Below are 144,179 nucleotides of genomic sequence, written 5' to 3'. Positions count from 1 at the left end.
TGACAGAGACATATATAGTCTTGACAGCAATAACTTTAAGAAAAAAGGTTCAGATATTTAATAGTTAATTGAAACAAGTTCTTATTCAGTTGCATATTTTCAGCAAGAAAAAATAATTCAAGTCTATGAAGACTCCTAATCCCTGTGGCCTCACATTAAAAAAAAATACAAAATCCAGAAACGAACAGGTTTATTTTAAAATAATGGAAAGTTTTAAGTAATAATGTCACTACAGTTTCCTTTTTACTTCAGTACTGAATCATATCATAGACAATGAATTTAAGCGCCCTGAATGACAGACACTAAGTGTGATATTGAACAAGTCACATTTTCTTTATGCTCCAGTTCCTTCTACACAATGTGATAGAAACACATCTTCTTTCTCAGAGAGGTCATCAAAAAATGTTAAAACCTGAGTGATTCCCCAAATGACCACTCTGATTATGTGACCAAACATGAAACTTGGCTATATATTTGCCTCTGTTATAGGCAAGTTTATTTGCTCTAATGGAAGGTTCTCTTGAACATGTTTCTTATTCTCCTGTCTAATATTCTATTTGAATTCCCATGAGACAGTTATTACAATGCTACATTAATAACATCCAAAAGTATAGTCTTTAGCATCCTATCAGAAGTGTAAATTTCCCTACTGTGGTAGTTTGGGTGGGAAGGTTAGGATAATTTCATGAGCCTCCCATTTGGTGTGTCATCTAGGGAACAGTCCCAGACTGAAATCCTAGTTCCATATACCAGTTCCATACTTGACATAAGTACATGTAGATAGATCCTGTGAAAAGCCACTGCTGTGAATGACCAAAAGATGAAATTTGTCACATCAGTTGGAGCAGCATATTGAGGGCACTTGCTTACAGGTGAGCTGGACAGCTATCACACAGGGGCAGCGAAGGGAGAAAGTGCTTATAAGGTTTGCTCGCATATTGTTCTGTCATTGACTGAACTAACTATAAATTGCTAGGTTATTCTCTCTCTCCTTGCTTTAAAAGGAGTAAACCAAAGCAAAGCAGCACAGAATCTCAGTTAAATTCTGCAAGTTACTGTAGCTAAACTTGAATCCTGTATATATGAGAAATAGACTTTTAGGAATGGGTGGAAAAATATAGCTATTTCAGCAATGGCTGTGTCAGCAGACAGAAACAATAGAACAGTGCTGAAGCAGACACCCGTAAGTGGTCTGGGAAAAAAAAAAATATCTGTTTTCATGTCTTTTTAAAAAATAGTTCTACTTTAGCCTTTGTCCATTTTCTGACCTCAGCTAATTACTGGCACAGCCTTGAGATAGTACTGCTTATGCCCGATGTGACAGTGAAAGCTTTTCTCTAAACATCAAAAGATGTATGTGCCATGCTATTCACAGTCTCTCTTGACCTCATCATAGAAATACCACATAGATTGCTGGAAGAAAAGGATTCACTAGGGATGAGAGTTTATAAAAAAACCCTTGCTTTCCTGCTATTGCAGACACAGAGGGGCTACACTCCAAACAGAGTTGATGGAAACTTCTCTGTAGGATCCCACCTTCCTCTCATGTCTCCAATAGTCCTCAGTTCTTAGATTAGGGTATTCTATAAAGACTTCAGAAAACAACAGGTACAAAATTTTAAAGCTCTTTCCATGTTTCCACTTATAAAATTTTACAGAGCTGGAAGATAATCCCACATTTTTCCCTGTGGTCCATAATAAAAAGAAGAGTGAATTTCATCTGAGATTCTCCAACATACTGATCCTGTGCAAGTCAGGCAAGTGTGACTAATACGAGTGCACCTGAAGAATCTCTTCAAAATTATGGCGTAAGAATTTACAGTTATTTCACTCCCAGATTCCATGCTGCCAAATGACAGGAAAAAAATCAGGTCAACTATCAATCATTTTGCCTACTCCTTCCAGCTAACCAACCAGTGTTATAGAATTATACTACTTATACTACTTAGATTGGTGTATACCTTTTATCTCTTCCCCCCCCCCCCCCTTTCTTTTCGGTCTGCATTTAAACAGCTGAAATAGCAGAGAGAAGTATGTGATATCCCTCCTCTTTCATTGTATTTATGTAGGAAATGTAAAATTCCCTCATCCGCTAAAACAATGTTCTATACACAGATTAGTGACATCCATACTGTGGATAGACACATGACGGTATTTCCTCATCAGACACTCTGTATAATAATGATTTTACTCAGTTCAAACTGAGTGAAAAGTTTTCTTAAAATAGAATAAAAACTAATGAGGACAGTTTAGTCAGAAAAATTAATCCCTGATCATAAAGCTCAGTAGTTACTATTGCTTTGAATCAGCAAGTAAAGGTTGCACAGTTGTCATCTCTACTAGCATGTACCAGGGTAACTAATAAAAAAAGGAATAATAGCTGTTCTTAATACTAGAAATTTGGATATATGAACGAGAAATTATTGGGTTATAAACACAATTGAAATGCAAGAGCTAAATTCTGGTCACACTCCAATTAGTAGAACTGGAAAACTGAGAGTCAAAGCTCATGAGTCATTTAACTTTTATTTGAAAACCTATAGGCTCTTATCTCAAATAGGTTTACTAGTAAAATAGAAAGTATTATGTTTTGTGTAAAGGAACAGAACGAGCCCATTACTTTTTAAATCTATATTTTAAAGTTATTTTAAAATAGGAAAAAATATATCTTTAATACATCAGCCCTTTTAATATTAACATGTGCTAGACAGTGACATTGTTTCTATGGCAGTGTTTCTTAGGTTTTGAATGTCACTTTTTAAAAAAAAAAAAAATTGAATGAACATTCCTGTGCAAGTTTAATCTAGATAACTATTACTTTAATGGGACGCTTCTGCCAGACAAAACATACTCTTTGTTGAACCTGCAACATACAATTTAGAAAGAGCACAAACCACAAGAAGCAGATGTATGACACAGCCAATGACTAAAGCAAATGACAGTTTTGACAAAAGCAATCTAATATCACGCTTCATACATGTATTTAGATAACATAAATGTTCAAATATCACAGAAAAATAAGAAGAAATATTTACACCCTTTAAATCATTCGGTTGCCCAACCAGTTAGAAATTAAAATTAGAAACTGTTAGCTAAAAAGAAGTCCAAAAGGAAAAGGCTAGGAGAAATTCCTATTTGAATGGAGATAAGGGAACAACCTCTGACATTGCAGTAGTAATTATGGCTTCTATCGTATCGAATGAAAAGAGATTAAAAGTCACCATCATTGATATAAAACAGTCAAGAGCAGAAGCAGAACCTCCATGCAATATTATGAAAAAGTTTATCATCCTTAACTGGGGTACAATGTCAGGATGACATATTGATTGCTTTTTATAGGTTGTTGAGGATAAACTCTTATCAGAGCTAGTATTTCCTGTTTTATCAAAACCTTCTCAATGATATACAACCACCATAACTTCTACAACTTCTCTGATTGTGAACTCAGAGCCAAACATAGTGTTTTCCTCACTCCTGAAATATACATGGAAATCTGGTCAGGTACCTACATTACCCTGCTGTAAAAGTCTGGTTCTGAAACAGAGTTGTCAGCAATGTCACTTTATTCCTGACTATATTAATACGCAAATTCAGGGCACAGGCATGGGAGGATGATGCATTATAAATACGAGCATAGATTTTTATTGTTCACAGCTGCCTTCCTCTCCTTTAAAAGAGATCTCACTGCCCTAAATGTTCACCATAATAGCTAAGAAATGGAGACTAAATTGCTCTTCAGTTTAATAACGAATCTGCAAGTGGAGGAAATAGATTTTGTCTGCAGTTTCTGATTTTTTTTAAATAGAAAAAATAATCTTATAATTCATATTTGTAAATATCCCTGTGGAGTCACTGCAAACTTCTTGACTTAAAGCTGCTATTCTTGTATTACTTTAAAGCATCCTACTGCCTGATGTTTTTGGCAGAAATCTGGTAAACAGCTGTAACTCAATTACATTAGTTTTAATAGAAAGCCAAATTATTTTATTCATAATATTAGTGTTCTGTGTGTTTAATACACTGTCCTCCTTTCTTTCTTTGTGTTGATTAAATAGAAGTCAAACTGTTAAAAGAATCATTTGAGAGTATTAGGGTACATTCTCTGTTGACACAAACTGGCATAGTACCAGGTTTGGCCCAATGATTTCAGTACAGCGGCAGAAATTGAGTAATCAGACCCTGTAGCCTATGTAGCTTATAATCATTGAGCATAAATAGGAACAACTAATCAGCAGACTGAGGAACTGAAGTATCTTTGATCTGACTGTTTCTTTTGCCTTTTGCAATTCTAATGAGTTTAATATATTTCTGAAAACACATGGCTGCTGGAAAAGAAATTCTAGGAAAAGGTATTTATAAAAACAGTGTATTGTGGCCAAAAATATCCTTAGAATGAAGAAATATATATTTGAGCTCTAGCAATAAAAATCTCAACAAATAAAAAAATATTAGTTTTACCCTGTCAATGACAATATGGTTTAAATATGATTGACCTATGCTGTCACATGTCAAAGATGTTGGTGGCATTTGTGCATTTAATAAAAGCACCCATTCCCTCGTCCTTTGCAAGTCTGATTTTATCCATGCGTCTTGTGGGCATCTCACTGGAAATTATACACTTCTGCAGGTTCAGATCAATCTAGGCTTTCACTGAAGGCAAGAAAAATCTCCCTGGAAATTTTTGAGCAGCCAAGGGAATTTATGAAGGCTCATAATTGCCAGAAACTGGACTTTTTTTTTGCCAATCTTCTCTCTTTCCCATGTTATATAGCTCCTGCTACATCTTAAGCATCTAAAAGGGAGACATCACCTTTCAGACTCTGAATGTTCTGCCAGTGCTATATTTGAATGCAAAACGATCACTCAAGCACAAGAGCACAGAGAGAGGTGTTGCCTTCTATAGAAGCAACCAAATACCCCATATCCTTCAGGCACTGTGGGCCAGGCTGACTGAGCAGCTTCTGGCCCCTGTGAGTCAGCAGCTCCTGAATGCTGAGGAACCATGGTCCTACTCAAGGACAAGGTAACACCTTGCTCCCATGCAGGACTAAGTACAAAATATGAAAATTTGTTGTCATTTTCCAGGGGACATTTCCAAACTCTGGATTCTACTTATCTTGAAGCTGTTGGCAGCTAGAGCTGGTGAAGCTGTTAGCACATAAGGCAATGGCTACAGAAACAGGGAACCTCTAAAAAGCAAATGAGTAGAAACATCCTGCAATGCTCCTAAAACACCTTCTGTGCTTTGGGAATTTTTGATAAAATAAGACAAGATAATTAAGGTACTCTCCAAGTAATTGGACATTTTCAACACAATGATGATGTTAGTCTTTTTTATATTAGAAAGCTTTTATTTTTTTCTTCTTTTTAACTTGAAACCAAATGAAACATTTTAAAAAGCAAACCAGTTTCATCATTTAAAAAAATGGGAAGAATTTCCCAGCTATATCTAAGACAACCTTTTACGCTTTTTGTTATGTGATTGTACTCTTGCATGCAATGTGAAACTAGGGACTAAGCCTTTGGAGCAAGAAATGGAACAAGACTTTTCATGGTTTCTGCTATGCATATCTCTCTGAGCAGAATAAAGCAACTGAGTTTTCAGCATACGGCACTTGCTCTTCTATCTGGAGTCAAACTCCTAAGCAGAAGCAGGAAATGGGAACAAGGAATACATTATGAGAAGAAATTTAACAGTTTTAGGCCCTTTCAGCCTAAAAAAAGTTTCATCCCTGAAACTGTTTAGAGATGTACAAAAAGGGTGGGAAATTAAAACTATGTTATGGGGGGTTTCTTTACTAGAAGGGCAAGCAAAAGGTAGTGTAACTCCCAAAACTGGTTAGGTATATGTTTATGCAGCTGCTTTCCATGGTTTATTAGCTTCAGCAATGGATGCAGACATTTTGCTCTGCCTTTCATACAGAAATGAAACATGTTGAGTGTATTTTGAAACAGAGGTGGTAAAGGAATGGAGCCAGACAGGGGTTTGCCTGACCTAACATCAAAGAAACAACCTTGCAATTTTGCAGCTTCCCTGATGAGTGGTTGGTGCATAGCATGACATGCATCAAGACTAGGAAGCTTTGTCTTGCTATTAGGAGACTATTAAATTGACCAGACTGGGCTGAAGGTCAGCTCTGCAATGCATCCCAGAGTCCTTTACCATTATTTTTCTGCAAAGGCAGCAGACTGACCTGCACTGTGGCATCCTTCCAGTCTACATGCTTCTTCACAGAAAGTAGGGTATACAGAATTGGGAAGAGAAATATGGCTCCACCATGACAGAATGCCACTTTTGATATGGGATAGAAATACAAATGAAGTATGCAACAGAGGAAAAAAAAAATAAGGTTGAGTGTTTGGTATACTATAGGAAAGTTCAGAGTAAAAAATAAAAAGAAAAAAGGGAAGGCAAACAAAAGTGGGAAGGAAAGCTGCATACTGCTCCACCTGCTGTCTTTTGATGAATCATAAAAATCTCATTCAGTGAGGAGGAAGAAGTCTGGGAGGGTGGTAGCAGCAGGGAAGATAATAAGTCTAAGACAGTCACAGAACACATCTATTACCCTTGAAACCCAAGGCTATTTTGCATCAATAACAGACATGAGAACAAGCACAGAGTAAAAAAAAAAGTTTATTTATGGATTTCCAAAATGCTCTGAATTATGAAAGACGAGAAGAACTGAATGTAAACAAAGGCATCACCATATATTTGTTTTGGTGAGCTGACATATTTAGTTGCACATGTCTTAACACTTTTTCCTCCACTGTGAGCATCTGTATGATTCTAAGGTTGTTCCAAAGATGGATCTACTGATAATACAAAATGGAATTGCTTTGGAGTGATAAAGACAAGGAATCGTCTTTGAACTGCCTTTGTATGGTCAGCCTGCAATCTAATTTTTAGCACTGACTCCCAAATTTTCTTTGCACATTACTGTAAAAGATCAGACTAATAGGCATGACAGCTCTAAGAAATTTTTATTTGTTGGTTCATATTTTTATCAGTATGCTCTTATACACAATAAACTGTATCACAATTTTTAAAGTGTTTTTATCTTTCAAAGCTAGGGCTGTCATTGTTAAAGAACCTAGCCAGAAAAATAGCATTATAATAGTGATTAAAACTCCATTGGTAAGAGATTCTGTTACTACTGCAGTAACCATCAAAGCACTTACACAGTAAATGAAAAATTCCAAGAATTAGATGTATGAATAACCTAGATGCCACTGGAAACAGAATATGGGACTATGGTGAAGTAGCTGTGGCCCTGCCTTATGGCCCTACTGGAAACAATATGACTTCATTGCTGTACATTTGAAATACAACGATTATATAATTTGTTCCATGCAAACTTCATTAACTTTGGTGATGCTCTTATAGCTCTCTTCATCTAAGTCTTCATATAAATCAGATCTCCCCTAGTTTTTTAGACTTTGAACAATGAGTACTATTGACATACTTCTAAATAGTTCACAATTATTGATGCCTGTCCACTTAGTGTTTATTTGCAAGAAGAATATTGGCATCATGGAATTAAACTCAAAATCAGATCAGATTTGAAGTCTGTGTCAACAAAACAAGTAATAAAAAAAATAAGTAAAACATAACCAGCTAAAGGTGACCAGGAACATAGCCTGAACAAAGACTGAATGAAAACAGAACAACTTTGGATTTTAAAGGAAATGAATATTTGCTGGATGGTTCACATTGTTATGAAAGCCACCGATTTTCAAGTTCTCTAAGAACTGGGTTCTTTTGTAAACGTATTCTGAAATGATCTCAAAGATAATAAAATACTTCTCAATTTTACCCTAGATGAAATAGTATCTGTTTCACAGGGCAATCTGATCGCAATAACGGATTGCTCTTACTTCAAGAGAATGTTTATAAGGAAAACTGAAGAGAATTAATTTTGCAGTGAATCTTCAGTTTCCCAGAAATACCTGACTAGGAATTTGTATACAGAGCAGATGCAGCTATTTAATGAAAGATGAAATGTTAAGGCAGTTTATTTTAGCTGATGCAAGTTTGTCTGTAAATGTTTGTTAGTTTTGTTGCATCTCTCTTTACAAAAATGCTAACAAACTTCTCTTACATCCCAGAGACAAACATCATACTGAGGTCTTACTAATTGTGTACAAACACAGAAGATCCAATTACAAACAGTCTGGTCTTGTGACTGGTTTCTGGCAGCTCACAAAACACAGAACATACTGAAATCCACTACCACTCTCACAAACTATTTAAAAGTTGAGCATTTAATCCTGATGTTTCAATATCTAAGTTTATTTTAGCTTGCAGCTCTCATAAGCACCTAGCTCCTCTCCTCATGCCTGGAGCTAAATGAGGCCCACTGGTTCCCTATACAGGGTGCAGGGCACTAGTTAACCAAGAAAGATGCAAATATGTACACTCACCTTCAGCAGTCTTTCTGGCTAGGATGAGAGTCCTAAATTCTACCCCCTCCAACCCAAAGGAGGTGCAGACAGTTCACTTGGAGGTGGTACTGCAGGTCTCTCACCTAGCTGTTGCCCTTTGAAAAGCCTCACCAGGCCTTCCATACTTCAGAAATAAAACAGCCTTCCCAAAATATGCCAGAAGAACACCTCAGTCAATGTAATAGATTATTCACAGATGAAAGTCTACTTTTCCTTCTAAATTCTAGCTTGTTAGTGTTAGATATTTGATATTTATAAAGTTACAAATTTTAGGAAGTGATAATTGGTAGAACCTTTTCCACCCTCAGGCAGCAAATACCCGAAGTTATTGCATATGTCAGAATGAAGGCATACCTATCCTCCTCCTGTTCACAACCCTTCCACGTTCATTAAAAAAAAATAATAAAATCAAGGCTTACAGGTCAATCAAGCATTCTTGATAAGCAAGCATTTTGTTGCAGATTTTACAAGGTATCTGGCTCCTGCATGTGCAAAGAGATGCCTTGCACTTCCATTAGAATCACAGAAATTACAAGTAAACTTCGGTGCTCCATCAAGCACCAGATGCATGCCCTGAGATGCACAGGGTGTGGGTGATGCGAGATTTGGCTTGCACTGGTACTCCTTTCCTTGACCCTCCTTCATGTCTGGGTTTCCTCAAGAAAAAGACAAGCCACAGTAGGTGCTAAAGGTTCAATCTACAATTAAGGTCACGAAACTCCAGGAAATTCTGGTAGTACAGCACTTTTTGGAGAATGTTTGCTTCTGAAAGATGTAAAACATCTAGAAACTGCATTTTCTTATCTGGATAATGTAAGAGTATTTAGAAAATTTAGAAAAGGAGGTTAATGTCTATTAAAAAACTAATCTATTTCTATAATGATTTGAAAACATGTGGTCTATGTATGTACCTAATAGATTTGATCATCAGTGAGATCCACATGAGTAGCAGCTTTCAGCAACTCCTCCTTTATTCGGGTTTACTTTTACTTACCCTTGCAAGATGGGTGTACATAGTATTTAAATATTTTCAGTCAGTTGATGAGCATATGCTCCCGGTTATTCCCACTTGTCTTGATTTGGTTTCTTCCTGTATGAGGCTGGACCTGGAGGCACACTCAAGAAAAGCACCTAACCCACTTCAGCCATCAATCAGAATTCAATCCAAAGGGCCAAAATGCAATAAGATTAAAATAAAATCCCTTGAAATTTCTCTAGCATAAGAGTTGGGTTTCCAGCAACAACTCTTTCACCCTTTATTCCTTCTAGACCCACATTACTTGATAACGTGCATTAACTGTAGGTTCACTGGAGAATGTAAGGGGCTAACACTCATTAAAATAAACTCACTTCTATTTGGAAAAAAGTGTTTTGCTGAGTAAATCAAAGGAATTACTCTGCAGAGAAGTAGCAAGTCACATTTCTGTAGTGGATCAAATTTGAGTCAGTTGTACTATTTTATCTCCTTAATTGCTCTTTGAAGGTAGTTACACTAAAACTCATCTGTGCTCCTCTGTGGTCAGACTGTACTGTCCTATAGTACATGAATGATAAATACAGGTTTCATTCAAAGTCAAATAAAGGAATGGATAAGCAGATGTGGAATAAAGTGATTTTCCAATTGTGCCACTGATCTCAGATACTAGACAAAAAATCAGAGTTACTATTCAAGATGAATTACACAAGGATTTGCAGTTTCACTTGAAAGGATACACACAACGCTAGCCTCATGCCTTTGTCCTCCTCCACCACCTCCAAGACAACTCATTATGACACAGAAGCAGCCTTGTGGCTGCATTGCCTCTGTTTTATTCATGAGAATGAATGCAATCTCTGTAAAAGGATCAATAAATATACCTGTCACTACACAGAAGGAATTTACTTCTCAGATTAATACATGAAGGAATCACTTTCTGTAAGATTTCAAGCAAAACTAATGCCTATCACCAGATTACAGAGAAACAGGATGTAATCAAGAACAACTACAGTACAGCAGCAACAAATCAGCCCATCACTACTATCTTTGTGAGAGTACTAAAATGCAAGATATTCATGGCATGGTGACACCAGGGATGGTACAGTTGACCTCAGTGTGCCTGAAATTCATTGTATCCTCATGCTGTGTAAGAAAAAGATATTCGCAACATATGCTATCAGAAGCACTGGCTAACTTCAGGAGAAAAACACAGTTCTTCACCCACCTTAAGGAACCTGAGTTCAAGGAAGATGTTTTGCCAAAATGATTACTACTTTAAAAAATGATCATAGAATTTTTCGTGGTTTCATTTTTTTAATTAAAAAAGTGACATTTTAGCTCTACATGTAACAACTGATCTCCACCACAGCAAGTTTCTAAAATGCTCCAGAGATTAAATGCTATTTACTCATAGTCATGCAAAAGTAGAGCTTCACTCTATATCTTGTTTATACTTTTTCCAGTTTAAAGTTTTCTCAAACGAGAAAAGTACTTCCTAATCAAAGACTTACTTAAAAACAAATTTCCTAAATTACCAAAGCCTGAACTTCAGTGGAATTCTGTCTTGTGCCATATTAACTTCCCTGATTGAATTCTGTTATTCATAAGTTCATCTAGATAAGACAGAATGGCATTGTTATTAAAAATAAAAGAAAAATTTACAGTCTTTGGTTTGGATGGTTGCATACTGGAACAAGCTCCCAAAGAAAGTAATCACTGCACCAAGCCTGTCAAAGTTTAAGAAGCACTTGGACTGTGCACTTCATCACAATGACTGAATTGTTGGGCAGATCTGTGTGGTGCCAGGAGTTGGACTCAATGATCCTTATGGGACAGGTCCACCTCAGGCTACTCTGAGTCTATACCTACCTTTAGTTTCAGTGAGAATTCAGGACTGGAGAAGAAGAAAGGGAGAGTGAACAAGTGGGAAAAAAACCACCTTCCCCATACCCTACCTCAGAAACTATAAACAATTATACCTTCCACACCTTATCTTCAGGGAGACAATCTATAGAGAGGTCAGGGGGAAGTGTCCAACAATAGTTTCTTTCTTTAAAGTTATCTCCTTGAAGTTATAACTACTGGTAATCCACAGGCTTTTGACTTGCATACTGTGAAAACAGCATTTCTTTTATGAACAGCACAGTCTCACACTTCTCACTTAGTGAAAGCAACAATCATGCCACCAGTATCTCTCCCAATCTGTTTCTACTTACCGCAAGGCATAATTTGAGTTCACGTCTATGATTCTATACCCGCCTTTGGTTTCAGTGAGAATTCACGCCCCGAAAACAACCAAAGTTTCTTCTGCTTCTGAGTTGGTGGGGTTTTATTCTTATTTACTATTGTTATTCTTATGTTTTTAAGGGCTAGAAAGGGAGCTTAGAATCCGCATAACTAATTTCACTGAGAACAGACAAGGTGAAGGAAGTACTCCAACTCCTCAACATTAAAGAACTGTAGAACTCAGGAACACTTACCTGCCAGCTTCTGAACCTGAGTCACTTCCACACTGCTTCACAGGAAAGTCACACCAGCAGGGTTCTGCTGTATTGAGAAGGCACCGCCAACATAGCTAGCTCATAGAGTCACTAAAACTATTTCACAGAGTTGGTTGAGAACATGAAATAAAAGCAGCCTACTGGGGAACACTGAGCCCACCACCATGACAGCAGAAAAGCACCCTAGACAACCTGAGCCTCAAACTCCCCCTGGGAAGGCAATTCCCCACAGCTCCTCAAGCTTCCTATATAGCAAAGGTCAAATGACCCACACCTGCCAGGTTTCACTTCACAAGGGTGGAGCCAAGAGACCTTGTGGAATCGGCTCCTCTACTTGGCTTCAGTCTTTTAAAGTCAATTGCTCCTTATCACTAATAGAAATAACCTGACAAGGGGCTTAGTGGTTAGAGTTGACCTAATGAATTAACTACAAAAGGTGCACAAGGGTCATATTTCTGTTAGCTATTCTGTCAGGAAAATTAGTACAGAGCCTGTTAAAATAAATAAATAAATAGATAGGTAGACAGATAGAGAAATCAAAGAAAACAAAGAAAATGACCTTAAAGGCAAAGTTGCTATCACAGATTTTCATCTGTCTAGTTACGACAGATAAAGAATATGGCAATCAGAATTACTTTTCTTGGCATTAATGTTATTTAAGTCTGCTTTTCTGAGATGTCTTGCTTATGCAGGACTTTTCAAAATCTAGCCCCGTGACCTCTGACTACACTATTTACTTCCGCTGCATATAAGCTATCACGTATAAATCCTCATGTATAAATCCGGATCCTCACTCACTATTCAGGTCAAAGACTGGGCTGAAGGTCTGGGCTTTGATTTGGTTACATGCCCACATTGCTGTTTCCTGGCAGGTCATGGGAAGAAGATTGGCTGGCTTGGGGGAGCTAACGTACACGTGGCTTTTAGGCTGCGGCCAAAGTGTTCCCCTAGATCTGGAAGCCTGAAGAGGGTTGCAGTCTCCAAGCTCAGATACAACCCCATGTTAGTCTGGCGCAACTGATTTTTGCGTTCCTTGCACTGGCTCTTCCTTCACCTCCTCTTCAGAAGCAAGGACACGCGTCTCTTCTGTGCTCCTTTGTTAGTAAACAAACCAGGATAGATTAAAGCCTCTTTCTTCAAGTCAGTAAGATACTGGGCTACAGAGATGGCGAAGGGCCTAGAGGGGAAGACGTATGAGGAGCGGCTGAGGTCACTGGGTCTGTTCAGCCTGGAAGTGAGGTGGCTGAGGGGAGACCTCGTCGCAGTCTACAGCTTCCTCGCGAGGGGGAGTGGAGGGGCAGGTACCAATCTATTCTCTTCAGTCCCCAGTGATAGGACCCATGGGAATGGTGTCAACCTGAGGCAGGGGAGGCTTAGGCTAGACATCAGGAAGAGGTTCTTCACTGAGAGGGTTGTCGCACACTGGAACAGGCTCCCCAGGCAAGTAGTCACTGCACCAAGCCTGTCGGCATTTAAGAAGCATTTGGACTGTGCACTTAGTCCCGTGGTCTGAACTTTTGGGTAGACCTGTGTGGCACCAGGAGTTGGACTCAGTGATCCTTAGGGGACTGTTCCAACTCGGGATAATCTATGATTCTATATCCACCTTTGGTTTCAGTGAGAATTCGGGCCCTGAAAACAACAAAAGTTTCTTCTGGATGGTGTTTTTTCTGAATAGGATAACTTCATTTCCCTTTTGAAGACTTACAAGGATGTAGTAACAAAAGCAAAGGCAGAAAACAGCACCTGAGGCACAGGCTACTTTTCAGCCTGCGGCAGACTATAGGTATTGTTATAAATGACTGAGTCCCAGATAGGGTTACAATCAAGGTTTACAATTTATTAAAGGAATAGAGGTAAGCAAACAGCGCTGGGTGCGCTGGGAGTCTCTGCTCCACCAAGACGCACACCAGTTACATCAGGCGGCTGGATGATAGGGAGGAGGTGGAAGAGGGTGGATGGTGGGGGAAGGTGCTTTTGGTTTCTTTGCTTTGTTTCTCACTTCTCTAGCTTGTTAGTAATAAGCAATAAATCTTACTATCTCCCTATGCCAATTTTTTTTTTTTGCCTGTTGCAATAATTACTGCGTGATCTTCTCATCCTTATCTCAACCTTTGAGCCCTTTTCATCATATTTTCTCCCCATTCCTCTTTGAGGAGGGGGAGTGAGAGAGCAGCTGTGGTGGAGCTCGGCTGCCCACTCGAGTGGAATCACGACAATAGGAACATTCTTTTAAAGTCAATCGCTCCTTATCACTAATAGAAATAACCTGACAAGGGGCTTAGTGGTTGGAGCTGACCTAATGAATTTACCACAAATGGTGCGTAAGGGTCATATTTCTGCTTGTCATTCTGTGAGGAATATTAGTACAAAACCTGTTAAAATAACGGCGCCTGCACTGGAGGTGCAGGCACCGATCTATTCTCTTTAGTCACCAGTGACAGGACCCACAGGAATGGTTTCAAGCAGGGGAGGTTTAAGGTAAACATCACGAAGAGGTTCTTCATTGAGAGGGTGGTCACACACTGGAACTGGTCCCCAGGGAAGTAATCACTGCACCATTTCTGTCAGTGTTTAAGAAGCATTTGGACTGTATGCTTAGTCACATGATCTGAATTTTTGGGTAGACCTGTGTGGTGCCAAGAGTTGGACTCGATGATCCTTATGGGTCCCTTCCAACTCGGGATATTCTTTGATTCTATGAACAACTAATAATTGAAAATACATCCATTTTAGTTCTCCATACTGAAAGTGTCTCTAAATCCCATAGTGTTTATAAACACACTTTTGAGCTTCTGAATTCACCTTATGTGTCCTTCTACTATGGGCCACTACCCAACAAAAAAAAAATAAATTTGATTTTATAAAGCCTCAGATGACAACATTCTTTGACAGATGAATTATCATGTCAATGTAGATAAAAGCACCTCTTGAGTGTGACATTGAAGATGACCTCTTGATCTCTTTATATTTCAATTTACCATATAGAAGAATGATTTTTCCTGCCCAGATAGTAGCAAAGCAATTAACTGAAAAACAAATGCGCTATCAAATTATATAAACGTCAACTTGAGAAATCTGAGTTAGTGGTTGCTCTAGACTAGACTAGACCTTTCATAAATAAATATATATAAAAGACTTGTTTCAGGATATTCTCTTTGGAAAAAAAAAAATAATCATTTTCAAATGCCCTGTGCAATGAATTGTGCTTTGTTTACGATGTCAATCTGAGAACAATATAACAATAGCCGTAATAAACTACATTGATCCAAAGCCTATCACATGAAGGTGAAGACTTGCCCAAGGCTTGTTTGCCAGGCTTTACTGAAAGTAGTTCTAAACTTAATATTTTATTTCCTTATCCTTATCTGTAGTTTTTTCCAAGTGTGAGATTGTATCGATTTGTCTTTTTTTTTTTTTTTTTTTTCTTAAAAAGTTCCTGTTGTTTGTAGATAAGGTTGCTTGTATTTGGAGAAGGGTTTGAGCTATTTAAAACAGTGTGTTGTTGGCCACAATACATTCTTGCTGTCCCATAGCAAGCTACAAGAAAGAACAACTAGTACAAGTTTCCCTTTTTACAGAGCAGCCAGTGGTATTTTGTTGCATAGAATAGAAGTTGCTCAGATCTGGATAGCAAAATTCCTGTCTGCCAAGGTTACCTTCTATCCTTCATTAAATGCCATGTAGTCCAAAATGGCAGCAATAAAAACAAGAGTTCATATTTAACATACCTAGCTACAATATCTTTATAAATGATAAAGATAAATCTTATCTTAAAAAAAAATCTTATCTTAAAAATTAGGTCTTACTAACACCATACATGCTCTTCTACTACATTATTTATTCTCTATGCAAACTTACTACTTTCATCAGTTTGGATAAGATATGCTATAGGTCAGCTATTGATACTTGGATATGGTGACTTAGGTACAGAAAAGGAACTTTAAGTTGGAATAAGAAAACTATTATTTATAACAATGTCCTAAACAGAATTCTGACTGCCAAAGGAACATATACTTCATCATGTATTCTGGAGATTCTGGAGATGACAGTAAGAATTCCACAGTACAGGGTTCTTTCTAGAAAAAGAGAAATACATGACCACATCCAATACTAACCTTAATGTACACTGCAATTATTCTCCTCTCTTTTCTGTCTGAACTTCATTTTTTCTGCAGAGACTTTGTCCTATTCATGTAGCAAGAATATTAGGATATTTTTTTTCATATTGATGGAACATCATCTCCATTCACCTCTACATTTTGCTTTCTTCCTGAATATTATTTTATTTCTAGTATCGATAAAAGAGCATTGGTATTTTCTATAATTTTCACTGTCAGATCTTGAGAAAGAAGTTTACAAATCTCCAATAAGAAATCAGAAGCAGAAAAGTTGGTGATTTAGTCAGATAAGATTAAGCCTTTTCATCAGTTTCACTAGCAATCATTTCTTCTGTCAGCCTGGACTTTACAACTTTCCTGTGGATTTCTGCATTTACCGTGAGCTACAATAAAAGTGTGAAAGAAACATGGGAGCACAGGTCCATAAGAATTTGTGTGTTTAACTGATTAAAAAAAATGATCAGGCAAATAGCTCCTTTTCACATTGCTCACATTACTCTGCCCAAATTTTTAAGCTAGCATTGTCAAGAATCAAGGCTTTCACATTAAATCTACTTTTCATAAGCCTTGAATACCTTCCATCCTGTCAAAGACAGAAACTTGCATTTTTCAATGAATTTCATTATGCTGAATATATAACTTGTTAATATGCCAATATTCTGCTCAAGTTTGGCAGCAATTACTTCTGTAAAGCAATTACAGTGCAATTACTTCTGTAAAGGAAGTATAGAATGAACTTCCTTCATGGTAGTACAAAGATGTGTACATGCTGTGCCTGCATAACATTTATGAGGTGATAGTCTACTGAATTCAGGGGATATTGGACCAAATCTGAAAGGATTAGTTCAATCTGAAGACAAGTTGTAGCTTCCCCATTTTAGACTCCTTACGATTTGTCCATGAAGCGGATTGACTCTTGATAAAGAAAATGTTTTGTAAAGATCATGTTCTCTCATGGTGGTCATAGGCATACTTGTTTCTATTGACAGATAAAATTGGCATCTATTTTTACTTACATGTAAAGATAAAAGATACTTCCTTGCCTTCTTTTCAGTGTAACCCCCCCCCACACACACACACACACAGTACAACTCACAGTTGTAAAGTGTGAGTTCTATTCATAATCATTTTAGAACAGGTACCCCTTGAAGACAGTAAAATGATGCAATTTTTGAAACACATTTTCAGTTACATTCTCCAATATTGCCATCCCCTCCCCTCCCCTCCCCTCCCCTCCCCTCCCCTCCCCTCCCCTCCCCTCCCCTCCCCTCCCCTCCCCTCCCCTCCCCTCCCCTCCCCTCCCCTCCCCTCCCCTCCCCTCCCCTCCCTCCCCTCCCCTCCCCTCCCCTCCCCTCCCCTCCCCTCCCCTCCCCTCCCCTCCCCTCCCCTCCCCTCCCCTCCCCTCCCCTCCCCTCCCCTCCCCTCCCCTCCCCTCCCCTCCCTCCCCTCCCCTCCCCTCCCCTCCCCTCCCCTCCCCTCCCCTCCCCTCCCCTCCTCTCCTCTCCTCTCCTCTCCTCTCCTCTCCTCTCCTCTCCTCTCCTCTCCTCTCCTCTCCTCTCCTCTCCTCTCCTCTCCTCTCCTCTCCTCTCCTCTCCTCTCCTCTCCTCTCCTCTCCTCTCCTCTCCTCTCCTCTCCTCTCCTCTCCTCTCCTCTCCTCTCCTCTCCTCTCCTCTCCTCTCCTCTCCTCTCCTCTCCTCTCCTCTCCTCTCCTCTCCTCTCCTCTCCATCCCATCTCCCATCTCCCACTGAATATGAATGGAAAGGAATGCTAAGGTGACAAGTAAGGAGAAGATTCATGGAGTGAGACAAAATCTGAAGACTTTCTTAAAGAAACAGGTATATCAAATGATCATGCAGGAAGTAAATCAATAGACTCAGACTGAAATTCAGTAACATAGGAGGATGCTTTAGCATGGATCTGAAGAGTTAGAAGTGCATTGTCATATCTATAGCCAAGCCTCATTCAGGAGAATCAGAGTTACTATTGAAACTACCTGTACCAGTAATGCACCTCCTCATATCTGATTGCTTGTCTCAGACACCATAGAATAAAATAAATGTGGAAGCCTAGATCCCAGTTCTGTTTTCAGAGCAATTATTGCTGTTGGCAACTCTGACAGAGAAGGAATGAGTCAGAGTGAATCAATATGTCCACAAGCAAAAGCAGTGTTTACAGCTAAAACAGTTACAGTTGCAAGTACTATATAAGTACATCTATGCTACAGTCATAATACAGAAACCTGAGTATACACCAAACTATTTCCTTCTCCCTCTCCTCCATATCATCTCTATGTACTTGTGACATGAGGAATTATATCTGGATTGCTGTTGATGAAAGTGCCTGAGTGACTTGCATGTATTTGGACTCAAACTGACAGCTTGTATCTTTTCTTCATTTAGGTCTTTGCATAGAGATCACATGCACTGTCAGCAGGCTATTTTGTTCAAATAATATTCAAAAGACTTGGGTGTACACCAGATAAGTATCTGTGGAACATAAGTAAATGTGACTTTATATGCAGGTCAACTCAAATCTTCATTTGCTGGGAAAAGGACCTGTGTTTAATTCATCTCTGGAAGGGCTCTTCTTATGAAGAGATGACGCTTTATGTGCCACACATCTCTGTCCCATGGCTTCATCGTTGTTACCACACAAAATGGCTGAATATTTCCAGAGTATATTAAAACAAATGAGTTCTGAATTAAAGGAGCCCTAGAAGTCAGGTTCACTGTCCTCTAACAGGAGGTTTGTCTTCAAGACCTGTTGTGCAAAGCACTCACAGCTCTTCATCTATGTGGTAAGGACACAGCTTGTTCACTGATCCCCCCACTTTGATTTATAGCTGAATTCTTCCATACAAACAAAACAGTAGAATCATTCCTGTCCAGATTAATTGGACAGAGACCTTGATTTAGAAGGATTTTTTTGTTTGTTTGTTAAAATTTAAACAAACTTATTAGTTAATTTTGCCAGTGGACAAAAAGTTGCAGAACTATGGAATGGAAGGTTTATTTTGTATTTTCATATATTTATATTTTTCTATAGCATAATTTTATTTCCTATGGCAGGGAGAGGTTTCAAAAGACCATTGGATTTATCTCTATCTGTCCAGAAAATTCAGAAAAAGTCTCAAAACGAAGGCTTATTGAAAAAAATTAAAAAGTTAAAATAGAATATAGAACACATTTTTTATTTAGTATGATAAATTTTTGATGGTATGAAACAAAATATCCCAGTGTTTTCATCCAGCTATTTTCATTATCTGGCAGCAATTTGTAATATAAAATTTGTAGCATAATTCATACACTTTTGAAAGGGTACGCTTTTTGATTCTCAAAGGTGCTTCATACATATTTAGTTCATACAGGAGTGCACTTTTAAAGTTAATCTCCTAATTGTGTCCCCTTACTGAGAAGAGGCTTGGAGAACCTGACTGGGTTCCTGCTAGATGAAACCAAAGCAGAAGATGTACCCTAGAAACCACCTACTGAGCTCTGACCACAGCTGGCCATTCAAGCCACAGAATCTTGTCTGAAGCAAACCCCCTTGAGAGTTGTACTGTATGGTCACTAAGGGCTTGATTCCAGGAAGTTCTGTCACACCACAAGATTAGCTAATGTGAGTGTGGTCTAGGTGCATTCCCCACTTAAATACAGATGTTTTTACAGATGTTTTCTCTCCTGTAGTGAACAAAACAATTCGTTGTCCATGTTTAGACACCAAAAATTCCACAATGAGTACATGTGTGACCCAGCATCAAAAAAAAAAAAAAAAAAAAAAAAGAAAAAGAGCTGTTACTTGAGATACTATAGGACTGCATTAGCACACCAATGTGTCCAGACTAATTAATCCTGCTTTTCAGAGGACTGCCCAGCCTAAGTAGCACACATTACTGACACCACTTCCTTCCTTCCAGGACCGACCAGTTAACATCACATTTAACGGCAGAAATGCAGCTTCCACAAAGCCCTGTGTGACTGAATGTGATCACAAAGATTCACCAAAACAGCAGATAAGAAAGCACCTGGCAACTCTGGAGGTGGTCACATCACATCATAAAATAAATAAATAAATAAAAATCGTTGCGGACTGTTCCACAGACAACTTCTTCAAAGTGTATTATTGATACCTGCTTTTTCATTTCTTTGAGGTGGACCTGCATAACTCAATCACTACCAGTCTGATGTGTCAAAAAGACTAGTCCCACCCAGCAATAGAAATGCTAGATAACACTTCCCTAAAGGCACCAGATAAGGAGAGCCAGATCTCCTTCCAGCCTCTGTCAGATGAGTTGACACTCCTCCTCTGCAATAACATTCATGAATAAATTAGGACAGGGCTAAATTAGTATACAGCAGCCTGTTAATCATTCTATGGCCAGTGTGGGGTTTGTATTCCCCATCAGAGAATGTTTTCCACTTGAGTTTTATGTCTTTATTATGATGCTACCAAACTCAGGACAACCTACTCTGTAAAGACACCATCAGTCTTTCCTGTTGCAGCCCTCTCTATACACCCTCAATGAACCAACACCTAGCAAATTCAGAATAAAAGAAAACACATATTTTTTAATCTGCTTCCTAGATCAGATAATAATTTCTGATTTCTCATTGTGAGATGGACTGTTATCAAGATCTGTGAACAGGTACTTTCTTATTAGAAAACCTGTTTCTTCCATGTAGAGTATTCCATATTTTAAACTTTGAAATATATTACTGAGTTTAGTTTAAAAATAAGGAAAAAGAATTCAAGATATTTCTTCCACCTTGTCTTTGTAATTCTGGTGACCTAACTTCAAAGTAACAATGGGGACACTTTAAAATGTTATGTTTTGTCCTCATTACAGAAGTACAAGTATGAACCTCTTTTTCTGCAATGCACAGTTTCCACAGTGACCATGCAATATCATCTGCTGTTTGTCATATGATGTTGTAAGACACCCACTTCTTGCTGATGTCAAAACAAAAAATGAAAACTGAGAAATTCTGGCATGCATCGGTAGCTATCGTTAAATATAGATATGAAAATACATATCACTGACTGATTTGGTTATGTGTAATTCTTTGATACTCTGACAAAAAAAAAGTCACAGATAGATGCCTGGTCATCAGAGTTACTTACTGTATATGCCTTCTCCTATGAACTTCAATGAGAATGTTTGCATAAGCAATGGAAGAAGTACTAGGCATATTCCCATTACCCCATTTCCAAGCTGTGTCATCAGGAAATATTATCACTGTAATCCTGGCAGGGAATGATAACCCCATGCAGATGGAGGTCAGTCTGTCCCACCCTGTGGCAAGCAGTCACTAATGAGCTCCATCACCCCAAAGTTCCCAGATATACTTCTGTAACTTTCTTTGCAGGTCTATCCTCAACTTCTTTCTCTGTAAATAAAAATCATTTATTTTGCTCAAAACAAAGACAAAATAATGTTAGTATGGGTTAAATCTGCTTGTTTCCACACAGCCTGACAACATGACATGCTCATAGCCAATGCAACTTATCATATGTGCCTCTCTTCTTTCTCACTGAGAACTGTTACTTGGCTTGTGCGTACATGCAACTTTTCCTATCTGTTGTGTTCAGAACCTGTTTTTTTGAGTGGAACCAATACCATTCCTTTATACATTTAAAGAGAATCTCCTGCCTCTGGCTAACAGTTTTCCTTGACTGAAAACATTACATTTTAACTAGCAAATACTCATGGGATTCACATTTCCAGATATATTTGATTAATAACCAAGAGCATAAGTCTCATATTTGATCCTTGTTCACGGGAACTTTGCACAGGGGCAGACAGTGTCAGTCTTACATGAAAGAGTTGACAGCTATTGCTAGGGGGCTGGATTTAGTCATGACTGTCTTTGACCCAGTGCCTCACACTGTAGTTCAAACAATGCACTAGGAGTGCAGCAGCCTAACCAACTGTGCATGTAAACTAGCCAATTTCATATCCTTGCCTTAGAAGAGGCATGCTACTTGCTTTTGGATCTATTATTTGCTAGGCTGGGGGGGGGGGGGGGGAGGGGGGGGGCAGTTCAGTCAAAAATAACTGTAGGGATATTAAAATGCTATGTTGCTTTGCCAGCAACTTCTATTATTACATCTAATTATCGTGAGAACCTTTCTCGGTTCTCAACAGTAATTTTTTTTTTTCACTTAAATACGTTGTCATAATAGCTGCCATCAACACTCTTCTTTGATTCAACTACAGTTATTTTAAATTTCCCAAATGACACTTGGAACTTTCTTGAGGCAAATTTTACAGTGATATATCCATTACACTGCTCTGTCAAAGTTAGAGCAAAACCTGACTCCCTTTATCTGACTCTTTTTTTTTTTTTTTTTCCTGAAACTGATTGTATGGAAATGCTTTGTGCTTTTGTTAGGGTAGGAAATTCACATTTTTACACTAGACTTAAATATGAAATCAGCATAGGAAATGCATGTCTTAACACATAATTATTTAATTGCTAGTGCTCTATATTAATTATTGCATATTACCCTGTCTATTTGAGTTCCTTGTATAGTAAAATGAAAGTTATGAAATAATGGAGAATTATGTCACAGAAAATGTAGGTATAAATTATGGGTGCTCTGTGCTGTTTTAATAAAATATTTTCTTTTACCTATTGAGTTCTGTTAATTAGGCAGTACCCTTCAAAGAAATTATAAATATTTTCCTTAAGTGCCCCAATGAATCATAAGATTAAACTTTTTCTTTTTATATATAAGCATGAATCTCACTTTATGCATAACAAATCACTATGTTGTTTTCTTTTGTTCTATTAATAATTCATTTGATATGTTCATTTCTAAATATAAAGCTACATGAATTGTCACATATATAGTTAAAAGTTATCCTGAAATCCCAGTGCTAAACAATAGGAAACATTAAATGAGGAGAAATGTGTGGATGTTAGCTACCTAAATCTGAGTCTTGGTAAGCCGTTTCATATACATGTATATACCTGTTTTACTGTAATAATCTTTTTACTTGGTCACCTGAATAGCAAATGCTTGTAATCAGTCAATAGCAATAGCACAGCTGGAGTAAGTTTTGGTTGAGGCTAAGTAGATGTCAAATGAAGGCTTTAAGAGTTCAAAAGTCAGATAAATACATTAGATTTCATTCCTGAGCTAATCTTAGCTAAAAGAAGAACCTGACTGTATAAACAATATTAATCAACTACTCCTATACTGGTAAAAGAGAAGTATCTCAACACCTCATATATGAGCAGACTTTTAGAAATACTCAGATGATTTCTAGTTAGTTTTGGATGATCTACATTGTTTTTTACTGTAGCCTCAGTGAACAGGATCTTTGAAAATCTATGTTCCAGAAAGAAGCAGAAGAAAATTTCAGAAAATTTTAATTTGTATTTTGACTCTCCTATGCACCCTGACACTCAAGGGAAAAAGGAAACTGCCTTAGATTTATGGAAGAAAGACATAGTTGAGCCAGGGATGTCAGCCTAGATGAAAAAAAAATAAAACAAAACAAACAAACAAACAGGGACATTGCCCTCCAAGATACAAAATCTGTGGGCACTATTGCAGACCTCCTCCCTCCTTCAACACTGAAAGTACTGAAATGACACATGAAATACAGTATACCAATTCAAGTCAAACAACATGATAGAAAATGCATTATTTTGATATTTATCATGAAAAAAAAAAAAAAGTCAGAAAAAATCAGTCTTTCTGAAGACACTTTCAATGTTGTGCTCTCTAGGTCCTCTTAAGAATTATTACATAGAACTGCTCAACTTTATTTTAAATGAATAGGAGTTAGATTTTGATTTACATTGTTTATGTACCTGATTGAACAGGAATGTATACATACATACTTAGCCTGTCAGCGGTGACAATGAAATCACCATTAGCTGACCTAAGCCAAATGAGCCTCTCTTGTCAAAGGTAATTCCCTTTCAATAATCAGTCTATGGGTGACTCATTTTTATTTCTGAGTCGTGTATTCTTAGAATAGTCAGAAGAAGGGATCAGGAACAGAAACATGGCAAGTCAAGAGTGCTGCTGAATTTTATGTGAATATTTTAAAAATTCCTGTGTTTAAGTAAACTCTTAACAGGTAAATTTTAAAATACTTGCTGAAAATGAAAATCGTTGACTTGATACCAGAAAAGAAGCTAGTTTTCTGGGGTCACTGTGAAGAAGTCATTACAACATTAATAATTGCTGAATGTGGATTTGAGGATTCTTAAGGTCAGCCATATCTGTTAGTATAAGTAAAGATAAAAAAGTAACTGGGCCTGGGGTCTTCTGACACAAGACAGATGTTGACAAAAAAGTTAAGAATAAGTCCCAAGTATTGCCCTTGTATTACAACCCTAAGTTGCTCCCTAACCTGGATAGCAGCAGGTTCTGGATTCCTTTCCCAGCTATACCTGTCCACCTGTATTTTATTGTTGATGGTACGAGCAAATTACATTAATCATAGAAGTCCTATTTCTTAGTGCCAACACAGTGTTCATTAACAATATTCCCAGAAGATCTGCCAATATATCTTTTTTTTTTTTTTTTCCATTTCTGTCCCTCAAGTCTGCTAAGCAATTAGTCAATGTGATTAAAGACTGCAAATCATAGGAGAAGTGTTTGGAAAGTATATCATTAATTAAATTCAAATTATTTGAACACATTGCCACTAATGTGCTACAGTGTTTCTGTCACAGTTTTTTTAGCAATCTACAGCAAATTTTCTATTAATCTATTAAGTAACATAGCTTGTCTCAGATCTGTAGTGTGTGCATTCCACTTAAGCTGGGAGGTACTCCATAGCTGTTCTCAGGCTTTGTCAGGAGTTCCTGTGTGGGCACAGGAACACACCTGGGGACACTAAAATGTTCAAAATATGCATACATTATGCATGGAAATGAGTAAATGCACTCGTTTCTCTACCAGGTCACATTAGTTTTTTTAAAACAATAAAAATAAAAATCATTGTGTGGGTAAATTCTTTCTTGTAATCTCCTAAAATTTAGGGGAATTGTTGAAGTTAAAAAAAAAAAAAAAAAAAGGTCTTAAGCTCACTGGTATTTTTAGATATTTGTCACACTGTATGAAGGATTTCAAAAGTTTGACCCTTCAGAGCCCCTTCCATCTACGCAAACATGCAACCCAGTTTTTCAGTTCACAGAAAACAACATTTTTCTCCTCTGTTTTACTTGGCTTGAATTTTAATTAGAACTTCTCTTTCCCACGGTGTACTTTGAAATGACAGAGAAAAAGATCAAGAGTTTTCTCAATGGATGACGGAGTTAGCAGTAAAGGTCTGTGACTTGCTAATTTTCAGTCAGTAACCTCTTCAATAGTGAATATGCTAATTCATTATTTTGCTCTTCACTTTTGAAAATGCATTTGTAACATGCCCTCGGGAAGTATGGCCTGGCCTATCTGCTCACCATGCATTTAAGGAGGCGCAAGCACAGCCACCTAAGCTTTAGTGCAGCACATCCAGTCAGCTCCTGCAGAAGAGGACAGAGGCACACACTGTATCACAGCAACTTACAAAATCTGTTTGTCAACAGCTACACGGATTTCAAAACAAAACAGTAAAATGTTCTAAACACATAATGAAAAAGCAGACTTTGCACAGTTACTAGAATGTCTTATATGTGAAGCTATGATTAGTTTATAAAATAAACTATTCTGATTAAAAGTAGTGACATAGTTCATGTTTAAAGCTTGCAGTAGGAGTAGTAAGTTAACAAGACAGCATGAAAGACCTCATGCTTAGTTTAACTAGTCTGTTTGGGTTTGACGCAAAGTGAAGCATCTCTTAAGGGGAATTAAAAAAAAAAAAAAAAAAAAAAAAAGGAAAAAGAACTTGCAAAGAAGAATCTAACTGCATCTTCACTGAACAGTGCTCCCCACTCTTCAACGTCGAGAAAGGATTCAACCACAATTTCTGTTTTCTAGCACTGCTCTGGATATCATGTACTTCTAGCACTGTAGCTGCAGCACAATTAAAATACTCTATCCTTCTTATCATAACTAAATGGACTTGGATTATTATCTAGCTATTATCCTACAGGAAATGTTCTCTGATTTGATCATTGTTGAATGAATCTACAATGCAGATAATTGATTATGCCTGTACATCAGTATCAACTGTGGTTATTACCATTTTAATTGACTTAGCAAACAGTAATATAAAATCTTGGCAGGTACTATAATTTGTATTTTCCAAGCTGCTGTCAGACAGTCTGATAAGAGTAACACTATGGTTTGCTAGAGTTAGCAGCCAAGTTGATACTTATGCACATAAGATAGAAAGCCAGTCCTGTAGGAATATATGTGCTGTAAGCAGAGAAGCATTTTAGTATGTGTTTATCTTTGAATACAAGAGCAACCTCATTACTTCTATGAGCTGACTCAGATGTTTAATAACAAGTACATGTTGAACAAGCTGGCAGAACTGAAATCATAATGCTTTGCACTCCGCAAGGCTGATCCCAAAGGGCCTTTCATTTCAGAAAAACTGATCACTGATCATACTGCAAGCTCAGCCACTCACTAATGTCACATATTCAATACCAATCAGCTGTACAGAATATATCAAAAAGTCCTTAGCATAAAGCTTTGCATTTAGATTATTGAATAATTTGTTGAAACAGACTAGACAGAACTACTATAAACTTTGAGCCAAATTGTACCATTACAAGTTTACATACAGCTTCCAATGACTTCATATCTGCTGACTGCAGGGTAGCCACATGCTTCTGTCTGAAAACAGAATTTGGCTCTATGACAACTTAAAAACAGAAAGAAGCCTTTCAAACCAGTTGGTAGATAAATACTTTGTACCAAAGGCCTTTGTATTTCGACCAAAATGAATCACCACTCTCTGTTTTTAGACAATAACTTTTCAAATCAAGTCAGAATTAGGAAAAACACAAAATCACACATTTGGTTTTCTTTTTTTTTTTTTTTTTTTTTTTTTTTTCCCAAAATTAGACCAATTCTGTGACCTACAAATCTATTTTCAGCTAGATTGGAGTTAATTATATTTATAGGGCACATAGCTAATTCATTCCTACATTCTGGTAGCAGAAGGTCTGTCGATGGAATTGAGACATTATAGCAACTGTTTAAATGTTTCATATCTTACAGATGGGATGAGTTCATTTAGAATATCACTTCTGATTATTAACTACACTATTTACACTAATTAGTATGGTTATACACAAACTACTAACTAAAGAAGGGGCCAGTCAGAATTTCCCTTCTTGCAGTTTGTGTCTGTTATCTCACCTCCTTTGGTGATAGATTGAATAGCATGCTGTGAAGATTCTGGTTCCATATTCTCTATAGCCTTCCATAAGATACTAAAACACCAGCAAACCTCCCTTGATCATCTCATTCACCAGCTGCACATCAACATACTTTTAAAATGTCCTGGACAGTTTGCACCCTGCTATGTTTCCCTTCCATCACACATTGTGGTTGCTGAGAAACAGAGCCTGCAGCCATTATGCTTCTTTCAGTAGCTTAAAGAAGGCCTTTGCCACATTTTTGCTTGGGTAGTCTGTAGCAGAAGCCTACCATGGCACGCACAAGTTGGAGACCTCACTGATCCTGACAGGTAAACTCTCAGCTCTCCCCTTGCTCAGTCCATTGCAGAGCTCTTGCATGCACAAATTGCTCCCGTGTGCAGCAGGCGCCCTCTTCCTGCTCCCCCAGCTTGGCTTTCCTAAGGACACTATCATTTCCTGCAGTACTGCTGTGATGTGAGCTATCCCACCAATGTGAGTTCAACGGTACACATCAGCAAAAGTGCATGAATCTCTAACTTGTCATGTTTGCTTCCCATGAAGCATGGGCTTGCATACAGGCACTTGAGATGGGACATTGTCATAAAAGCCAAAGCCCTGCATTTGACACCCGCCATGAAAGTATGTCCAATCTTATTCAACTTTCTTCTTTCTAGTGGCAGGACAAAAAACACCAGTGGGACTCCAAAGCCCCACAGTCACTCCCGATATGTCTGTTATCTTCCTTAGCAGACTGTTGGTGATTACATGGGTGAGCAGCAAAAGGTAATTGTCCCCGTAAGATGGCCTTGGCAATTTCTGTGCAACATCCTCACTCTGGGCCTGTGGCAAGCAACAGACTTCTTGAGATTACTAGCATAGGGGTAAATTGATTCACATAAATGGAGCAGCATGTATTCAAGATAAGGGTCTATGTTAGTTTTATCTACAAATTCTGGTTTAGGATATCCTAGCTCTTTTATACAACGTCACACTGACACTAGATTAGATATCAGCAGCAATAGTAGCAGCATTTGCACTGAGGCTAATCCAATTGGCTTTTCATGCACAAATCCTATGATGAAAAGCAGTATGTATGAATCCCAGCAGAATTCTTCTCTAATATGGTTTTATTACTCCCAGTATTCAATCTTCTCCATTTATTCATAACTCTGGTAATTCTGTATTGTACTGCAATGTGCAGTATAGACATAACCATAAGCTAAGCCAACTGCATTCCTTGTGACTAGAACCTGAAGAGTTTCCTTCTGCTACCAGATGGCATAGTTTCTGTCTCATGACACAAAAGTGAACTTACAGTGTTTAATGCTAAGGAAAAAAAGCATGCTACTTCCATTTTGAAAGCTGTTTGCTATCTGTTTTCTTAGCACAGATAGTACTTCTGACAGCCCATTTTATAATTAATCCTGACATCTTTGACGGTCTGTCTCCACATGGGGAAATGGTGTTTTCTTGCTATACTGACATTTCACATCCCACTGAGTTCAGAACAAAGGTGGTTCTGCTGCGTTGCTTGAATGCTAAGCTTTGAGTAAGAGATGACAAGGTGAATGTGTCTTTGATTAGGTGGATCCATTTTTAAGACATGATTGATATATAATATTTGCATCAGATTCATAGAGTCCTATCCCATTAAAATGTGCAGTATTTCTCGGAGAGATACATTTAAAGGTAAGTATGCTCTGCCATTGGTAAGGTAACATTATGTTCTAGGTAACAGTGTTAGCTTTCTTATAAACAGTACAAGACAAATAGAATTTTTTCTACTTTACCCATATCCAGAGCATGTTATTTTGCTTTGAACAATCAAAAATCAATCTCAGAACCTTTATCACAGGTGAGGCTGTAAATACCTGAAAATTGAAGGCTTTATTTGTGCCCTCTTCTACTTCTGCATGCTTCCTCTACATGAAGGTATCAGAAGAGTGTAGCATATGGCTACCTGTACTTGTTTGGGACAGAAGACCAAGTAAGATGCAGAACCACTTCCTTGGCTCTAATCCAGCCAAGAGCAATTCAGCACAAGCTGACATGAAGCTTTAAGGTTTCTGTGCTTAATATATATATAAATAAATATAATACAAAATGAAAGTTATATTGTCTGTACCACAACATAGATAACTAAATTAATTTATAATCCTTTTTCCATGGTTCTGCTGGAATAGTCAAAGGGTTTTGGTAGATGATAGAGGTTTAATTTTATTCCTTTGAAGCCATGCTTATTTGTTGACGTACAGTAATCAGGTAGAGTAGGTGTTTGGAATTCAGCTTTACTTATATATATTTTTTTTCATTTAAATGATACTGCAGCAGACATTGTATAGCTCGTAGGATCAGCTTAATTACAGAAACTCTGTACCTTTTTTAAAGCTAGAAAATCTAATAAGTTAATACGAAACACAATATGTTCCTCAGTTATATTAAGGGTCATGCTCCATATACATGTATTTTACTTTTCAGGGCAATATTTGCACATGTGCAAAACCTGCACCACAGCAATAACAGACACCAGTGTATCTGCCTTGAAAACTATAATCAGACTTTTTGATATATTTACTTAATGTTATGTCACTGCATAAATACCAAGTGGGATCATCAAGTTGTAAAGGGGCAATCTTAATTTTAAGCCATTGATAATCAAAGAATCCTGCATATGCTGATTCATGTCACTTATGGGTAAGGCATAACAGTGTACGGCACTATTAAGCAGATCTACTGAAAGTATCTGTAAGCAAAACCAGATTGGACATGTCCATTTGCAGTGTTGTATAAATTTAGTTTTGTATATAGTTTTTTTTTTAGATTTTCAAGAGATTTTTCTCATATTGCAGCACTATATCAACTAGCCAACTGAAAGAGCTATGTAAAGATAGAGACTCCAGAAAAAGACCTTGATGCAAATATTTTTGTAACTTTTTGAGATGCATGTCTCATACTGGTGGTCCAAAAATATATGGCAAGAGTGCACCACCCACACTGCAGCACTTCTCATGTGCCAGGGAGTGGAAAAGAGAAGCATTACCTTTCTTCATTCTGCCCATTTTGAGTAACTGGCATCTTGTTTGTGCAATTGTAAAGATCCTGCTATGAGATATTGGATTCTTTCATTTGGTAATACAGGGTTTATTTATAACCTGGAATACATCAATTAGATGATTTTCCACACACAAGTGCATATTCACACACATTCATAAATTACTTATTGTATACATAAATAAGAAAAATAGGTAAACTTTATGAGTTAACTGACTGACTGTATTGCTCCTGTAGTACAGTACAAAGCAAGAACAGCAGCTGCTAGACTTCCATGTTTGTTTTGATTTACTTTTGTAAAGTAAAGACAGTAAAGAAAGTTTTGCTTTATGAGTTCTCTCATAAACGAATAGTCTGGTTGCCATACAAAGGTAAGATTCAATTTTGGGAGTAAGGACCTCTGCAAATCACGTGCCAAATAGATCTATGTACATAGTGAGTCACACTATGAATGATCAACACTGAAACTGCATGTTGTCACTGCAAGAGATCCCTTCAGTACTGTTTAGTGAATAACAATTTGAATGCACTACAGCATGAAAAAGAATAGTATAGGTGTCCTCCTGCTGTAACCATGAAGGGATACAAAAACTCACCTTTAATATGGTGAAGACAGGAAGCTACAATCAAGCAGTTTTCCATTCATATTACTCTGATTGTCATTTTCCAACCTGCCATTTTCCAACCTGTCATTTTCCAACCCTGTTAAAAACTTTGCTTGAAAGAGTAGAATTTCCATTTAGAAACAAGATGCCTAGAACCCCACAACCTCTGTTTCTGTGAAAAATACACACCATTCCAAAGAGCCTGGCCTAATGTTTCCCATATTCTCTAAAAGCTGAAGAAAAGTGAAGCAACATGCTTTCTGTTCTCCAGTTTTGCTGGTTTATCTTGCTTTCTATTATTGTCTGAGAGATACAAAACAATCTAGCCATACTAAACTAGTTGCTTTAAAAATATAGCATATATAAAGCCTACACATAAGTCTCTCTCTCTCTCTCTCTATATATATAGTAAGTATACCTACTATAATGATACACTTTTGCTGAACACTTAAATTTATTTTTTATTGGAAACAGACTTACATACATGTATGTATTTCTGAAGTGTGAAGGGCTAGAAACCTTAATTATATTTAGCAGCTATCATGTGAAAAAAAAAAAAAAAAAAAAAGAAATCCGAACAGTGTATTCATGGAGATTTTGATCATCCTATGCACTGATAGTAGCCCAATCATAGGTTACTTATCTTCCACATGTTTTATGAAAATGAGTAAGTACATTAAAATTCTGAAGTGCTCAAACATGGTAAAAGAAACTGCAGAGAACCAAAGGGAGGAAAGAAAGAAAAGCACAAAAGGATACCAGGAGAAACAGAGAGAGCAAAAGAGAGAGAGAAAATTATCAAATACAGCTAGCAATAGATTAATTCCACCTGTCAATGGTAGGAAATGATCAGAAATAAGAATTTACCTGAGAGGGTCAATAAATGAGAACTGTAGATAAAGGTTTCTTCCAATGTGCTACAACCCAGAAACTTACCCTAATCTTTCCCTTACACAGGGAAGTCTAACCTATTAAATACATTTTTCAGTATATTTTTCACAATAAATCTAGGTACTTGGTCTAAATGGCATACAGAATCTTTTCTAAGGCAGACAGCTCTTTAGCTGAGATTTAACACACTTCAGTAATTTTGTGAAATTCCACAGACTGTGCTGTCTACTTCTGTGAACCCTGATAAAAATCAAATGCTTACATATAGAATTTTTCATAAACTCCTGTATTTCAGTTTTTATTATAAGCTTGCTGTTCTGCAGTTTCTACCACCCTTCTTCTCTGTTATCCAGCTTTAATCAGCAAGGCTCTGTTTGTAGATATATCACATTTTGTTACAATGATTGTTTCCTAAATTATGGCAAATGGTTTCTGCAACATCTTCCGAATCTGTACCAAGCTGCTGAAGATTCATGTGTTAATCCATAACAGGAAAGCATGAACATTCATGACAGGTTTTCAGACTGAAGCAAATATTACCAAAATAAACAAAACACAATGTGCTCACAATTAATGAGTTAAACCAGTGCACTTTTGTTTCTCATGAACATAAATTTGAATGAATACAAAGAAAAAAAAAAATAATTATAAATATACTCGTAGTTGAACATAATGGTGCCATCAATTTTTTAGCAGGCTCCACATTACAGTCCATGGGGGATCTGTTAAAATATTGATAGCAGGATATGGCCCATTATGAGGACACACGATGTGTTCTATTTTAAACAGAGAATTAATGAAGATTTGTTTGAGGAGGATGTAAGAAGTATAACTGTAAGCTTTATTTCAATATATTGCTGGAGCATATAAGGATATCTGAACTATTGTCTTTCTTTTTTTCCTCATACATACACATTATTTATAGGAAAAAAAAAAAAAAAAGGAAGGAAGGAAGGAAGGAAGGAAGGAAGGAAGGAAGGAAGGAAGGAAGGAAGGAAGGAAGGAAAGAAAGAAAGAAAGAAAGAAAGAAAGAAAGAAAGAAAGAAAGAAAGAAAGAAAGAAAGAAAGAAAGAAAGAAAGAAAGAAAAGGAACAGTGTGAGCTAGAATATTTCTATTGTATAACATATATTATCCTTTTCTTATATAATAAAAATGAGACTCCCTAAATTAGTCAGAGTACTCAAAGGTGTGGAATATTTTCTTAATTTTCTGCTGTCATCTCATCCAGGTTTACCACAGGCACAGCCACTAATATAATACACAGGCACAGCCACTAATATAATATAATTATATAATAATATAATACTAATATAATAATATACCTAATATCATAAGGTATTTCAATATTTCAAATATATTTGTTCTTCTCTTCTTGCTTTCTTAGGAATAATTGTGGTACCTTTTATGAATGTTTTCTAGCTAATGCTTTCCAAATGCTCAAAAGAGGAGGACAATATTACACTGGTGGCATCTCAGTCTTTGGGATTTTTTATGTGATAATCTTCTTTACAATTTGTTCCCACACAAAAAAAAAAAAAAAAAAATCATTTCTCCCCTATTTTTTTCTTCTGCTGGGGTGAAGAGAAAGAAGCACAAGTGTAAAGAGGAACAGGAGGGTAGTGAAACCTGTTAAGCCAGCACATTCCTCAGGATGTAATAGTGCAGATTGACGATCTCCAACTCTGTTTCCTGTACACCATATTTTGGAAACAAGGGGAATTTATCACCACCTAGACAGGGATCTTGAAAACTGAGAATCAAATCCTTTGTCTTCAGGTTTCACAGATTAAATAAAGAGTTAGAGTATGTAACTTATTGTTACTTATTTTAGCTAACACAACAATCAATGAAGATAAGACAGCTAGCTGATAATGACAATATTTTGGCTGAAGTAGGCTTTTGGCTTTCCCAGTTGGTGAGGCTGGGATATCTCTCAGAGCAGCGATTAGGAGTTCATAGCTCTCCTGCCCCCCCGAAGGGATAGAAATCTGGCATGTCTGTCACAGCTGCCAAGCCTGATTTGATGCTGGGAATAATTTACATCTGGTCCACTGTGCATATACAATTAGAATTGATAGATCTTGGAAACACATGTGGCACCTGTACAAATGCCAAACCAGCTCATTAAAATTGGTGAGATAATGCTTAAGTAATCATTAAACTAATCAGATCTGACTGAACTATCAAACAAATAGGAATTACATGTTCCTGAATCCCTAAAATCTAAAGTTATCTCTGCTTCTTGTGTCTCCTTTTTCTCCATCTTTTACCTGTGTTGTCTAAGTCCAGGTAGTATGTAGAAGTTTGATCCTGGTCTGATCCCCAGCAAGGTTGTAACCTTGAATCACGCAGGTGGAAAATGAATAAGTTCCAGTTGAATGTAAATTTGTACCAAACTGAAACCAGCAAACTCAAACAGACAGTGTCATCCAGTGGGGCCAACAGTCATGCACACTGATGGCATTATATTAGCATCTGGTGCTGGCAGGATGTCCCTTCCTTTTATAAAACAGGTCAAGAAGTCAAGCATTAGATCCTGAGGGGTTTGGTTTCAGCAGCTCCATCAAAGTTTGCAGTTTTCTAAATCTATACTTCTGTGTCTTTTTTTACTTTTCTTTTTTAAAGCCTTACTACAGTTTCTTAGTCCTTGTTTGTATGGAATGTTACACATAGAAGCTTCTTGAAAACTGAAACAAAGACCAAGCTTCTGTGAGGGAAAACGTCATACCTGCTGTGGTGTGGCCACATAAATAAATGGGCAGAGAAAGCACCTTTTTGATTGTCTGAGACCCTATGACTGCATCTAAAATGTGGGTAGAATCACCCCGAAGTGTGCCTTTTTCCCTGTCATGTAGATCAGGGATGTGTTGGAGCATACTACAACCTCCCTTGCCAACAGTGAAAGCATCAAGTGATGAAGGAAATAGTGAATCCTAAGTCTCAGCTTGGAGTGTTTTCATGACATAAGAAGGATGCTTCTTTGATGTGGGAGTTCATAGATGTGCCATTTCTCACCTGTCAGACTGAGAGCAAGTTTGTCAGTACAGATGAGCCTAACCTGCAGGACAGAGTGCATAACTAGGGAATGTATGTATAGATGTGCCAAATACTCAAATGAAAATAATAACCATGATATATGAAAGAAACGGATGACAGCATTTTGGCTGCAGAAAACTCTCTCCATTCTTTGACAACAAGGCTAGAGGTTGCTAAGTTTTCTCCAGGTCCAGATAGCTTCACTGATGAAGTGGATTTCCACCAGTGTAACAGCTGTCACACAAATACTAGCCAGACAAGTCATATTTTACTTACTCACTACAGTGAGTCCATTGACATGGAATCTTAGAATCACAGAATGGCTTGGGTTGGGAGGAACCTCAAAGATTATCTAGTTCCAACCCCCCTGCCATAGGCAGGGATGCCACCCACCAGACCAGGTTGCTCAGGGCCTCATCTAACCTGTCTTGAACACCTCCAGGGATGAGGCATCTGGGGAACCTGTTCCATTGCCTCACTACCCTCTCAGTGAAGAATTTACTCCTAACCAAATCTCTCCTCTTTTAGTTTAAAAACATTCACCATCACAGAATAATAGAATATCTTGAGTTGGAAAGGACCCACAAGGATCATCAAAGCCAACTCCTGGCTCCACACACCACCACCCCAAAATCAAAGCATACTTCTAAGAGCTTTGTCCAAATGCTTCTTGAACTCCATCAGGATTGGTGCCATGACCAGTTCCCTGGGGAGCCCGTTCCAGTTACTGACCACTCTCTGGGTGCAGAACCTTTTCCTAGCACCCAGCCTGACCCTCCCCTGTCCCCACTCCATGCCATTTCCTCTGGTCCTGTCTCTGTCCCCAGAGAGCAGAGCTCAGCGCCTGCCCCTCTGCTCCCCTCATGCAGGCTGCCATGAGGGGAGGCCTCAGCCTCCCCTCAGGCCTCCACAGGCCTCAGCCTCCTCTTGTTCAGCCTTTGGGCTAAACAAACCAAGTGACCTCAGTCCCTCCTCATACACCTTCCCCTCTAGACTCTCTGCCATCCTTGTAGCCCTGACCCAAGCATTGTTAATCTCTTGAACTCTGAGCATACACACAGCTTTGCTCATGCACTAAGCAAGAAAAGCAATAAAGGTATTGCAACCTGTGGCATGCAGAGAGCCAGAACAAGAATTGCAACTAGCTTAAAGAAGAGCTTATTATTGTAGTGCAGTTTAATGCCAGGATGTTTTCGGTACAAGTGTTTTAACCCTCTGAATCAGAATGTAAATTCACTATCAGTAAATCACTAGTGAATTTGTTATCCAGGTAAATCTCAAAAACCTACAGGATAGAAACTACACAGCTTCCCTGGACAACCCTGATGATCACACTTATGGTGAAACTGTTCCTTTGTCATTGCTCTGCTTACAAAGTTGTCTTCTCATACTTAGGGAGAAAGTACTAACTAGCACATTAGCCATTCCTTGTGAAGGTTCTTTGGCTTCAGAAAATACACATTGCCACATCTTATACTTAAGGAGATGGTATAAAGACTGTATTTCCCCTTAGATTTTCTGTGAGCAATTTTATCCTTAAATTGAATATAATCAAGAAGACGTGAACTAGCTACGTTTTAGCTACAATAGAACTATGTGTTTTATATTTGTTTAGAAACGTGTATTTTAGCTACAGTGGAATCAGTTAGTATCTGTAAGTTGTGAATGCTTTAAAGAAGTGCCCATCTTTAGTTGAAGAGGCATACAAACATAATCACACTGTGTGTTAAAAACAGGCCTCTTGCAGCTCTGCATCGGGCAATGTGATGAGGATATTCTGTATATGTCACGTCCTGTTTTGTGTTGAAGCAGCATGAAAGGGTGATTTTATGAATTCTGAGGGAATTCAGGGAGGGAAGAACAAACAAAGACCAGAAGAAGGAGGAAAGGTAAATTTCATAAAGCCTTGTCTTCGACACCTAATCAGATCTACAGGATTTATAGGCTCATGTTTCTGTACTCCTCAACATTCCTACAATCACCAAAATGCAAATTAAATACTTTAACAATAAATCAGAAAAGATAAAATGAATATAATAAAGTTTTGATTGCACAAATATAATTAATTGCACAAGTCAGCGTAACAGAACATATCAAACAGACAAAATCACTCATTTTCAATTGCGCTGTATAAGAAAGCTAATTTCTCTACCATTTGCAGACTTTTATTTTTATTTTCTCTTAAACTACATTAAAGGCAAAAGGCTAGAAAGAGCTATTGCATAAACACATATGCACTGTTTAAAATTAAAATGCCAAGGGTTTGCTATGAAATTAGATACTGGCTGGGTTTTAGAAAGAAAGGCTTTCTTTTTACTAAGGCTTGCCACGTTAGACTGGCAGTTCCTTCCTGTTAGCACACAGTCTAGATTCGGTTCAACACCGAATACTTATCACTTAACGAAGTTGTAGAGGGTTCCTCCCAGTTGTGTGCTCTGTTCATCTTGATGTGCCTTTTGTTAATATTCCTTCTTCATTGTGAAAAATCCTTATTCATTGTGCTAAGCTGAATATTTTGTGCAGTGCTCTCCTAAACACAGATGTGAATATGAGACACAAAAGAGTACTGCCACCCTAGATGCTAAAGAAAAAAAAAATATATTTTTTTTTGTTCATGACTAAAAGCATTTATCTCTCTTTCAATAGTCTTTTTGAAATTGCATAACAAGCTTTCGAATAGGCCCCATCAATGCTTCAATTCAATTAGTATATTAAATTGTCTATCTCAAAAAGTCCTATATTTCCCATAGAAGAGGAAAATTACATGTTTAAAATGTACTTTTCTTCTGGATTTATTTTTTTAAAGTAGGAAAAATAATCCAATCCCAACCGTACAATTTATGCCAACAGAGCATGGAAAAATATATTCGCTGAACCACAACCAAAGTTAATAAACTAATTCATCATTCCAAGACTCAGGTGAGAGATTTTTTAGACAAGAGGCATGTGAACAGAGTAAGTCAGCAAGCCTTGTGGATGATGACCTCATCTGCCTTTTGCCCTGAAATACATTTTTATGTAGTTTCAAAGATATCTGTAGAAATTGATATATTCCTACTAAAATATGCTATACACCCTTGAGAATTTAATTTCATGTTGTCCCCTTTTTGCTTGAAAGCCTGTTGAAAGTATACTATTTGTATAAGTATATATGTCATATTATATATGTTTCAATTTTATACTTTGAGAAATTTATTTGCATTTATTTTAGTCCCTCTCCCACTGGCTACAGTGAACTGATTCAAGTTCTGTCCTTGCTTTGATCTTATCAGATCAAAGACAACAAAATACTACTCTTCTAAATTTCTGATGGGGTTCATTGAGAGCATAAATAAAGCTGACTGCTTGATTTAAAACATAAAAAACATTTTACAAACAATCAAAATGTCCATACAACACATACATACTAATATTGTGTTTATGCTGAATATCAGTTTCTGACACATCCTGTAGTAATCACTGCAAAAATAGTGTTGGCAATCTTGTTTAGTATCTAAAGCAGTACAAGATAACATAGAAAACTGTTCTTACAAAGAAAGTCTGCACAGACAGGGATGAACAGGTTTTTACTTTTTACTGTTGAGAACTGGTTGGTTTCTTCATTTGCTATTTGTTTGCGAAGTCTCCCCTGTAATACGGGTCAATCATTAAAAAACATTTCTCATACACAGGGTTACCCATTTTCCCTTCCCCTTGTTTAGGAGCTCTCCTGATATTTTATAAAATTGGGAATAAGTAGACCGAGGAAAATTTTTAAGTCTTCTGTGAGCTAGGATTTTTAGTGTTCTTTAGTGTTTAGTGTTTTTCCTTTTTTTTCCATTGGACCTTAGAATTTTTTTTTTTAGTTCTTTTTGAATTTAAAGTAACAAGTAAACGAGCAAGCAGTAAGGAAGTCCATAATATAAAGTTTGCTTATTTGGTGTCCTCTGACTAATACTCCTCAGGTATAGCAAGAAGAACAATAGAAAACATAACAGTCTGTTGTATCTTGCTGCATACCTATACATCACTTAGGAAACTATTATTGATAAGAATCCTTACATACTCTATAAACACAGAAATTTCATAGTGATGGACAAAGATCCTCTTGTATGCTCCTAATATATGGTATCTTACTGAACATAGGATCCTACACTGAGTCACTCTTAAAGTTGACAAAATGCCCTGGGTAAAAAACAACCAAACCAAACCAAACCAAACCAAACCAAACCAAACCAAACCAAACCAACCAACCAAACAAACAAAAATGTTAATAATACAACTGTCAGTTTAACAGAAACATGGAGACTGGAAATATTATTATTATTATTATTATTATTATTATTATTATTATTATTATTATTATTATCCCCCAATTGGCCTTTCCCAGAATGATGCTGTTTAAAAGTAAGTAAATAAAAATAGAACTTTTATATTTTGACTCAAACACAGCACACTGTTTCATCCAGTTTAGTTCATTACCAATGGATATTGACTTTTTCATTTCAATGTCTAGTAATAGAATAATTAAGTCCAGAAGTCATAGGATAATTCAGAATATATATATTTTTTCTCCTCATATTCATTAAAATCTAAATCTAGAATATAGGTAGTTTTTTATTTCCTTCCACTGTTTTTATTTATTTTATTATTTTTTTTTTTTCCTGGGCATCTACCATCTTTTGCACCTTTACCTCAAATTCATTCACCTGTGACTTTTTTTCTTTCAACTATGCTCTTATGTGACTACCACCTGGTATTCGGTGCATGAATAAGTCCGTGTCACTTGGACCCAAGGCAGGAAGTCCATTTGTGTGCTTTCAGATTCCTGCTGAAGACAATCATTTCAGCTGCTGCTTCCCATACCCTCACAGAGAGGTAGATAAGAAACTGCACACCATAGTCTCATCAAGTCATCTATTTCAGAAGTTTGCCTTATAAGGATTTTTGTAATAGAATACCATCAACTCTTATCTAGAACTGTTAGAGAGATATTAAAAAGAGAATGTTCTGCATAGTAAATGTCAAAACCACCTGGGACAGCAGCAGGTTATACACTGAGGTGATAAATGTAACTAAAATAGAATTAAAGCAGATGGATAAAACTTGAACCTTGCTTGGAATGTCTTAAGCACATCAGTTGTCTCATCTTGAGGTCTCTATATCACTATGAGCTCCATGATAACAATTGAAATATGAAAGGGAGAGCAGACTTTGTCAGGCTTTTTCTTAAGAGTAGGAAAGGATTGGAAATGTATTATTTAAATGATAATCTGACTCTAGACGTGTTTCCACCACAGACAAGTAAGTACCATCTAGTATGCTGGTTTATAAGGTTACCAAGTTCAATCTTACAGTAAGTAGGAAAACTCAGATAGCAATTACAACGAACTTAAAAATGCAAGCTAATAGTACAAACAAAGCATAGACGGGTATCTATGGTCTGGTATCTATCACTACAATGGTATTTACACAGTGCCTTGCTAGCTGAAAAATCCATAGCTTTGTAAACAACTTAGTCTATGGTGATGCTGCATACGATAGCTATATGGTGGGCTCATTTCCTTAGTAGGAAGATCAGCAATCTTGCCAGCTTCTCCTACTGTCCATACCCTTGTCTTTTCTGTTGGAAACCATTGAAACTTCTGAAAAAGACTTTTTGCCTGAAGAAATTTCAGTCTTGAACCTATTCAGATTGTAAAAATTGGTTGTAAAATCTATCATATCTTTGAAAAACTAGCATGCACCCTTCTCTGTGCTTTAAGCCTTATCTTAGAGCAGTGCCTATACTGCAGATCTCATCTTCACCCTGCATGTTTTGGAGATAATCATACTGCAGAACTGTTTAGTCTCTTCAAATGATGAAATATTCTGCCATCAAAATCCAAGATCAGTCAAGGAAATTAGAAATATTATCTGAGTTTGATGAAAATGACACGTATGAGAGATATATGCTATCTGCATACTGATGTGTGGGTCACATAAAATGTGTGGGTCTTTCAGATCGTGTCTTTTATTTTCTTCTTACTGGAATTTCTCTACATTGCCTTTGTAAGCAGCACTTTGGAAAATGTGCACTTAGGCAGGGCAGGGACATGTTTTTGCTGCTCACCGTCTTGTAGCAAGTGCACTGGTACCTGGTGTAAAGTAGAAGTGGAAATTTTTATGTAACAGCTAATGTGTATTGAATTTGAATTCAGAGGCAAAAGTATGAAATCATTCAAGTGATTCTGCTCTTTTGTTACTATTCACATTACTTTATTCTTCTTACCTGTTCTTTTATCTGTTACCAGGTAGTTCTGGCTTTTCAGATTTTTTTTTTTTTTTTTCTCTTCCTTATTCTGGTTTTAGTCATTATATTAAGTCAATTTCAGATTTCCTTCTTTTGTTGTCTTATTATCATATTTAATTATTCAAAACCGAGGGCATAAGTGTTACTTTGTACTGATTTTACACAAAGAATCTACTCATAGACTTATTCCATGGAAAGGTCTGAAGAACAAAAGGAGTGTCAGGCTCATTATAGGACAATGTGCACTGCAAAAAAATAATTCTTTTGATGAATACAACTGTGAGGTGAAGGGAAAATGACAAATTTTCATGCCTAACATAAAAAGGAAGGTTCTGCAGAGATGTGGGACATGTTAAAAATGATTTTAAGATGTTTTAGAATGAAGGAAAGAATCACATTTGGAAAAAAAAAAAAAAAGTTCATTTTATTTTGTAGAAAATCAAAACTCAGTGTGCTTAATGTGTTAAATTCAGGTGATAATATACTTTCATCCGTAGTCAGTCTTGAAGTAATTAGTATGTGCTTGTCGGAAGAGCAGCCTTGTTCTTACACTTTCAATGCTCAGCCACATTGGGCTTCAGAAAGAATATTGGAATACCTTTTTCCTGGTGCCATTTCATAGGAAGTGCTCTGCTGCTGCGTTAGCGGGAGGCAGTTTCTTCATCAGCTCTCTTAGCCACTCTAAAACTAAACCACTCTGTTTAACTGGGCAGGTGGGAACTTTTCTTGATGAATTAGAAAGATAAATGCAATCAGTTCCTTGCAGTACAATAAGCCTATTAAAACATTTCCAGCATTCAGTATCAAGTGCTGAGAGGTGGATTCTGTTGATGATAAAACCTTTGTTCTATAAGTAGTCCATTCATTTTAACTCCTTGTGAACCAAGCTAAGAGGATTCAAACTAAAACGAGGAAATTAAGGAGCAATATCAGAAAACAAGGAACACTGCCTTTTTTACGGTGGGTCAGTAGGAGTTTTGCCATGATACATGACTGGAATAAGAAAGAAATCTTTATCTATGCAAACCAGTGTTTGCAAAACTGAGATCAAGCAAATTTTATCCCTTTTTCAATGAATATTATTCAGTACTGCGTTCCATTTTCTTTTGACACAAAAGGATCTTTGGAATGAAATCTCTGTAACTACTCATGATAGTTTGCTACAAAAGCAAAAGTGGATCCAGATGTTTGCAAAACAATATCCAGAACAGAAGCTTCATGAATTTGCTTGAGAATGTTTTCATGAGTGATTTCAGTTGTAGAAAAATGAGATATTGTGTGTGTAGAAAGTTGGATCTTAGCATATATTTGTAATGTCACAGCAGCCAAACATATAAAAAATGACTGGAACCCATTGTACTTGGCACAATGCAAACAGACTCTCCTTAAAAAAGAGTGAGTAAGTTTTATAACAATGTAATTATGCAACTTTATCTAATTTAGAGGATTAGAGATTGAAATACTGAATGAGAACTACTGGTGTGCACAAGAATAATACTTGATCTGTTTTTCAATGATGCTAAGACAGCAGATAAAGCAAGCACCTCAGATGTGATTGCCAACTTGTGCACAGGATTTTCTTCTTACATCAGTTCAACAGCTGAATTAAATTGATATTCAGAATTCCTGTACCTACAAGAATCAATTCACTAACCTGAAGATAACATGTAAAACAGGCTAAAACTTATTGCAGCAAAAATGCAATTTATGGCATTTGATCTCTGCAGTCCTAACTCCTGGAGCTCTGTGCTCCCTATGGGAGCACTCTGCAGCTCCTTTCCTTCCTGCCTGCCTGCCTAAGTTTTCTTTTAATGCAAATCAAGGCACAACAGAAAAAAAACAAATGCATCTGCAGATCTCATCCAAGAAAAAGTCGGGGTGTCATCGGGGCATGCACCTGGAACTAGGAGCTGAAGAATGATTTTGGATCACACAGCATAGGCATAGCCACTGTTTAGTACAATGCATGACAAAGATTTAATAACAAGTCACTTGGGACAGGAAGGATTCAATAACAATTTAAATTAGAGGAGGATGCAAAAAGTTTGTAAATACCCAAGCTGGAATGTGTATTTTAAGTTGAAATCTTCTTAAGTATGACTTCAGAAGTGAAAGAAACTTATCCTCTGGCCAAGTGTCACAGCTTCCCTGACTAAAGGGAGATATTAATAATTGATTAGTACAAAGCATTACATTCATTTTCTGAATGAAAATAAGAATATTGGATAAGAAAGCAAATCTGTCTGGCAGAGTAACTTCCAATGAAGAAGGCTGGGAATCCTATTTCTCTGTTGCTACTGTTAGAGCCATAGTAGTATTTCTGGGACTCTTTGTGGTAAGTCATCTTAAGAATGTCACAAATTTGTATTTCTACACAGTATATAGGCATATTGTCGGAGGACATGCAGTAAGTCTAGCCAGTCCTTCAGGCAACAGTTTACCAAGAAAACTTGTGACAGCAACAAAAAATCCTTTCTGTCCTGGAAATCATATGTTCCAGGACAGCTTGCTTTAACGTGTACAAAGTCTATGAAAGAATGTGGAACCTATGCTTTTATTTGTTCATTGACACAACACCTTTCTTCACGGAAGACTTGAAGCTTTCTTTGCAACAAACTTCCTTTGGTGAAAAAGTAGACATTACTCCTCATAAATACTCAGATCTGACCAACCAAAGCTGTGTAACAGTAAGAATATGAGACGTAGTCTTTAAAAAGAACAAAAATAAGTGGGAGTATTTCAGGGGAAAAGGGTGAATGAAAAGACATTTTAACATTGGTGCCCTTTTGGAATGCAGTGTACATACAAACAGCAAGACACATGTTCCTGATAAAGGTATTTATGAGCTTAAGGATAAGTAATTTCTAACTGAGATGAATTAACATTGTCCAGAAAGGGATAAATTGAACTACATTTGTATAAATCACTGGACTCTCCTCTGAATTTGATACAATTTCAGTAAAAGGTCTGGTACACCCCTTCAGATCCATCACGGGTTCCCACAGTGTTTTCAACTCCCTATAGCAAGAACTAGAAAGGAATAAAAGAATCCTAACCAGCTGGAAGAGGTGTCCAACACCAATAGTTAATCTGAGCTTGAATGTATTTTAGGTAGTGCAAAACTATAACTCTCCAATTTACAGCACACTTTTTGGGACTTGGATTGATTTTAGAAGGGTCTTAAAAAGATAGTGTATGACACGTATGACACTTTTTCTCTCTCTCTTTTTTTTTTTTAAGATTCTTATACTCTCATCTGCCTTGAGGAATAATTGTTATTTCTTGATCTGTAAAACAATGTGATTACAAGTGCCATGGATCAAGTGACTGTCACCTTTCTGTGTCATGTGAACCTCCTCTGCACTAGAGTGAAAAGCTATTGTGTTCCTTGTGTGAGTCTCCAATATTTGTCACTGAATGCAATGCTGAAAATGTATCATTAATGGGTGGAGTATAAATTGCAGTTACAAACTAGAAACACTTTGGGGAAAAAAAAAAAAAAAAAGTTACAAAGGTAAATGCTATAGTTTAGGAACAATTAAGTTTGCCCATGCCTTGAAAAAATACACAGAGTATAACCATATCACTCTCAAGTTCAGTAATTTAGAAAGTAGAGCTGAACTGAGCCAGGGAGCCCATGAAGAACCTGATCAACCAATTTGGGTTCAAAAGCTGAAAACCAAAGTGTTCTTAGTAGTGTATCCACATTAATAAAATTTTTGGATAAATAATGGACCACTGACTGAAATGGACGTCTGAAATATAATTTGGGCTGCAATAAGCTTTGTATGGGCTGCATTAGGAAGAGCATTGCCATCAGCTGGGGGGAGGTGATGCTTCCTCTCTACTCAGCACTGGTAAAACACATCTGGAGCACTGATCTACTCCAGAGGTGCCTTCCGACCCAAGTCTTTCTGCAGTTCTGTGATCCTCCAGTACCTCCAGTCCCACAGGGCTGCTGCCTGAAGCCATCAAGGCTGAGCCATCAGTTGCTCAGCACCCAGCTCTGGGCTGCAGCTTTCTATATTTTCGCTCAATCAGTGTCAGAAATTGCAGTTGCCATGGGGGAGATGATAAATTTGAGAGGCACTTCTTCGAAGACGTATGATTTTGAGAACTTGATTTAAATACAGCAGATGCCAGTAAATGGCAGTTCAGGAGTGCTAATTATGCTCTGAATTATGATTCCCTTATATTTGATTTTACATACATCTTAGCATCATTACAGCAAATCTTGACATTTTATTGGTTGAAAATAGACCTTTAATTTAAAGAAACTGAAGAAAATGCAGCCATTTTAAAGTATAACATAAACGTTTCTTGATGGATTTTTTTTTTTTGAGATCTTATGAAATAAATTTATCTAATCTAATTTTGCTTGAGGAACTAACTTTTCAATGGTTAAAGAAAAAAAGAATACTGCCTGTAGATTAATATTTCAATTAATGTAATTTGAAATACCATTTTCTTCTTCCAAATCCTCACTGCAAAGGTTTTACTCCTAAGCCTTCTCTTTGCCTTTTAGTGCAAGTTTGTAAGTCATTACTAGTGCACATATAGTGACTGATGTGGCAGGGATGAGCAGCATCATTTCAAGAGCTCTGGAAGACCTCTGGATGCTGATGATCCAGTTATTCACCCAATGTCCAAATCCACCCTTGTCACCTAGCATTAGTCTGTTACATTGGGCACAACAGGTTCACACTGCAGTGATCATCAGCTCTAAATTTGTGTCGCACATCGTGGAATAGGCATTCTCTGTGCAACAGAAGCTCTTACTCCTTTTTGGTAGAGAATCCTGACAACAGAAGCAATCATATCAGGTGCTTACAGAAAAAGCTGGTTCAGAAAATGGGACTGAACAGGAAGAGTGAGGGTAGTTTCTAGATGCAGGTAAACATTGGCAAGACCACACCTTGCCGTGAGATTAGTCTTTGTTTCTAGAGGCAAGAGACTCTATCAATGCACTATTTATTAATTCAGTAATTTTATCAGGTACAGTATGTCCCAGTCTATTTAGCACTCAATTAAGCTTCACATTGTCCATCAATAACTGCAGATATGGCAACAAAATGGGCTTTGGCAGATTATTTTCAGCTGACTGACTGGTGGTTGGAGGAATTCATCAGTTACTTTAGCTGTCAGGTTTGTCTTCTGTCAACACAGCAGGGAGGGAGGAATGGTGTGAAGCAGACATTTATGAAACCATTTTTAAGTTCTGATAGTCAAGAAGGCAACAAATCAGAAATCACTCACACTCTGGGATTTGATATCTCTCTCATGCAAAGTTGATCTGTTCAAAACCACTTTGTTCAAAACCACTTTCAAAACTCAGAGATATGCTGGTTTTCTTTTGGTTGATTTCAACTCTGTCTTCAGTACTAGCTTGTTAAGTTCCAAGACATTATATCCTTTCTTTTCATATCATGTATTCAACCGCTATATGGTGTATGGTGCTCCTAAAACTCATCCTTGAGCACACAACAGCTGTATTTCTTGGTGAGATCTGTTTGATTCCATGTGACTTCGTAGGGCAATTAATCCTACTGTGAGGTCTGTCAGTGTTAATTGCCCAAGTCCAGGAAAATAACTATTTCTGACCTAGGGCTTCCAAAAGCAAGCCGGTGTTTTCACAGAGAAAATACTCCATTTATGAAGATTTAAAAATTGTAGAGATGTCTTTCTGTTTCGTTGCTGATATTCAAGAGTTAAGAATGGTCAAAAACGGTCTTAATGACTTGGGTAGCTCTATAGAAAGTATTTTCTGAATTTGAAGTGTATCTCGAGATTAACTTGGCACTCCAGTGTTGTGAAATCGTTTGAATTCTTCTTCTTTCCTGTGCTTATTTTTGTTTGGAAAGGTATTGTTTCCCTTCCGTCATTGCTGAGCTACTGGCTGCAGTATTCAGATAGCTACAGTAAAGACGTGTGTATCACGGAACGCATAAAGATGTAGGGTATCCCCAGCGCCGAGTAAACGAAGGCGGTGGTGGCAAAAGTGCAAAGGGAACAAATACGGTAGCACCCCAGTGCCACGCATAGGGCGCGTTCAGAAACCTTCTGGTCTGGGAAAGGCACCCACAGCCCAGGCGGGACCGGCAGCCGGGAGCCGCTGCCCGGAGCAAGCCGCGCTGCTGCAGCCGGGCTGCTCGGGGCGGCGGGGACCGCGCACCCCCTCCCCGCTCCCCCCGCCGCGCCTCGCCGCGCCGCGGGGCCCGGGGCTCGGGGCCGCCCGTGCGGGCTCTGATTGGGTCTGCGGGGAGGCCCCTCCCGCCCGGCCTCCGCCCGCCCGCCCGGGCGGCCCCGCCGCCGCGCCGCGCCCGCTCCCCAAATACACCTTGGCGGCGCCGGGGAGCGGCAGCGGCCCCGCGGCATGGTGAGTGAGGGAGAGAGGGAGGGAGCGGTGAGTGCCCGCGGGGACCCTGGACAGCGCTGGGACGGGGCGAGCAGCGGGGAGCGGGGAGCTGGGGCAGCGGGGGCTGAGCGCCGGGAGCCAGGGGGCGCGGGGAGCCCCCGCTCAGCCCCCGCTCAGCATCCCCGGACCGCGGCGGGGCGGTGCTGGCGGCTTTGGGAGCGGTGCGGGGCCGTGCGGGGCCGTGCGGGGCTGGGGGCTTGCCGAGGGCTGAAGCCGCCAGGGGCACTCGGGCGGCCTTTGTGCGTGGTGAGGCTCTCCAAGAATTTGCCAGCTGATAGTGCCCGTCGAGCTAATTGAAACCATTCAGGCTACTTGCGCTGCCTTACAATTAGGCAAGGTTTCTTATCTCGTTTTCAGAGTAATTCATGTCATTGCACTTCATGCATTAGCCACAAGCCTCATACTTAATCACATGCTTAATGCTCTAACAATAACTTCACTTTTGCATTTATTTCATTTTCTGGCTTTGCACTCCTTATGACTGGCAATTCATTTTTGCAGTCAATTTTCACAGCTTATCTCTTTTTTTTTTCAGATTTTTTTTCTTTCTTTTTTTCTTTTTTTTTTTTTTCTTCTTTCCTTTTCTAAACTGTAGGCTCATAATTCCTTTTCTGCATGGCTAGAGCTAGCTGTTTCTGTGGCTTAAATCCAGGGAACATCATTAGCCTAGGCCTGGTAGAGTTCCTTTATAAAATCATCTCTGTGTATAAACATTTGAGACACTTGAAAAGTTTTTGTTTCTAATGTAAAGGAGCACTTTTATACATCTTATGTAGTCTACCAAGCTTGATCCAATGCTACTCCTAAAATGGCTGTATTTTTAGAGCTGGTCGCTTACTCTGTGTATGTAGTGAGATGGCTTATTTATGCATGAAGGATGAATTAAGAGGAAAAGGAAAAAGTCCTAAGCAAAGATGTAGCACTGGTAAAATGAGTACTGCAGTGCAATGAAGTCATTTGTAATGCTGTATTGAGCCCATCCAGTTTCACTGGGCTGCAGTTTACAATATGCTGCACATGAGATGGTCTAAAAAGAAATGGTAAGACTTTTGATAGTTGAGATACTAGTAGGGGAAAATAAATTTTTATTCATTTATATTTTTCCATGGTGAAGTCTCTAGTCAGACTCTAGTAACAGAAAAAATGTGGTGGAGCATTTTCTCATAAAAGTGAATTGTAACAAAACAAGTGCAAATGTTCAACTATCTTTGTTAGTAGAATAAAGTGTTTTACTTATTTGGATGTGGCCTAATTGTATAGCTTTTCCTAAAGCAAAAATCCCTGTAGAGCCACTCCCTTTTCTTGTAGTTATGCTAAGATGATTTGTTTCCAAATTACAGAAAGTAGGAGCAAGGAAGCATGCACTTTAAATCACATAAAATAGGTCTACTGCTTTTCTAGCGTTAAGAACAAAAGGTGATGACAGTCCATGCTAGAGAGAGATTCCAGTAACAGACTATTTTATGTAATTAATCAGAGAACAGAGGTGATTGAGGCAACCAGAGAATGTGTGCAAATGTGTTAGAAACGCATGCGATGTTCTCTTCGTTGTAGGGAGGTTTCTTGCTTGGATTGCCTTGCTCTGGAGCCATACATTCATAGCTCTTATGACTTTTCTCTTTAGTTTGCCAACAGCAAGACCCTTAAATGAACTAGATGATTTTAAGGAAGCATGAGGAATACTGTAACAGTGACTTTACACTCCACATTCTCAGAAGAGAAAAGTAATTGCTGATATCATGCTGACCCAAAGCATCCAGGAAAAGTAAGGAAGGAGAAAGGAAGTCACATCTTGAGATCTCTTGTTTTTGTTTGTTTTGTGGAATTATGTAGCCTACAGCTACTGTGAGTCATGACAGTGCAAGATCATGAGGCAAACATTGCAGGAGAAACAAAGGAATGTAGTTCTACAGTGGTTTTTTTATCTTTTTTTTTTTTTTTTTGATTTAATCAATAAAATGGCTCACCATCTTTCTTTCTCCCACTGGTTCAGTTGCTGTCTGACTATTCACACAGATTATTCAATTGAGGTTTTGATGAAAAAAAAAAACTTTAAAAATGAGAAGTCAAGGTTAGTATTTGTATTGTGTCCACAGAAATGAGTACTTGTATATTTATCTTATTCTGATTGATGTTTATTTAAAAGTGTCTTTAATCGTTATATGGCAGTCTGTTTCAAAACAGATCCCATAGTGAAATCAAAACATAAATAAGAGTTTATAATAAAATATACTACTCAAAATATCAGTAACAGTCAAAACCTGGCTATGCCATGTAATAAAATGTAAAGTATCACAACCATTATGAAGATGAATGCTGTATTTGAAATAATGATGAGAAGCAAAGCAAGCAATCCAAGAACTCAAGGTAGATTTTGTATCAAATACAGCTATTTTCCTTTCAACTGAAATGAGTTGTTACACCAAGAGATGTTGTAAATTATATCTTGTTTTAAAAAACAATATCAAACTCCTCTGTAATCCAAGGAAACAGATACAAAATTCTAAGTTTTAAGAAAGGAAACATGTAGTGGAAGGTATTTAGTCATATTTTCTTTCTACTCTGTAGACAAGCATCAAGCTTGCATTTTTTATAAAAGCATATTTATTGAAGAAAACTTCTGTGTAGGTTTTTAAAGAGTGTTTTAAAATAGCTATTGGAAATGACAGGATATGTTTTAAGGATTTATTTAATGATACCTAGAAATCATTATATTGCACCTTGCCTGTTGTATTAGCAAATGGAAATTAAACCATTCAGAACTTTCATTAGAGTTTCTTTGCTGGAGTTCTTTGTGCATTCTGTACTATTTCATTTTTTAAGATCTTTATTGTTTATGTGTTTATTGCAATTCATTGCATTTACTTAGAGGTCATGGTCTTCCATGACCAGTGGTACCAGTGGTAGAGAATCAAGTCTATCATTGGATAGGGGCGATATTTTAAAATCAGTATTCAAGTATAAGCCTTTGTTCAAGAAAGCAACACTGTTCAGGACAGGGTAGTAGTATATATTCAGTTTTAAAATTCCAACAGTACTTATGTGCATGCATCAATGAGCTAAGGCTAGGACTTCCAGTTAGGGCTTAAACCACTGATTTTTTCTTATTTTTTAATAAAAACAAGAAAACTTGCTAAGGACATCAGGGTTTTTTAATTATTATTGGGGTTTTGCGTATTGATTACTATAAACAAAATGAAAAGACCATGTTAATTTCCCCAATGAAGCCTTTTACTTGTAACACAAGTATAGATTACTACTCATTTGGTAACGTGTTGTTCTTCTAGTTTTTAGGTTGTCTTACTCAGGCGATGCCACTCTTAGATCAGTGCTAGTGTTTCCTGGTTATTTTAACTCATCATTTATGCCTTATGTCTCATACTGTATCCTTTATTTTTGTAGATGTGGAGTTTAGATGTATCTGATGTCTACTATCTTAGCTTAGTTTAATGTAGTTTGTTAAGGAGGGCAAGTTCCACTGCTGTCAGTTGTTATGCTGCTTCATGACATTAAATCAGAGCACAGATATACTGTAGGGATTAATTTTACTTCACTATAGAGATTTCATCAAGTCCTGTTCATTGTGAAGTAAATTTGAGGTTTAGGGCTTCCACAGACAGACCTTTGACCTTTAGAATAATCTCACCCTACCAGAGAACAGTGTTTTGTGACATTCACTTGCATTTATTTTTCATTCATATTTCTTACGATATGATAGTTTTGTTAGGTGGAATTAGTGCCTCTGCTAAGATTACAGCTTTCACATCTAACTGCAGAGTAGTCTAACATTCTTATTTTATTGAAATGTCCCCTTCCATAGTTCAGAGTCTGTTAGGCACCTTCCCTGCTTCTTGAACCTGGCAGTATTACCATTATTTTTGATTTCATTATTCTTGATTTCACTGCTCAAACTAAATTAGTTCAGTTGTGTTACTTAGAGCTAAGCTGTGAATTGATTTTCTTCTTGCATATTCATTATAGAAGTAGCTCTTTTAAGAGAAGGGTGCCCTGTTGGTCATATTCAGACAAGCCAGCACCAGTAGGGTAATTTCCCACAGCCAACACACAGAGCCTAGATAATAAGCAAGTAGTGACCTTACCTATTATTTCTGAGGGGGCACTTCTTTCATGGGACCCCCTATGACTGTATCTTGCACTTGTGTGTTTCTGCCTGAACGTGTAGCAAATGCTACAAATGCTGTCCCTGCTTGAGTGCCAAAGATACTCCTTTCTCTGCCATAAGACAAGGAGAAAAATGCCTGAAGAATTGCACCCCAGCATGGGCCTATGGTGCACAGAGCTCTCTGAAACTCTCTTTAGGGACTGTTTGCCTATGACTTGCACTTTACGCATGGCTATGCCCATTGATTGTTTCAGCTAAGTCCATATAGAAAATAGGTCAGCCATGCAGTGGCTCAGGAAGAGAGCTTTAATTGTGTGGCTTGTAATCTAGAAAGCTGGGTGTGTGCATCATCATGGAAGAGGCTGGAGGCAGTTCCAAAGATTTTATCAAGCATTGTGGAATCTAGCCCTTAGACAGCTATTAGTATTACAGTTACAGGGAATATCCCATGCAAGTCATCTAACTGTTTCAGCGTGAGTAAAATTTTCTTGCTATAAGGCAATGTGCTCAAATCATTTATTTTTTTTCACAAATGGAAATTGAAACAAACATACGTTAATGAAGTAAATCTCTTCCTTAGCCCCATTCTAAGGTATTCAGAATGAAAATAAAACATTCTTTTCGGAAACTGTCTTTTGTGGGAATCCTCCCGGTAGTCTTAGTGCAGCATAATCCTAGAACGTCACAGATTCCAGAGGATGCGATAAAACATGGTTTCTGCAATGACACACACAGGGGTTGCTGCTAAACTCTCCACTTTTAATCAACAACAGCATGGTTGTTTTTGAGATCCCAAGAACGTTTTTTTCTATATTAAATGGGAATATGTTGTACAGTGGCAACTGCCTTTCTAATCCTCACCAAAGTAAACGTGTTTAATTTCATTTTAACCTCGCATTTCACTTGGCACTTGATACAGATGGAAACTGACAAAAGCTGCTCAGGGAGAGCTGATTTCCCTCTTCGGCAAATGCAGAAACCCTTCACACACGAAAGAGCATTAGTAAAAGGCAATTGCAGAACACCTCAGCAAGATTTCCAGTTTGTTGCTTAGAAAAATTGGGTTTTTGCATTTCCTTGTAATTACTTGTATGATTTGAAGATGGAAGACAATACACCCAGTTGCTTTCTTGTTGGTAGGGAGGGGTGTCTGCTTATACTAATAGCTGTGTGGCTTTGTAGTCTTGACTGCAGGCATTCTGGAGCCTAAAATACTTATTACAGTTGCTGTTTTAAATAGCACTTCTAAAAATGGCGAAATTTCCATGTCTTTGGAGAAAGCATGCATCAATCTAACTTTTAATTCCCCCCCTTTTTTTTTTTTTCTTTTTGCCTAAATTGTCTTCATAGTTACCCATTTGCACTAGTAAGCTGAGAGTACGAAATCATTGGCCTCTTGTGGAGGAAAAAATATTCAGTGAATTGAAAATGTGTTCAGATTTTGGTGCAAATAACCATTAATCCACAAAGCATGTTTAAAGGTAGGATTTTAGACTTTCACATGGGAAGAATGGTATGAAGGGAAGGATAGTCTTGGAGCTTAAGAAACTTAACAAGGCTTTTGGTGAATATGGTACCAATTTTTCTCCTCGAAATGTCCAGGAAATCAAGACAGGAATAATTGCAATTAATTGTAGACTGAATTAAATGCTTATTTTGATGCAGTTGAAGTTAAAGCTTCCCAAATGTGTTGCATGATATTAATAAAAACCAGCCAAGAGGAAATGCCTTTCTTATAAGCAATTGCAGGGCCTTCCGAAATGAGAAAATGAAGTTAACCCTGGTGTGTGTTAGGCACAAAGTTATATGATGAGGATACCTTCCTCGTTCTGCTTTTATATATAGCACCTGCATACTTTTATGAATCTATCTGCAAAAACTATTTGAATTTCACTTGTAGGAATGTGCAAGTGTTTCTTTCCCATATTAATTCTAAAATCTGTATGCAAATAGAAGTAAGGTCAAATCTTACAAATGATTTTTGCAAATCACTCAGATCTAATGAACTTATATCACAAAAAACTTGTGCAACTCTGTTCAAGAGATCTGGATTTACTTCTTAATTATCTGGATTTATTTCTTAGTTATTAAAAGAGGCATAGTAACATTTCCTTTCATACCCATTTTTCTGTCTTAGCTATTCAGAGGGCAAGTCCTTCAAGTGAAATAGTATCTTTTACTATATATCTGTGTATGGTCCTGATCTTAATTTGGGCCTTCTGGGAAGTTAAAATAAACAAATAATACACCTAGCAACAGCGATAGAGAAAAAAACAGCTACTCCAGCAGAACGCAAGATGACAATGGCATAATTTCTCAGTTGAGAAACCTGTCCAAAGATAAACTCATCAGACAGAAGGTTAAATAACAGTATTTCAGTGTAAACAAAGGCTCCATAAGAATTTTCATATGTTGACCAAGCATCAGTGTCACTAACTGAATGGTATTCTACTTGATAGCTAAAATGTAATTCATTAGTTCCTTTCCCAGACAGAAAAAAAAAAAAAAAAAAAAAGGTTTGGTTGTGTGGTGGAAATGAAATACTATAGAGTAGAGCATCTTTCAGTCATGGGTTAGGCATGGCTTTCAAAATGTTTTAATAGGCTCATGAGGCAGAGACTACGTACATAGTTTGACACTGAAAATCTACAGCTGATCTGAAAATTAGCATCAGCTTAGATCAGCTCTGCATTTACTCTGCATGTCATGTGCTCCAGATCTGCGAGAGATGCAGCATGATAGTCAAGTATATGTGGAAAAAGTCATTGACCATATCAATGGTAAATTTTGGAACCAATTAACAGATTAGTCAGAGTTCAAAATATGCAAGTATACCACGCTTGAGATAATGGTGGGCATCATGACAGAAAAAATATTATTCTCATAGAAGAGTTGAGTCTGGCACTAGGAATCAAGAGTAAAAACCGTGTTTTATCTATTGACTAATATAGTATGTGAAATATGATTTAATAATATCTTCCTTCCAGTTTCTCTTTGGAAATAATTTCCAGTCCTAAACAATAATAAGTTTTAAGCAAAAATATATTTAAAGAGGAATTAAAAGATAGAACTATATTTTCAAGTAGGATTTGAATTGGTGAAGAGGGAGGAGTACTGAAGGAATATGGGACTATGATCTACATATAGCAAAAGCTAGAAAAGAACATCCGTCTTTGCCCATGCTGTGGGCATGTTTTGGTTAGCAAAAATTGGAATAGGGAAAAAATGAGAGAAACTGAAATGAGAACAGTACTGCCAGAAAAGCACCAAAAGGGCTTGATATATTTTAAAAAAATTCATTTCTGTTTTATTGCAGTTGCTGCAATGTACTGTATTGTAAATGGCCGGTCTATCTAACAATGGAATAAATATGCAAGAATTTTTATGCTCACTGGTTTGTCTCCCTGCTGTCACTCTAAAACCATGGAAAACACTGATAATGTTTAGTCAAATATTAATATATTAATTCAGATATTTATTCCTAACTTAGATTTGGTAATCCAGCTTTTAGCAAAGAAGCTACATTACTTAGCAATGTGCTTCTTTTGTCAGTTTGAAATATAATGGGCAGTACAGTATTTAGATGCTAGTTATAAACAGAGCTGAAAGCTCAGAGCAAAGGTTTACAACATAAATATGCTGCAAGAAATTCATTCCTTTATTGTCACCGGATACTTGGAAAGTTAGTGCTTTTGTCTCATTGGAAACTACCTGGTACAAATATTTAAAACATGTATTTCGAATTTTCAGTATCACCTAAGTTGTAAAGAGAAATATCAAAAGCTTCTGACTTCATGCAAAGGAAGACTATATATACAATGGAGAAAACTTTCTTTCCTCCCCATTTTCTAACTGCTGAGAACACAAACTCTGCAAGATTCACAGTCTTTCCAGGTGCTCCAAAATACCAAGATAGTTAATCTTGGCAGGAAATTTTCATGAATTCTTCATGAAAGGTATACGACCTCTCTTCATCCTTAATTTTAGGTCTCTGGTTATGTCCTCTAGAAATCCATGCCTATCATTCCCTCCCTTTTCCCCAACTATACACATGATCTCTCTCTTCGTTGCGAAATGTCATATCTCTAGAAAAATAGGGAACTTCCTGTGTAGCATCATCTTTCTGTACACATAAACAAACACCTAGGTGGAAATTATTACTTGTTACGGGGTTTTGGTTATGAAGAACTCGATTAACAATAAATTTAACCTTCCAGTCAAAGGAGCATTTATTTTCAAATAAATTTTGAATTATTATTATATTGAAGTACTAATCTGAGTACATATGGACTTGCTAGGGCCAGAATTTGATTTTGGTTTATATTTATGGTTTTACCCCACAGTTCACTGCCACCTCTCCCTGTCCTTACGCATCTGAAACAACTGAATTGTTTTCTGTGCTGTCTTAGAGCTAGTATTCAGAGTACCAGTATGCAACATTGCAAGTTGGAGACATCCTATTATCTGGCCCCTTTATAACCCTCATAATAGTTTATTTTAAAATTGTTTTTGCCTCGAACTTCAGCTTACACCTGACCTTGTATAAAAACATAGTCTGTGACAGCTTGCTGAACCACTTAAGCAGCTCTTTAAATAGAGACGTGCTTATTATTCCAATCTCCACTGTGGTAAGATTTTTGAAATTAATGTGGTTCCTTAATATAATGAAAAAGCAGGTGTTTGGGGGTGGCATGCCTATTTTAAAGGTTTAAAAAATAGTAAATACTGAGTGGGTGTTCTTTAACATTTCAGTGAGAAATAGTACTCGAAAGACTTTTGATGTGGGACTTCAAGTGTTTCTTACAATATCTGTGTAGTTTATCTATCATTGCAGAAGCTGAAGTGCTGAGACAAAGGTGTTTAACAATTTCATTTGATATAAGTATTAGTTCACAGTTAAATAAATCTGAGATGACCCTGTTACCTCAGTAAAGGCAATACAGTCCAGATTCTCTATAGTCCTTGCCTATTACTTCAGGGTTCAGATTTAAGCCTTCAAGAATGACTGGCACGTTGTATCTGTTGGTCAGTTGTCATTTCCACATACCTATGTGGTGCTACTTCTCTTTACCTGACGCTCTCATTTGGAGCATTAGCCTCTAAAGCAAGACTGTGTTTGTTCCTTCTTTGTTTTGCCTGAGGACTGAAACCCAAAGACTCCCAGCACCAAAGCGTAAATTACCATACTTTGAACTATGAACTGTCCTACCTTCTGTGGTGCCAAAGTGCAAGCCATACCTTCCTTCCAATTACTGGTAATTGCTAACAGTAGCACAGTCTCATGCTGCCTCACTAGGTTGGAGGTCTCAGCCTTTAAGGAAGCCAGGTAAGTAGTATTTCCATCTTGGTATCTCAGATGCATATGCAGCACTAAATGGTGTTTCAGAAGGCCTGATGGAGAAAAGAAAGATTCCTCACAGACATATAAAAGAAAAGTGAAATACCTCTACAAAATAAAATGTAAAACTATGAAATCTTAAATCAGCTAAAATGTGTATCTTGCCTTTAACTTACAAATCAATGCAATTTAAAACAAAATGCTAGAAAATAACGTATGAAATGTCAGGTCTAGAAAATTCTTCTTTCTGTTATAACACCAGGTTACCACATTAAGCAGTGCAAGAAAACAAGGTATGTCACTCCCTGCCTACCATTAGATGCTAGTGAGACAAAACACTGAAACTAGAACTTCAATCTTGGAAGCCAGATCGGGGTGATAAACTTGTATGCTTCTGTATATAATCTGCAACTGAGAATAATACACAACCAATAAAGTTGGTTGAAACACAAGCTGTAGTAACTACATCAACAAAAAATCTTCTAAAATCTAAAATATTGCTGAAAAAGTTCATTGCTATTATCATGTCAACATTTTCTATTGGCTTTACTGAAGACTACAGACAAATGATTTGCATAAGTACCCAGTGTACTTCAGTGAAGTGCACTTGTACTGCAGAAAAAGCTATATATCAGTAAGAGAACCATCTATGCCTTTGCAAATTGGCATAGGCTCTGTTGCCTATGTTTTCCTTCTTTTTTACAGATTTTTAATCATTATGTCTTCCTATAGGCTCCCTTCTCTACTACCTCGTGTTTTGTTTTTTTTTTTTTTTTTCCCCTCCTTGTTCCTTTTTCTATGTTTATATCCCTTCTCTCCTTTTTCTCCTTCACATAATAAAGAACGGCAGATATTGTAAAATAATGTTATGATAAATGAAAAAGACTATGCTATCTGAGAAATGGAGCAGAGCTTTGATCTTTCAGACTTCAGTAAGTATACAGTGAAGTTAATATTGCAGATAATGCAGTTAAACAGGTTGTGAGATCAGGAACCATGGTCAGTTGTAGGTCCTCTTCATAGAATAACCCTAGGAAACTTACGCTGTGGTTCCTACTGTGCACAATGTTATGCATCACAGAAGCTGTTTTGTTTGGATAACAAACATATTGTTTGGTAAGAGTGTTAGGTGTTTGGTGTTAGGTCAGAGGTTGGACTCGATGATCTTGAGGTCTCTTCCAACCTAGAAATTCTGTGAAGAGTTCTTCATATGATTCTTGCCTTTGAAAAATCTATGTCCTCTGGTGAAATCATCTCCCTTGATTTATGGAAAAATTATCTGCATTTTCCAAATGGGAGAAAGACCTAAGAACCTTGCCCAGAAGGTCGTAGGAGTTTGTGGGAAAAGTAGCAGGAGAATCCTTATGGTTAAAATACGTTTAATTTATTTCCAAAATTAAATGTTGAATTTGTGTATGAATTTAAAAGCCAGTGATTGGTACATCATGACCAGAGATTCTCCACTGTATTCTTTGTTAACCCTTTCTTGGATTTCCATTCTTCCAAATCTCTTAATCTGTTTTGTTTCTCTTGGCAGCACCCTTTTCTCTATATTTCTCCAGGCCCAGTTCAGGGAAACATACTTGCTCAGGACAGAGCTTTGCCACAGAAATCAGACAGTTTCAATCGAACTTAAAAGCATTTTAAGCCAAGCATCTTTTTTCTTTGCTATTTCAGAAATTCTGGAAGATAGATACTATTTGTATTTCTGTGGGATTAAATACCCAAATGTGATATTGCCACAAGAATTTGCATTTCAATGGCTAATGTACTTGAGTTGGTATATTGTGTGGTTTGGAACATGCTAAATGTTTCTAAATGCATCTGTTATAACTGGGAGAGCAACACTGACTGAGGTTTCTCCCATTTGACAGCACTTTAGATATAAGGACAGAACTTTTCTCTGTTCTTTAGGGCTACTGAACATTTGGAAATTAACATACCACGTGTGGAAGCCCAGTATTTCACAAAACATCTAACTTTCACTTTGTTTTATTATTTTAATGAAAAAAAAGCTGTTTTATATAAATTCACGTTTATCACATATATATATCACATATATATTTATATATATCTATATCATGTATTTATATATTCACATATCTATCTTTCCCTGCTTTAAATGTGTGTCTGCTGCATTTTCCAAAGGAGTATTAGAAACCAACTAAGAAAGCAACTCAACAGTGAAATTGGTGTTGTAATGTATTCCTAGAGGATTCAGTTGCACAAGATGTGCTGATATCCTTTGGAATTGTACTTTACAAAGGTAAGATTCACTGCCTTTGTGCACTCAAATATTTTCTAAAAATAGCACATTGTCTGAAAAGTGACAGACCAATCAGTGAAATAAAAAATGAAGGTACTCATCTACAGTGTGCACGGCCAAATCAGCTATTTAAAATATTTTAATCGCATTTTGTAGCAGAAAACATCTGTAACCGTTTAATTGAAAAGGAAGGTGCCTTCTGGTCCAGCCCTGCAGATACCAAGAAGGAGAACAATTAGGGAAGTAGCTGATTTTTCCTCTTCTTCAGAGCTGCTTTCTTTGCCTTGGGCTCTAGCTAAAGCAGTGTCAGTAGTTGCGTGATAGCTGTGAAAAAACATCTTCAACTATCTGTTCTGGTTGAATACAGTTCTTGAATCGAAGAGCTATATTTTATTTTATTTTGTTTTCCTATCTGAAGAAATTACAAGGCCATGACTTTGCTGTTGCAGGACAAACCATCTTCACTAATTAGAAGTTTCTGCTGTTAGCTTCCCATGCATAGCATTTAACTTTTCCAGAATTTTAAATGAGATCAGTTCTGTGTTTACTATTACATCCACACATCTAAATGCAAATCAGTATTTTTGTGACAATAGTGGCAGATCTGGTAGGGTCTAATGCTATTCCTACTATATACAGAAACTTGTTATTGACCTCAGTGCAAGTTGGCATGAGTGCTTAACTATGAATAAGTATGAAAGGCATTTGTCAGTGACTTTCAGCGTGAAAATGGTCTTGTAGATGTTGTAAGCACAAGTTGCAGGTGACAAATACTAAGTTTAAAAACTCTGTGGTTGAAATCTACTGATGAAGCACTTTGCTTTCCACAGATCTAATTTTCAAACAATTTTCCAAGATCCAAAATCTCTAAAATTTAATTTAAAACTGAGAACACATAGGGAATGTTTGCACTGTCATAAGACACAATAGTCAGTGTTTTATATTCCTCTAGAACATTCCAGTATCTTTGGGAAAAGAGTAACAATAATGGTGTTAGATATGCCAGTTGTGTAAACAGTTACGCATCTTCAACTTCAATCGGATGAATACAAACATGTAAAGTCTTGGCAATATAAGTGTCTCTGAAGAAGCAGTAGAATTATTTTGTCATCTCTGGAGATGCTTTACAGTTGATACAGACCATGGTCCTCAAAGGAGAAGTAACTTCATGCATTAGAAATTTTGCACTTTTAATAAGTTTGTTTCATTTATTACAGAAGATGTAGCAATCCTGGATAAATCATGAATACTAGCTAAAGATTTCAGTGAAAAATACTCTGAAATTTATTAGATTTCATTTTTATTGCAGATGATTAAAATTGTTTCTTTTTATTTATTTTCTTTGCTCCTAAAAAGTGTTTACAATCTATGAGCTAAACAAAAACAGCATTTGGAGACACTCAAAGTTATAGGTCTACTAAAATGAGTAAACCTATATGTACTGGTAAGTTTGAGAGATTCATCTCTAAGTATGTGTTTTGAAAGAATTTGTAGCCACAACAATTGCCAACTTCTTCACATTCTAGAGGCACGGTGTTCACCTTTTGTAAATTCTAATTTACATTCTACTGACTATGGGCAAGACTTTGATCTTTGCATTTAATTTAACTCCTCCTAATTGCCATGAACCCTGTATGTCTGCAGGACAAGCTTTAATTCCTGAAGTGACAGAAAGAATTCTGAAGACACAAATTTTATTTATTTGCTTTCTTAAGACACTCATTAAAAAATTGTACTTTCATGGAATGCAAATGAAGATTAAAGGGAAATGCCATGTTTAAAATATACTCCTTTAGAAGTGTGAGAACAGTTTTTGGAAATTTGGATAATTTTAGGTATTGCTTGTCCTCACTGCAGCACCTCTGTTTCATTTGCTTCTCTCTTTGCATAGTTCTGGTGTCATCAATTATGTCAGACCAATATCAGGAGTACTCAAAAAAATAATCTGTTGTGGATACACACAACAGGTTATACTGCTTGTGAGTTATCTCCAGCTCTGCCTCAGAACTAAGGTGTGACTAACATGTGCCGTCAAAGTTAGGAGTACCCACAAAGTAAGGTAGCTGGGGTTTCCATGGGTAGTATCTCCACTTAGTATCTCTAAGTCACTTAGCTGGTGGTACTAGCCATGCCTCAGACCAGCAATGAGGTTGAGAGGACATGCTATAACCAGAAACTGCTGTTTCTGCCTGAGAGCATGATGGGGGAGCTGAGAATCAGGTGCACAGAGACTGCCTGCTGGGCTTGCTGTGGAGTGTTTTCACGGATAGGCTTTGACTAACAGGAAGAGAATATTTTTCCCACGCTATCTTCTCAGCATGCCTCCCTGTAATTTGGTCCTAGCATAGGAAAAATATTTATGAATGAATGCACATGTGATACTTAAAATGACAAATATACATTTTATAAGCAACATTTGGGAATTAGTCCTTCCTTTAGTCACATGCCAAAACATGGAGGCAGTAATTAGGGTCCCCCCTGTGCCTTTAATTGAAACCAGAGATGTAGCTGCAACATAACTTTCACATCTGGAGTCTGGGCCTCTCCCAGGACTATATTTGGATCCAGGGATTTGCTGCAGACCACTGGAGGGAAATGAGTCAGTCTCAAAATCAGTATCAGAAATCCAGTGATACTTTAAAACTAGGGGTTTTGCCTGTCTCCAGGAATACTGGTTTCTATGCTATGGTACAGAGCTTGATGTTCTTCTACAAATGTTAATATTTTAAAGTAGAATAAATGTATGTCTCATGATGACCTTAACATGAGATGCATTAAAAGTTTTGAGGTTTACTTTTGTATTTCCTGAGACTTATTTTCTGCTGATTAAAGTGGGGACAAAGAAAGGGATAATTCAACATTCTTACTTCATTTAGTTTTGCAACGGATCACGCTCTGTAAGACGTAGCACAAAGAAAACACTTGATTGCATTTTTCTGTTTCTTAAAACATTCCATGAAGAAAAAAGGTAGAAAGATGAATAAATTCCAGACGACACGGGGAGAAAGTCTTCCTTGTAAACAAGGTCTAGGTTTTTTAGTTTGTCCTAAGCAGTTATACAGGACAGAGACTATGATAAGTTACCACACTGAATTTAGATTTAGCAAAATATTTGGGTTGTTAAACCAACAGTTGATTAGTATAACTTGTCTAATTTTATCATAACTGCATTACTACTTTGTGCATAGCTTAGTAATCACTGGAATTCCACTAGATAGTTTGGTATATGCAGTGATATCTCCTTCCTATCAAAATCAAGCATTCTATGATTTATAGAAGAGTTGTGAGTTTATGTCTCTTAAAAATAGCCCCAAAGAGAGCTAAATCTGGCAGTCCGGCTACTGGAACTAGGCTTGCATAGCGCACAAAGGCAATTTTTTCACTTTGGAGTGAAAAATAACACTTCTCTAAAGAGTTCTGTGGTACAGACAGATCAGAAGTGGGATGACTTGTCAGAAAGAAAACTGAATGTTTGGGGGAATAAGAAGAAAAGTTAATGACTGACAAAGCATCTTTCTTGCTACAGATAGAACAGAATTTGAGATCACTGGTATCCAAGAAATTACTAGATTCAGCAAAGTATTGTAAAGTCCAGTTTCAAATACCATGTCTCATCTCACCTGATCTACACAGAGGAAAACAATCTTGTCATCAGTTATTGCCTTTGTTCAAGTAGCCAAACTGCACCTAGGACAAGCCTAGAATTTTGCTGAATACAAAGGTACTACTTCGTAGTCCAAGTGAAGCCTGGTCAATAGTAGCTAAACAAGGGTGTTACTGATTCAGGACTGAATAATCACCTACATTTGGAGTTTCCTAGAGTTTTGCACTTCACCTAATACGCACACGTGATACTTTTTTATTATTATTATTCTTGCATAACGTCACAGTTGTCCTCAGGTAGGTTAGCAAATGTGAGCAAAACCCTGTTAAAGGACCAAGTTACTGGAAAGAAGTAAATGAGGCATCCTCAAATTTCAGTGGAAGGGTTTGTCTCTTACTGGGGAGATACAGGAAAACATCTCATTTCTCTTTATGAGGACAAACCTCTTCCAAGATGTCCTCTACCTAAGTCACCAACTGGCAATTTTCTATTTGTTATGACTTACTACTGCTCAGAAAGTTGAAAACAGATTTGCCTGTCTCCTCTGGTTCCTTGCATATTATGCTCTCTAAAGCACCAATACTGAAACAAATTAATGATTTGAAGGTGTGTGCTCTCTGAATGTGTTCAAGTTTAGTGAAGCAGCCAGAGTAAGCTAGCTTATTTACTTGTACAGGATTTAACAAGATTAATAAATACTTACTTTGACTTTTAAAAATATTAACTTATATTTTGATGCACGCTTGATCAATTTTCTAGGAAGATTTTAGAAGCCTCCTTAAAATCTTTGGAAATGGACAAATCACTTTGATTCTGCAGCTACACACACCACTTTAGATAGAAAAAGTAAAGTGCAGATATTGCATTTCAGATTTGTAAGACTAAATGACAGCATTCAGTTTTTTTCCCCTCAGTTTGTTTGCTGACAAGAGCTGAATCCACAATGAGGTATTTCTGATAGGGTCATGGGTACTACTAACCTGTCTTGCTAGGAGCTGACTGTATTTTGCCTGTGCATAAAGTAACAGATCCTGCCTTGCTCTGTGCAGAGTCCTACTGGCAAGGTGTAAAAGGCAGTGATTTCTGAATCCCACAGGAATTAGAGCTCAGTAGGAATTGCAGCTCTAGATTTTACATAAAAGCAAGATAGAAGTTAACAACTACTTCTGTTGAGGCGATAACTTCCAGACCACACTAAGCTCCTTCAAGCGCTGCAATCACTCTTGTGCTGCAGAAAGTTAGATCCAGTCAGCAATATATTTTGACTGATGCAAAGCAAACTATATATATATATTTTTTAATTGTTGCTTAACATATAGCAGTTCACCTTATGTATGTCTGATTAAAAAAAGTAACACAGTAGCACATAACAGATTCTGCCCTTCTCTAAGCAAAGGGCTCAGTTTACATGAAGAAAAAAGTATGTAATGTTGCTTCTAATTTTTCACCCACGTCTGCAAGTTAAGATTATAAAACAACTTTAGCTACTGTTAGCAAGTGGCATTGCTTAATTCGTATAAATGGCTATGTTAATATTAAAGAGTTTTACTGTATGATTGATTCACTGCACTTTATTTCATGGTATTGTCAAGGAAATGTTTTAGCAGAGGAAAATATTCAGAAGCAACTAGTACAAACAAGCATACAGGAAGGCATTTTGGCTGTAAGACAAGTACAGATGTAAATATACAATGAAATGTTTGCACAGAGCATTTTGAGCACTGTTAAATTATCCTACTGCTATGACTATACTATGTAAAGTCATTTTAGTTTTTCTGAGTGGCACAATGCCATGTTCTATTCAGTCAGACATCAAATAAATTAATTGCTTGTAGTTTAATCTCACCACAGATTATCTAATTTTAATTTTCAGTTTGTTTCCAAAGGTAAATAAGACAGCAATTAATACAGCAGAGATGGAGAATTCACATTAAACAGTGCAGCTTCCCTGGGATAAGCTCTCAGAAAGCATGTTTGGACAGAAATCAAAACCAGCAAATTTTTTTCACTTTTCCTCAAGTTTTTTTTTTATTTTTTTTTTTTCTTTTTTTTTTTTTCTTTTTTTTTTTCTTTTTTTTTTTTTTTTTCTAGTTATGGTCAGAAAGTGTCTTTAAATATTATCAACCATGGAAAGGCTGGAGTTCATTATTCTTGAAACACATCTGCAAATGTTTGATTTAACCTGTGATATGTGCCACATCTCATCTTTCTCATACCTTTTAGTCCATTATACTGCTGGAATTCCTTCCTTAAATTCTACAGTAGTGATTCACTGTCCTTCTCCTTTCAGACACTTAAAACCCCTGTCTAATTACTGTTTGAGTGAGGCAGGTTTTCCTAGAACTTAACGGACTTTTATTTTCTGAATTTTAGTTACTTTAAGTACATGATACTCTTAAGATACCAAATGGAAACTCGATGTTTCAATTAAGAAAGACCTAGTATATGTATGGTTTTTATTTTCAGTATTTGAATCCTCTGAAGTTGTGATGTAATCAGGTTTCCACTCTGTGTCTTTAAAGATGTGATTTAGGGGGTCTTGTCATTGCAGGAACAGAATCTTAACGTGATCACTGCTTTAAACTTGCTATGCCTAATAAGGTGATACTGGTTTGAACTGGAGTACATGCTATCAAAGGTTCATCCCCTTTGTTCCTAGGAAAAAAAGGATAGTTACAAAGTATTTCTGCAAAAGCATTCTTTAGGAACTGTGTCATAATTACTTGGAATTTAAAGATCTGCACATGAAAAATATTATTTTTGTACAACAGTGTTATTACTAGAAATGTCACAGATCTCATTTTACATTCTTGCAAATGCATGATAGCTTTTATATAAACAGCAGTTGGCAGGAACACAACATCACATTCAGAGGAAGGGCACAGATTCTAGCGCCCACTGGGGAAGAGGAGGCTAAGAGTGTGGGTGTCCTACAGCACCGAGGACGGTAGACTGCATCCCAGAAAGAAGCTGTGAATACAGCAGATGCATGCCCAGCAGCTCTGCCAACTCAGGGATTTTCGTGTCACTGCCCACTTTGCCCCTGAGTTAAGTCCTGGCCTGCGATGATCTTAGGGTGGGACCTGATTCCCACCATGCAGCTTCTGGCCACTCCAGGTTTTCCTGGTGTAAAATAATGGCAATAAGTTCCCTCACTGAGCTGATTCTGCCTGCCCAGATATTTTTTATACTGCATTGAATGAAACTTTATTAAAATACAATATCCTACAATGGAATTGAACCCCCATGTGATTCCAGATTACTGTCTTCTAGAAAGAAATAATTCTGCCAACTGGGGGAGGGGAAGGGTTGGACACAACTAAAAACTACTGATCATTGCTGAAGGTCAGTCACTACCTTTGTTCGTAATTTAGTGCAAATGCGCTGAAATTTGTTGGTACCTAATTTAACCATTAACTCAGTCTCACATTCTTCACAGACAGAGAACCTTTTGTGTTTTTTTAATTTATTTATTTTTAATAGCAACACATAAATGAAGTATGGCATTAACTGGGAGATGCTCTAGTGTTTTATTACACTTAAACATATTTCAACAAAAAAATATTTCAGATTTTTTTTTTCCAAAATTTTACTGCTCTTGATTTAAAAAAAGTTTTAGTAGTGTTACTTTGTAAATTCAAGATTTATCTTGACATTTAAGGCCCAAATTGAGCAAAGCATGTATGTATATATGTATGATCCATCACAGACATAAATCTATTTTTGGCAATGCTTCACATATATACTTACATTACTATTTTTCTTAACAGTTTTAGTACACAGATTCAGTACACTGTCCAATTAAGTACAAAAAAGATGCATTTTTTTCTGCTTTCCTTTTTTACTAAAGCAATATGAGGTTATATAATGGTTCCTGAAGGAAAATATTTACATATATATGTAAATACTTATAAAGAAAACTAATATATATTCATGCATACAGAATGTGTGATTCTTGCTTAGAATTTTTCAGTGCCTCATCTGCTACACAAGAGTGTGCAACAATAAAAAAATAAGCATTACTGATACCCATGCAGTAGAAACAAATAATTTTCTATATAAAAACTGAAATCAGAAATACAGAATCTTAAACAGTCTTTAGCCTCTTATTCTTAGCATTGTGTTTACCGATTCTTAAACTAATAGTATATTAATTTTGATAGATGTCCCCTAGAAGCTGACCTGACACCATCAGTATTAAAGCATACTTTAAAAGGCCTTTTCTGCCAATGCTTTTTTTTTCCTTTTTTTTTTTTTTTTTCCCCCTTTTCAGCAGGAGGTCCAGCCAAAGTGGCTTCTGCCTGTTTCTTCTCTTATCCATGCCACTTGTGCTGGCTCTGCAGCATACCCCTGCTGTGCCATTCATACAGCTGTTTCAAAAGAAGCAGTTGATAACCTGTATCAGAGAATTAGTTATTTTTAAACTCTGGTGCAATTGCTATGTGACCCTAAAAGCCCTTTGGGTGTCTCAGAGGGAGGAAAATGCAATGTGGTGCACAGGCTGATTAAAGCCACAGTGTCTCTGAAAGAAAGTGTTATTGTACTACATCTCTGGAGAGAGAAATGTAACACGTTAGCTGCTTCAAGAGTTGCCTGAAGGTCTCAAGGATTACCTTGTTAGAGTATTACATGAAGATGAGGGGATCTGATTCAAAGAGCTACGGTCAATAGAAAATGTAGCCCTTAAGGGAAGAGCCTTTTCAGATTAAGTCTTACTAAAATATATGTAACAAAAAGGGAATAATTACTAAAATCAACTGTTCAACTCTGTTCTGAATGTGTTGTTTGAAAGACATCACCTGTAAAAGCATAAAATCCCTTGGTGTTTTCCAAGCAACTATATCAGATATGTGGTCTAGCTGTCACTAGTCAGTGGCTTTTACAAGAGGCATTAACCTGTGGTCTTGGATGGTCTGCAGTTCCAGCAGTGAAAGTGTCAACTTTATTCACGCAGTTCTCTGTTACAAAAAGGATACCTTGAGCATCAATTAAACTGAGATTTAAGTGTCCATTACAAATCAGTTTAATTGTGCCACATCGGGTAGTTTTAATAGCTGCTTGTGAAGAATTAAGAAGGTTTCTCATTGAAATTCAGGTCTTTACTCTGTTAGGAGCCTCATCCATCACTATGACCAAGGATGTATCATATAAAACATTTCCTCTGCCTTAATCACCGGAGCCCCAGTTCAGCTAAGCACTTAACCACACACACCACTTGAAGCATTACCTGAAGCATTCAAATCAGTACGGATTACATGTTTAAAATGTCACATGAGTAAAGCTTAAGTGCTCTCCTGAGCAAGGCCCTAGAAAAGCCATTATTTTAATGTACATATGGTAAAAATGGAACATCATGGGAATTTAAAGGAGAAAATAAAATAACGTTTTGTTGTGTGCTTTTATTTTTCTTGTTTTGTAGGGGTGCATATTTGTTCCCGTGATGACTTTTAACTACCAATAATCTTCCACAGTGGTTGCCTCATCTAATATTCTGGCATCTTCTTCTCTTGTTAGTAAACAAAAGAGAACTATTAAACACAAAGCCAAGTACTCTTAATCTCCAGAGAGAGACTTTGTACAGTATGTTCTGTACAAAACTGAAAGACTTGAAGATCACAGGGGAATGTCCTTTCTCCTTACTGACTCAAACTCACATTACTGATGAACGTGAGAAGGACTGCACAGAAAACAGCTCTAGTGCAGCTCTGCCCATCTGCAAAGAGGTCCACGAAAAAGATGCTCAAGGAGACCTTCCACAAAGGAAAACAAGCAGAAGTAGAGTGTACCTGCACACATTAACTGAAAGCATCTGCAAGCTAATCTTTCCTGAGGTAAACAGATAATGTGTATTAATACTACCATTTCATTATACATATTAAAAATGCATTGATGTAAGCATTTTGAAAGCTGTTTTGACTTCAGAGTTTGTATTCTTATTTAGCTCAGTGTAGCTTAAACCCTCATTTCATCCTTTTCCATTCCTTTTGTATACAATTTTGCCATAATGAGTTTTGTCCACTCTTACAATATCTCTTCCATTGTACTTCCCTGTATTTTTAGCCTTCCATTTGCAACCTTCCACTGATCATTTCTCCTTAAAAACATGCATTTCCATAGCATTTTATTAGTGTTACAGTTGGAGAAACTCTGCCATGTCACCTAATTACATGAATTATATGAATTATAGGAATTACATGGTTACCTTGTCAATTCACCTAATTGAATCCATACTAAGTACATTATTCATTATCACAAAAAAAAAAAAGAATCACTGTTTTCATCTGCTATGATACTGACCTCTGCTATGTTATTTTTAAAAATATTACTGTCTGTGTTTCATGCAAAGGAAAATCCTTAAGCATGTATTCAAGCAAATAATTCAAACATAGCAAACAGAACTTGTCTTAAGTGGGCTGTACCATAGCTAACTGATTTAAATGTGTGAAGACTACAGAACTTGACACCTAATTCCAGTGTCCCCACAGCAGAAACCATGTCTTACTCCCTGCCCTGGAGAGACTGAACAGAATAGCTGTGCAACTGGGAAATGCAATGATCATATTGAAACACTGAACTAATTAATATCTATTAGTTAAGATGAAGAAAATCCTGTAGCAGTTCACAGAGGGATTCTTACATCTCTGCTCAACTCTGCTGAAAACAGGCACAATACATTCACAGCAGTTTGCTTGAGTGAAGATGAATACCAGGGCTTATTTCTGTATAAAGAATCACAACTTTAAAGTGCAGCTGTGTAACATTCTGTACTTGGGCTTGCCTCAAATTTGGAGGAAGGCGTGAATGAACTGACTGATATATATTGGGATTATACAGTGAATGGTCTTCTCTGGATGTTCATTAATTACAATTCAGTTAGGGACAATCAGTGTACCTTAATAAATGTGCTGGAGTTTTTTGAATCTATTTGCACATATATTTTTGCAACGTATCCATCTCATTCTTTTGCTAAAACTCTACATTATCCATTTTTTATAGATGACTTTTTACTTTTGCTGCACTTACATAGAAGAAATTCATCCCTTTAAACTGATCTTTACTTTAAATGTTTAAAGGAAAGACTTCCAAGGCAAAAATGAACTGAAAAGTACCCTTTGTATAGTGTCATGATTGCTGTTTTAAGTCAGATTGGCTGTAGTCTTCTATTTCATCTAATTTTATTTTTAGTATATAGTTGTTGATGGTATTTTTAATGAAATACTTTTTTTTTTTTTTTCCTTTAAAGAGTGGTATATGTGTATGCACCTGCCTATTATATAAATATGATAGGCTAGTTCCTCAGCTATGACAAAAGGCTAGCAAAGTTCAGTTTAGATTTTTGATTGGAAACAGTCCCCAGAAGATACTGCCACTCTTTCATGGGATATTTTATTCTGGAGTGAAAACTTTCCTTTTAAAAAACAAACAAACAAAAAAAGTAAAAGATACAGTGGAAAAAATAATTTTGCTAGGGAATGAAAACCAAAGAAAAGCCAGACCAAATCAAGCATAACACACAAATTCTAACATGGAAGTGCAATGCTATTCTATGACCCTGTCTCTGTTGAAGTTTGGGTTTCAAATGATTGGAGACTACATACAGAAGACAGCTCTTCAGGTCACAAAGCAGTTGTAATACACATTTGGGAAGTATTGTATCTGCTCCAATTAGAAACTACAGAAAGAATACGGAAGGAGAGGATTGATGGAAAATGAGGTAAATCTTCATGGTACTCTAAAGGTTCTTTATTATGAAAAATATTTACAAAGGTTATCTACAGTGGATAGATTTTCATCTGGAGGATACTTGGGTTTGCAGAATACCTAGCTGAAATCCTTCTTTTTCTACAAGTATATATCATATAACATCATCTTGAAATGTTATAGTCTTGAAAACAGAAAAGGAAGTAATCTGAAACACAGAATGTTATATTGATCTTTAATGTCTGCTTTTGAGACTGTTACCTTTAGCAATTTTGACGTTGACACTTTTGAAAATTGCCCTGAAAAAAAATCTACTATTCGAAGAAAAGTTAATATTTAGAAGAACCACTTTTTAATATCTTTTGCTGGGGATAGAATGCAGAATGTAGTATTTTTGTTTGTTTGTTTGTTTGTTTTTGTTTGTTTGTTTGTTTTGTCATGAGAATAAATTTTATATTTACTAAAGTAGTTCTGAACTGAGGGGTAATTCTCTTTTGGGTGTGGCGGGTTATGATAGAAAGTTGAGTTAGTTATTTCTCAGTAGCACTGTCTTTATTATCCTCTGACAACTTGGAGGTAAAGTACATCACTATTTTAAATGCCTAACTACAGGTACACATCAGCTAAGGGGGCTTAATTACAGTGGTAGTGGAGTTGAAGACATCAACATAAACTAAACCCCAAACACAAAAATAGCATGTTCCTTTAATGATACCACCTCGAAAAAAGATGTTAGTCCCAGGGACAGCAAAGTATTTCTCCTTATAAAAATGTTATTCTTCTGATTAAATTTTCAGCAATGATATTTTAATCAATGTAGATTTTTTTTCTTCCCCAGTTTGAAAGGCTAAATCTTGCACTTCAAAGAACACTAGCAAAACACAGAATAAAAGAAACCAGGTATGTATGTGTAATGGGTTTGCAACTGCATTGTGCACCAAAAATGTTTTGCTGAGAGTTATTAACAACTGGGCTGGTGACTGGGAATCAGGAATTCTGGAATCTATGTTCTATTACCTTGTTAAATTGGTGTGTGACATTTCATGCAATGTAAGTTGGCTTGATGGGCAAAATAAGCCATTTGTGCGGGGAAATATTGCTTAAAATAAGCGGGTGTTTTGGAGGAACTTGGAGATACTCAGACATAGATGGAAAGGTGAATATGGTTGCCTTATTTCACAATTGTATGGCCTTTTAATAGTAAATAAAACACTGATATTTCTATGACCCTGGGGAAAGAATTTTAAATGCAAATGATTAGTATTACACAAAAAAATGTTGGCTTTGGATACGGTGAATGATCATAGATAGTCTAGAAAGCTGAGCAGATGTGTGTTGCAAATGCGGACTGAAATGAATACTTTAATTACGTATTGTTTCATGCAGTATTAGTTTGAAACAAAAACATAGTATTCTATTCTGAATGGTGTATTAAGGCAAATCTAAAGCAAATCTAAACATCTGTAATGCAGCTTTTGCATATGTATTTATTTAAAATATTTCAATTAAGGAAATTCAGAAAATCTCTATCAATGGCTAACTGTTTATATAGAAGTTCATCTAAGCTACATCTTCTCATCATTTTGCATCTGACATTCAAGGTGATATTTTTTGACCTCACAGAACTCAGAGAGCTGCCATTCTGTATCACAGACATCTGGATTACTACCTATGAATAAGTAATTTTAAAGTAATGAATTATTCTATAAAAACAGAAATACCTTCTCAAATCTTTTTTATTTAATGGAATGTAAAATGCTTGAATGTATATTCCAGTTATATTATACATGAATATGAAATATAATTACAACTTCAAGTAACAAAATATAATCCAAACTAAAAATAGGGTTGTTGCAACGTAAGAGATTTTAATCAATGACAGCCTGCAGCATTCGGCCTCAATCCATAATCTGAGCTCAGACTAAAATTTTAATTTATCTCAAATGCACAGGATAATCTAAGATCCCACCAAAACCCTATTTTGCATGAAAGAAAAACTGCCTATTTGATCAGCAGAACTTGGTCTTTACTGAGTAAAGACAGGCTAGATATAACTTCTGTTGCATATTATTTTTACCATGTTTATCTTGATTTTTTCAGGGGTTTTATTTATATTTTTATGATCTTTACAGAAAAACTGGGGATAGAGAAGATTTTGAAAAAATAATCAGTGATCATGCTGATGCAGCAGGTAATGTAAGCTTGTTTAATAATACATCGATATTGCACATACATAGATTATATAAAGCTGATATAACTATAAAGTAATGCATGCATGTATAAAATAGTCTTGTTATTAAGAAATAATTTCCTCATCATGATGGCTTGAGTGATGCTGACATCACAGATAGTAAACTACATCTGTTCAACTAACAGCTCAGAGAGTCAAGACTTGAGTTAGAGTTTCTCAACTCTGAGATGTCATAATTCATACACTGCAAAGATAACAACATATAGGGAGTTGTAAGATACATTCAGTAATACATGACAGTGTTATACTGAAAAAATGTTTGATCCTTTACATCTTCTGGAGGATTCTAGTCTGTGGGAAGAGAACTGCTTTAATTTGCAATAGGAGAACTCTCTGGCTACATCTATAGTAGTAAATTAACATTTCCAGAAACTGAAACTTGGTCTTCTGTATACTTAAGCTGTTAAGCTGGTCCTGGCACACAGTTGGCCTGTGACAGATAACAGTTTTCCAAATGATTCCCAGTAACAGTTGGGGAGTTGGGACATACTCAACAATCAGTTTGCGTGCAGCTATCCCATTAAAATGAATTTGCTACAAAGATGTGAGCCGTTCTGTGCCAGTTGGTCTCAGTGCCCTGGAATATTCCTAGGGTCATTTAATTTATTGGATCAAGCATAATATTTATATCTGCACGTGTGCACAAAGACGATTTAATTTTGACTCTTATTTAGTTTTATAAAATTATTTTATTTCTTTATGTCAGGCTAAGGGAACTGGGTTAAGTCCTGTGCCAAAATTTGCATTCATTCTGTCTACACCCCCTACTGCACAGCACTGAGTCTTGGATCATTCCAAACTACAGCCTATTGCCTCCATGTTTTCCAGGCACCAGGTAGTACAACTTTAATTGGTCATAACAGGACACCTAAGAGCGAAACTCCTCAGCTGTCTGTGATGGGTCAAGGAAGGAAATTGCTAATTTGGTTTGATGTAGGATGAAAAAAGTGGAGATTAGCCTGAGATTCAGCGTGATGTGTGCAGTTCTGACTAAAATATGATTCCATGCAGGTGTGCCTGTGGAGTCTCTACGGGAATCTCTTGGTGAAGAGCTATTCAAAATATGCTATGAAGAGGATGAACACATACTAGGAGTTATTGGAGGAACCCTTAAGGACTTCTTGAACAGTTTCACTACTCTGCTGAAGCAAAGTGGCCACAACCAAGAAGCAGGAAAAAAGGACAGACTTGAAGAAGCCTCCATATTATGCCTGGAGAAAGATCAGGACTTCTTAAATGTGTATTACTTCTTTCCCAAGAAAGTCACGAGTCTTATTTTATCTGGCATTATTAAGGCAGCAGCTCATATTTTGTATGAAACTGAGGTGGAAGTCATGCTCATGCCTCCTTGTTTCCATAATGACTGCACTGAGTTTGTTAATCAGCCTTATTTACTTTACTCTATACAAGTCAAAAGCGCAAAACCTTCTTTATCTCCATGTAAACCACAGTCTTCACTTGTGATTCCTGCCTCTGTATTCTGTAAGATTTTCCCATTTCATTTTATGTTTGACAAGGACATGTCTGTTCTACAAGTTGGAAATGGGATAAGAAGACTTTTGACCAGGAGAGAATTTCAAGCTAAGCCTAATTTTGAAGAGTATTTTGAAATTCTTACCCCTAAAATAAGCTGCACTTTCAGTGGAATAATGACAATGCTAAATATGCAGTTTACTGTACGAGTGAGAAGATGGGATAATACTGATATGAAATCATCCATGGTAAGAGAATTTTTAAAACTATGGCTTCAGTGAGGAATTTATTTTCTTTTGGGAGATGCGAGACAGTTAAAATAGCCACCAAACAAAATTATGTTGTATTTTTCATTGTCTACCTTTCAACATCTAATACAAATAAATAATAATGATCTATGGTGAGGGCACTGTAATGTAATTCAGATTCTGGAACCAATATTTAGTCAAAATTCTCCATTAGAACTTCTTTTTTTTACATGAGTAAAATCTGACTGTTAACATGATTTTATTAAAAAAGGAGTAATTTGAAATATGGAGATAAACTCAGTGAATTGAGATAAAGTCAGTGACATGTCATGCTGCTGAGAATAAGAGCATCACCACTACAGAGACGGTGGCAGGGGAAGCTTAACCTAAGTGCAATTGAGTCACCTAAAAACAACAGTTCTAAGATTTGGGGAAAGGAATAGACATTTCCTGTGCTCATTGAGCCTTTGCTTTCTTCAGGATTTTGTATCTTTGATATTCAGATACCTGAACTGATGCAATCACTATCATGAAATATCCTTTTTTTTTTTTTTTTTTCCTCAAAAAAAATAGTGATTCAAAGCAATGTTAAGGAGAGCTCTGCAGCATCTTGCACATTACACAACTGAGTATGGAAGAGACATAAAAACAGCACTTCACACAAAATACCGTGCCTTTTCAGGTCATTAAAGTGGGATATTTCTGGCATTTTTGCTTTTTAATTTTAAATTGCAGTGAGTACTGAACATCCTCTAATAAAACTGAAACTGTTGTTTTCACTTTATCTTACAGAGAAAGAAGTGCATGAACCAAACATGGTTTTGCTAACCAGTTGTTAGCAGAAATTCATTGACCACTGTAATCAATACAATCTTAAACAGTAGATAAAAATGCACAAAATTCTTCTTTTGATTTTCTTTTCTCTCTAAGATAAAATTGATACTTACTAATACCCAAACATAATTAGGGGTTTGTCCTTAAGCTGTGGTTTAACTTTTGCACCAGAAGGCTCATGTAAAATAAGCTGAACTTACAATTTAGCTGTTTGATTTTGTATTCCATGTTTTCTCTTTAGCAACTGAATGAAGATGTGAGGACTATGGGCCACTCTGATTCACCTGTGGTTCAGCAAAATGTGTGTCTTGTTTCTAAGCACTTGCCATGCAAGTTGTGCATGAATCCTTGTTTCTTTAACTGTTTCAGGTAATGGATCTTAAAGGCCAAATGATCTATATTCTTGAATCCAGTGCCATCCTATTCTTGGGATCCCCGTGTGTGGATAGGCTAGAAGATTTTACAGGACGTGGATTATACCTCTCAGATATTCCTATTCACAATGCACTGAGAGATGTTGTTCTGATCGGAGAACAAGCCAGAGCTCAGGATGGACTGAAAAAGAGGTTAGGAAAGCTGAAAGCAACCCTTGAGCAGGCCCATCAAGCACTTGAAGAGGAAAAGAAGAAGACCGTAGATCTTCTGTTTTCTATTTTTCCCGGAGAGGTTGCTCAGCAGCTGTGGCAGGGACAAGTTGTGCAAGCCAAGAAATTTAATAATGTCACAATGCTTTTCTCTGACATTGTTGGATTCACTGCCATCTGTTCTCAGTGCTCACCTATGCAGGTTATCACCATGCTTAATGAGCTTTATACTCGCTTTGATTACCAATGTGGAGAGCTAGATGTCTATAAGGTACACAATTTATTGTTCTTCTGTGGGGTTCTGTGGCAGGAAAAGAAATTATGAGTAAATGGGACAGAGGATAATAGAAGTCCAAAAAATATTTTGCCCTACACCTTCATTTTATGAAAGATTTAAAATCAATCACAAAACAATTAAAAGTATATCAACAGCATCGGCCATGCTTGCAGCCAAGTGAGAAACCCATCAAAACCTAAGAGGTCATTTTAAAAATTAATTTCAGCTACAGTGCTGTGAATCTGGGGTAAATAGGTGTTTAATGTAGCAACAGGTGCCTGACAACAGGTGAGTAAGGAAAGGTATTCTAGCATTGTGCGTAGCAATAAATACAAGTTGTATATTTATTTCCTTTTGAATGACACTGCAGGATTTGCCCAGGACCATTTAGCAGGACAAATAAATCTCAGTCAAACAGTTAGGTAAAATTCCTGCTGAGACCACAGACTATTCTTTTATATGTCAAGCAGTATAACACTAAGGAACAAATATACCTGTTTCAGGTTGAGACTATTGGAGATGCCTACTGTGTTGCTGGAGGTTTACACAAAGAAAGTGAAACCCATGCTGTTCAAATAGCATTGATGGCCCTGAAGATGATGGAGCTATCAGATGAGGTGGTGTCTCCCCATGGAGAGCCTATCAAGGTCATATATTTTTTTGTATTTTATATGGTAAAAATGGAAATTTTTGGTTGTCTAGTTGGTTTCAGGGTTTTTGTGTCAAGGAGATTTCACATTAATTCAAACAAGGTGTGGGATCAACGGCGTATGGCTGGAGAAACTGATCGTTTTAGTTCTATGAATGAGAGTTTTGTAGAGAGTTAAAGATGAAACAGAAATCTGAAAATTAACGCCAAAAGCTTAAATGTGAAATCAGTAGGTGCACATTGATAAGCTGCTGGTTTTGTCTCCGTAGCAATACGTTTGTAAGTGGCGTGAAATATTCTGTTACCATTTTATAATTAGGAGACTAATCCCTTAGAATTGGAACTAATGAGAACATCAAAGTCTTTTGAGGCAACAGGTATAAACATGAATAATCAAATACATGTTCTAAATACTGCAATCCACATATCTTTAATGGATTCTGTTGCTGTTCATGTTTTACAGTCAGATACTGAACCAATACCATAAGAATGGCAAGACAACTGCCTGATTCAGTGGTAGTTACATTTATGGCCTCCTTTCAATGAGGACTTAAGCATGTACTGAACTTACCACATAGGTTCACCTCTCACTGGGAAAAAAAAAAAAAAAAAGAGAGAAAGATTGGTGTGCATGACAAATGATGTGGGCCTTCCATTAAGTTCAAATGTCCTGGAATGTGGTCTATTTTTTTAAATACTGGTGTCTCGATTCATTATGTCTTTCATTTGCTCATTTTTAACATTCATCTATTCATTCATTCCTTTAGAAAACTTCAAACTTCTTTGATTATAGATAATGAATGTTTGTATTGCAAAAACAAGAAAGTGATTATTAAGAGGATAACATGTTCCACATTTATCATACATTTATATAACAGCAGTGTTATAAATACCATTCTTTTTGTATTTCACAATATCAAATTAAACTAGGGTTAAAAATATAGAAACATCTTGTCATTATTATTATTATTATTAACATGTTTATAATTTCCACACAATTGCTACTTCTATAGTTTTGAATGAGCAATGTCATTACATTCAAAAAGTAATTTTAAAATAGAAATAAAAAAAAATGTATAAACAACTTCGAGAACCTTCTTAGAAGAAAACAGAATCTTTCTATTTCTAATGAAAGCACACATCTATTTTAATGAAATGCTTCATGACTGTTTTGCAAAGCAACAAGTATGTCATGGTATACTGTCATTTTCTATATAAATTGTCAAAGAAAAGGCGTGACTGCAAACTGCTTATTTTAAATCAGACTTCTGTGTCAATGTATGTATATGAGCCATCTTTGCTGTGTGGGTGGATTTTGCTTTTGTTGCTTTTTTTGCTTTCTCACTCAAAACTAGAAATTGTAACTTCTTCATAAATGATACGGTATTCTGTGTGTATATAAAGAACAGCACAGACAGTAGATATGCATGTTTCCCAACATCAGCCATTGTAGTGTCAGAGTGCTATGCTGAAGAAAACATGTCTACATATGTATAATGAGCATAAAATACAATAAAAAAAAAAAAAAAGGAACATAAAAACCAGTACCAGCTAAGCAAAACTCAAAAATCTGAGTACAAGTTTTAAAGAAGAGGTACCAAAATGTATCAACTGCTGTATAATTTCATTAATTAGCCAAATTATGTACTCTGATATTGGGATTTACTCTTAAGTGGTACATTGTAAATACAATTCAACTGAAACTGCAGCATATACATATTTTCTTCACTGTTCCCTAAGTCTTCTGACCATAACAGAAAAGTGTGTGATTTAGTAACTGTCACCAGTCTAACATTGTGCCATGCAGTTCCTCCCAGGAAAATATTCAAGTGTCTTCACATCTCCTGATGATGTTTATACATCGAGGTAAACTTGGGCTAGCGCAGGCAGTAACGAACAGAATACAGACATTTTAAGGAGGCTATACCAACTGAATTTGTATTACTAGCTCATAATCTATTTATTTATTTTAAAGGAAAAATGCATAAAACTGACTTTAACCATTTCATTATTTTTATTTAATGCTTTTGTCTATCTTTTTATTTGAAGATGCGTATTGGCCTTCATTCTGGATCTGTCTTTGCTGGAGTTGTGGGGGTTAAAATGCCTCGTTATTGTCTCTTTGGAAATAATGTAACTCTTGGCAACAAGTTTGAGTCTTGCAGTGTACCTAGAAAAATAAATGTCAGCCCAACAACTTACAGGTACAGTGCTTTACAATGTACGTCTGTAAAATGTCCACCTGAAGTAGTTAATGTGAAATTTATTCATTATCTTGCTGATCTTTTTTCTTCCCTCTGAAGTGCTACTGTTTATTTTTCTTTTTTTTCTCTTTTTATCTGATTGCCCATGATCGTACCGTGGTTATTTTTATTCAGAATGCAACCAGCAGCAATAAAAAGGGTGAAACAGAACAGCTGATATTTATTTTTCAGATGTTGTGTTTAAAATAAATGGAGGATCAGGGCCAATTTTGCTTCTTGCCCTGAAGCCAAAGAAAAATCTCTTGAATTTTTACTTCTCTCAAATAGTTGTCTCCTCTTTGAGCTAAGTATCTTTCAGTGTAAACTGATGCCAAGTTTATGCAGGTGCCCTTGAAAATAACCACTTAACTGCACAATTATTAAGCATCACCTTATGCATCTCCATTCTCTTTTGATTAGAGTAGTTGAATGAATAGATTGCAATGAATCAACCAAGCCAGTGTTTAGTTTATACCTGTCTTGATCACAGCTAAGTTTGAACCTTAGTATGTAATCTAGTCTGTACTATTTATTATCCATTCAAATCAGACATTTTTAGGGTATTTGTTGTCATGCAGTTAGCAAGCTCTCCCATGGAAAATACAGCATCTTTCTTTTGTACCCTTCATACTCCCAACCTCTCTTTGTATTGCTGTTTGTAATACTCTTTGTATTATCTATTTAATTGTATTTTAAAATTACCTTGCAAATATGTTTGTGGCTAAGTAATAGTGTTTTATAAGTTTGAATTTGGTGGTAGTAACAGTTCAGACTGTTACTCCAGGTCCAGGTCTGAATTTTATGCCACTTAAACTGATACAGATTATTGTTTCTTCCAGAGTGGCCAAAAAAAGTGAACTACACAAAGTGAATTCAGTAATAGGAAGCAATATTGCTGGATGGGTAAAATAACCAGAAATATGGATATAATTTTTTTTTTCCTTTTAAGGAAGCACTACTGCCTTCACTGCAGCCTGGACAGTCACCTATTCCTATTCAGTTTGTACCCACTGCTGCATATCTGATCTTGTGGCAAGGTCCTGTGGCCACTGTTAGAGAATTTGGCATGGGATCCTCTGACATTCTGTGCAGCACATGCTATGTGACTTACAGGGTGCCAAACTATAGATTATCTTGTATAGGTGATTTTTACACACGTGTTAGAGGTATCAGAGTACACAGCAAGTAACCTGCTTTTGGATCATGTACTCTAAAGAGCTATAGTGTATGTTAGAAGTACAGTGGTGGCCAACAGTGATTTCTTCCATGTGCATATGGCATAACATTTTGAATCAGATTGGCTATACCCTTCTCTTAAATCAATAGACAGTTTTTCCACACAAGATTTTTTTATATTCTGAGGCATACTCTGCATGGCTGTGTATTCATTTCAAGAGAATATCTGAAATGAGTACACTGTTGAAAAAAATAATTGTTTGGATGCCTAGAAAACAGGCAATTTAGTTAAAGGATAAACTATTGTTATTATTCTCATGGTATGTTTTTTTTTTCCCCTGCATGAATGATGTGTTAACACACTTTGTGTTTAGTGTTTTTACTTTCTGATTTGTACATGAATTATAAACAGATATTGATAACATTATGGCACCTGGCACATCTCCTATATGTAAAAGTATTTGTCTGGAACATTAGTAACAGGTTTACATTATTTATCTCTAAAGAGTACTGATCTGTATTTCAGATATAAAAGACCACTAGGTTTAGTGGACCTATGTGTGAAAAAGCAAAATTCTTAGAAGTAGTAAGAGGATCTGAATAGTTCAGTTAATAAGCTTTTCAGTATTTCATTAACACTAATCATGCTACCAGTCTCATGCTAAGCTGAGCTAGCTGTCAGTACTAGACCAGTTTTGCAAATACTTAGAACAAATATATCACCTACATTAAAAGCACAGACAAAAAAAAAAAAAAAAAAAAAAGGGCAATGTTCCTGTTTGCACTGGTGCATTAATTAACTGGTTATCAAAATTACTAAACAAACTGTTTTTTTTAATATTTTCATGAAATAATGTATAACTATAAAATCAAATTCTGCCCTGCTTTATAAAGAATACACAAATAATTATTGAATGTCTATGCATGTAGTAACAATTAGTGACTGATTCATTTTTAACCAAGATGATTAATTTTTGTTATAGGTTGTTAAAAGAATATCCAGGTTTTGTGTTCACACCTCGCTCAAGAGAAGAACTTCCTCCAAACTTTCCCAGTGATATTCCTGGAATTTGCTATTTTCTGGATGCTTATATTCAAGGAACAAGCTCACTGACTTGGTTTCAAAAGAGAGATTTGGGAGATGGCAATGCCAACTTTTTGGGTGAGGAAACAGGAATAGACTAAATTGTCTAGCACATTCACAAGTGTATAGAATAAATTTATAAATATTCTGTGGTTTTTTTTTGTATAAATTGAAAATTTTTTTAAAAATGTATGAAACATGAAAGCACTTTAGGTTGTTAACACCTGAAAGCCAGTATTAAAATTTCAGGAAGTATGTCACTGAGTACTTTCTACTTTTCCTTTGGATAGGAAACATAGTCACTAAAACAATATTGCAACTTTACTGTTTAAAATGCTACTAAAAATACATTTTCCTTGTGGTGATTTGTAAGTGCTACATAACAAACCTCTCAGTTCTATCTGTGCTGAGAATTCTAGACGTATTGTATGTGCAGTGTGTCAGGAAACATAATGTGCAAGTCATGCAGCCACATGCCGTGTTGTGAGCTGGTGCTTACCAATGACTATTAGAAATACATTTTCTTGGTGATTCCATAAGAAAAATATTCATAAAAATGCTGTCATTGCTATCACATACTCCTTCCAGTGCATCCTTTGGGCCCCATCCTTGTAGCTGCTGACCATCTTCTAACACTTGCTGGAGTGTGCTCAGCATCTTCTGGATCAGGCTGTTAATTGTAGCTAATACACATGTAAATAGCAAAGTTTGCTGCTTACTGTTTCCTGAACTTTATTTTGTGTATAAAATGAACATAGATTAAAACACTGTATAATCACATACTAAAGTCTCTGTAATCATCAAACAGTATTTTATTTCTTGGGGTTTTTAAAATACCTTATAAAAAATATCAACTTGCTATTATGTATTACAGCAATAAATGTTTTCTTTTTGTTGTCATTTAAATTTGAAAAGTTTTAAAAGGAGTGTAATAAAATGTGCTCTGGACTGTTTACTTAGAAAGGAAATTTCCCATCGGACTGTATAACATGGAACAGAAACACACTGTTTTAAAGCCATGATCCTTGTTCAAGGAGAGCAGTATATACATGACATATTACCTGGAATGCCTATGCTACACTCACTTTGTAGTTGTCAGGGGGATCTACAGATGAACAGAAGTGCTTTAAAACATATCAACACATGTATTAGTATTTCTATGGTAAAAGCTTTTCTATAGTGGATGGTGGAACATGAGTGGAGAACTCACAAGGGTCTGCCTCTGCAACTGGCAGAATAGAGTTAGTTACTGAGTCCTGAGTTTGGGATTGTGCCTTTGTAACTATCAGATTCATCTGCACAGAAATTTCTCTGTGTTGTACAGGTTGGTCCCAACTGCAGGCTAGAGAACTGCATTGTTTACACACATAAAAGTATTTCCAGTAGTACCAAATACTAATTGTTATTACTCTAACCTCTTAAACTCTTGGGTTTTGGCATATCAAACCATAAAAGCCTATCTCCAAGATACGTGCTGCTGAATCAAGATTTTGCTCTCTGAATATTTATTTACAGGTCACAATTTTATTAGACAAAGGTGCCATTCTGTTTTTTTGTTTTGTTTTGTTTTGTTTTGTTTTGTTTTCCTGAATTTGACTGCTTCATTCTGAAGCTATTGTTCTTATCCTACTCCTTTGCAGTAGAAACTTGTACAGAACAGGTACCATCAGAACTTTGAGAAAAGTCATTATAAGAGACTAGCTTTATGAACATTTAAAAAGTGCATTTTAATTCATGTTTCTTGTGAGCATCATTTGAACAAAACTTGAAATAGGGAACAAGGAATCCTGCTATTCCTTGCGATATCCTATATCCATCCAAGATGTTTATAAACTGACTCAAAAAAGAAACCTGAAAGGCTATATGTGCACGATACACACATACACACACACATATATATGCACATTTGTAATATTTTTAACAGCAGTGTTTCAAGAAAACAAGAATTTTGCAAGTCTAGGTGACTGATCTTTGCAATATTATTTTCTTAGGAAAATTCTATTCTATTGACAGAAATACCCCAAGACTAGTAGCAGTCCCATAAGGACACTCCTAGATATAAAAATGATAAGAATTATACTACTGACTCATGGTATTGACCCAGTAATAACCAAAGTCAGTAAAAATCTATCCATCTCTATGTCATTTATTGAAGATTAAAAAACACATAGGCTTTTAAACAAAAAGGATTTCTTTCTCTATATCTACAGAATGGGAGGGGAATGTAGGATATTCATCCTGGCAGTTCTTGACTCCTTCCTATGCATCTCTCTATAAAATAAAATGTGCCCTAGGCCAACATTTTTACTACAGATTAAATTCACCCTCCAGTGTTACTTTTTATAACTTTCTCTTTTTTTAACACACAGTAGGCTACGGTATCAGCTAAGATAAAATTTCTGTAGAACTCCTTTTTATTTCACTGACTTTTTTTTTTGCTGAGGAAGTCAAAACATTCTTTTGTCTACTTCAGCCCTAATTCAGGCAAGTATCCTGATAAGTTGCTTAAGCATACATATAAAGCTATATGCTTTCATGTCAGTGAGATAAATAGGATTTATGCACATATTTAAGAAAATGATCTGGGAAGGTACTTTAATATGTACTTGTGCCCATACCTGCTCTGAAAAACAACAACAACAACAAACAACACAAGTCTATATTTATTTTTAAGTGTAACTGTTAAGAATTTAGGCCTCACTGAAGCTGTTCTCCTGTTTAAGTTTTTTGTCGAATGAATACATTTTTAATAAGGGACAATTATTTTCAGCTAATCTTTTCACTTAAATTAAAGCCAATGGAAATAAAAGAATCAGAAAATTGATAAGCAAATTGTTGAGATAATTAAAAAGAAGGCAATTTAATTGATACAATACTGGGAGATTTTGCAAGGAAATCAAACAATTGTTTTTAAGCTGATGTCTTGTATACTATTATGTTGTCTGAAATTGTGAAGTCTTCAGAGACTATAGAATGCTTTTGATATAGACATGCACAATTTAGTATTATGTACACAAACTGATGTGATGTGATTCTGATGTGATTTTTTATTTTACTAGTACATCAGCTGTGGGACTGATTCCTGTTCACATTTACTCAGTGCGATGGAAGATATGGTTTTGTCACACAGTAATTCCTTAGGCAAAAAGTTGTAAATAGTCCTTGGAATAAATAAGAAATAGTTCCTCTGAAGATATATATATATATATTCCAAGTGGATATAAATCCACTACTTTTATTTCATTCAGGCAAAACCTGATCTGATTTCAGGGAAATGTTGGGATTTTTTTTCTCATTGCTGGTGTCAGAGGAAGTGCAATTAGCATAGAGTGGTGTTTTCTTTCTCTGTGAACTGCTGTACAAAAACAAACTAAATGAATTCACAGAAACTGACAAAACATTGCAGTACACAGATAACTGAGCCCCAGGCCAGATCTACTTCTTCCTGTGAAGGAAAAATTCAGACCTCCCCAAACCCAGTTTACTTCTCCCATCACTTTCTTTTGCATTCTCTGCAGAAACAGAGCATTTCCAGCTGTAAGCTGAAAGCCATCAGAATTAAGGGAAATTTCTCTTGAATCTTGGCAAAGGGACCTTCTTTCAAACCCCACCCATCCTATAACCCAGCAGCTACTCTAACTGCTACCATTTTTTTGTGTGTCTGGTCATTGTTCTGAAAAACCAGTGGAAGGGCTGTTTTTGTTTCCTGGAATAGCAATAATTTTTGTGGCTATTTGCCATACAGCATACAAGGGACTATGTTGCTTTCAAAGCCATGCTTCAGTTCATCTGAATTCAGTTCAGCATGAACCAAAATGAACTTCTCTGAAATGAAAGCTAGGACTTTCTTTTCTACTTCTGAAGTCTGCAAGATATGTGCTACAACAGACTTTAGCAGACTTTAGAGGCCTCTTAAACCATGTCTGGTGGCATGGCTGCTCACAACTACATAGGAAGGAAATGAATCAGATATAAACCTTTCCTTTTTTTTTTTTTTTTTTTTTTTTTTTTTCCTTAAATTATTTTCCCAGTCCAATTTGCTTGAGTTCACTGACAGTCCTTTTCTGTAAAGGGAGAAAGTAAAACCCACAGCCCTACATTACTCAGCAGCACTCTGATACTGAAGCACCAATAAAAGGCAGGAGAAAATCAGTGGTTCTGAAACCTCTGCTTCATCCAGATGCAATTGTTTAAAGATAAGTTTTTTCCTGAGCATGAACAGTAGGATCTGAATGTTAAATATGCAGCTAGGCTGGAATATGAACCTGGAGAGCCAGTCAAAAAAATAATAAACTGGAAGAATCTAAAACCAAGTAAACAACCTTATAAAGTTGCATGTCTTGAGCTTCAGTGGATTTTTGATGCTGACAGTAAAGTCAAGTTGAGCCAGCTGTTTCCTAATCTAAATGGAAATGAAGACATACATTTAGTAATGTCCCAAGTATGCACAAAGGAGCAGATCAAGTAATAGACCGTTCCACTCTTCTATATATTTAACCCAAAACAAAATCTGCAAAGAAATATCAAGGACCATAACTTCCCAGGAACTTCGGACTACAAGTCTATGAAAATCAGCTGGAGTCTTTCCACTGTTTGTAGGAGGTGTTAGGAAAGAATTGGTTAGGTATAATTACTTTGCTTTGCAATTGCTAACATGATATTCCTCTTACAGGAGGATGCAACAGAGCCTGCAACGTTTCTCAAATCTACATAGATTATTGTATTGACTTATTGAGGGTTGTTTCATTTATAGCTTGTAAATACCAGAATTAGAAAACAAACCAAATGGTATATTGCTACATTAAAAATAACTAGTCTTGCTGAAGGGATCTTAAAAAAACGCATGCCTGTTTCTGCACCTTAAAAGCATATTATGATAATCTGAAATTTCAAGTCTCAGACCATTTGAAATAGCAAAATAAAAAATACCCATAATTCAGTTTGATGTTAATAAAATAGCTTCATTAAATGAAATCCAACAATACCATATAAAGCACCATTTTTATTAGGGTTTACAGTAACAATATAAACTTTAAGAGCAAAGTCCAAAGTGAAAAAATGTAACTTATTAAAATGCTTTGTTTTATAGTGGTTGTGTATTAACACAAACCACACTGAACTGAGTGTAAAAGTTCTTGGCCAGCTAGTAGTTATCCCAAAATTATTGTCTCAACTATTGTCCTTTCATACAGCATAAAAGGATCTTATGTTACTTTTGCTTTCACAGACCACAACAATTCCCAGATGAAGTTAGCATCGCACATCAGGAAAAACCACATGTATCAACACTTAAAAAGTACAACAGTTGTTTTTCTCCCGTAATCCGAGACTGCAACTGTTTTAGTTTTCTGATGGCCAATGCAGGAAACTCCTGAGAAGTATGCAAGGGTTCCGGGGGACACAAAGGGGAGAAGTTGCCTTGTGGGATTTCAGTTATAGAAAACTTTCTAAAAGGCTTTTCAGACCATAATTCCACCCCACACACATCCCCGCTGTGCCTAGTTCCACAGCTACTCTCCTGATCTTGAACACTAAAAAGCAGCTGGGCAGCAAGTCATGAACCCAGTGCATGATGTTCCCCAAATTAGAATGAGACTGCATGCTATAGAGAATGAGCTGCAGGCTTTATGGAAGTGCAGCTGATACAGCCTAAATGGTTGTGTGAAATGCGTTACTCCGGTGACCAAATGTCTAGTGACTGACAGGGCTGGGCTTTGAAACACAGCCTGGGGTTAACAGCTTAGAGTCTGACATGTATGTAGTGTGCCTTGTTGACTTAAAGCCTGTCTGTCCTTCTACCAAAACCAAATGTTGTGTAAGACCTACCAGATAATCTTGATTCAGCTGACACCTCGAAAAAATGTTGGCCCCTCTCAGCAAATCACGTGGTTGATTTCTTTAATTCAGCACTGTCCAAACCTTTAAAATGGGAACCCTGTTTTAGAAAAGGAAATTAATTACTGTGTGCTTCAACACTGCTGATGCTGTCGAGTCTACCACTTTTCAGTTTACATTTAACAAATCTACATCACCTCTGATGCCAGAACACTTGCATGTAAAGCTTAATCTCAAGAACAGCTTGCAATGCAACCTACAAGCCTGAACCAAACCAAAAGAATTGTATAGAGCAATTTTGAATTTTGGTGATATCAGCACTTTTTAAAAAAGTGTCACACTTGTATGCAAAATTGCCAGGATAATCTACATTCTGAAAACCATATTCAAAAAGAATTTGATGTAATTTCTCTAGTACCTTTTTATAAGCATAGGGGCTTACCCCATATACAGAATAAACAAGTGAATTTCTTTGAAAGTTCAAAACAATTAGGATGTTGTTACTACTAATTCTTAATCCACTCTTGTCTCTATCCTTATCCTATTCCAGTACACATCCATCCCCTGCCCAGGATGTGCTGTCAGGACTTCAGAAAAGCAAAGTTTATAAAGAGCTACAACATTAGCAGAGCAGGATATGTATTCCTATTTTCCGCAAACTTAGTTCCTACCAAACAGGAAAAGTAGATGGCAATCAGAAGTACCTAAATCCTAGTTAACTGGGAAGAAGCTGACCCCTCCTAAGCCTTTTATCCAATTACAGCAGCATGATTTATCACATGATGTCAAATGCAAAAATTAGAGATTTGCATGCCTTCAGATTTTGCTTGTTTTCTACAAAGTTATCTTCAACCAATAGTTGCTTGTGTTTTTCTAACAATTTTCTTTCCCCCTTTCAAAATTAGCATATTCTGTGTATGACTTTAACTGGTTATATTGAAACATTCATTCTTGGTCATTCTTCAAAAAAAAGGCAACTAGAAGTGGCTTTCGCAGTAGATTTGGACTGTGTTAAACTAAGTAGAATTGATTATGCCTGCTTGACGCAAATGCAGGGTGTCCCTCTACTGTTCTTGGAATGCCAACTGAAAAGAGGTTTGCCAACTTTCTGATGTCTATCCACTCATAATTTCTCTCCTCACTTACTAAGAATTTTAACAGATCTTAACACAGATTCAGAAGTTCACCAAGCACTACATGAGATTTCAGAAGATTTTCAATTTTATAATTTATTTACTTAGGTGGCAATTCAAACACACACTCCATCTTAATTTTTTCGTAATGTATGTCAAGAGCTTAATTAATTTTTACAGTTACTTTGCTTTATCTTACTAAGGTCTGAACTTTTACAATTTTATTTACATCTAGAATCCATATGGATCCTTAGAGCTGGATTTATGTGCATCTGTGGCCCTCTTGGTTTCATGCAGCAAGGTCTCTGCCCAAGAGTTACTACAGTAGTAGCCCATCAAGTATTCATCCTGTAGTCCTCCCAGATAACCTTATTATCTCTTGAATATTCTTTAATTCTTTTTAAATAAGCAGAAAGAATTATAAGTCTCCTTAGGATTTTTATTCCATACACTAAATCTGTAGATGGTATAAAGGGCTTTAAACTAAATATGTTGTGGGTTTGTTTTTTTTTTTCTTGTTTGTTTGTTTGTTTTAAGTGCTGCACTATCTCTTCTGTTCCACATAGGTTATCACATGTGATGATTGTGTTATTTCTGAAGCCTCCTTGGCATGTTGTCAGCAATCCTCTATTCAAACTCCAGTTGTAAGGGTCATAACTTACTTGGAGATCCCTTTGAAAATCTCTGTTTAGTAGGTTAGAACATTGTAACAACACTCTACAGTAACGTCTCTTTCACATTAGCTACTGACAAGGACTTGTCAACGCACACAAAAATGTATTGAAAGCACTTATTGTGTTTTTAACTTCATTAACCTTTGAAAATTAACACACAGAAACAGAAATAGCTGCAATCATTTTGCTCCTCTGGTTCTCCACTCTTCACAGGGCAATTATCTGGCCAAAAGCTAAGCAATTGCATGTGGATGTGAAACAATTGAGGAACCATTTCTGTTCTCGCAAAAGCAACCCCTGCAAAGGGCATTGACACCAGAGCATACACTGCCCTCCATGTACCTTCCTAATCACTGTGATTTTGCCAGGCACTTTGACAATCTTCAGACTGTCAGCCAAGTCCCAACAACCCCAGCTGGAGAAAAGCATTTGGAAACCCCCTTTTGATGTGCAGGAAACTCTAGGGCAGTGTTTTGTATGGTTCTCTGCTGGGAAGAGAACCATACAAAATGCTGTTCCCCCTGTACTCAGCTCTGGTGAGGCCGCACCTCGAGTACTGTGTTCAGTTTTGGGCCCCTCGCTACAAGAAGGACATGGAGGTGCTTGAGCGGGTGCAGAGAAGGGCGACGAAGCTGGTGAGGGGCCTGGAGAACAAGTCCTACGAGGAGCGGCTGAGGGAGCTGGGCTTGTTCAGCCTGGAGAAGAGGAGGCTCAGGGGCGACCTTATCGCTCTTTTTAGGTACCTCAAGGGAGGCTGTAGCGAGGTGGGGGTTGGCCTGTTCTCCCACGTGCCTGGTGACAGGACGAGGGGGAATGGGCTTAAGTTGAGCCAGGGGAGTTTTAGTTTAGATGTTAGGAAGAACTTCTTCACTGAAAGGGTTGTGAGGCACTGGAACAGGCTGCCCAGGGAAGTGGTGGAGTCACCATCCCTGGAAGTCTTCAAAAGACGTTTAGATGTAGAGCTTAGGGATATGGTTTAGTGGAGGGCTGTTAGCGTTAGGTTGGAGGTTGGACTCGATGACCTTGAGGTCTCTTCCAACCTAGGAAATTCTGTGATTCTGTGAAGAGCTACAGGGAAAAAAAGGGATGCGCACATCTCACAGGCATCACGTCAGCAACAAGGCGGGTTTCCTCTCACACAACGCACCGCGAAGAGAAGGGGGACGTAGCATAGAAACTCCCCTGCCCTCTGCAGGGGCACCCCCTGCATTCTGCCTCCGGGGGCCGAGGCTTTTCGGGGCCCGTCCCTCCATCCCCGTCCCACAGAGGCCGGGGCCGGGGACCCTCCTCCCCGCCGCATCCCCCCTCCCTCCCCTCCACGGCCCGAAGTCCCGCCTCCGCCTCCGATTGGCGGGCAGCGCGCCGGCCGCGCTTCCCATTGGCTGTGCCGGCTGCCACTCGGGGCGGCGGCGGCCGGGGGAGGCGGTGAGGGCAGCGGGGCCGCTCTTCGGCAGCGGCGGCGGCGGCGGCGGCACCATGGTGAGCTCCGGCCGCCGCCATCCCTGCCCGGCGCTGACGGGGCCGGGACCGGGACCGGGACCGGGACGAGCTCGGCGGCGCGGAGGGGAGAGGCTGGGGCAGCTGGGGAGGGGGGCCGGGCATCCGCCTTTTATTTTTTGGGGGGTTTTGGGGTGGGGGCGGTGAGGGGAAGGGGCGGTGGGGGTGTGGGGGGACCGGGGGCTCCCCCCTAGGGCGCCTGCTGACCGTGCCGCCGCCTCGCCCTGCCCCGCAGTACGGCTTCGTCAATCACGCCCTGGAGCTGCTGGTCATCCGCAACTACGGCCCCGCCGTCTGGGAGGACATCAAGTAAGTGTGCGTGGGGATGGGGTGTGGGGTGTGGGGTGTGGGGATGGGGTGTGGGCGTGTGGCTCTATCTGCAACTGGCGTGCAATTTTGATAATATGCTGCGCGTGAATTAGAAATGTCACTGCGTACAGGGACTGTAACTTCATGTAGACATCAGAGTGATTTTTGCGTTTATCCTCTTGAACCCGCTTTTTTGTATCCGACCTTTGCATGCAGGGCAATGACTGTCTCCATTTAAAACTTCTGATGGATTGTGGGATTGAAAGAAATATGCGAAATGCGTAGTGCCAACAGCGTTCTGCTTGCCAGAAATATGGTAGCTCTGATCCATAGCCACAAGTACAAGAAATGCTTTAAAAAGACATAAATGCTTACAGAGTTGTAAGCTTTGTAAGGCTTCAGGCTGCTATGTAGTTAGAAGAGATGGTTTAATATGGTCTCTTGATATTGTATGTTTTAAGGGAGAAGGAGATTATCCAACGTAGAGAAAGCAGTCTTCTTTCAACAGGACAGCTTCTATACTACCCTATCTCATTTATTCTGTGGCAGTTTTAATAATATGGCAGTGTAGCTGTCTTGCCATTACTCTACTACAATTTTTGAGTTACAGGGTTGCCGTTGAATGTGAAATCTTTGTGACCATGCTTTTTTTTTCTTGAATTCATTCATTAAAAACGGGGTAATCTTACCAGAGAATCACAGAAATGTTGGCTTGAAGGGACCTCTGGAGGTCATCTAGTCCAGCCTGTGTTCCAGCCAGGAGTGTTACCAGCACTAGATCAGGGCTTGGCTGTGACTTCATCTAGCTGAGTCTTTAACATCACCAGAGATGGAGATCCACAGTTCTAGTTCAGCAGTCACTGTTCCACTGATCCAAGACAGTTAATCTCTAAATTACACATTGCAAATACAGTTCTATGGATTGCATAGATGAGTCTTTAGTGAATACCGTACAGTTTTGGACTGCAAGTTAAGTAAGCCGTGTTAAGTTTATTTTTCTTGCACACCTTAATTAAACACAACAATCTGTTTTGAATTCTTATGCCTCGATACTGAGTTTATATGATACATGCAAGTTAAGAGACTTAGTAAGGAAAAAAAACAAATGTTAGTGGTACATCAATCGTTTTCCATGAAAATTATAATAAAATAAGTATAAAATGTACTAAAGAATGCTCACTCTTTCCTGGCATATTATCCTTAACAACATGCCTTTGAGTCCCCTTTTGTCCAGTTCACCCGCTCATCAGAACTTGTACACGAAAGGAATCCATCGGAGAAGATAAAGGTCTCCTCTAGTAAGGGTCGTGCTGCAGACTGTCAGGACCCCCAGCCATAATTTGTGATGCAGCCTACCTATAGGAATTTTGCACGTACCCAGTAGAGTACCAGAGATCAACATATAATGAGTATTACTCATTTAATGTTTTGGAAAAAAAAATATAAAAAAAATGTTTGGCTAAAGGTCAGCAGTGAAAATTCAGGAAGCTGCTACATCCTGTTTCTGTCTTTCAGCTGGGAAACATTTCTGTCTTGTTGCAGCCCAACTGCAACTAGGCTCTGCTATTAACTCCCAGAAGATGGATTTTTGGAAGGAAGCAATACCATAACACCATCCAAACAGAAGAGTGATCATGATCTGCAAGAAAGAGCAAATATATTTGTATATGCAACAGCTGCTGTAGCTCTGTATGCAAAAGGAGTTTGCAACTGGGTTTTTATTCATCAGGATTTATCTTAAGAGTTAGTATATTCTAGAGTGTATAAACCAGTGGACAAACCCCTGTAAATCTGGAACAGGTTACAGCAATTGCACTTCTTTAGGGGATGGTACAGGGTCCTCCGCTAGCCATTAAATATCTGCTATTTTAGGTCCTTTCAGTTCCTCTGTTACACTTAAGGAGATGTTGTTAGGTTAGATGGTTGATGCTCTGGTGAAAGTGCATCATTGCCATCATTTGTTGTTAATTGAATCAGAATGATGATGTCATTGTACTTCAGTCCTTGGAAGGAGAGACCTGGAATACATGTAGAAATGCTCTGATCAGCACTCCACTAGTCCTGCGGTCATTTTCTTAGCAAATAAACTGTTACTTAGAATGATTAACCACATTTTTGCTGAGAAGACACTTCTGATTTGTCCCTTCCCTGCTTGAGAACCTCTCTCAAACTCCTTATTTTGTCACTGTCACATCTAGAGAGCTAATTCAGATTGTTTGGCAATTGCAGTGTCCCTAAAAGATAGTTCTCAAGATGCCTTTGGCATTAGATATCTTTACTTCTCCTGCAGCCAACACAAATGCTAGCTAACATTTTAAATTGTCAGGCCTGACCACTTTCACATACATGCAGTTTTGTGCTCATGTTTGATCGAGGCCAAATTTGTGTTGCTGGGTAGTCCTGCAGTGTGTGACTGTGATGGTAAGCAGTGGGCATGGAATTACTGTCTCTATACCTGTCCAGAACAAAATAGAGACTACCCACATGAAAAACAAAACAGCAGTAACAACAAAAAACACAAGGGAAAGCAAACCAAACCAACCAAACAAACACACAAAAAGTTGTTTTTTGTTTTTGTTTTTGTTTTTTTTTGTTTTCTAGTGGATATATTTAAAAATTGTGTGGTTACATATTTTTAAAGGGACTTCTGCTATGATAAAATGTGAGCTCCTTTGCAACAGATTCCGCATGTAGCTGAGCAGCACAGCCAGTACATGTGAAAATCTGAGCACTCTGTTCAGCAGCTCTAAAGGTTTAAGTGTGTAAAAAACTGAAGTATTAACAGGGATGTCTTCCTGAAACGGCTCCAGGGTGGTATGTGGGAGCTAGGGCACTGTTGTCAGCTGGGAATATGTACACAGTAGCTTTTCCTGTGTTTCCCAACAGCATCACTTCACTCTGTGTTTGATTAAATGAATACAGGATTTTCCCACGGGCTCCTAAAGCTAAATTTAGGCCAGGTTAGTTGCTCAAACTGTGACAATTTCAGATATATTGCCAAGAATAGGAATGAGAACTTGAATGTCATATTAAGAAACACATTCAAACAGTGTAAAATGAATCAGTGTTTTTCCCACATAGGTACAAGAAGGATCTAAAAGATAGTTTTTGAGAAATGAAATGCTACAGTCACTCAACTGTAGCCTCCATCTTCCTTCTGTTTCTGTGTTAGAAGTCCCCACAAAACATGTGTAGCCTGTGAGCATGGAAAAACTAGAGCAGAAGTTAAAAACTGTTGCAAAAACTAAACATCTAGAGGTAAAAACACTTCTTAATTGATTCTAGAAAAGAACATCTGTGTTGAAATTTTCACAGGAGCAAAATACTCATTTTGTGCCCCGAGAGTCATGTATTCTTTGCCAGGTGAACCTTAGTATGGGATGCAGAAAGCAAGAAGTAGTATTATTTTCCTGTTGCTCAGTGCTTGGTGTGGAATCAAAGCATCATCCTGCCTTTGCCTTTTCGTGGATCAGTCTGTCATGCATTGGCTACACATGCTCTTAAATGCTAATGCTCAAGGTCTGAGTAGCCTGGATAACACTAACTTCCCATGGATTCAAGGACTGAAAGTGTGTACCAAGGAAGATCAAAAGGTGATCACTTTTCCTCTGAGGAAGGAAAGCTTTGCTGTCCTCCTCCAGACTTTGTCCATTATCAGCTACCAATCATCTAGGCTAGTTCACTCATTAGAAGTTGTTTTCCGTAACTGTCCTGTTATGCTTAAAACAGTGAAACACAGGGGGCTGGGTAATTAACATGCTATAATTATCCTGGTATAAAGGAAGGAGAGAGCTTCTCTCCTCGGATTCAACTTGGGTTCAGCTGAAGTGATAGAAAAAAATACTCAATTTGAGGGAGTGAAATAGGCGGTAGAGCTGGCATTTTCCTTTAGGAAATAGTACGGACACAGCTTGATGTCAGTAAAGGGTAGCATAGATCAGACTAGTTACTGTAGGCTTTGCAGTAAAAAGTAGATGATTTAAGAATACATGTTTATTGGATAAATTTTCAATGGCATTCCTAGCAGGTATATTGGTATTGTTGCCAGTTGGCTAATTAAGTCAAGAGAGGTAGATAATTTTGTTCATTTATGCATGTAAAATTGCCCTCCAATAACTCTCATTAGAGTTTGGGTTTTTATGAACTTATGAATTCATTGATAGAATGTGATATTCTCATTAATTTTATTTGCAGTTATATTCCAATATAGTAAATAATATAAAGTCAAATAATATAAAAAGAGAAAATCTACTCAACTGTGCCTTTAAGAATATGTATTATTATTATTATTATTATTATAATTTTTACAGGGTAAAGAATTGGATTTGGTTTAAACTCACATTGTTTCCTGGCAATTTCTAGTATAACAAAATCTAGAGTTTTATGTTTCCTATACAAATGAACAAAAAAAATTATTTTGCATCTGGAAAATAAAGGGACTATACTACAGTATGTAGACTCGCATCTATATACTGAATTTAGAATGTTACCTTGCCAAAGATACTTTTCTCTGCTTATGTCTATGGCAAAACACAGTTTTTGTTTGTGGCAAATCCTGTAAAAATCAAGGTTTTTGCCTATTGCTTTTGCTTAGCAAAATGTTTAGATGTAATAATACTTCATAATGTATCAATTTGCCTTTTCAGGTAGTATTGACAAAAGCTACAATGAAAGGCTTGTTACAAGTTACAACAGTAAGCTCTTAAGAGGTGCTGGAGTTGAGGTGAATTGTGGATCTGATGCTGGTGACATGAAAGCTGTGCTTTGACCATAAAAAGTGCAGAGTATCATGAAAAAACAGGTTCATCTGTCTCAAACTGGGCATTCAAGATTAATGAAACCTTTTGTTCATTTATTGTTACCATTACATGTATTTTTTGATCTGTCGTTGTGTCATCCATTTAAAACAGAAATTATATAATTGGTCTCACTAGCCTGTTAATTAATACTTAACCATGCAAATATGGGGATCAGTTCCACAGACAGGCTTCTTGGGAAGGACCAATTCTGTCTTCAGAGCTGGATTATAAAACTATGCTGTATATCAAGCCTGATGTTATATATTGACTAATAGGATAAAATAAAATATTGAATAGCTGTGTACTATCTGTGTAGAGCCTGTCCTCAATACTGAAAGATTCAGTAGCCTTGGGGAAAATAAGATGTCAGGTGTGTTGGGTAGGTTGCATCATGTAGGCTCGGGGAGAGGCAGGGGAATGTAGTAAGGAGCAAATTTCACCAAGTTTGCTATAAACAGTACTTGAGCTCATCTTTCCAACTTGTGCAAAGCAACAAAAAGAATCTCATCAAATACTTCTGGCTCTTTATGAGATATTTGTTTTACTTATACTCATTTCAGAAAATGTCGTGTTCTCTAAGATTTCAGCTAATTTATATAGGGCAATATAAATAGAAAAGAAAAAAAAAACAAACATATAAATGTATTAGAAATGATGTAAAACTGTACCGTAGTCTGTATCAATCTGTACTGTGTTAACAGTATCACTTCTGCTAGGGGAGAAGGTAGGTTAATCATCAGCTTGTAATGTAAAGTTTCTAGAGAAACTATACTTCCCTTTATAGATACATAGGCATAGAAATACTTATGTGTACAGGTACATACGTGTATGCGTATGTGCATATCACATCTACATAACCACAATGTGGCCTGGACAATAAAAATGTAGATTAAATAGGCAAAATCAGAGACCAGCATAAAATGTGGGGTATGTTATTTCAATTATGTATCATGTTGTTGAAGCATGGGATAGTCCTTTTTTGTGTGTGTGTGTGTGTTTTTTCTCAACGAGCTGATTTGCATAAGAAGCTTGGTGCCAAACTCCTTTTAGACATCTGAGTGTAGATTTGGATGTGCTTAGGACTTCAATTATTTTATTTTATTTTAATCTTAATGCCTTTGGGATTTCTCCCAAGTTGCTGGCTTTTCTGTTTCTTTCCTATGTACTTCTCTTGGCAGGAACTGTAGAAGTCCAGGTGCCTATCAAGATGGTTATGGATTTTACCACACAGACATGTAGAACTATATTGCAGTACTGATAATGACTCCCATGTGAATCGTCTCTTGCTTTGTTAAGCTGCAGGACCTTGCTCAGTATTTGCCCTTCCCAGCCCAGAACTAATTTATTACAAGGAATGTTTGCTTTACAGTTTACCCAAAGTTACTGATTTCGTCATGCTCAAAGACATTACAGGCATACTGTGTTAATTATCTTAAGTGCCTTTTCACCATGAACACTAACAAAAAAATAGACTCTTCACTACAGCTTTATATATGGGAGTCCATACTTTTTCTGGGTTGTGTAGGACCAAGTTATAATTAACTGCAGTGGTCTGTGAAAAGCCAGGAAAATCGATTTTTTCCTGCCTCCATTAGCATTTTGTCTATCCAGTGCTGAAGATGGAGTGTTCCCTTTGATCAATCTCATAATAATTAAAAAAAAAAAGTACAGGTTAAGTATAAATAGAGGTCAGAAAGACAATTTGGAAAGCCATTAGTGGTGAAAGGACAATAGATTAATTGTTTTAATCCATTACACTTCTTAACATTAGTAAGTGGCTGCTCCTTCAGTTCCTCACAGCAGAAAGACCCGTTTGGAGGTCAGGATTTTAAACTGTGTGGATGCCAGATTCTTTAATTCATTTGGAAAAGACCTGGCTAAAAAGAAATAGTGCCATGGTTTGGAGCATGGTGTGAGTTTGCTTGCAGTATCTCTCAGGTACTTTTTATTTTTCCCAGAACTGGGAAGTACTTTTAGGTATGTCACGATACCAGGTGTTATAAACGTATCAGTCACTCTTATAAACGAAATGATTAAAAGAAATACCATTTCTTGGTATGGTAAATACCATTCCGTTTAGTCCACTTATGTAAAAGGAAGCAAAATAATACTAGCTTTGTGTTTTTAATAATATTTTTAGTATTTGGATTAGTAACAAAGAACTTGCACATTTGTTAACTGTATCTTCTAGGATAATCTTGTTTTGAAAACCTACATTAAACACTCTCATCTCCAGCTTGTAAAACTGGGAAATAGCTCAGAGCACTGAAGTCTATAAATATACCTATTTACTTTACCCAGAATGTCATTTTCCTGGACAGATTCCCATTTTTTTCTAATCTTGTAACTTAATATAATTTATGTTTTTCCCAGCTGGGTGTTTAAAATATCTCTAGACCATCCATAGCACGTACAAGTCTATTTTCTTTCTTTCTTTTTTTTTTCTTTTTTTTTTTTTTCTGGGAGGAGTGGGAAGATTGGATCAATATTTTAAATACTTTTAGTAAAGCATCTTTGTGAAATACATGAAGAAAGATTAATAGTGTTTTGAAAACACAAACCATGTGTGAAGTAATACAATAAGCAGTGATTTTGCCATCTTAATGTAAGAGGGATGCAAGGATGATGATTCGGATTTCACTGATATTATCTTTAGTTCTGACACATGTAATTCTGCTTAATAATGTTGCTGTTGGAACTGAATTAAGCTTGACATGCTCCTATCAGTGAGATCAGAATCGTGCTGGGTTTCTAAGTGTTAGTAGTGTTATTTTGTCAAGAAGATTGTTTTGACTGGTTTCTTCAATTTAACAAGCACTTTTTCCATCCTTGGTACACCAAGAATAGTTAAGCACAATGGTGGCAAAAGTCCCAACAGAAACAACGCCTACCATGGAAGGAGTCATAGAGGTGGTCTTGGAAGTCGCTGTTGTGGCCTGTTCAAGGTGACACACCCATGGCATGCACTTAGGACCATAGTTTTGATAGGAAGAGGTCCAGTTGTACTTTTGGTACAATAGATGATCTGTTAAAGTGATACCAACAGCTTCTAAATAGTAGTATAGCTGTCATAGAGAAGTTTGTGTATCTTGAGGATACAAAGAACTGTTCCACGTAGTCTCCAATCATCTAATTTTCCTGTTTGTATCCATTATATTTTCTCAACATTTACTGCATGCAAAGTTCTATGATGAGAAGGGTTCTTCTGTAGAAAAAAAATGCTTTTTTTTCATTGTTGTTGTGTGTTGGTTTTTTTGTTTGTTTTTTTAATTCCAGCCTTATGACTGACTACGTGGATAAAATAACCAAATGCTGCATAAAAAAAATAATAAAGTTCTGAAAGCTGCAACCTTCTACTTGATTATGATTTATTACAATTGCTTTTAAATGCTACAATCTGACTGCAAAACTATATTAAAATCCACTTTGTGGAGGATGTACTATATAAGTAAGAAAAACATGTATGTAGGACCAACCTGTCCAACATCTTGTCCAACTATGTTGCCTGTAAAATCTCTTAAGATGGCAAAAGGACATCCTTGAAACATCAAAAGAAAGTATTTCCCATATGTTTCCAGGACCTTAAAGATCAACATTCATAGCAAGCCTTTTCCCATGCATACAAGTTAGGAATCTCTGTGCTAAGAAAAAATGGGTCTTTTCTAGACCACATTTCTTTGAGGTTTACAGTGTGAAGTCCGAGAGTGAAATAAAAATGTGTGCAACCTGTGGTCTCAAAATCCATAGTACAAGATCTGTTCTCATTTTAAGAATGGTTTTTGTCTGAATGTTTGTTAGCACTTAAGATTTCATTCATCCTTGTGAATTATTAACGCTGCCTTTGAACATGAGTATGTGTTTTCAAATACTAAACTAGCTTCACAATGGAAAAGATTTTCAAAGGGCCCATTGTACACCTGTAACACTATTTTGTGCTTCTTGACCAATGACAATTTGGGGGTGTTAGCATGACCAGTAGCGGAAGGGCTGCTTTTAGGACTTGATCCTGCTTTGATCAGCTTGGTAGGAATTTTTCCATTGATTTGGATGATGTCAAGGTCAAAGCTGTACGTGAGAAATGTCTTCTGTGTTACTGTTATTTTCCATGGTGCAAGGTTATTTTTCCCCAAGTAAACTTCCACAGATTAACCTGGATAATTTAAACATTTGGGAGGAAAACATTTTAGAAAAAGTCCTGGCTGGAATCCTTGTTTGCCACAGTTGGGATAGCTCTGTGTAATCATTCAAAATTAGCCTAGAGTGAATAAAAAGGGCTGCCAGACCACAGCAGTTAGGACAGGCATAACAAAGGATGCGAGTTTTGAACCATGAAATAGCACATCCTGTGTGCTGACAGCAGGAGTCTGTTCAGGCAAGAGCATCAGTCTCCTGGGATTTTTTAAATTTTTAAACAAACTTACTGGGGAGCAAAACACACCCTTCTTTTGTTTCTAGAAATGTAAATGAGAAATTAATTGTAAATCATGTTCTATTTGTCTTAGAACTTGTTTTGAAAGCAAGGGCATATGAAAGTTAAAAGTTTGCTACTGTAGTGCTGCTGCTTCACTAAAGAATTAACCAGAGCTGGAACTGGGAATTTGCCAGAACTTGTTGCTTTTGGTTCATTTCCAGTCAAGCCCTTAAGAAAGTCACCACATGTTATTGCTGTTAATACCTTTGTGATCAAACACCAGGGTCTGCAGAAAATATCTGTTAAAAAAAAAAAAAAAAAAAAAAAAAGAATGATTGCAGCAAAATGTTTCAAGAGGAGTGCCACAGTTTTTCATAAAGCTGTGGATGATGACATTTTTTATGAAATATAGTCAGCCAAATGTAAATTCTGTGCATTGAAGGAGGCCATGTTATATTCCAGTTCTAATCCCAGCTCAGGAACCATCTGTCAACCAGGAGAGAGAAGCTGTTCAGATGAGAGCAGTTGCAGCCTTCTCGTATTTTAAGGTTCAGAGACCCAGGCTTATAGTCACATCTTGTTCCACACAGGCAGGTTTGTTTTCATACATGATACTCATAGGTCGTGGAGTAAAAACAGCTAAAACTGGTAGAATTGTTGATTTCTTCATATCACCCTTGTTGTAGAACCAGCTCGTTACTGTAAATGCAGACAGGTTTGATAGAGCAGGTACGGGTCAGGCAATTAGGTGAGAAAACTGCAGCGGTGAGGAAATAACCTGGGCATTGCCCATTCACCTAAAAGAACATTTCAATGGCTTGGTCCTGTTTCCTGGACTGCTGCTGTTAACATTGTGGTCAGCCTCTGGTGCTCATAGCTCTGATGCTGTGCTCTCAAAGCTTACTAGAAGACCTGCAATTTGATTCATTTGCTGAAGGACAAATGCCTCTGTGAAAATAAAAGCGTTCTCTCATTGCGTTGGTCATTTTGGATAAACTTACAGCAGCATTTCCTCATCACCTGTAGCCTTAAGGATAAAGTTCTCATTGATGTCAGATTGCCAAGAGAAGCAGAAAGGCTTCAGAAACCACAGTTCATTTCATTGGAGGCAGGGGAAAAGGCTTCAGCCAAGTTCACTGAACTGCCTGTCATGTCCTCAGCAGCTCTGCCTACCTATGCATGCACAGCAGCTTCTGTGACCAGGGGAAGAAGAGACTGGGAAATCCATCCAGCAGAAAAATAACCCAGTAAAACAAATACTTAGCTGAATTACAAGTCAGTTCTGCATTGAGCTAAATGATTGGGATGTACCAGCACAGCAGGGCTGAGAGGTATGTGGAAGGAATCATCTTGGGAAAAAAAAATAATAAAATAAAATCTCGATTCAAGTATTTTTCAAGCACTGGTTTTAGAAAAAATCTATTCCTCTTTTGACAGAGGTTTACATCAGACATTGTCAGGGGATTTACCATAACTGTAGGACAAACAAAAAGATTTTTGCTCACACAGTTTTGAGTGAAGAATGTAGTCCCTTGCTACAGCAAATATTTACTTCAGCAAATTCTCTAGAAAGAAAAAAAATCCCAAAAGGAGTTTGGCTTCTGTTGAGTCACATTTTTTTAATATCTTTCTCTGTCTTTTTAAAATAAAAAATTACTAAAAAGCAGGCATTATTTTTTCTCTTGGATGGTTAGGCTGCAGTACAAACAGCAGGCTCTATGCCTGTACTGCTGGAATGCCCATCAGCACTGCTGATACTGAGGGAGAGTGAAGCCTTGAAGCTTGCAGTTTCTTCCCAGAAAATTATGTTCTATGCAGACGTAATTGCTAATGAACTTTTTTGTTTGTTTAACTTTACCAATAAAGTTATTTTAATAGGAAATACATGCTAAGGCTACAAAGATGATGGCTGCTGAGTGATGCAAAGCATCTAGAGAAAAGTGGAGAAAACCAAAAGTACCTGAATAATGTAAATGGGGTAGGCATTGAAATAACCAGTGATAATTTTAAAAAGTGATGGCTCAGAGAGGCTGTAGGCATTGAAGACAAACTTTGATGAAATACAGTGAAGCTAATTAAAAAAGTAAGCATGGCTTGGCACTGAGAAAGAAACAGGAAAAGTTCCAGTCAATGTAATTGGAAGGAACTAAACATTTTGAAAGAGATACCAGACTGATCAAACTCGTTCAATTTTTTTTTTAATACAGAAAATTCTCACACACAAAAGCAGTGTCTAGTGGCTTGTGCAAATATGCAGTATTTCTGAGGATGTTCATTGCTTTTCCAGATGTGTGTGTAATCCTTTGTGGTTTGGCTGCGAACCGAGAGACTAAGAGAAAGCACAGTGTGTATCAGGGATGTGGGAAAGTTTGTGCACCCTTTGCAAACTTCCCTGAAAACCATATTTGACTTCCAGTTACATACCATTTTATGAGAATCAAAGAATCAAGATGGTTTTCTTTTCTCATGCGATTTCAGTTCAGTTCTTAGGAAGTGTAAACACCTTCTTGTCACTGAGGGACATCATATGCTTCAGCATGTTTACCATTAAAAAACCTAGTTATTCTGCTGCTTAGGAAAAGATGGAATATATGGCATGGGAGCTGTTTGCAGGAATCAGTGAGACTTGATATCCTGCAGGCTGATCTGAAGTTTTCAGAGAATGATTACGGAGGAGGACCGAAGTATTTTTTTGGAGTATGAAAAAAAGAATTGTAGGGGACTGTGTGCACACAAACAATTTCTGCTTGATTTTTTTATAAAAGTACTATTTCTTAACATAACAAATAAATTATTGCAATTGATTATTCATGAAAAATAATACAGTGCTTTTTATTGTTATATATTTGAGAAAACTCTTGCAGCCAGTTTTGCTCTGTTTAATAATGTCTATTCTTTTATTCCATTTGGGAAGCTCCCAGAGAGTAAATAAATAAATAAACGTAATGTGGTTTTTATTATTATTAATGTTTTCCATGTCATTTAATAGCAAGTTTTATATAGTCCTTTTATATCTATTCCATAAGATGTTCACTTTCATCTAAAGGCTATATAGCCTTGTGAAACTTCTGAAACTTGAGAACTTGGGAAAGTTGTTTAGCTTGTTTTTAGCTCATTATGCCTATTCATAGTTTGGGTATAAAAAGGCATATGTCATGTAGATGGTATGAGAGCTCATTAATTACTAAAAAATGTCAGCATATTTTAAATATAAAACCAATGTAGTATATTTTTTGGTCAGTGGTCAGAATATGATGAGCATGATTAAAGGAAGTAGAAGAGGAAGAAGAACATAAAGGATTCCAGACTTCCACTGATAAGTGGGCAGATGGTCAAAGACTGATGATTACTAACTGGAGGGTTAAATGACAAGTAACTTCATTTAGGTCAATAGAATAATATCACATGAGATTGGAATCAGGCCTTATCAACAGTACCATTTGTCATCTAGCACTTTTAACATGAAACAGAATACTTAATCCTCAGGCCTCTCTTCCCATTGAGTAACATAGAAAATGTTTCTGTGTTTGTATGGATGGATATTTCCAGTACAACTGTAAATACGTGAATTGTTGTACAGGCATTATTAGTTTGTATTATTTCTTTTTAAAAAGAAAATATGCTAGCTTTAGAAAATCAGAAGCTAAATGTCAAAGAATTTTGTTCTAATGATGCATGAAATATGGTGGTAGAGATGGAAGATTTTGTTGTAAAAGGGGATACAGAATTTTAGATAGTAGGTTTAGAATCTAATTTTTAAAGGTTTATAAATGTGATGATTGTTAGAAGTTTTGAGCCATTAGAATATTTGCTCTTATGCAATATGTTTCAACCATATCTCAAGACAAGTTTTTGTCCTTCTCTGGTAGGAGCCCTTCATTACCACAGTACTAGTAAGTAACTTTTCCCCATGGTTGTCTGTTATTTTTCTATTAGAGAAATAATCAGGGTACATTGGTGAGTTGATGATTGTCTTAATTCATATGACATATACCTAGTTTTTTATTAAAAAAAAAATCACCTGTCTTTTTGAAAAATTTTCTAATCTTGGTTTATTAGATATTTCCCTTTTTAAACTACAAATTCTATATTTAATTAGTTCAGTAGTTTCTTTGTGAGGCTCTGTGCTGAAGAATCATATTTATTTTCTCCCACATAATTATTATTTTCAGAGCACACATGATCATAAGAGAATGGTGTTGTACTTTAATTATCCTGAGGTATGGGTCAGATGTATTTCTAATTTTCTACAAGTAATTTCTTAAAGGTATAACCTATGGATTTACCTTATTTAAAGATTATTACCAAACAATATGTAATTGATTTATAGATCTGGTGCTTCTCCCTCAACCAAAAATATTTTGTTATATTTTCTTTTTAGGAAGGAGGCACAGCTAGATGAGGAAGGACAGTTTCTTGTCAGAATAATATATGATGATTCCAAAACCTATGACCTGGTTGCAGCTGCAAGCAAGGTCCTTAGTAAGTAATATGGAAGTCTTCTTTGCCCACTTATCACATGTATGATTAAAAAAAAAATCCATGTAGCAGAGAGACACAGGATTTAACAAAGAAATAGAAACATGGTAATGGTCAGAGAGAAAACTAAGAAATCTCAGAAGAAAGGATTTGATCTCTGCAGCTTTGATCTCTCTGCTGAACAAGCATGCCCAGTTACAGAAGTGTTTATGGCATGTCATATTTCATATCTACCCTTAACTGGGGTAGCATTTGAGCATTTCAATCATTCCAACACTGGTCTGTAGTTTAAAAGGCAGAATTATGCCCATCATCTGTATTTTATCTGCAGACCCAAATGCAGTATGAATTTGTTCTGAAAGAGTAATTAGCCAAGAACTCAAAAGACAACAATGACTAGTAGTCATGTTGAATTAGAACAGCTGATGTGGTTTCACACTATTGTAACCCAGAAGTAACTCCCCTGAGATGAACATTGATGATTGTTTGCAAACAGTGTTTCCTTATCTGTATCAAAATCTAAAACACTACAGATACACAGAATGCGCAATGCCCCCAAACCACAAAGGTAATCAGTAAATTGTACTGAGATTCCCGTATTGAATACACATTACTGGGTATGTGGACCCTGAATCATGTTGTCCCCATATTCTTGGCCTGCTGGATCTGGGTAGAGTTTAGGTACTGTCTTTCTTATTTATAAATATGAGACTAGTAAGCAAAGTGCATGAAATGCAATATTTGAACTAAGTCACATTTTCTTGTTTTAACTAGATCTAAATGCTGGGGAAATTCTTCAAATGTTTGGGAAGATGTTTTTTGTGTTTTGTCAAGAATCTGGTTATGATACAATTCTACGTGTCCTGGGCTCAAATGTCAGAGAATTTTTACAGGTAAGATTTTTACACCTAATTATTTCAAATACATTGGACCAGACAGAAGTATGATCTAGCCAACAGGTTAGAATAGGATTTGGAGATAAAATGGCATAATCTGGTATTATCTTCCAGGTACTTGTGGAGAGGTGTATGAAAAATGTCTTTGTTGGTATTTGTGTTCTATAGATCTTTTCACTACTCAGAAGTTCTGGCATTGCTGTTGTGTTTCCCTCTTGGTTAATATATTCTTCAGTTACCTGATACTTCAGTCCTATTTCAGTACCTGATTTCAGAGTACTATTTTTCTCTTTAAACAATCATCTTTGTCTGTTTAATTACATGGAAAGGGAATGAGAAGGCAGGTAAGCTGGATTTGCAGAGGCATTCATAAATCTGAAATTTATTTTGAAACTGTAAAGAAAAGTTTTGAACAGTTTTCTAGGTAACCAAAGTATGGAGTACAAGAGACATGAAAACCCCGCACCAAATTGTCTATGCATGTTAATTAAAAGGGCTTTACGTTGTTTATATTAACAGAGAACATGGTCTTCAGATTTGCAGGATATTTCGTATCCCAACTGCTCTTTGACTGATTACATATACTTGTTATTTCTAATTGTACACTGTGTACAGAGTGGGGCTCATACACAGCTCATCTTTAAGACAGAAGATTTTATTTTCTCCGTGAACTGAGGGTGGGATAGAGAAGCAGTGTTTAAGTCAATTTTTGTGCTTTCGTAACTTGATAGAACAGTTTGATATTGTACTGTAAAACAAAGCAAACTGAATGTAGTTTTTCAATAGCACGGAAGAAGTGTAATGACTTCTCTAAAGTTTTATTTCCAAGTGAGGAAAAAAGGGGCTTCCCTTTCTTGTCGCCTCAACATTGTTCATTTCAAAAACAGTTTGAATTTACAGTCTGTGATATATATTACTCTTGTGGAGACCTGCATGCTGTACTGAATTTAAAAACACTGAACTGATTAAGGTTTCACAGGCGATTGTCCAATAGTTGTGTCAAACCTTTATCAGTTTTCACTAGAAATTTAGCAGTTTTTCATCTTTGCCCTTAAAAATCTCTCCAGTAGTAATAAGTGAAAAGAGCAGAAAGCACGTTTTGCTGAATTACTGGAATATTTACTTGTATCCCTCAGTACCTGCCCTACAATCTGGATTATTGCAGAGCATCCTAAATTTATTCAACCCAGAATTCTTTTACAAATCCCATGGACTGTAATTGCTGGGCAGACAGACAGGTTATGTGTTTGTTCCCACTGATGCCTACCAAGTGTGTGGTCTGTGTACCATTGTCTGTCAGTGGGAAAGGATAACCTTTATATTTTATAGCCTCATTCACAGGCTTCCCTCAAAGCAAGCGTTCAGATCAATGTAATTTTTAAAGATGTACTGAAGCTGTGATTAGAGTTGAGAAAGGAGAGGATGAAAAAAAAAAAAAAAAAAGATGAAAAAGATGTAGCTGGTAGCTCCATCACTTTGGGTACACACTGGTGGGCTAGTCCTCTCATCTTTTTCTCATCCCCTTTTCCATTATACTTCTCTTTCCATTCCTTACTGTGAATAATGGAGGACACGTTTGTAGTACACACCGAACCTCTGTAATGTGAACAGCATACATTTATATTCTTCTAATGACAGTGTTTTAGGCTTTTCTGTTTGCATTTCAATGCTAAAAGATGACATTAGCTATTATGTACTTCTGTAAATTCTATCAAGACAAATATATTAATAGCTGTCCCAGCAATGTACTTTTTAGCTTTTAATTATGATGGAAAATCAACATTATCTGTGATTTATTGTTTTTGCAGCTTCCAGCAGTCAGATTAGGTCAGGAAGCTCATTTATATGCTTACAAAAATAGGTTTGATTAGACTTGATGTGCCGAGATTTTGTCAGATTCTTAAAATAAATAAAACAGTTCCAAAAGGTGCTTCTTGAGTCCTGTACTGAGCCCAGGAATATGTGAAATAATAGAGGGCTGCTGTTTTTTTAAGCATGTGAAAATAAATCTCATATTTATATTCTATTTCCCTTGACATCTCTGAGAGAATTCAGTTTATTCGTAGATGAAACACAGATACTTCAGGCTTCAAGAAAGAGGAAGAAGACAGCACAACCAAATCTAATATTTATACTTCCTATGAAAAACACAGGACTGGAAAAATTGCAAATCATATTGAAAGAAGACACTGTGCCAAAGAGACGTAGCGTGAAAAGAGATACCTCCTAAGAAACCCAAAGTGTGCTTTTGTTATGTTCAGTAGCTTTCTGCTGAAAGAAAATGAAACACTGGAGTAGTGGTTTTAGTTCTGACTCATTTAGGTTATCATTTACTTGGCTATTTAATTGTTCATAATTGCAGTGCAATAAATTTAACGGGACTAATTGCTGTTTTAAAACACTTTCCAGATGCTCTGTACAGCACAGAGCTGAACAGCATATCTTTGTATTTCAGGTGCCAGTCATAACTTTGCTGTTTTCAGACAGGCCAGGACCTGCCTTAGTGTTGCTGGTCCATGTTCATTCCTGCTTGGAGATCCCTGTGTGTTTCACCATGGAGATGATCACTGCTCTCTGCAGCTCTAGAATTAGTGTCTCTGGTCACAGCACAAGCTCTGGCATAAATCTGGGAGCCTGGGAGCCAAGATTTCAGGGAGAGTACTTAACCTGTTATTTATGTGTACCTGACCACTCCTCTGGCCCACAGCAGGTGAACAAACTAGAAAAAAGACACATTTGTTCTTCTAGAAGCTGCAATGTCAATTTAAAATGGTTCAAACAGAAGAAAGGAGTAGTTGTTAGAGGTGACAATGATAAGATGTCTAAATGACAGGATCTGGGAGCAATTTCAGCTCCTGGGTCTTGATGCACGTCTCTACTGCTTCTTGACTCTGTTGGAGCAAAGATCTGGATGCAGTAAGCTCTTTGCTCAGCCCATAATCTGCATGCACAGGGAGAAGACACACTGGGGACTCAAAAGCAGCTGTAGCGCATTCTGGGCAAGTCCTCCACTCCAGCTGTTTAGACAGTCGAGACTAAAGGGCAAATCATGTGGATTCACCTGTGCTGTTGCTTGGACATGAGGTATTAAGGAGGCAAAGTGGTCTTTCACAATTAGGCCACTGCCATTTGTTAGCAACACTTGTGCCAGACTTAAATGTTAATCATTAGACAACCATATTATAAACATTCTCTGCTTTACTCCTTTTGAGATTCTTCAGGTGTTGATGACTGTAAAACTGGATAGTGCACCCTCTGTTTCCGTATAAGAATCTTTTTTTCTAAAAGGTCAGTATATCCCAGCTGTTTCTGAGGCATGTGTACTGAAAGAACAGTTCTGCACGCAATTAAGGAGATTCAGGAGCACTCCCTTGAAGTCAGCTCTCTCATGTTTTCATCCATGCTCTTTCAAAGCAGTCTCTTCCAATTTCATTATCTTGAACTCTATGAAGATCTTAACAGCATTTGCCTTCAAGCCTGTTGCAGCTTTTTGCAATTGAATGCCCACTAACAGCTGGAATGAATTGACTCCCAGACTGTTGCCTCTTCGAGTTTTAATTTGGAGGTGTTGATATAGCAACAAAAACATGAATTTGAAACAAATTAAAAAACTGAAGGAGGAAGTTCCAGGCTGAGTGCCTGTTATGGAATTCATTTCTAAGAACCTCGTTTCCTCTGGAGGCCTCCCAAGAGAAGAGGCAGATGCTTGAGTGCCTCACAGCTCACATGAAATCAAGTTCAGTATGCTTCCACAAATTTAGTGATCGACAGATGGTCATGAAAGGTAGAGAATGGCCCAGCCCGCACATTGAAAGTATTTTCACCTCACTTCTCCTTGTGCAAAACAACATGCAAAACCTGATGATAGCATTTGTTTGCGGTGTGGGGGAACTACATTTTAAATATACGGTAATGTTCTGGACTTAGGATGTAAAAACACTGCATACATTTTACAACAGGTAAATGTGGGTAGCAACATTAATCAGCACTCCAGATTGCTCTTTCTGTATTAAACATTATACAGTAAACAGCAAGCTGGAGCCATGATAATTGCTTCCTAATCAAAGTCAGAGCTAGCATTGTATTCTTAGTGTGATTTTGATCTTGTTGTTCTCTTTTTTATTATCTCATTAGATACGCCTATCAATTTCTCATTTTAACTTTCCTGCCCAGATTTGCAATTTGTCTTGTGAAAATTTAAAGTTAAATACATAAGATGTCCAGGATATCAGCTAAAATATAAAAGACCTTTTCTCTTTCTTGAATACCATTTTCTGAAACTTTTTTGTAGTAGCTATGATATGTTCTATGTGTTCTGTGTTGTTGTTTTTTTTTTTTGAAGTTTGAGACTTTGTCAGGCCCTGTAAGCTTGGGTTGACTGTTATGGTGATAGAGCTAGTCTGTTGTTTCATTGACGATATGGAGAAAGATTCATGCTTGTTCAGACACACTTATTTGTATTTGACACCTAAATCTGAAGGGGAGATTATAGGGACAAGAATATGGAAAGGATGCAAATGGATGAGCTACAGGTTTGAGAAACACATGCAAGGTCTTTAATCACCAAATGTTTTGAAATACAGCATAACTGAGCATAAATTCTTAACCTAGAGTAATTTTTATAGTGCTAGTTTTGATGTCATTCATGTCTAAACATTTCCACAGTAGATGGAAAGAACTTTGCAAGCTACCTGAAAAGCCTGCTGAGGGCCATTTTAGAAATAGTAAAGCAAATGTGCAGGAAGTGTGACCAGGAGGAGAAAGGGAATCATGGAACAGATTAGACAAGATATGTACTTACATTCGTTAAAACTAATAAGTGAATGCCTTATAATTATGTTTTTAATTTCTTCTTCTAGAACCTGGATGCCCTGCATGACCATCTTGCTACTATTTACCCAGGTATGCGAGCCCCTTCCTTCAGATGCACTGATGCAGAGAAGGGGAAAGGACTCATTCTGCATTACTATTCTGAAAGAGAAGGTCTACAGGATATTGTCATTGGAATCATCAAAACAGTAGCTCAGCAGATCCATGGCACGGAAATAGATATGAAGGTAATGTGTGAAGGGTTGTACACATTGAATGTTTATGTCATTAGGATGCAATCAAGACAAGTGAAGTGATGGCAAACAATCGTTGTTGCTGTCCTCTGTTAGACTGTGGCTTTAGTATTGATTCAGGAAGAGCCACTGTCATTTGGGTTGCTTTAAACACATGCTGAAAAGGCCAGCATTTAATCTGCAAGCAGACCTACTCAAGAACAGTTCAGAACAAATTCTCATTGTTCAAAGAAGAAGATGATGTACAGAAACTTGCTACTGGGTTATTAGGGGTTCTCCTTCTACTTTCCTAAATTCTTTATCTATATGTAAACTGTGAGGCTGATGTGCATTGGTGATACCTGGCTGGAGAGCAGAGTCTTCCTCTTGGCATTCATGCCAGGTCCTTAGCAGAACCAAGATATGTTTGTGTGTCTGGGTTTGTGGGTTCCATTGAATGGGAATGTGACTGGATATGCACCTGCAGCCCCAGAAGAGGAAAAATTTTCCTTAGTCATACAGTTTACATAATATTATGTGTGCTAAGTCACTCGTGAAATGGAAGAAGAAACTTCTGATTTGAGTCTGTACGGAGTAACAGAGAAAAATTAACTGATCAGTCTAACAGTGTAAAATCGGGGTTTGATCTAACATGCAGTTAGCCTCAGATACATCAGGGGGAAAATGACAACATAAAAACTTGTTGGTGTTAGCAATACTGCAGTTCATATCAAATATTTTACATCAAGTACAGAAGAATCTAAGCAGGTACAGCACGCTTTTTTCTTTTATTTTTTTTTAATTGTTCCCTAACCACACTACCTTTCTAGCACAGTTTCACTACTCTAGCTGAAGTAATACTTTATTTTAGCATTAATTTGGCTAAAGTCTAAAAACAAAAACTTCACTTTAACATTTATTTAGTCATTGCTATAAAATATGATTGATTGACTGCTTGCTTTCATAAGAGATTTAAAAATGACCCAATGACAGAGGTAATTACTGCTCCTATATTGGAGTATTTGCTTATAACAGGCTTCCTGTTATAAGCTATCTCAAGTTTATAATGAATGGCTTTTTCCATATTGCAATGGAAATATGTGATGTCCTTTGTTTAAATTCTTGATTGGTAGAAATCCATATTTAAAACTTCTACAGCAAGTGTTAGCAGTCAGGTAGGTAAGGATGCAACAGAATCAAAACAGTCCTCTTCTTTTGTCCCTGTTTATTCAGTGTTAAGACAGACTAGGAGGACCCTGTTGGAAAGTTGGCTGCAAGAATGCTGAAGCTGTTGCTCGACAAGCATTTCTTTTGGTGGTGCAGGCAACTTACACAGTCTCCCCTTCTCTTCCTACTCGAGCTTGTCCTAGAACAGCTTTTTCTGATGTGTCTCTCCAGCTGTTGTGAAGCTATAAAATAAACTAGATGGAGGAAGTGAACTAGGTTCAAAATAACATTTGTTTTTCTGGGTTATTTTTACCCATATCTGTTCAGTTATGTTGCTTGGTGTTCTATCACAGAGAGTTCTGCCAGCATAGTGAAAGGGTTATGTATAGACAAAAGTGATCACTGGGAAAGAGGAGAAATCCAGGTTGTGCAAAGCAGCTACCAGAACAAAAGTCTGACAAATTGTGCCCTCAGTCTGAATGTTACTTTACTGAGAAGATTGTATTGGACAGTACCAATATCTGTATATGACTTCTCACGAGTAATAAATGTCCTAAAGAAGTTTAAATAGTGTTTCTAAATTTTAATTTTCATTTTTATTTGTTTTTGTTAGGCTTTTCTGGATATCTTATTGTTGTGCTGTAATTAAATAGAATTTTGACAATATTGGTCAAATCCATTGTAAGTGAACACAAAGTTTCATTTAAATCCAAACTGTTTTTCCAGACTCTCTGATCCAAAGGCATATAGGCCCATAAAAATTGGTATTACCTCTTAACTGAAAAAGTGCACATTCTCTCTCATTTTGTTACATCAGATACCCTGATTTTTCTCATTGCTGTTAAAAAAATATGTCCCTGTTAGTATATTATCTCAGCCCTGAACTTCTCATCTTTGCTAGTTAATAAAGCCTAGCTTTTGACACCTTTAGTGACACCAAATAGTGCTTTACTCCACGGGTAATCACAAACTTCAGTGGTACCTAAGCAAGGAATAAACAGGTACTATGTTTCTGCAGGGTGACAGTGCCAAAATTTGCAATTAATCCACACAGACAATAGAAGTCTCTCCCTATTACACCATGGGTCAACTATTAATCATTGATGTTATAGAATGAGGATTTTAAACTAAAGTTTGTCATAGTGGTACCTGGCTAGTTTTACACCATTCTAAAAGTGGGAGCAGGAGAAAAAATTAAACCATTTTATTTCATCTCAATTCCTTGCTCCATAATTTAGTAATTACGTGTTTCTGACTGTTAGTAATGCATTGTTTAAATAGCACAGCACAGAGGAACAATGCAGTTGCTTTTTATCCCCTCAGTTTTTATAGACCAAGCAGTACCACCTTTTCTGTAAATTATTTCAGTTTGGACTTTAGCTAGATTTTTGCATGAAGAAGAATGTGTTTTGGCATTTATTTATTTATTTATTTATTTTGAACTGATAAGGTCCTTAGTACTCAGCGCTAAGTTTCTGATTTTGTTATGGGAGTTACCTTCCTACTTGAAAGAACAGAGCTGAGATTCCCGAGTTATCCTTCCAAATCTCTTTATTCAAACATTTATATTACAATCCAACATAGGACTGTTTTAGTAAGATCTATAGTTCTCTTTATATTAGTATGAAGTCCATATCTGCAACATGATGTTTAATACTTTGTTATCCACTTTTATCCTCCAACTGTTTAGAACAAATGCTCACATAAATCTTCTTAAGATAGTGCAGACTTCTAAGTTTACATTTACATTAAATTTTGCTTGAAGTTGTCTTTCATATTACAGTTTCTGAGAAGTTGGCAGAATATCTTAATTGTTTACAATTTATTTTTTTTATTTAATTAAGTGTTTAGATTTTGTTTCATGCATTGCACAGAATCACAAAATGGGTGAGGTTGGAAGAGACCTCTGGATTTCATCTTGTCCAACTCCTGCTCAAGCAGGACCACCTAGAGCAGGGTGCCCAGGACCACATCCAGGTGGCTTTTGAAGATCTCCAAGGAGGAGACTCCACCATCTCTCTGGGCAGCCTGTGCCAGTGCTCAGTCACATATATATGTATGTTCTTGTGTTATACAGTCGGGCTTTTCCCAGAACAGTGTCTGTCAGGAAAAATGCCTTTTAACACCTGAAACGTGTGTGATGAAGGCAAGGAAAAAAGAAAGGTCTGAGTTTGTCTCTCTTAAACTCTGTTAGCACTGAAAGGGATTTATTTTTTTTTAATTTGAACTCACAATTCCAGCTGAATAGTTACGGAAAGCCTTGGTTGACATTAATCAACTGATTAGTTCAAATCCAATTTGCCTTATCTTCCCTGATATTGTAATCCATTTTAGCTAAATAGAATTAAGAACTTTTTTTTTTTTTTTTCAGCAAATACTGTCCTAAGAATTGTTCCTGACTTTGAGAACACACTAAAAATATTTAACTTCTGCCAGTCTCAGTATGAGAACTAAAAATCGTCACGCTGCTGGTTACTAGCTTTGGCGTAAGCTCTCTGTAAGCAGCCTTCTGGCTGTGCCTTCTCTTGCTTTGCTTGTCAGAGGTTGTTTGTATATAAATGAAGGTGACCTATAAAGGTGAAGTCAGGACACGGATTCTCTCAGGGCTACAAATGGTACAGGACAATGAAGAGTGTTGTAAAATCCTACAAAGCCAAAAAAAAAATAAAAATAAAAATTGGGAAAACAGCCTGCTGCAGTTCTGTTATTATCTGAGATTGGATTATAAAAATCTCTTTCAGACTGTCAGGGAAGACGGTTTACAGTATCAAATGAAAAAGTGCCGGAGAAGATCTTTGACAAGATCACAGGAGGGCCAACTGTACCCTGGGGTGCATCAGGCACGACATGGCTAGCCGGTTGAGGGAAGGGATTGTCCTGCTCTGCTCTGCGCTGGTGCAGCCTCACCTTGAGCACAGTGTGCAGTTTTGGGCACCACAGTATAAAAAGGACATAAAGCTATTACAGAGCATCCAAAGGAGGGCAACAAAGATGATGAAGTATCTAGAGAGCAAAACATATGAGGAGCAGCTGAGGTGACACTGCTTGTTCAGCCCAGTGCAGTTCCCTTCAGTTTTAGCCTTGGGTGTGCAAAGGTAACGATGGTACCACTTGGAACCACCCTGGAAGAGCTGCAGTGAAATTTGTCAAGTAGCATTGCACGGTCAGTTTTGATCAAAAGAGATAAAGAATGTAATCCTGTATTCAGTTTTAAATGACAAAAAAATGGCTATATATTCGTCTTCACAATGCAAAGGAAAAAGATCCTTGTCTAAGGACATTCTTGTTTGTCACTGATGCTGAGATCTGAGTATATCTCAGGCACCCACTCGTATGTATAGAACTGAGTCTTGTCTTGCAGTTACATTAGAGAAAGCTAAATATATTAATAAGCATGTGTTTGTTATACATGCTGTATCACATTGATACTGTTTGATTTAATACCTTGTGTGAAGCTCACCAAATATATTAAACCATAGAGGCATGTTTAAAATAATTGTTCCCTAAATTGTCCCTCCCTGAAATATTGGTCTGAGTTTTCACTTGGCTAAGCAAGAGCAAATGTTGAAAATACATTTTCTGAAAAGCACAGGTGGGTAACCAGTTAGATGTTATATATTCTCTTTGAAACCAAGAGAGTGATTTTCCCTTCAATTTTTAACTGCAGTTACTATGGTGATTGAGCTCTTAGACGTGGTGAGCTGATGTCACTTCAGCTAAGACCACAGAGGGAGGCAAAAGAATTAGACTTAATTCCTGGCTTTGTCACTTCTGTCACTGAACTTTCATTTGTCAAGCATTTAATTGAGGCTTCCTCAACAATATTAAAATTATGTTGAAATTCTGTGGCTTGCAATCTTTGCTTGCAGAATGAGACAATAGAAGAGTTCTATCCTAGTTAAGCTTACTTCAGGTAGAAGTTGTTGCTAGAAGCTGTTGCTAGAGCAGGTCTTTATGCCAAGTAGGTATCTGGCCAGTTAGGTTGGACCCATATGTACAAGGGTGAAAGGACAGACTTTAACGTATTATGTTAATTGCCGGAAGTGCTGATTTTAATTTTTCTGACAAGTAAAAGCTCAAGGCATTGTAGAAAAAATGACTAGAATTTAGTTACTGTGAATGTCACTGTAATTCAAGAATGCACTTGGAGAATGTGGTCTCTCTAAGCAGACAGCCCATGTTATTCTGTGTTACCTTCATTACTTTCTTAGGATGGATTTCATCTTCTAGGACAAGAAATATATATATGTATATATATATACAATGATATATAAATATATATCATTTTGAAGATTGATTTTTTTCACTATCTCTAATGCCACAGAAAAAGGGAAGTTGTAAGTTGTTTGAGGTGGGTGAGATCACAAGACAGGAAGATGAGCTAGTGCATAAATTAAATGAGCAGGAAAGACATCATGAAATTATGTATCCAATAGGGAGTTATTTGAGGATGATTCAGTAGCTTTCTTAGCCTGTAGAGGAATATGATTGTAGCTTCTGTTAATAAGGGTCTGTGCATGGAAGACCAGAACCAAATTCAATAGATCTGCTGTGTCCACAGCATATCAGGCTTACCACTAGTGTGCAGCTGGTGCTCTGGCTGTTTTGTAGGTCTGACACATTTCCATGTGTTTTGCCTATAGTGCATCTGCTGCACTATCATGATGCGCTAGTACAGCCAGCATTTCTAGATGCCCTGGAGTCTAGTCAAAAATAGTGTTGCAAATGAAGTTGAAAATGCTGGGGAAATTTGCAGCTTTGTACTGTTACTGACATAGTTCTTATCTATAAAGATAAGTAAGATAGCACAATGTGCATGATGACTGACTTCATCACCGTGAAAGTCTGTAATAACTGCAGAGGATCATACCTCAAACAAACCTAAACATATTTTGAAGCATGTAGCAGGTCTAGTTTAATGCTGTTCTTTTTTAACTAACACTTGAGTTTTGTTTATTGATGCATCATTCATTCTAATAAAAAATGGGAAGCTATGAAAAACCCTTACAGTGCTGCATGGTAGCAGGACAAAACATGTAAGTACAGGTGTCGCATGGTGACAGAGTATGCAGTGACTAAGATGGTCATTAGGTGGTAATACTAATATCTCTGAATATCATCTGCTGTTACTGTGAACATTTCCTTAAAAATATTCAATCTTTAAAGATGAATTTTATGACTGCTTTGGTGAATGAAGAAACTTTTTATAGTCAAATAGGAGATCTAGGAGCACCACCTTCTTAAATTTAGCATCATTTAGAAATAAAATACTATTATGTTGTTTTATGCTGCTGCGTGCAAATAGGAACAAATAAAGTATCATCACACCCCAAACCACCAGCTAACACAGCTAACAGTTGTGGAGGGAAAATGTTTAATAGTCTAAACATCACTGTTTGCACAATCTATGTTTTGTTTTCTTATTTTAACCGTTAGTCTCTGTGGCTAGATGTGTAAAGGGCAAAATCAGGATGCATTAGAGATTTTAAGAAGCCTTTTTTTGTTTCAGTGGCTGTTAAGATCAGGCTCTGTGAAAACAGAACCAAGAGCAACATGTTCCAAAAAGTTGCTGCTAAACAATACTGTGTAAATAGAGTTGTTCTGTTCCAGTCATTAAATCTAATTAGGCTTGAGAAGAGGTGAATTTGGCCTCTCAGGGTAAATTATGTTATTCTATTAATTATTAGCTTTAATTATACTATAACATATGACTCTCCCTGCAAACAAAATAATCCCTATTAATTTTGTCTTCTTCACTAACTTTCAGTAAAATTTCTAAAGAGAAATGCTTATTCAAGACATTTGAGATTTCACTGATGCAGAATAACCAGAGTCATCTATGATTTCATTTAATATGGAATACAACTCTGAGAATCACACAGAATCACAGAATTTCTAGGTTGGAAGAGACCTCAAGATCATCGAGTAGAAGATTGTAATTGCTTTTTGTTTTATCTGTTGTGTGTGATCTTGAACTCATCACTGGATAAGAACTGCACATTCAAACCTTTGCTCCATTTACCTCTCTTCTGGCTGACTGTGACATGCCCACCCTCCAATCAAGCACTATTTGCTGTTGTTTTACAGGCCTTGCAAGCAGTTTTCATTAATAGAAGGATTCAAGTGGTTTGTGTAATTCAAGACTTGACACAGATCCACTCAAGGAGAGGGGAGAGTCGTGTTGGGAGGCACATACCAATAAAAGCAAGCATAACCTGAGCCTGAATCCCTGATTTCAAGATGTACATTTCACTCATCACATATATATTATATTTGAATGATCATCAGTATGTTGTTCATGTGAAGAACAACTGTTGCTAAGCGAAGACACAATTCCTCCCCTGGAATTACAAGTACTTTTTAAAATCAGAAATACTTACTAAAACACAGAATTTTTAAAGACACAGTTATCATTCTTGAATTTGTCTTTCTGGTCTAAATGTATCCCTGTCTTCATAGTAGCATTGCAGTTAATAATGAATAGAAGGGTTTTCAGTCTTTCATCTTTTCCTTCATTACTTTTTTTCTAGGTAATTCAGCAGAGAAATGAGGAATGTGACCACATTCAATTTTTAATTGAAGAGAAAGAGTCTAAAGAAGAGGACTACTATGAAGACCTTGACAGATTTGAAGAAAATGGTACCCAAGAATCTCGCATCAGTCCCTATACTTTCTGCAAGGCCTTTCCTTTCCACATAATATTTGACAGAGATCTGGTGGTCACACAGTGTGGCAATGCTATATACAGAGTCCTTCCACAGGTTAGATGATTCTGTTACATAGTCATAGAGATGCCTTATGCTAGATGATACACAGCTGTTGTTTGTTTGTTTATTTATTTTAAAAGATGAGTAAAACAGGTTTAGGATTCTCTGTCTAAACAGCATTTCCATTTAAGTCTGTAACACTTGCTGTACTGTGCTCCTGTTGTTTGAAAAAAGAATATGAAAAATAGCCCTTAACCTGCAACAGTTCTGTTCCTTAAAGATCATGTCTGTAATGTGCAGTAACAGACCAGAGAATAAGCTCAAACAGAGAATACCTGATCACCCACATGGCTCAGGTTTTAGCTTTTTTTTCCTTTTTTAATTTTATTTTTATTTTTTACTTTTCACGAGCCTGCTCCAAGATATATTTGTTGCAAAAGTGTTAGATTAACAAGTGGATTTATGACAGCATGACTTGTTGGCCTGTGGTTTAGGAAATAGTCTTGCACATACTTCTCTATAATGTAGCGGCAGGTGCATACTCTGTATATATTACTTCACAAAAATGCCTTGATATGTACTTGAGGTGTCTGATGCACATAAAAGGAAGAGCTGAATAACAGAAGTTATATGCTTTCTTAGCTTGTGCATTATAAGCATCAATATTAGCTGAGGTGAGCCAAACTATGATTGTGATATAAATCTGTGTTCTGAACTGAATGCAGCTGCTGTGATTTCCTCTGGTTATTTGAAATAGAAGATCATTCAAAGGCCAATTTAATGTTATGTATTCTGTATATGAATAGGATAACTTGGTTCTTGCCTGAAAGGACAGAGAGTTTCTAAAAATAAGCAGTAGGAAAAAATGATACGATAGAAAGAAACAAAAGTAAAAGAATTAAAAAAATAAATGGCCTTTATAGTTATGTGGGCTAATATTGCACATATGATGTTGTATATGAAACATAGCCATATTTTTTAAATGCAATTTTACATTATTTACTTTTTCCTGCTATTGGCTTGTGGTGATGTCTTCCTGGATTTTGTGGAATGATTTGAAAGAAGAGCTTTGAAATTTTTCTCAAGGTCATTCATGGAACAGCTATAACTATTTAGCCTGCTGAGGATGGCCATTGGAATCCTTGCTACCAGATGACACTTTAGAGAATATGGATTACCATTGTAAAAGGAGTTACAGGGAGGATACTTAAGAGGAAAACACTGAAAAGCTTTTTTATACTTTTCTGTAGAATGGGGGCAGTTTGTCAGATAATTAATGTGAAATATCCTAACACAAATTTACAAGGTTATCTTGCAGGCTAGAGTTGTACTTTGAATTCTAACATACTTTTGTTGTAAAATTCTTAATTTGAAAGCCTTGTGTTGTAATGGAGAAATGTAAAAAGTACATGTTCTCTTCTGTTCAGTATTGTCATCTAAGCTAATTGAATATAATTACTCCATGTATACTTTTATTGTAAAACATTTCATTTTTTCTTTCCTTTTTTTTTTTTTTCCCTTTACATTTTAGCTGCAGCCAGGAAATTGCAGTCTGTTGTCAGTTTTCTCCTTGGTCCGGCCTCATATTGATATTAGTTTTCATGGGATTCTCTCACATATCAATACAGTCTTTGTACTGAGGACCAAGGTAATTAGAGAATATTCACCTGGCTTTTCTATAAGTAAGTATGCTTTGGAGAGATAAGAAGTGCTGAAAAAGCAGAAGTATTCAGAAAATATTCTTTGAACAGTAGTAAGCTCAATCTCTTTTGAGTCTTGAGACAAGAAAAAGTGTCAGGTCTGAATTCATGTTCATTAGTTAGGTTAAATGTTTTATAGGAATGGTGAAGTATACTTACTTCATGCCTGATGGTTTCTTTGCAAGGGGCCAACCCCACATATGGCATATAACAAAGTAAATCTAGAAAGGTAATTATATGCTCTTTTGCTTCATAACAATATGGGAGACAAATATGAAATTTTGCTTGACAAATATTGCTTAAGCCCATACATTCCTATACATTTCTGTACCCTTTTCTCTAGGGAGGGGAGGAGGCAGCAATGTGAAGCAATGCAGCATGTAGAGTAGAGCCTACTATGCCAAAGAGCCTGTTTATTTATAGAAAACTGTACCTGAGAGAAACCAACAAGATTTCTTAGAGTTTCTCCCAGGCACAATTAGAACTTCATAGAATAGGCAAATCTTGTTTCAAATGATTGTGAAGAAATCACACAGAAGAAAACAAGAAGTTATAAACATGAAGATAAAGATACCATGTTTTGTAACTTTGAAGTAGAAAATGATAGTATTAAAGTAAGGATAGTGTGCTGTGCTCAAATGATAATTGGGTTTTAACGTTGGGTGTAACTTTTAGACATTCTGACAGCCTTCATTGTGAAAGCACTTAACATACACATTGTGATAAGTAACACACATACCAATGCCATAATAATTGTGACTTTGCAAATAATTGTGACTTTTTTTTTTTTTTAATCACCAGGAGGGGCTGTTAGATGTAGAAAAACTGGAGTGTGAAGATGAGTTGACTGGCACAGAAATCAGTTGCTTACGCCTGAAAGGGCAAATGATCTACTTGCCTGAAGCAGACAGCATTCTCTTTCTTTGTTCACCAAGGTACTTTAAACCATAAGAGTTCTGTAATATTGATTTTCATTTTACAGTTACTAATTTTATGAGCACTTATGAAAGTACTTCTACAGAGATTAATTGGCCCAGGTATTGATTTAATTGAATTTCGTTTATACTGAAAGAGGAGGTAGAATTTAAACATCAGAAGTTAGCTGATTATTAAATAATTCAATATAAACATTGAGATGCTCTGTCTTAGTTTGGACAAGTGAGAATATCTCATGATTCAGTGATTTTTGGCAAGTCTTGCCCCTTATTTCTTATTCTGGGAAAGCTGAGATGTCACTATGATTTAGTTTCCTATGAGGATTCATTTTTTGAGGATTCAAGCTTTAATTTAAAAGAGCAGTGATGTTTATAAAAAGGGATTGGGACTTGAATGGAAGGCTTTAGCTAATTGAGCTAGTATACCAGATTACCTCATTAATCTCACGTGTAAAAGTGAAACAGAGAGTGGATGAAGACAAGAAGAGTAGAGGCTACCTTAAGATAATCTCACTTTTATTTGTTCACTGAAGAATGTGCATTTCATATGTTCATGGAACTCCTCAGTAAGAATTCTGTATTTAAATTCAAAAATCAACAGACATGTTTTAACACAAATAAGGTAATTTGTAGAAGGAATATTTTATATATCTAACCAGAATTTTAGAAGTATAATTTTTTTTTCTGTTATTCCACAATCTCTGCTGTTCATCTGAGGTTTAAATGCTCCTTTGGCAAACTTAATTGTACCCATATTGCTATCTGTTTTTCCACACTGCAGTGTGATGAACTTGGATGATTTAACCAGAAGAGGGTTATATCTGAGTGATATTCCATTGCATGATGCTACCCGTGATCTGGTTCTTTTGGGAGAGCAGTTCAGAGAGGAATATAAGCTGACTCAAGAGCTTGAGATCCTCACTGACAGACTGCAGCACACACTACGTGCACTGGAAGATGAAAAGAAAAAAACAGATACGTAAGAACCAAATCCTGATTTTGATCTGAAACAGTCACAGCAATATGTTATTTATAGGTACCTTCTTCACAAAATAGAAGAATCTGGGAAGGAATATAAAAGATACGCAGCGCCAGTAATTTTGGAGTCAAGAAAGAGCATTTCATTTTAATTCGTTATAGGGTTTTCTGTAATTCAGATTGTCAAATGTCTTCTGCAGCATAGGCTGTAGCTCACACAGGTGTTTTGATGTCTCCTTCCTTTATACGGACAGTTATGAGAAGTGAACTGGCAATCCTTTTTGCTTTCCTAATTAACCTAAAATAGCAGTTTTGCAAGCTTTCTTACCTGCCATTGCTGTAGCCAGGTGAATCTGATGAATGCCCAAAATGTTACTATTAGACAGCGTTCTATGGACCACTTACTATATCCTCTGTACCACCACGCTGACAGGTTAGTAGATATAGCAGAAATGCTTAAGGAGTAAGTAGAAATGATCCAAGACACTACTAATGGATCATGTCAGAAGAATTAATAATGTCTGCAATATGTAAAGTCCTTTCTTAAGTTTCTTTCTTTTTTTGCTTTTGTCTTTCTTTCCTTACTCATTTAGGTTACTGTACTCTGTTCTACCACCATCAGTGGCAAATGAGCTGAGACACAAACGTCCTGTTCCAGCTAAGCGTTATGACAATGTCACCATTCTCTTTAGTGGCATTGTTGGATTCAATGCTTTCTGTAGTAAACATGCCTCTGGAGAGGGAGCCATGAAGATTGTTAACCTTTTAAATGATCTTTACACAAGATTTGATATTCTGACTGATTCACGAAGGAATCCATTTGTTTACAAGGTAAGCAGAAAAATTTCAAGTAATTTAAACTGTGACTTTTCAATAATTTACTGTCATGTCTCTCTTTTCCATCTTTTGGACTTCAGGCTTTTGAAAGAAGTAGTTAGATTTGAATGGTGTTGCCTGATAATACATAGCTAAAGAAGAGTATGTTGTTTATCGCTAAGTGTGTGAAGGAGCACACAGGGCATAGTTTTCAGCAGTTTTTCTGCACAGGCACTGGTTGCGTGGATGTATAATTTTCTTTCCACATTTAGCAAATGTAAATACTTAAGTAAGCAGTTTGTCGTTCTGCTGACCCTATGCTTTAAGACATATATCTCAGTCTCCTGGTTGTAAATTATAACCTATTACTTGGTTATTCAATGTGATTTTCATTCCTTCAGTAGCAATGAGGTATAGTTGGAGATATGGTCGTTACAAGATACAAAAGTAGATATGTATGTCTCATATATATATATATTTATGTGTGTGTACATGTATATGCTTGTATGTTACATGTATGAAATCTATTGCTAGTTTTTACTAGAAATCAGTTTTATATCCTGTACCAAGTAAATAAGTGTGTGAGTCAAAGTAAACACGGCACTCAGTTTCTACATGAATTCTAGAAGACCCAAAAAGAGAGGCTGAAGTTCACATAATCAGTGTTATTTTAATTTGTTAATACACTGATTTTTTATCAATACAATAAATGCTTATCAATAACAAGAAGAGGTCATTAGAATTAGAATGATTTGAGTGAAAGCAAAGGGAAAATATTTGAAAGGACAAGCCGTCTTGAAGGAAGCACTACATCCATTCTAGTACTCTAAAGTCCACAGTAAGAATTTTGTACTCAACTAATTGAACAATGCATGTCTTCCCTATTGCATAATAGGTGGAAACAGTTGGGGACAAGTATATGACAGTGAGTGGTCTACCAGAGCCTTGCATTCATCATGCACGATCTATCTGTCACCTGGCATTGGATATGATGGAAATAGCAGGCCAAGTTCAAGTAGATGGTGAGCCTGTACAGGTTAGTAAATGTGTGGGCTTGAATGAAGAGCCTGTTCTTTGGTATGATGATAATGCTTTGGTAAATACCATAATGCTAAAGTCCCAGTCTGTGCAAACTTTATTCTGAGACATATCTCTACAAATAATATGAAGAGTCATCACATGTAGATGTATTGTGTATAGTTCCTCAGACCTTAAAATTATGCTTAACCATTTAAAGAACTAAATTAGGTCCACGTCATGTGTGTTTGTTTTCTGATCTTTTTAATCTAATCAACAAATTTGCACTGTGCATCAAATACAATTAGTTGAGTCTTCTTCATCTCAATGAACAGAATGATAGTATCCCTTGTTGACATTTGCAATTGTGCTTGAGATCCTCTTGTCAGCATGGGAAAATAATTGCATTATAAATAGAAAAGTATGGTTCCGTAGGCAGTTACATCTGTGATTCTAACAGTAGTGTATATCAGTGGAAGTTCAGTCATTATGGGCCTTTTAAAGGTGTTGGTGCATTAATATAGGATTGATGAGGCTGCATTGACCTGTCCTCATCAAAAAGCTCTGAGGGCAAAATAAATAATGAGTTTGATACTAATTTCTATTTATATGAAGCCTGTTTCTCTAACACTTAGCTTAGGTCTGTGTTTTTCACTTTTTCAGTGGGCAAGGAAGTGAGAAGGTTTGATTTGGGGGCTTTACAGTAGCCATAATGTGCTATGAGAATTAGTTTCTTCAAACCCCTGTACTTGAGCTTTTAAGTGCAAAACACCATATTTCCTCTGAGAAACAGTCTTTCTCTTGGCCTAAACCATCCGTTTCTGCATCTTTGAGAGCTCATTAAACACAGACCTGCAGAGTATGCCACTCTCTCCACTTATTTTTATTTCACAGTATGTAATAGCAAAATGGCATGGTGCATGTTAGAAAAAAATGTTTGTTCCTTCTTGTGGAAGGCAGAGACATAACACTACAATAATAATAAAAAAATAAATAAATAAAGACACAAAATGACACAAAATGCAAAACTTTGAAGAAGCTGGAGTTGTCCACTGAGGGGGAAAAAAAAAACAAACACAAATAACAGCTAGTAAATGGAAATGGCATAATATCTGTATTTAGTTGGAAGCAGCAGATTAGCCACACTGATTTTAAATATTCAAGCATTATTTTTTCTCTCTAAAGATAACAATAGGAATCCATACTGGTGAGGTAGTCACAGGTGTCATAGGCCAAAGGATGCCACGTTACTGTCTCTTTGGAAATACAGTCAATCTAACAAGCAGAACAGAAACTACTGGAGAAAAAGGAAAGATCAATGTCTCTGAGTATACATACAGGTGAGTGAGTAACCATTTTTACTGCTGTTGACATTTTAAAGCACTTTTTCTGTATAACATCAAAGTGTCTTCAGAACTGATAGTGATAGGAACCTATCAAAACATTAGAATCATAGGATTACAGAATGGGTTGAGTTGGAAGGGATCTTAAAGATCACCTACTTAATTCCAACCCCTGCCATGGGCAGGGACACGTCCCACCAGGCCAGGTTGCTCAGAGCCCCCATCCAATCTGGCCTTAAACTCCTCCAGGGATGGGGCATCCACAGCTTCTCTGGGCAACCTGTTCTAGTGCCTCACCACCCTCATAGTAAAGGACTTCTTCCTAATATCTAATGTAAATCTATCCTTTTTTAGTTTAAAATAATTTCTCCTTATCATTTTGCATTATTTAAGTGTATGAGTTCATATGAAACTACTGCAGAGTCTATTATGATACAACATTATTTGTATGCAAATATAATAATGATCTGAAGATAGACTTGACTGTTTTGTTAAGTTGCTCATGTATCTGTATGTGTAATATTTTATATAGTGCATGGCATGTGTGCATAGTACATAGATTTACATGTTTTCTCTTTCAATTTCAGGTGTCTTATGACACCAGAAAATTCAGATCCTCAGTTCCACCTGGAATATAGGGGTCCAGTTTCTATGAAGGGTAAAAAAGAACCAATGCAGGTTTGGTTTTTGTCCAGAAAGAGTACAGAGACAGAGGTATGACTAACCAAAGTGTATTTTTTTTAAACACAGTATAAATATGACAAATTTAATCTAAACTACTGAGATCCATTTGCATTTGCAAAATAAATGTTCCCTGGAAGAAATGAACAGTTTTGTATACACTTTCATTAATGCATTTATTATCTTGACAGCAGATTAAAGGCCGTGATTATTTGCCTTTGGAGTTTGTGCAGTCCCTGAAAGAATACTTTCATATTTTAAAAAGTCCTTGAGGGAATGCCAAGCGTTTAAATATTTATCTCTCTCTCTCTTACGGATTTCTCCACTGTAGTAGATTTTGCAATATAATGTCCATTTCTGTTTAGCTGACATGTCTGGTTATCAGCACTTCAAAATTTACCATTTGATTTCTTACAGTGAGTGATTAAATGTGCCTTCAAATATTTAGGCAACAGTACAGCAACTACTTGCAGGCAAATTTTCAATTGATGTGTGTGGTTTTCTGTTAATTTCAGATGGATCTGCTTGCTTGGACAGACTGTAATAGAGGTCTTATTTAAAAATATACAGGGTGAAAAATATGTCTTCTGAATGACATATGAAACTAAATCCTGCTGTCAAAATGACATAGTGTAAAGCTCTTCAAGCACTAAGTGGTCTTTTATGTCAATTTCAGAAGTTTGGGCACGTAGTAACCAAAATCTTATTAAAGAACAATGAAATTTAAACTCATAAGTGGGCTACAAACTTAGACACTTAATCAGGTTACTGTAGGCCAGTTGATTTGCCATAGCTGAGCAGGTGCATACATTCCACCCGTTGCAAACAGGGGGAAAAGTGGGTAAAAGTAATACACATAGCTTGAAATTTGTCCTGAAGTAATACAAAAAGGTTCTAAACTAATGTATTTTATCTTAAAAATACCAGACTAAAATAATGCAAGTCATCAGTAACCTTCACTGAACTGAGAAGTCACAGAGAATTAATTGTACTTTTGAATTCTCATGTGCTTCTGAAAATGAAATTTAGGCTGCTAAACCATTTGGGATCTTTAGGAAATCGGCTTCAGCTTTAATACCACTGGTACCCAAGTATATGAATATTGACATTTTGATGATAACTCCCAATATTAACCCCTCAGTATTAAAATTCAGGGGAGAGCCTGTACTTAAACTCTACTGAAGTCTGTATTTTAGTATTACTTGTAATAATATTCTGGGCACCACTTTTGATAGTACTTTTATGACTTTATTCTATATCAAGGTTAACTGTAATTTCACATGGGTACCATTTTTCAAATCCATACTTGTATATGAAATATATTTTAATTAAACACCTTAGATTTTTTTCTGCATTAAAAAAATTATGTCCTATCATTTGTATCAGGGAATATTGTAATTTGAAATGTAAAACTTCAGATGAGTACTGAGTCAAGTTTGGTTTTTTCCATGTTTCAATCTCACATGACTTTAGGTTCAGGAAATTTATGATTTTAAATATTGCCGTTTCCTTTTAGAGGTCTTGTATAATATCTGACAGCAGCCCTGAGAGGTACCTGCTGTTACCATTATTTAATAATTCAGCTTTGTAGAGGGGGACATAGGGGCAGAAATACACCTGACAGAATACTGCTGTCAGGAGCACTTAAGAGTCACAGTTTAAGCACACTTGAAAAGTCTCTCTTGATTTTTGTTAGTTACAGTTATATGTATAATTATCATACACAGAAGGACTTCCCCCATCACAGGTATCTCTTTTATGTTGTAGTAAGTTTCAGAGAATAGGAAAGTAGAAAGATAACTCATGTGGTGAATGAAACTGATAATCATTTTGTCAGAGGTGACTTTGAAAGAAGATCATTCTCTAATGGTCTTTTCATTCTTTTTCACTCCCTGCACCATTTCATCTGTCCACACACAAAAAGATGCTCTGAGATTTACTACTTTAAGATTTCCAAACTGTTGTTATTTCTGGCACTTTACAGTCTGTATATAATAGTTGTAATCCAAAAGTAGAAATCAGATAACAAACTTTTTATGTTGTATTACCTTAGAGTAATTGCTTTGCAAAGGTACAGTTTTGGTTTTCTTTTCAGATACTTACTCCGTCTGACGTTTCAAACATATACACATGCTTATGTTTATTATCATGTGTAGTGTGATTAATTTCAGTGGGGGCCATTCATAATGATTAATATTGCATGTTAACATATATTCGGAATCTACATGTTATATATATTTCTTGAACGGTCACTCCAGAATATTGCAGGAACTGATTTAAAGAAGTAAACCTGAAAATATTTTTAAGTCATCCTGAAGATATTTCTGCTGATAATTCTTTTACTGTGAAGTTTTCTACCTCCAATATCTTTAAATCTAGATTTGAATCACAGTGATGTGTTCCCTTCTTCATCATATGTCTAAGGGATTGATAAGCTCAGCATTCACAAATCTGTTAGCATAATGTTTTACCCTGAAGCCCAGTAATTGATATATGGTGGGGAAAGAGGACAAAATGGTTACAACTGGCATAGAGGTATGAAACCAAGGTCTAAAATATGCTGTGTGTTCTCTGAGCCTGTAGAACGTGATAGGGTTGGAGCAACTCATCATACTTCAGACTTGGTTACCAAGTTGGCATCTCTATTGTGAATGAGTAGCATCTATTTCTGGGAAAGATCTGTTTTACAAGAATCACTCACTGTCTGTTCAGAACGCTGCTCCTTTATATTATTCCCACTTAAGGTATCTCTTCCATATTACCATTCCAACAAAATTTAGAATTGCATCAGAAATGTACATAGAACCAAAGCAACTCTGACTACCTACTTGTCTGCTTGCTTGCATGAACAGAGGTTCAACTGCAGCTTCTCTCATGAGAAACTGACTCATAAAACATAAGGCTTGCAGAGAACCTCAGATGTCTGACTGCAATTTCCATCATTCCCCTCTTCCAAATATGTTTTTCTCCCATGTCCCCACATTACTAATTGGAACAAGTTAAAGTATCTCAGAGCTAGTAGTTCACCAGGGAATGTAAGAACTGCTACGTTCTTACATACAGCAAACACATACAAAATAAATGCTTGTATTAACTATGCTCTGTTCTATTATTTTTATTATTTACTAATACTGGTTGCAAGTTGTCAAACATATTTTGTCACTACATTGATCCACTATGTTGTTGCTTCAAAGAAAATCCCTTACTTTTCAAATTCTACTTGCATGCACTCAAGGAAACAAAGCAAGATGCTTTCTGAGCTGAGGGAAGAGGAAAAGGATGCTGAACAGGGTGCAATACTGTCTCCAAATAGAGGGCCAGGCAGTAAGGATGAGTTTATGGATGTTACTTCACTTTATATCTTCCATTCCTGTGTGCAGTAACATTGTCTTTTGCCCTAGTCCTGAAATCATACTCATCATTTTCCTCCAGGCTTGCTTGCTACTTTTTCCTTAGTGTTTGGTATTGTTATATCTCTGCTATGGGCATGTATTTCAAGCTTTCCTTTTTCTTTTTGATATGCGTTTTTGCATGTCAGTTTTATGGCCCTTCCTATCACCAAATAATACCGAATAAAAATTGCATAATATGCACGCCACAAATAACCACTTCAGTCTGATGCTTCACACCATCTTCATCTCCATCTTTGCAGTACAGTGGTTGCAAAAATCAGTGACATTTCTGGAAAGATGGGAAGCATTTCAATTGTTTGGCAGAACGAAGAACCTAAAGAACTATTTGTAAAAATAATACATAAAGCACCATTATGAAAGCTATTCTATAAAACTTGTTTATCATATTTACTTCTGCTATTACCATGCTTCCTGTTCATTTTGTGAATAACACTTGATGCACTGTTAAAACTCGGTTAGAAAAAGGTACCTCTTTTGATGTCATCCTGCATTTTGGCTTTGTAGACACTAAGTAAACATTGTCTATGTTGAAAGGAGGCGGTTGTTTGTCTGACACTGCCATTTGAAGCATGTGCTGATGTACTTTTACTGAATTGCTGTTCTCTTGCAATGTATTTTGCATTGTTTTATATTAACTAAATTAACTTGTCATGTTAATAATAGTTTGCTGGACAATTTTAAGCCACTGATAGTGCTCTAATTCTTTTCTGATAGAGCTCCCAGAATTGACAGGCATACTGCTAGAACATGATTGTCATGGTTGCCTTTTGTTTTGGTCTCTAATTTTTAGAAATAATTTTATATTATTCCTGGGGAGAACCTGATGGTATTCTTGGCATCATGGCATAATTCAAAGATATATAGCTTGTAAGGGGACATAGTGTCTCCTATTTTACCAGCTGATACATTTGGTAAAATTGGACAAGGTTTCAGATGTGTTTGACCTTCCATAACTTCAATGTATGGTGCATTTTTGCGTGAATAATATCCATTCTTATCTGTTTGACATTTCTGAATATTTGCATTATAAAATAGGATAGTGCAATTACTTTGTGTATAAAAATTGTCTATCTACTATACTTTATGAGCACAGAATATATATGTATAAATGTTTCATGTTAATGTGCAAAATAAATTGCAATAAATTATTTTTTCCACTGACTTGTAGAAATCTTAGAGTTTTCTTTTTAATGAAAGTTTCATTTTAGTGTTGCAGTTGACACAAAACAAGCATGTTCTCCATGTTGTAATTCCAAGTTCACGATTAAGTAATTTCTCAAGTCATTGTTCCAATGCGTACATATGTTTAAGAGTCTCCCACATTCAGGTTTGTGGATAACATCCTCAGGTTAAAGTACTGTTAAAAATGTGTAGATTAGTGCTCCAAATATAGTAGAAGAGATCACAGAAACACATACATGGTATTTCCTCTGGAAAGTCTTCAAATAAATGCTGCACTCAACAGCTAAAAATAAAATTGCTTAAACATTTCTCTCAGATAACTTTGGGTATTTAGTTCCTTAGTGTGTGCTCTCTTGCCTCTGATTTAAATATAGTGATTTACTTTTTCAATAGAGGCTCTCTAATTGAAACATGAGGTAAAATAACTTAAAAAATCTGATTCAAAGGCATTTACAAATACATCTACTTTATCTTAGTATTGTTTTGTTAAAAAAAAAAAAGGAGAAAGAAAACAAGGAGAAGAAAAGTGAAAGCAGCAATGAAACTACAAATTACAGAATGCTTAGCTGTTTCTAATCTTCTGGATCAAATGTTTTTCTTTGAATTCATATCTGCAAAAGAATTTGGTTTTCTGAGGTTTTACTAAGGCTGGCTGTGCAGAGGACTCTGCTAATATGCCTTAAAGGTGGTGCTGCAGTTGACTTGAGAAGTCTGACTGTTGCTAGCGTTTCCTGGATGATGTTTCCACTTTTATCTGTTATGGGGCTTGAAATCATCAGAAGTGCTTTCACTGGCTTTAGTAAATTTTGAAGCAAGCTTATTAAGCACATACTCTCAAACCTTAGAAGCTGTATTATAAAGGCTTACAATGAATGAAGCCATTTGATAATATGGCCTATATTTGTTGATCTTTTCATTGACCTTCCCTATGCAGAGTTTCATCAAAACTAGATGTTTTATTATTATTATTTACAGGGCTAGGCAAATATGCCTCTGTACTTTTTAGCAAAAATATTAACAATTCTAGCATATTAAAAGGAATGTATTATTATCATATATTACTTTTTAATCACCATTACACTTCTCTCAGGCTGTGTTTGGATTGAGATGTTACAGCTCATGAGCCTTATGCAGTTGATTTTTATTTATATTTACATGCCATAAAGTAAAATCTGTACAGTGAATTTTCAGTGGGAACAAATTCTGGAAACATAACTTTGTGTTTGGTAACTTGGGGGGAAAAGAGAATAATAAACAATGATTAAGATACTCGTTTGAATATATGTTCGTAGTATTATCACAACATTTATTCTTGTATTTTTTACTTACAAAAATAAGTCATACTACTGTGTTTAAGGAACTAAAAAGGCTTTATAAATAAGCACAATTTGAAAATTAGCTCGAACCTTTAGCTGACAGGAAGGGTGGCATGCTTCTGTTTGTAACTCTTACGTATGTTTCTGAAAAGTTTTACATGGGGACAGACCAAGCAATAATAAGCTACATAAGCAGAACTCCAGCTTCTTGAGTGTGGGTCTTTCAAATTTTGCCTTCTTGGCAAACACATCTACAGATGCCATAATTAGGCTATAGATGGCAAGAATGAACAAGTAAGCAGATAGAGCAGAAGACAATATTAGGATGGCAGCTCTCGTTTTTCTGACTGGTATCAAAAGCTATTACGCAGCTCATACATAGTTCTTTTCCTTCACGTATGCAACAGCAGCTTAGCTATAATGATCCCAGAGATACAAAGTCTCTGCCTTGCACCAGAATTAAATGATATAAAAAAGAGATGCATTATTCATGAAAGTGGTGGCCTTTTCATTATTACTGTGATTTCTGTTGGGACTGTTCACTACCATCAGCTGAGTGCACATTTAAATTTTGCAGGATCTAGGGAGTTTTTGTTCACTAAGTCACTAGACAGCAATATGTCTTAGACTTGGGTACAGTAATAAAAACCATTGCCCAAAGGAGTTTTAATTCACCCTTCCCTATCTGCTGCTATTGGGCTGCTACTTTTTTTTGTGGGTTTATTTTTAGAGGAACCTCACATTTTTATCATCTCACAAATGCATCATTGGCAGCAACGGTTTACTAGCACCCAAGATGTTCATTTTTATATAAGTGTACACACACGAAATCCCTTAGGAAGGAGACCTGAAGACAAAAGTACGAAAAAAACAATTAGGTTATGTGAGTTTTTTTTATGACTTGGTTGCGGTGTTTAATGCAGGTTGGAGTACATCTGACTAGTTACAAGCTCATGTTCAAAAGACAATCATCTACATAGGAAGGAAATAGGAAACAATAAGGTAGCATTTGATATGAATAGGGGCTGGCTGGAGCTGAAGACCCCAGAACATTTTCTATTAACAAAACTCCTGTAAAATCTAAAGCTAGTAAACATTTGAGTGTGCTGCAGCCAAGCTGTACACTGCATTAGACATTTTTGTACTCTGAAACCTTGATAGCCTTATCAATAATACCCATCTCCGTGGAGCCAGAGCATGGTCTGAGGCATCCATATCCTGATGTATTTTTAATTCACCATAGTGACAGGTCAACAGTAGACATATGTTGTCACAAACTATAAAATGGTTATTCAGGGCATTTCCAGAGCCATCATGAAAAAAGGAAAGGAAAAGGAAGAGGAAAGGGAAAGGGAAAAGGCTTATGGACTATAGTAAAATAATTTTGCTGCTGTTTTGGCTCTAAGCAAAGGGATATTCCTAGACTTTTCAGTCCTTAGTTACTGGAGTGCCATGGACACACAGAGGAACCATGTTATTATTTTTCAATAAATGTTTCTCTTCATCGCTTGCTGACATTATCCTTTTTTCTGTGGGAGAGGCTGAAACTGTTGTCATTTCATGCACCTACCTGACGATGAGAGGCGGACAAGAAATAAGCCAGTAAACGGAGCAGTGCTAATCTAGCCGGAAAAACAAGTGAACAAACAAACAAGCAGAAGTCGTTCCATTTCCCAATCTATAACCACATATACAAGGCACTATTTTTTTCTCTATTGTTCTTCAGAGCTCTGGCCAGCTTTGGGTGACAATTGTGGAAAAACAGCAACAATACATGCTGTCTCCACCAAATCACTCATTGTTCATTATTAGCAGGAAAAGGGTAACGTTCATTTTCATCATAATTGTCAATGGGTCATTCTGCCAATATGACTGGTTTGGAGATAAAGATGACTAGGAATATAAGAACAATCTTTTGGTTCTTATTCTGGAATAAAAAGAGAACAAGCTTTCTGTTACAGAGTTTTTTTTCTGGATGTAAACTCTGCAGTGGTTACCAGATCTAGCAGTCAGATTGACATCACCTTTTTTTTTCCTTTTTTTTTTTTTTTTTTTTCCAGAAATTATTAGGGAGATTTCAATCTATATAAAGAACTTAATGCAAGTTTTAGGCTACAGTACAGTTATATTCTTTGGGGAAGTGATTTTGTGTCATGAGGGTATATGAATTCACAGCAGTTAGCCAATGCTAACACACATTCATTTATTTTTATCTGTTTACATGCAAGACACCACTGGCATGAAACCGGTGTGGTTTTTTATATTGCAGATTCTCAGGATTATTCTAGCCTTCCAAAACCGATTTTACACTTTGATAAATATGGTATTCTGTCTGGAGCTCAAGCAAGGGACTTGTGATTGAAATGACAGAATTTATCTGAGTGCAGACAAAAGACTGAAAATATACATAGTTCCTCACAGCTGTTAATCATAATCCCAAACTGGAAAACAATTAATTTAATAGTCTTTGAGGATTAGTTTAAAAATAAACAAACAACAACAAAAACACATACACACAAACTACACAGCCGTATTTTCCAGATGAAAAATAAAACTGAGTTCAGCATTACGGGCTTCAGCCCTTACGTCAAAACATGCATAATGAAAAATGAACTGTGAAACTAGCTTCATAAATCTCACTGATGTACTAAATGTGAAGAAACAAACATTTCTAACAAGTCCTGAACACTGGGTGTAAGGTACCTAGAAAGAAACGAAATGTTATGTCCTGTTATTTTCCAGATATGCAAATCAACTTAATGAATGGCAATTTTCATAGGGAAAGAGTTCAGAAGTGATCTCATTCTCAACAAAAAGCTTGCATAAAGAGGTTGAAAGTTAAGTACTCTTTTTTCTTCAGAGGATATAGTGAATCATTTAGAGATTTAACAGCGTGTACAAGAAACCAAAGCCTTGCCTTCTGTCACATACAGCAGAAATTGTGGGCATTTATGTAAATATATAGAGGGTAAAAGACTTGCCCCAAAAGGGAGGATACATGTCATTTCACAGAGCCTTCCTTTCCCATATCATCCTGTCCCTCTGGTTATATATCAACAGATAGATAGACAGACAGACAGACAGACGTAGCTTTAACTTCTGCAGAGGCTACCTTGCATCTTTCCTTGCTGCTTGGCCTGCATCAGGGAGAAAGACAATACTCATGAGGCCTGTAAAACAAGTACTGCAGTACTGTAGTAACCTGATGAAGGCATTTAAGTGGGGCCTGTGACTGCCCCTGCAGTTCCTCTTTTCTGGTTAACATAAAATGTATGAGTAATCTTGGGAGTGCAATTATTGAGAGGAAAGGATACAGCTGGGGACATGAGGGGAACACCTGAACGCCAACTAGAATTCCAAAGGAAGGCTCTTGGATTACAAATAAACATTTTTTTATTGTTGTTGTTGTCACCTATGGCTCATACCATAGATATCTCAACCAAATTTGAGGTTGAGGTTCAGTGTACATACATTGTGAATCTGGAGATCGTAGTATTTTCTTAAACTATAATTAATTGATGTTTTATCCTGGAGATGGCAAGAAAAAAGCAGCGTTTATATATGTAAAACTTGTCCAAGGATAAGTTTCTTGCTTACTCAAATTACTGGGCATGAGTCATTTTCCCAGTGTGGCATCTGTGGGTAAATGTTGACTTGTATTTTCAGTTGGAAAACACAGCACTACAGCTGGAGGCAGTGTCATCCATCTCTTGCATTCCCAGGTATGTCACATTTTAACTTCCTTATCTTTGGATGACATCTTTGCTGGCACTACCAAAACTGTGAAACATTGCTCTCTGACGGAGTACTGTAGCCTGTGAAAAAGATCCAGCCTGAACCCAACTTTAAAAAGCCACTGATTCCTTTGCTTGTTGCATTTCCTTCCTTCCTGGCCTCACAGGGCTAAAAACTCTTTAACAAATTGTTCAGAAAGAAGCTGCAAAATGAAGAACTGTTGCCCCATTGGGAGACCAGGCCGCAGTCAGCCAGTCAGCCTGACTGGTAGCTCCTTGCTGGCACGGCTGCCAGTCCCCAGGTTTTTGTTCTTTCCTGCCTAATGGCAGAGCCTGTTCTCTGTCAGGTGACGTCATGGTTAATTAAATGCTGCAGAGCACTAGTATTTTCTCTCCCTGTTGCTACAATAATACTAGGCAATCTATACAGAACACTGTGACCCTCTCGAAGAAAACAGAAAGCATGCCGTGCTAGGCTGCAGTGTCCAGTTTTAAGGGCTCTGTGTAGCTGAGAGGACAAAGCCACAGCTGATGCTCCGCACATGATGCTGCTCGTAGCCCTCAGGTCCAGACCCCCAGAGCTGGGCTGCTGTGCTGCAGTAATGGCCGTGAGGATGGCAGAGACACACTGTAGGGGCATTTGTGTCCTCTGGTGTGAGAGCAAGGACTTACTTCTCCTCCTTCCCTAATGCATTTTTAGCCATAAGATGTTGCCCTGGAAAAAAAACAGCAACAGAAGAGATGCACCTGTATGTCCCACTGTAGTACCACCTGAGTAAAGCACTCTCCATTTGAAAACCTCAATTCACTTTCTAAGATGGTAAAAAAACAGCTTAGAGGAACACACTTCATGAAAGGAAACCCTACTTTTTCTAAATTGAAACTTAAATGGTGAGCAATGAGACACGCTGCTGAACAGGAATTCATGCTTGTCTCGCTAACACTGTCAGGGACATTTTGGTAAGACATTTGCTCAACTCACCTGGTATCACTGCATGTATAGTGGCTTTAGTGACTTGACAAGAATGGAAGGAATGATGCGTAGCTCTCCAGTTTGTTCCATGGATTGCAGCAGTAGCACTGACATGTCAGTGTTGAAGAGCTCACTGAAGGAAAAAAAAAAAAAAAAAAAAAAAAAGTGGGTGAGTTGCAAGATCCCATTCATCAGGTATGGCACCACAATTAAGACTAACAAAATTCTAACTACATTTATCCCAGTCTACAGAAATACGTAGGTACAGCTGACCTTAGGATCCCATACCAGGCTTGGTGAGCAGGTGGTGAGTGAGGCCCTTGGGAGGTGGCCTGATGCTGGAGGGCATTTCCAACCCAGCACTGTAGACACCCAAATGCCTGATTTGCAATCATGGAGCAGAGACTCTGCTGCCGGAAAGGGAAGCGCAAAGATCCCGCTGGCAGCAGGACTGTGCAGCTCCAGGCTCTAGTCAAACCCCCATGTTGTCACCATGCCAGCAAAAGGGTGTAGAGAAGCCACTAGGGGGCCAAGGGAGTTACCGGGGGTACTGCTGTTGTAAAGGCTTGCTTTCTTAGTAGTCCTGCTTTTGGTTGGAGGCAGCAGGATCTTGCAGGTATTTGTGAGGGAAGAGGACCAGAGACCTTGTCACCTTGCCAATCTGAGCTGGATGGAGGTTCTCCATGTTTAGAAAGTAGAGAGGGAGAAAGAGGGGGGTTAGGTGTTTGGTTAGCTTTCCCCTTCCCCCCTGATTGCAGAGGGGTGTCCCTTCCTAGGAGAGCTCAGGAGAAGGCCCGGATAAGACTTTTAGTCAAAAAACTCTTCTCAAAAGGAAATTTGCCTCTGAAAATAGGTTATGCCCAAGGGATAGTGAAGCCCTTTGGGAAGACTAAAAAAATGCTACATACTGGGGCCTGATTTCATACTGGCAAAAGTCAGTAAATCTAGAGGCATAACTAGCAGGCAAGCAGCACTCCTGCTTAAAAGGTGAAGAATTAATCACTGACTAAACAGGCAGCTTTCTGCACCCATTTGTGTACTGTACAATTTTGCGTGTGGTCTAAGCATCTGACATGACAAACGTGGAAGTGCTCCAAATATCAGAGGTACTAAAAGTGCTGCTTAGAAGTGAACTCCCGATTGTTTTTCAATAGCTTGTGGTACAATGGTTATGATATGCCAATGTATAAGGGCAAGCTGTAGTGCTATTTTTGGCAATAGAGCACATTAAAAAAAGAAAGCCTCGGAGGTGTTTAAAAAAAAAAAAAAAAGAATGTAATGCACTCCAGAACATTGTTGTATTCCTTCTCAAGAAGGATAGCTTCTCCCTGTGGTATGTTCTTAAAACAGAATCTGTAAGGCTCCTCTGGGCTTGATGTAGCCAAGGCTATGATTATCAGCAGTGCAGGTTGATTTCTGGTTTAAAGAGATCACTGTAGACATTGCCTTGGGCTCTTGCCTAGAAATGCGCTGGTGTTTAAAGGCCTGTTTTTCCTCAAATGCAAATGTGAATCAAATGGCTAGTATTATATTTATTGTTAGAAGAGAACTCCAACAGGGTAAATAAATAGGATAACACAAATAACTCCTAACCTACAATGAAAATTCTGTTTCATCTTACCCTCCAGAGGAGTAACAATAAGACAAGCTTTTTCCTTATTTTCTGGTAATCTTTACTCACAATTTAGGACTTCTGTCTGGTTGATTGAGGTGAGACTTGCAAACAGAAGACGTAGCATGGAATAGTTTGATTTCTTTAGCTGTGCCATGGTCAGGGTGCTGTTGGCTCTGCTTCATTTTGCTTCCTATGTTGCTCAGGGAGCTGCTCTGTCTACTGCCAACAGCCTGGCTAAACACCTTTCATGCCTGCTGCTTGATCCTTTTTGTTTATTCAGCTTTTCACAATCAGAAGATACCGTAATGCCTTCATTCCCTCTTAGTGTTCCCTTCTCCTTAAAAGCTTTGGGCAGGGAACACAGAGATTAAACACAGTACAAAATGAACTTACTGATGGGGCATTTTCCAGAAACGCTTCTGAGATGTTCTTCCTGACAGAAAGATAAAATCTATTGCATTGGGAGTTACTATAAGGAGAAAGCTACTCAAAAGCTAACAGAATTCATTATGTTTGCCACTTGCTGAGGCAATCGGCTCTGGGGCAGACATGTTCTGCAGTGGAGCAGGGGATTGGACAGGCAGGGCTGATTTTTCCAGCACCGAGCCCACTCGAGGGAGCCGCCAGGACCCCGCAGCTCTCGTGAGGGAGGTGAACAAGGCGAGAATGAGGCGTAGGTGGAGCCAGCAGCACCCCCTCCCCGGCAGCCGTTCATAAACTGCCCCTAGGGAGCGACCAGGATGGGCAAACAGGGCGTGGCGCGGCAGTTAGGGCGTGGCACATCAGAAGGGCGTGGCGCAGCAGTTAGCGCTGCACTTCGCACAGGAAGGGCAGAGCATTCCCCCCCGCCCATACGTACACCTCTAACGGTGGTGTACCGCTAGCTCAGCTGCAATGGTGTACACCAGGCACAGTGTGCTCTCCAGGAAGTCTGTACACACCCACACCGACTGCCCGCTCAAAACTGCAGCAGTTCAGGTCTCCGGGTACATCACACAGCACTTACAGGGCAAGCAGGCGATCAGGCCCAGTCAGCATGAAAGGCATTTATGAAAGGCAGGTCCTGCTTGACGAACCTGATCTCCTTCTATGACAAAGTGACGCGCTTGGTGGATGAGGGAAAGGCTGTGCATGTGGTCTACCTTGACTTCAGCAAGGCTTTTGACACCGTTTCCCACAGCATTCTCCTCAAGAAACTGGCTGCTCGTGGCTTGGACTGGTGTACGCTTCACTGGGTTAAATAATGGCTGGATATCCGGGCCCAAAGAGTCGTGGTGAATGGAGTCAAATCCAGCTGGAGGCCGGTCACTAGTGGCGTTCTCCAGGGCTCTGCACTGGGGCCGGTCCTCTTTAATATCTTTATCAATGATCTGGGTGAGGGGATAAAGTGCACCCTCAGTAAGTTTGCAGATGACACCAAGTTAGGTGCGTGTGTCGATCTGCTCGAGGGTAGGAAGGCTCTGCAGGAGGATCTGGATAGGCTGCACCGATGGGCTGAGGTCAACTGCATGAAGTTCAACAAGGCCAAGTGCCGGGTCCTGCACCTGGGGCGCAACAACCCCAAGCAGAGCTACAGATGAGTGGTTGGGAAGCTGCCTGGCAGAGAAAGACCTGGGAGTGATGGTTGATAGTCAGCTGAATATGAGCCAGCAGTGTGCCCAGGTGGCCAAAAAGGCCAGTGGCATCCTGGCTTGCATAAGAAGCAGTGTGGCCAGCAGGGCTAGGGAAGTGATTGTCCCCCTGTACTCGGCTCTGGTGAGGCCGCACCTCGAGTACTGTGTTCAGTTTTGGGCCCGTCGCTGCAAGAAGGACATCGAGGTGCTTGAGCGGGTGCAGAGAAGGGCGACGAAGCTGGTGAGGGGCCTGGAGAACAAGTCCTATGAGGAGCGGCTGAGGGAGCTGGGCTTGTTCAGCCTGGAGAAGAGGAGGCTCAGGGGCGACCTTATCGCTCTCTGTAAGTACCTTAAAGGAGGCTGTAGTGAGGTGGGGGTTGGTCTGTTCTCCCACGTGCCTGGTGACAGGACGAGGGGGAAACGGGCTAAAGTTGAGCCAGGGGAGTTTTAGGTTAGATGTTAGGAAGAACTTTACTGAGAGGGTTGTGAGGCATTGGAATGGGCTGCCCAGGGAAGTGGTGGAGTCACCATCCCTGGAGGTATTTAAAAGACGTTTAGATGTTGAACTTAGTGATATGGTTTAGTGGAGGATTTGCTAGCGTTAGGTCAGAGGTTGGACTCGATGATCTTGAGGTCTCTTCTGACATAGACAATTCTGTGATATGTTCACGACAATACTGAACAGTTACAAAAGATTGTCCTATGGCATACAGACTGTAAAATCTAAAGTCAACAGCTGATGGAAAAACTTGCAGTCCTGAGATTCTGAACTCTCCTCCTAAGCAAGATCATGAAAATAATTGCCTTTTCATTTGTTCAATGGAAGAAGAGAAAGACCAGTTTTGCTATACAAGAAAATATTTATATTCAAAAGCATTTCCTTCCTTCAATGCATAATAATCTGTCACAGTACAGAATTGCATACATTACTTTCAATTTCTCAGTTTACGAGGCTGAAAAGAGAGGCTATCTGGACAAAAATGCTGGTTTAATCATCAGATCTCTACCTCTGTAAAAGGTTTTACCTCAACTTTCACCTGAACCGTATTTCCTAGGGAAATGGTCCCTAAGCCATGCTGCATACCTGTTGAAGGACACTCTCCATCCTTTAAGTTAGAGCTGTTCTACTTCCTACGAGGTACTGATTGAAACAGAGAACAGAAGACTAGACTGGCTGGCTAGCTGCCTGTTTTGGACATCAGCTACCTCAGAGACGGCTTGATTCCCATGAATGTTCACTTCTGGGCCTCTTGTCCAACTCCTGTGTCCAAGAGAGTCTCTCTGAATCCAGGTCTTAAATGTGCTTTTCAGCTGAAATCAACAAATACCTTGGGGTCAATCAAATTGCTTCTTTGGCTTTACTTTTACTAAGTTGTGAATTCCCTTCTTATCCCTGCCTGCCCCCACAATCCCCAAGAAAACAACAAACATTTCCATTCCTGACTCCTGACCTTCCTTTGGACTTTGGGTGTCAGTTAAATGTTTGTGGTTGATGTTCAGGTCATTGAACACTGGCAGTATTCATGTTATTTGAAAAACACACATCTTGTAGTTCATTACATTTTAGTTTAGGAAAACACAAAACAGATGTTTTATCTCTGATGGATGTGCTGATACTTTGCATTGTAGCAGCTGTCTCGTGTGAAAGGATGTGACATAACCTAGCATTTTAAATGAGCATAACCTATTCCAGTATCTACATACGAAATGAGTAAAAGGTCATTGATCTTTAACCTTTTTTTTTTTTTTTTTTTTGGTAAGGATTCTGTAATAGTATTGTTATGTAGTAATGTCAATTCACAGTAAATGAGTTAAACTTTTCCTGAGCAACAGCACAAATTATTCCTGTAACTACCTTTACAGGAAGCTTAGCTTCCAGCTCCATAAAATAAAATAAAATAAAATAAAATGCCCTAGATGCAACAAAAACTTGTTACAAAACAATTGCTTAAAGACTTGTAAGCCAAAGTTAATATATTAGCACAAGTTTCTAAACATTTAATTTCACATATAATTTTTTACAGAATTTTTCTGTCATTTCTGCTTGCATATTGGGCAGTTTTATTGCCCTTATGAACTTGGAGACTTCTTGTAACAACCATATTGCTGCAAGACAATGTGATATTAAGGCATTACCATGATGAGTTTTATCTGTTCTGTTAACGCAATTAGTTGACTGAAATAGCTCACTAGCACTTCAAGAATGGCTTCTTTTGTGAAGTGCTCACTTTTTTGGTAGGACTTTCCAGCTTCTGCTGAAAATATTCATCCACAGCATCACTCCCAGTGCAGCGTAGTCCATTTTACAGTTCTGTGCCTCATTTTCATTTTGAACTCTGTAGTCAAAGTGAAGTTTTGAGCTCTAGTGAAAGTACAGAAAAAGTTCTATTAAGACAATTTGTACTGAAGTTGTCTTTGATTTGGAGACAGGATTGAAAATACTTAAAAAAAAATAAAAATTCTTTGTATCCAGGCTGTTTCTTGTACCTGGAATGTGATGAAAGCCCCTAAGTCTATTGTTTCTTTTGTGGTCTACAGTTCTTACATCTTAAAAATACTTCATAATCTTTAATGATGAGGATTTGGATAAAATGGCTGGACTGGTGCTATGGAGTCTTTACTTCTTTCCCTCTTCTGTTTCTGTAAAAATTCCCTTTCCTTTCCGTTCATCTTAACAACACAGATTTGAACTTTTGGTTACTTTTATCAAAATTGTTTTACTTGCTCCCTGTACTTGAAAACATCCATAAGTCATCAGTAGCAGGGTCAGCTTGGAACATCTCCTACTCCTAAAGAACAAACACATGCTGGAAAACTCCTTGCCTGTGAAAAGATACCAAAAAGCAGCTTTCTTCTGGCTGCCATGCAAACGGTTAATGCTATCACCACATAAATTGGTGCAAAAAAATGTAGAAGCAATCAGGAAATAAGGACCTAAGTGGGAAATTGCTCAGAGAGGAGGAAGAGATTTGATGGTTTCTGACCATTAGGTCTCTTTCACATCCATTTTATTGTCTGGGCACTTCCGTGAACGGCAGCTTGTGGGACACATCTGTCTTGCCCTGCAACAGTGAGCATGGTGGCTTTTTGCATGCAGAGGACCTGGGCAAGGGAGGTGTAAGGGGGCATGGAAGGTGCTGGAGGGTCTGGTCCTTGCTGAAGACTTTCTCTTCTTTAGCACCCAAGGAAACAGCACAAAGCAACATTGCTGATTTTTCATTTTATTAAGAAAAGGAGGGACAGAAATCAGGCCCTAGCTGATTCTGTAAGTGTGGCCATTTTGTGTTGTGTCTGCAAGCCACCTTGCATCTGTTGTCCGTTCTGCTGTCCTTCACATTCCTTAGGCCAAATATTTCTCTGTTGATAGGTTTTTCTTTTAATTAGCAAGTGCTGAATGTGCTTTATTTCATTAATCTGCTATTAGTAATACTTACAGTTAGAATATCTGCTATAAATCCCTTTCTCTTGAAGCTTTCTCAGCAGGACAACAGCTCTGTTCTGCTGGCTGACTGCTGCAGAATCTTGAAAACTAACCCTTATCCTTTTTCAGCTGATTATTTGAAGGACGAGACCCTTTGCATAACCTAATGTTTATAATCCATCTGGGAAGACTGAAAAAGTAGTCAGATTTTATCCTTGATGTAACATGTAGAATTCAGCCAGCTTTAGCCACTATTTTTTTGTTAATGAAATCTATGTTGATAGATGACTTCTACATATTTTCTTTATAGGGCATCTTAGAATTAATTGTTAATTCTCCTCATACGTCTTGTCTTCTAGACCCTTTGCCATTCTCATAGCATTCCTTTGGATGCTCTGTAGTAGCTTTATATCCTTTTTATACTGTGGTGCTCAAAACTGCACACTGTGCTTGAGGTGAGGCCGCAGCAGCACAGAGCAGAGCAGGACAACCCCTTCCCTCAACCAGCTAGCCATGTAGTGCCTGATGCACCCCAGGGTACAGTTGGCTCTCCTGGGCTACTGCTGACTCCTGTGCAACTTGCCATCAACCAGAACTCCCAGATCCCTTTCCACAGGGCTGCTCTCCAGCCTCTGTTGCCCCAGTCTGTACATACAGCCAAGGTTGCCCTGCCCCAGGTGCAGAACCTGGCACTTGCTCTTGTTAAATTTCATGTAGTTGATGACTGCCCAGCCCTCTAATTTGTAAAGATCTCTCTGCAAGGCCTCACTCCTTGTTGGAGTCAACAGCTTCTTCCAAGTTAGTGTCATCTGCAAACTTACTTATGCATTTTTGTCCTGCATCCAGATAATTTATAAAAACGCTAAAAAGAACTGGCTCCCAAATGGAGCCCTGGGGAGCGCAACTAGTGACTGGCCAGATGTAACCCCATTTACTATAAATATGGTGCTGTACTGCATGATGTCGCTTTGTTTCCTTCTGTATTTATTTATTTATTTTTTTTATTTCTTTCAGCCTTTTTTTGAATTATGGAGACCATTTTACTGTTTGCT

General features: G+C 37.3%; 2 protein-coding genes across 5 annotated transcripts; both read left to right on the top strand.

Annotated features, from left to right (window-relative positions):
- Positions 1–47,495: 47,495 nt before the first annotated feature.
- Positions 47,496–82,362, top strand: GUCY1A1 (guanylate cyclase 1 soluble subunit alpha 1). 2 transcript variants are annotated; one of them, XM_032186973.1, is made up of 9 exons: positions 47,496–47,551; positions 68,341–68,752; positions 71,461–71,522; positions 72,755–72,813; positions 73,885–74,594; positions 75,798–76,283; positions 76,793–76,936; positions 78,988–79,142; positions 81,341–82,362. In XM_032186973.1, the coding sequence occupies exons 2-9, from the start codon at positions 68,504–68,506 to the stop codon at positions 81,540–81,542; spliced, it is 2,067 nt and encodes a 688-aa protein (XP_032042864.1). In that variant the 5' UTR covers positions 47,496–47,551; positions 68,341–68,503; the 3' UTR covers positions 81,543–82,362. The 2 variants fall into 2 exon arrangements, with proteins under 2 accessions (XP_032042864.1, XP_032042865.1); XM_032186974.1 differs by lacking the exon at positions 76,793–76,936.
- An 8,180-nt stretch (positions 82,363–90,542) lies between these two features.
- Positions 90,543–130,391, top strand: GUCY1B1 (guanylate cyclase 1 soluble subunit beta 1). 3 transcript variants are annotated; one of them, XR_004253182.1, is made up of 15 exons: positions 90,543–90,562; positions 90,816–90,889; positions 104,481–104,581; positions 105,353–105,471; positions 110,334–110,531; positions 118,214–118,444; positions 119,922–120,038; positions 120,892–121,025; positions 121,807–122,004; positions 122,597–122,834; positions 123,715–123,855; positions 125,022–125,176; positions 125,767–125,893; positions 129,096–129,184; positions 129,513–130,391. XR_004253182.1 is itself a non-coding variant. In XM_032186053.1 (14 exons), the coding sequence occupies exons 1-14, from the start codon at positions 90,560–90,562 to the stop codon at positions 129,534–129,536; spliced, it is 1,860 nt and encodes a 619-aa protein (XP_032041944.1). In that variant the 5' UTR covers positions 90,543–90,559; the 3' UTR covers positions 129,537–130,390. The 3 variants fall into 3 exon arrangements, 2 of the variants coding, with proteins under 2 accessions (XP_032041944.1, XP_032041943.1); XM_032186053.1 differs by lacking the exon at positions 129,096–129,184 and having other exon boundaries at positions 129,513–130,390; XM_032186052.1 differs by having other exon boundaries at positions 129,096–130,389.
- The last annotated feature ends 13,788 nt before the right edge of the window (positions 130,392–144,179 follow it).

Source organism: Aythya fuligula, chromosome 4 (assembly GCF_009819795.1).
Source record: "Aythya fuligula isolate bAytFul2 chromosome 4, bAytFul2.pri, whole genome shotgun sequence".
NCBI lineage: Eukaryota > Metazoa > Chordata > Aves > Anseriformes > Anatidae > Aythya > Aythya fuligula.
Note: the sequence above shows the minus strand (reverse complement) of the source record. Positions and strands in the feature narration are given on the sequence as shown.

Coding starts and splice junctions, on each gene's coding strand:
- GUCY1A1 (XM_032186973.1), top strand. CDS start 68,504: ATGTTCTGTACAAAACTGAAAGACTTGAAGATCACAGGGGAATGTCCT. Junction 68,753..71,460: donor GCAAGCTAATCTTTCCTGAG/GTAAACAGATAA, acceptor TTTCTTCCCCAG/TTTGAAAGGCTAAATCTTGC. Junction 79,143..81,340: donor GTCAGCCCAACAACTTACAG/GTACAGTGCTTT, acceptor TTTTTGTTATAG/GTTGTTAAAAGAATATCCAG.
- GUCY1B1 (XM_032186053.1), top strand. Junction 104,582..105,352: donor AGCTGCAAGCAAGGTCCTTA/GTAAGTAATATG, acceptor TGTTTTAACTAG/ATCTAAATGCTGGGGAAATT. Junction 125,894..129,512: donor GAAAGAGTACAGAGACAGAG/GTATGACTAACC, acceptor CCATCTTTGCAG/TACAGTGGTTGCAAAAATCA.